This window comes from Cynocephalus volans, chromosome 6 (assembly GCF_027409185.1).
Source record: "Cynocephalus volans isolate mCynVol1 chromosome 6, mCynVol1.pri, whole genome shotgun sequence".
Taxonomy (NCBI): domain Eukaryota; kingdom Metazoa; phylum Chordata; class Mammalia; order Dermoptera; family Cynocephalidae; genus Cynocephalus; species Cynocephalus volans.
Window position 1 is genome coordinate 15214630 of NC_084465.1, and position 122684 is coordinate 15337313.

General features: G+C 39.1%; 2 protein-coding genes across 2 annotated transcripts; one reads left to right on the top strand and one right to left on the bottom strand.

Annotated features, from left to right (window-relative positions):
* The first annotated feature begins 281 nt into the window (after window positions 1-281).
* LOC134379678 (putative DBH-like monooxygenase protein 2) lies at window positions 282-8256 on the top strand. Its single transcript, XM_063098731.1, has 13 exons — window positions 282-569; window positions 1511-1657; window positions 2177-2338; window positions 2580-2663; window positions 3487-3654; window positions 3825-3927; window positions 4112-4278; window positions 4622-4713; window positions 5002-5098; window positions 5235-5294; window positions 6749-6879; window positions 7642-7756; window positions 8014-8256. Exons 1-13 carry the CDS (start codon window positions 282-284, stop codon window positions 8254-8256), a joined length of 1857 nt encoding a protein of 618 aa, XP_062954801.1.
* Window positions 8257-24451: 16195 nt separating this feature from the next.
* On the bottom strand, window positions 24452-113640 carry MGAM2 (maltase-glucoamylase 2 (putative)). The gene is made up of 53 exons (XM_063101002.1): window positions 113538-113640; window positions 103649-103728; window positions 95143-95266; window positions 94913-95022; window positions 94429-94583; window positions 93275-93446; window positions 90623-90722; window positions 89729-89841; window positions 88323-88448; window positions 86175-86306; window positions 85974-86072; window positions 83928-84041; window positions 82914-82998; window positions 81247-81364; window positions 76148-76319; window positions 75473-75589; window positions 72866-73020; window positions 72630-72714; window positions 71660-71716; window positions 70755-70879; window positions 69788-69876; window positions 68938-68987; window positions 66150-66317; window positions 64836-64991; window positions 63242-63520; window positions 60626-60780; window positions 59395-59563; window positions 58745-58841; window positions 58154-58266; window positions 57561-57686; window positions 55594-55722; window positions 54004-54111; window positions 51502-51564; window positions 50547-50681; window positions 48986-49070; window positions 47450-47588; window positions 44692-44825; window positions 44381-44415; window positions 44162-44278; window positions 43430-43578; window positions 43240-43324; window positions 42769-42825; window positions 42230-42354; window positions 40930-41018; window positions 32202-32251; window positions 30077-30250; window positions 28491-28734; window positions 28016-28295; window positions 27441-27595; window positions 27262-27347; window positions 25893-26491; window positions 25450-25805; window positions 24452-24756 (listed from the first exon to the last, which is right to left on the bottom strand). Exons 1-53 carry the CDS (start codon window positions 113638-113640, stop codon window positions 24452-24454), a joined length of 7443 nt encoding a protein of 2480 aa, XP_062957072.1.
* Between the last annotated feature and the right edge of the window lie 9044 nt (window positions 113641-122684).

Below are 122684 nucleotides of genomic sequence, written 5' to 3' on the forward strand. Positions count from 1 at the left end.
TGGCAGGATGCTGTCATGGGGTTGGGTGGAAAGTCTGAATAATTTATTCCTGAGAATTTCAGGCCCGGCCCCTGTTCCAGAGTAAGAGCACCCTCTCTGGGCATTTCTCACCTCCAGAGTTATGTAAGTGGCACCACTCTGTACCCAGAGGATAATCAGCTCAGAAAAGCCCCAGCCTGTCCCTCCCCCATGGCATGGTGCTGGGCACAGGCAAAGGCACATATAAGCCCAGAGCTCTTGAGTGTCTGTATGAAGGAGAGGTGCTCCAGGCCCCAGGAGCCATGACTTGTGCCCTTCTCTTCAGTCTTTTCCTACTTCTGGCCCTGGAAGCCCCCTCGCAAAGCAACCACCTTGGCCCCACATCTCGTTTGCGTTATTCCAGGTTCCTAGATACTTCCAATGTCATCTTCCTACGCTGGGACTTTGACCTTGAAGCTGAGATGATCACTTTTGAGCTCCAGGTCCGGACAACTGGCTGGGTGGGCTTGGGTGTCACAAATCGCTACACCAACGTGGGAGGTGATCTGGTAGTTGGAGGAGTGTTGCCTGACGGCAATGTCTATTTCTCGGTAAGTCTGAGGGTGACTCCCTTCCAAGGACGAGGGTCTTTGTTGGGTTGAGGATGGCTTTGTGTACAGAAAGGACTCAAACATATTCAAACACACTCCCAGAACTCCAGTAGAATGCTGAACTCTCTCTCCAGAAATGGTCTATTGCAGTTTGCAATCTAGGTCTTCCAGACTACAGACCTCCAAGGCTGCTGAGAGGATGGAACCATTAAACTATGAGAGACAGCTTTGCATCACTTACTTGCTCATAGCCCACTAAATGCAGGTCACTGAGGAAGATTTAAAACTATTTGAGACACAGTCCCTGTCCTCAGTTTCCTTTAAGCTCAAGCAAATAGACCACAACATGAAATAGCCCAACAACGACAGCAGCAGCAATACCTTAAAATTGTTATATACTTTGGTTAACCAGGCGTTGTTTCAAATTGTTTGCATTTTAAGCCTTATTAGCATCACTATGAGGTAGATTATTATTACTATCCCCATTTTGCAGGAAAAAAAAGTAGCTCACCCATCACGCAATCTCACCAATTCAGAATTCCTAATCATTATTCTGAATGGCACTTATGTGGAGAAGTGTCATTTAACAGTACAAGGTAATGTATGTTAAAAGCCACATAAGAGAGAACGAATGGCACAGGCAGTTCAGAGAATACGTGAGCTTTCAAGGGTTAGGGACACAAGAAAATTAGAATTATGGAGATGAGATTTGAAGTGGGAGAAGTAAAGCAAAGTCAGGTGGTGAAACTCCATCAGACATGATCCATCCTCGTTCCCGGGAAGCCACCCCTGGTGTCATGCTGTGCCCAAGGAGGAAACTACATAATTAAGAAGACCTGGGTTCTGCCACTTAAGTATACTGGGGGAGCTAAAGGGACTGCCCCAAAGCACGACCACTTGAGGCTCCAGGTTCTTACTCCTTGACCTTCTCTGGACCCCAGGATCAGCACTTGGTGGATGAAGACACTCTGCGGGAGGATGGGAGCCAGGATGCTGAGCTGCAGGGGCTAACGGAGGATGCCATGTACACCACCATGCGCTTTTCCAGGCCCTTCCGCTCCTGCGACTCTCATGACCAAGACATTACGGTAAAATAGGGAGGGGTCAAAAGCATTTAATCACAAGCAGCTTTTCCTTCTGGGAAGGTGTAGTCACCCCCAATCAGGCAGCCAGTCACAGTTCCTAGGACTTCTGTCTATCTCAGTCTTCCGGGGTACTGCCCCAATTCTGCCACCTCTTGACATCCACAGGGAGACTTCCTGCTGGCTCGGTGCCCACCATCCCCTCCCCAGTGCTCCCCTCTTGAAGAATCCTGCCCAGTTTCATTGAGTTTTAGAGTGTTCAGATTTAAGAGTTTAGTACAACCCTTTCATTTTACAGATGTTGGACTCAGGCACAGAGAGGGAAAGTGAGAGGGAGTGTCCTTGTTTAACATTGCTAGCAAGTGAACCTCAAAGCAGAACTCGAACCTGGCTAGTTCTCTCTCGGAAGCTCTTTTCATTCCACCATGTAGACGTGAGCAAGTGGCTTGTGTAGGTCCTTGCGTGCAGGTAGGTGCGAACTGCTGCTCATGGGTAGCAGCACCTCAATGTCCTCGGCACCCCCAGAGTGACACTGTGAGGGTGCTGGCTGCCTATGGCCTGGATGACACTCTGAAGCTGGATCGGGAACGCACTTTTGTCAAATCCATCTTCCTGCTACAAATCGTCCACCCTGATGATTTGGATGTCCCGGAGGACACCATCATCCATGACTTGGAGATCACTGATGTAAGACCCCCTTGGGCCCACCCAGCCACCTGGGACTCCCTTCCCATAGTCCCACGCAATCCAACCCCTCCTCTTGCACCCAATATTCAGTATGTTCCCTGGGTTAAGGTCACTCTGACTCCCCTCAGTCCCCTGAGGGCTGCCTATCTGGCCCTAGTGTGGACTGCTCTTCCTTGTCCTTTCCCCTGCCTTTTTGGTAGCCTACCCCCACCCCGCTCAGCTTCTGTGCATCCTTCCCCAGTTCCTCATTCCAGAGGATCACACCACGTACGCCTGCACATTTCTCCCTCTCCCCATCGTTAGCAAGAAGCATCACATCTACAAGGTACAGGGAACCAGATGGGGGGTGTTGTCAAGGCAGGCGAGGGCACTCGAGCAGAGCAGTGGGCAGATCAGCTCTGAGATGCTGTTTGTAGGATTGCTGCGAGGAAGCAATGGGAAAGCAGCTGGGAGAACAGGGGCCAGGCGGGGCGTGGTGGGGGTGCTAGTTACATAATTTCCTGAGCCCAGAACGGTAACTCCCAGCACTATTTTATTTTAGCCTCACCATGCAACAGACATTTTGATGTTGGTTAGTAATTAATACGTGCTTGTACAGAACGAAGTATCAGCTCCACCTTAGCCCCAGAATTGGGCTCTCTTAGCCCAGGAAGAGATAAAGGCAGGGAGGGGACATGGCCAAGGACAGTCAGGAGGTCAGTGAAGTCTGGCTACTGTGAACTCAAACTTGGTCACTCAATTTCACATCTGAGTGATTTCAGTCGCAGTCAAACAAATAAAAATATAATCTCCCGATAAGTGGGAAATGGGTGGGAGCCACTTTTTCTTTAGAAAGAGAATTTAGAAAGGTGCGGGTACATGCTCGGCTATAGTGGGCTGATTGAGGTTACTAAGGAAAGGCAGAATCTTGGAACGTCCCTGCTGGATTTAGCATGCTGTGCTCTGGGGGAAGAGGTGTAACGGGGCGAGAGGTGACAGAAGAGTCAACCAGCGTGGGCAGGACGATCATGGCTTGGGGAGCCAAATCAGAAAGAGGAATGCAGAAAGTGGGGAAGGGTTTCATCGTTTTATTTGGGGGAAAGGAATGAGGAGAATAAGACGTGGAAGGTCTGGGCCGTGGCCTGCTCTGCTCTCCTTCCCCTGGCCAGTTTGAGCCCAGGTTGATCGCCCGCACCGAGACGCTGGTGCACCACATCCTGGTGTACGCCTGCGGCAACGCCAGCGCGCTCCCCACGGGCGTCAGCGACTGCTACGGCGCCGACCCCGCCTTCTCGCTCTGCTCGCAGGTCATCGTGGGCTGGGCTGTCGGGGGCACCGTGAGTCCCGCCACGGGGAAATACGGGGCGAAGGGGTGCATGCTGTTGGCAGTGGGGATTGCTGGGCTGAGGGAGGACCAGGGGGTGCGCTAGGAAACCAGGGCAGGAGCCCCGGATCCCTGCACCTGGTTCTGCGCCCTCCTTGCTGCCAAATCTCCTTCCTCCCACAGAGTTACCAGTTTCCAGATGACGTGGGCGTCTCCATTGGGACCCCCTTGGACCCTCAGTGGATCCGACTGGAGATCCATTACAGCAATTTTCACAATCTTGCTGGTGAGCGTCCGGAAGATTTATGGAAGTGCCGCTGGTGGCGCGGGCTGGTTCCTTCAGGATTTGAAAGCGTGCAGAGGGATGCATGCTGACTTGGTCACAGCCCCGCCCCAGCTTTCCCGGGCCTCTCTCTCTCCACCTTGTGACGAGCCCTCCTCCCTGCTGAGATTGTTCCTTTCTGCACCAGGTGTGTACGACACCTCAGGGATCCGAGTGTACTACAGCGCTCAGCTGCGCAAATACGACATGGGCGTCCTCCAGCTGGGCTTCTTTACCTTTCCCATCCACTTCATCCCCCCGGGTGCTGAGTCCTTCATGTCCTACGGGCTGTGCAAGACGGAGAAGTTCGAAGAGGTGAAGCTGGGAGGCACGCCCTTCCCAAAGAGGGAACATACCCTCCTGTGCCCCATCGCAGATCTGGTCTGATCCACAAGCCCGCGCAGCCTGCACCAAGACTTGGAGAATGATCACATCCTGGTGTTCAGGAAATTCACTAACATAAATCCTGCAAGGAAGGGAAGGAATCAGGGCTTTGGGAGAAAGAGTAGGGTAGGAAGAGGGGCCAGGAAGGTTCAATAAGAATTAAGGGGCCAGTGTCAGTCATAAGAGGAAGGTGTCAAGTAGCAAGTGAGGAAAATCAAGGAGCTGTTAAGATCAGAGTTCCTAACAAATCAGGTGTGCCTCCTCCCTGTTGCAGATGAATGGGGCCCCTGTGCCTGACATACAGGTATATGGCTACCTGCTGCACACCCACTTGGCTGGGCGAGCCTTGCAGGCCGTGCAATACAGGTAAGGGAAGACCTGGATTTGAAGCTTTCCCTTCTGTATGTGGCAATACATTTTAGGAACGGTTATGCATTCTGCAGCGTAAGGTTATGCTTGGTTGAGAATAAGGAGGAACTAGAAATATCCCTAGAAGAGAGATGACTGGAATAAGGTTGTAGAAGGAGGCACTTTGTTGTTTATTTTTGTGGACAATCTGCTCACAGAATGACCCCCCACATGCATCTTTATGGGTAGACTTCTCTCTACTTTATCTTCTTCTTATTTCTGTCTTCTCCCTTTCTGTCCTTCTAGAAATGGAACGCAACTCCAAATAATCTGTAAAGATGATTCCTATGACTTCAATCTGCAGGAGACTCGAGATTTACCTCATCGACTGGCCATCAAGCCGGTGGGAGTCTGGGGGAGGGTTGGGTGAGTTGGGGGAAAGGCAATATCAGAACCTATTACTGTCAGCCAAGAAGGTTCTAAGACTGTACCAGTCCCTCTGTGTCTTACTCTCAGCTTTCATGTTTCACTCCGAACAGGGAGACGAAGTGCTGGTAGAATGTCACTACCAGACACTGGACCGAGACTCCATGACTTTTGTAAGTACCTCTCTCCCTCGTGTGGTCACCATGACCAGAGCCCCAGAAGAAAGCCCCACCACTGGCTGTGGCTATCCAGGGACATTGATTATTCTGGCTGAAGCCCCTTCCCTCCTCCAATGGCATTAGCCCTTTGCATGGGACTTTTCATGCTCTCACACCCCCATGCATCCAAGCTGGGTACAGGGATTCCCTGAATTCTGTCAATGACCCACCAAGACCACGGAAAGATAATATGTTACAGCAACTAAGAGTACGGACTCTGGAGCCTCACTGCCTGGGTTTGAATGCCAGCACAATCATTTAGTAGCTTTCCAGCCTTAGGCAAGCGATTCAACCTCTTTGTTCCTCCATTTCCTAATTCTCAAGAGATTAATACTACTGACTATTTTATAAGATTGTTGTGAGAGGTGGTTAACACATGCAGATCACCTAGATCATTGCCTGACTTGTAGTAGATGCTCTGCTAGAGTTAGCTATTGTTATTATGGTCACAAGAAACCCCACCTATTTTATGTGTCAAGAATTGTTCCCTGGTTGTGGGATTTTAAAAAGGTCCCTGCTATTGAAAAAGAAAATACAGCTATATAAATGATTATAATACAAGGTAGAAAGTGATATATACCATAAGAGAAGAATAGGGATAATACATTTTGGAAATTCACAGGAAAAAAATGATCAGATCCTCATATAGTGAACTGAACATGTGATATTTGTGAGTAGATCTTGCTTTCGACACATAGAGATGGGGAATTCCAGAGAAGGAAAGGACTGAGAAAGGCATACATAAGAAAACATGGGTGTACATGAGCATAGTGAGCTTGATTGAAAGCTAAGGAGTGGGACAAGATGTATGAAGGGATGGAATGAGAATGAGGGAGACAGGCTGAAAAGGGTCATTGAAGCAGGGGTGATACTGTCCTACTTACATCTCCAGGACAGCAGCGCCTCTGTCGCTCTATAAATATTTGCCAGGTAAACAAATAGAATGAACAAATGGTGGTAATTTGTTATGTATAATCAAAGAATTTGTTCATTTTTAATAGACTATTTTTTAATGGAACGTTGGAAGCCACTGGAAGTTTCTGAATAGGAAGATGACAGGATGCAAGATGTTTTATAAACAACTAGTCTGGCAGCTCTATGAGATCAGAGTGCAATCAGGATGGATGGGTGACTGATACTAGTTGGAGGCAGATAGTCTAGCCCAAACCAGGACAGTGGCAGTGAAAATGTAAAGGGCAAGGCAGATATATGGGATGCTGCTTTGGAATTAATATAAATAATTGTCCACCAATTGGCAACAGAGGAGGAGAAAGGAAGCTGTGGGTAAGGAGTAGTAGCAAGCGCTGAGCTGCCTGCTGAGAAAACTATTTATCGTCTACCCTGTTCCTCTCTCTCTGCATGCCTCTGTACCTTTGTTCCTCCATCTCTGTCTCTCTCTTCCTCTCCAGGGGGGTCCCAGCACCATCAATGAGATGTGTCTCATCTTCCTCTTCTACTACCCTCGAAATAACATCTCCAGCTGCATGGGGTATCCTGACATCATCTACGTGGCCAATGAGCTGGGGGAGGAGGTATCAGAGTGAGTCATCTCAGAAGAGAAGACCCTCAAGTGTGGGAGGGAGTGATCCTCGGGAGGACGGGGGACGGGGGGGGGGGGGAGGAGACCCACCCACTACCTCCCAGGCCAGGGAGCCAGGATTCCTCCGTGGGCTGCCTGGTCCGCCCCTGCCTTCTTCACCCCTGCCCTGTCAGTGTCTGATTCTCAAAGCTCTGCCACAAGACAGGAATTTTGTGGGAAGTTTTCCACATAAGCAAGGTCATTCGGAGGAGTAGGTAAGAACTGACCCCTAGGAGTCAGATCATTTATGGACAAATTCTTTGCCTTTTTCACGTGCATGACTTGACTCAGTCAAAGACTGTTTACTTTCATCATGACCCTGAATTATTCAGGTTAGGGTTCTCTCTCAGACTCTCGTGAGAGCTCTGAATTTTTTTTCCAAGACAAATGCTCATCTGTGCAGTTACACCCCATTTCACATACAATTTCAGGACACAGGTTCCCTGAAGTTACTCCATCAAACTTCTTAGACTTGACCGTCCTAAATTGAGAACTTCAAAAGTTAGAAGTTCCTCTTTTTCAGTTTTTGAAATTCTCATCTCCAAATTCTGATATTTACCCTTCTCTTAAACTCATTACAATCGTCTCATTGAGCTGTAAGACATCGCTTACCGTTTACACTGACATGGAACTGATGCTGACAAAAATGAGGCATTTGTCAAAGCTCTAAGTCGACCTACCCTGCTGTCTGTTCCCTCTGCCTGATCCTACCATCCCCGGCAGTTCCATGGAAGCTATGATGGCCATGAGTAATGTTGAGTGGACCCCAGAGAACATTAAGAAGGCCGAGAAAGCCTGCAAGGAGGCCCAGCAGACGGTGATAATAAAGACCATTGATGTGAGTGTCTCAGGAGACGCCACCCTCTAGAGTCAGGGATGGAGGGGACTGGGATGATGTTGGGCCTTGGCGGGAACACAGGGGCAGGAGGGAGGGGCTGAGGAAGCAGACAGGCGGGTGTTGCCCTCCGGGGCGCGGCTGTGGCCGAAGCCCCCAGTCAGCCTGTGCGCTCTGTGCGCTCTGGCGATGACCATGTCAGGGCTCAGGACAGGAGAGACGGGCACTCCGCCTCTTCCTTGCTTCTCCCCCTCTTGCAGGAGGTGGTGGAAAACACAACAGGCTGGATCCCGGACATCATCTCCTCTGCTCGGGGGCCCTGCTTGGAGTCCACCGGAGGCAAAGTGGAGCCGCAGGACAAGACGCCCGCCGGCTTTCGCGCTGCACCGCGCGCCCCCGTGGGCTCCAGCCCTGCCCCGCCGCGGCGCCTGCCCCTGGCGGCCCTCCTGGGGCTGCAGGGCGTCCTCTCGTGGCTGCTCGCCCCGCCGCGGGTCGGACTCTGATATGTCACCTCTGGTCACGCACGCAGGCCCCTCGGCCCTCCCCTCATTATGAAGGACAGAAACTCCTCCCTGCGTTGACCCCCCAAAAGCCCCCCTCCCGTCTGTGCCCCTTCCCATGACTCAGGCCACAACTCTGCAGGCCCGGGTATTGCACATATTCCATAAAAGCTCTTCCTTTGGCTAGCTATGCAAGTCATCTTTTAAAGCTTTAGAACCACTGGTAGGACCACATATTGCTGACAAAGTCTGGCTCCAAGGCTGGGTGTGAGGCAGCGGATCCACTCTCTGAGAAGTCTGGTGCCCCGGCTCCCCTAAGAGGATGCAGCGGGGAGGAGGGGCTTGAAAGCAGAGAGAGGGCCCAGTAAACCCCCTCAGCCCATACCTGGCCCTGGAGGGGAGCTCTGTTTCTCTTTTCTTCTGACATTCTTGCCCAGCCCGCTCCGTGGGGCAGAGGCAGCAAGCCACACAAGCGGTGGGGAGCAAAGGGTGATTTGTGGTAAAGGAAGGGGCTCGTTTGTAAGGGACAAAGCTCAAGACATCACATTAAATAGAACTTGACTTGCTTCCTGTTGCCATTCCTTTCCTCAGAGCCTTTGGTCCAGGAGAGGTGTCTGGGCAGTCTCTTGGACTGCACAGTATAAGGCATCCAGAGGGCATGTGAGTACCTGGTTGCCCAAATGCAGGGTTTAATCCACAGTCCTTGCCTCCTCACCTGTGTCTCTACTGGCAGATGATCTTTGTTTACCCCACCGAGTGTCACATTGTCAACACTTAGGCCACCAGGTGTCAAAAGCCTAACTGGGCAGCAGGCTGAATTGAGCTCTGCAAACAGATCAAGGGCAACGTAAAGAGGGGCAGTCTCAGCCCTAGAGCCCAATGCACGTCAAGGAGGTTCACAGGGATCAAGCAGTGACTAGGTGCCAATGGTGTGTCAAGTCAGGCTGCAGTTGGCAACCACAGTTTTCAGGAAAGGTCAGTGGTGGTAGCTGCTCTGGCAGCTCTTGAGGGCACTTCCGTATTAATTCTAAGCTTGAAAAGCTCAGCACCACCCTCTCCTTTGAGATTTAAAATGACGATACTGGTCTATGAATTGCCTTGCCCATAGTTCATGTCCTCTAGAAGGGACCCCTACTCTGGATGTCCCAAGGTGGTTAGAGGAATCATAATGCCCTGGAGACCTAGCTATGGTCTCAGCAAACTCCGTGTTACTGTTCGAGGTGCCGAGCTTTGTCTGACATCGTAGTCCTGCTTCCTGGCAAAGCAATATTCCTCCTCAGGGACTGGTAAGGTGCATAGGGGATGTGGGAGGTAATGAGCCTATTACCTTTACTGTCATTCCCCCTGGAGAATTCTGTATGCTCCATTCTGAGATTCAGCAAAATTCCCAGAGTTCACACTCAGCTCCTGCAGTCTCGGTGCTAGACCTTCTCAATGACTGGAGTCGCTTCTGGGATCATTATGTCTGAGCAGAGGAGCTTCCTGACCTTAAATCAAAGAGGTGTTTCAAAGTTCATAATTTTGAAAAAACGAGGCTCACCTGAATCCCAAGGTTTCTGTGTTCACTGATGGTCTTCTCTGTCCTTACATTAAAGGGAAATGGAGATTTTCCTTTTCGATAATAATCCTAATGTGTCTGCAGGTTATTTGAGGTACACAAAGTACCTTCTACAGCATGAGGAAACACACAGATAAAAATGAGATCTAGATAGAGATTAAAACAACCAGAACAGACCACTTCTCCCTTTTGATTTGTCTGATTAATGAGTAGGTCTGAAATTTCTATTCCAAACTATATTACTTCAAAGCTTCCCAGGCAAATTCTTTCAGACTCAATCTTTTAGGTAAAAAGGTTCAAGCCAGCAGGCAGCCACCTCCAGTTTCTGCAGCCAGAAACTTCCAATGGCTCTTCACCCAGCTTGTAGCCCGAAGTGCTTCCCAGTGCTACTGCTCTCATCCTCCCCTTCAATTTCATGTTCTTATTTAGCCTTCTTTCTTTTGTTTTATTTTTCTCTCCATCTCATCAAGCAAATATTTGCTGAGCACCATCTGTGTGCTCGACATTAGGTCAAGAACAAGCACTACTGCAATTAGCAGGAGATGAGACAAGCACCCCTCTGCCCTTGTGCAGCGTTTGAAAGCCCCTCAGCAGCCATTTCCTCCTGGGCTCACACTGTTCCCTTCCAAGCCTTTCCCAGTGCCACCTAATCACTTCCTCTCCTGACTACCTCTAGAAAAGAGCTTTATTTATATCAGCCTATAGAGAATGACATGTTTCAGTAGTTAAAAGGGAGGCATTTATATTATGCATATATTGGACAGAGGGCTCAGATAAATATTGCTGGAAAAATGTTCGAAAACTTTTCCACAGATGTTGGGAGCCTGAATTAGCTGATCTCAAGACCCTTTCCAATTCATATGCTCTGTGCCTGTAGTTAGTTTCCTGACTGCCCAATGACACACCACAAGAGCAAGGTGCTCAGACTTGAGGTGGAAACGGACAACCCAAACTCTTCCAAGAACATCCTGTCACTGGACCTGTCATCCTTCACCCCTCAGGTCAGCTCTGAGTGACTCTGAGACTGTAACTCCTTCTCCACGCCACCTCCTGTACTCAAAACTCCATATTAAATGTGGAGGGTAAATAACAGATGTATTCCCTCTTATTACTTTTTCTGTAGTTCTATGAAGACAAGAACCACAGGATAATGTTTACAGTGACTCTGGTCTTTCCTGTGAAATAAGAATATTCTGACACAACTTCAAATTTATTTAAGAAGTTGCAAGAATTCACATATACCCTTTCCCTAGATATTCACCTAGATCTATCCATGGTTTACATTTTGCCTCATTTCTCTCTCCCTCTCTCTTCTCTTCTTTCTCCCCCTCCTCCTTCCTCTCTCTCTTTTCTTCATGAAACTGATAACTCAGTCTCTTGTCCCTGTTTGCTAGAGTTCTCATCAGTGTCCAAATCTCTGCTACTTCTTAGTCAGTCAGCTGAGACTGAGCAGGAAAGCTCCCAATTCCACTAACCCAGGGGCTATCAATCTTGACTGTATATTGGAGTCACCGGGTGATGGGAAAGCACCCAGGCATTAGTAGGTTATTAAATTTTCCAGGTGTTTCCAATATGCATTCAAGATTGAGGACCACTGAACTAGAAGCTGAAGTGTTCTTGACTAGTCTATTTCCTGGATGGACAGTACTCACATTCTGGCTTCACACAGTTAAGCCACAGCACAGGCACTGACCAGTCCGAGAGGGTGCCAGTGTAGAAGAGTCCTGGAAGCCCCCTGAGTTCCTGTAGTTAGAATTCTAGCTGCTGGATTATGAGCAGACGTAGGGTTCTCAGAGAAAAGGCACATTTAGAGGGCTCGGGGTAGTGGCTATTACCAAACATTACTCGATAAATAAAAAGCAAAGAAAGAAAAGCCTTTCCAATGCCAAGTAATAAATGAAGAAGAAATGTGGAGTTAGAAAATCACTGTTTAACAAACTTCATAGTAATAATTGATTTATGCAGGAATCATCAATGGATGCCAGAACCAATAGGTAGGAAATCGAATAGCTATATAACCTCCAAGTATATCCTCACAATGTATTTATGAATAATGAGGAGAAAAAAATAGTAACTTTAGAAACCTGGCAGACACCATCTCAACCAAGTAACCTGACTTAACATCACCAGTAACAGGCAAACGGACACCATGTGGCTCCTGATTGGATACACTGAGGTGAGCACAGTATCACTTTTGAGTTATTTCTGCCAAAGATCTATAACCTCAATGCAATCATGAGGAAATATTAGAAAAACACCACATAGGAGGGATATTCTACACAAACAACTGGCTTGTAATCTTCAAAATGTCAAGATCACGAAAGAAAAAAAGAGACTGGACTAGTTACCAAGTAGAGGAGATTAAAATACAAAAAAAAGAAAGAAAGAAAGAAAGAAAGAAAGAAAAGAGATACAACGTGCTCCTGGGCTAATGCCTTTTTTGTTGCTGTTGTTGTTTGTTTGTGTTTCTCATAAAGAACATTATTAGGAAAATTAGGGAAATTTGATTGAGGTCAGTTCATTAGGTGATAATATTGTATGCATGTTAATTTCCTGGTTTTGTTGGTTATATTGTGGCTATGAAAGCATATGTTCTTGTTTTTTTCAGGAAATACATGCTAAGGTATATTGTGATGAGACAAACTGTCTACAAACTCTCAAATGTGTTTGTGAGAGAGAGAGGGAGAGAAGTGGGGGAGGAAAAGGATGAGAGAGTGAGAATAGAGAATGGTAAAGTAAATATAAATATTCATAATTTATGGATCATAATTGGGAAATATGGGTGAAGAATATACTGCAGTTCTTTATACCATTCTTGAAATTTTTTCCTAAGTTTGAGCTTATATAAAAATTTTAAAAAGGTTAACTCAAACAAAGAAACCAATACAGGATCTACACAAAGACAATATGAGTAAATAGAGAAGATATGAAAAACAAAAACAAGACAGACAAGGAGTAATCTGGAACAAAAATCAATTTAGAAAAGTGTTTTTCCAAGAAAGAGTTTTTGACCAACTTTTACTTTAAGCAGGGAGCTTTCAGTTTCCAAGTTGTAGTATACCCCTAAACCCTTGGATTCATTTTAGCTGTCAGGCTAACAAGTAAGTAAGAACATGTATGTCTTAGGGCTGCAAAACATTAAATAGAATTGTATAGACAATTATTCAATAGCCACAAGATAGCAACAATTTAAACAATAGCCTATTTAAATCGCTTTGTTTGTTTCCTTGGTAGCTGCAAGTCATGAGAGGAATGTTTCAGAGAAATGTGGAGCTTTAACCTGGTTGATAAATAGGAAAATAGTAGCCATCAAGTAAAATTAGGAAGACTATCAGAGAGATGGTTTAAGAGGGAAGATTAAAGCTTATGAGTAAACCTCAGAAGAGCCCAATTTTATCTCAGTACCAAGAAAAATGTTTTTAAAATTAATGTAGAAAAAATTCAAAATTAAATTCTGACTAACTTGTAAAATGCCTCTGTAACTAAATGTGCTTATCTCCCAGGGCCCCCAGAACTCAGCCTAGCTAATAATTAACTGCCTGCAGGCATTTCTGCTTCTGTAATCTTGCTAGCCTGCCCCCCTTGCTTTTCTAATTTTGCCTGTTCACCTAAGTCACGTGAGTGAGAAGAAACTAAAACCAACTGCTGTTTGTCTAAGTTATAAGCTTATGGTCTATAAAAACTCTGTCAAACTCATGTTTAGGGTCCCAGGATTTCAGAACGAGAGTTTATCTGGGTCCCATGTGTACTAAACCTTCTGACTCTCTGACCTCCCAAGTGTCAGGAGCCTTTCTTGCCGAGTCTGTTCCACAACATTAATACTGCCTAGCAATTCAAAGCACACATTTTAAGGAAGTATTCTATCAAATGCTAATGAGATGGGAAAGATACAGTATACAGAAACCTGTTTTATGAGGTTGAGGTTTTAAACTACATAGTCCCTAAAAGTCAGTTCCCACTCTGGTGTACTATTGTCTAGGCATATATTGGGAATAAATTTGTGTTACCTCCATATTATCAATTTATCTCTAATTAATTGTTTATTTAAGTAGTCCAATAAAAGACTAAATTTTTTCTCAAGCTGAAATTAGAAATATATATTTTCATAAAAGTCACAGGAATTGTTATATCATCAATTATTATTTGCCAGGAGAAAAAATATAATCTCCAATCTAGTATGAAATTAAACTATCTTCCATTGCTCTTGTAATTATCATATGGTAGGACTTCTAGCTTGAGTGAAAGCAATTTCCTGGAGATCTTTTAACATCTCTTGCTCAAATGAGTCAGCCCCAGTCTGGGCTGAGATCAACTTTTCTGAGGTGTTTCCATTGCCAGTGACATCCAGGAAACCCCTCCGGCCATGGGACTTGGGGTTTGCTCTCCCACTACAGGTCCAATCCCATCCTGCCACACAGCCCCATTCACTAACTCACCATCTGTCACAGTACAGTCTTCAGCATAACTCACTGCCCACAGACTGCTCTGCACAGCCCCAGCCTGAGCCCCTCTTACACTGTTCTCTCAAATATGAAACCCTTCCACAAAGACCTTTAGACCAACAAACTCTCAAGAATGATTCTGAAAGTTCCTACCATCTCCTTGCACTAACTGGGGGTGGGATAATTGCCTCCCTGCTCCCCTTTCAAACTGTCTTCCTTTCTCTTTCAAACCCCAGGTCCTTTGAAAAGCTGGTACTAAGAATGTTATTACCCTTCATGGCTGCTTGTTACCATCATCTGACAGCCTCTCCAAGTCACCCCCCACCCCATGCACTAATGACTACAAGCAGCTGTCTCTGACCCACCACTCCTCTGGTGTCTTTCTTGGAGATGTTAACATTCACCAAGTAGATCTGTCCAGCACGCTGGCTTCCCAGTTTCTTAACCTCACACTGTTACTGCCTTTACTTCTCTCCTTTCCCAAACCAGGGTCCATGTACCAGAGCTACAGGAACTTCCTTACACCCTTACCTTTCTTAACCCTCTCTCTGTCTGCCATATTTGCATAGCAATATCTCAATACTGGTCAAATTTTCTATCTGCTTTCTTTCCCCAGCTGCACCCACATAGCTGACCATTGCAGAACAAACTGCACTCATGTGTGCTTAGGTCAAACTGGCTTACAACACAGACATCAGTCCTAGGGTAAGCTCCTTGTTCTTTTGTGTGTCTGCTCTCCAGGGTAGCGATTTCATCTGCTTCCTCAAGCTCCCAACAACTTCTCCCTATACCCCTGATTCACAGTTGATGGCCTCATCTTATACTTCATAGAAACAATAGATCATTAAACAACGTGACGTGCCTCATCATACCCCCACCAATTTCACTAACCTACCAGCAATTGGAGTCACATGTTTTTCTCTCTCTCCTACTGCAATGGGAAGCATTCCTCTGCTTCACAGGCAAGCCCCTCCAATTTGACCTGGATCCCATCTCCTCTTTATCAATGATTTTGCTTCTATAAAATACCCAATCTTTCAGCAGATTTGACACAGTCGGCCCCTTCCTCTTTCTTGAAACACTTTGCTTCTCGCCTCCCGGTACACCACACTCACCCAGCACTCACACCAGTTTTCTTCCTACCTCACTGTGAGCTTCTCAATATCTGTCTCCTTTTCTGGTCTCTCTTCCTCTCCTACATCTCTAAATGTTGGAGTGTCCCAGGGCTCTAGCTCTAGTCTCACTCTCTGTGCATGCGTGCGTGCGTGCATGCGTGTGTGTGTGTGTGTGTGTGTGTGGTTTCATGTATATTCTCTCCCAAATTAATATAATCTAGTCCAATCGTTCAAATACTGAATCCCAAATTTAACTTCAACCAGAATTCCCCTGCCCTGAGCTATATGTCATACATCAAGTTATCTAATATCTACTCCTAGGTGTCTAAATATCATATCAAATTTAAAACAGCCATAAGTAAACTCTTTATCCCACCCCCAAGTTCACCATCACCCAAGTTGTACCCTATTAAGAACTGCAAAGGGTCTGAGATTTTACCCTACTTCCCAGTAACAAGTTAGCCTGCCACAGTTTCATAAATGCCAGCAAAAGACCTGGGGCCCCTGAGTCAGAGACAAAGGACTCATGACTCAGGGCACAGCAGGCAGCATGAGCTTCTTGTGCATATCAGTTCCCTTTGCCCTCGAGTCCCAGGGGGGGTGAGGCAGACGTGGCCCAGGTGGATGTGGGTTTGCATCACAGCAGAGGAACACTGAGTTTAGAAATCCCAACCTTTTAAAAGGGCTTCTAGCAATCTGTCCAGTCCTTGCCCTGGAGAAAGACATTATCTTTATTATTCTTGGTCAGGAAACAAAGCTCCCTCCTAAACCAGATAGTGACACTTTATCTTTCAGGCTTGGAAAGATAGTCATAAACAAAGCTGGCACAGCCTCTTGCTCAAAAGATGTACAGAAACATGAGAGATACACGGAGAATTATCTCCCAACATCTAAATAAATGGCACTACCATCCCTTCAGGTCCTCAGGCCAAAATACATTTTGTTCTCAACAGAGCTCTCTAGAAAACAAAATATACATAGCAGCAAACATAAAAAGCTAGAAAAAAAAAGACACTGAAAAGCAACATAAAATTGGGGTAAGTTTGTCCATTAATTATTTTATGATGTGAAGAAAGATGGGCATTATTTAATCTAACAGTGAAACATTTTGTTCCAGCTCAAAAAAAGCCCATTTCCCCCAGAAGCACAATTTGAGACACACTAGAGACACCCCTGGAGATCAGCTTCCCTTTACGAAACTTCAGCTTGAAAAAAGACGCTCAGGAAATAAGAATGAAATTCTCCCATTTGCTGCAACATGGATGAACTCAGAGAAAATTATGTTGCATGAAATAAGCCAGGCACAGAAAGAGAAATACCACATGTCATCACTCATAAGTGAGTGCTAAGAAAATGCATAAATAAATAAGAAAGAAAGATACAATGATCACAATAATATGTTGAACTTTCAAAAGGAGAACAGAACTGAGGTTACCAGAGATGGGAGGGGGGAGGGAGGTTGGTGAGGGCCACGGGAAGGGATTGCATTGTGTAATGTTGAATGTACTGATTGTCCTGATTTGAGCACCACATATTGCACACATACATTGATATTCAATGCTGTACCCCTCAGATATGTATAATCAATTATGTTTCAATAAAAAAAATTAAAAAGAAAAAGAGGCTCAGAATAGTCTTTATAAAGTATCAGCTCTAAGGAGAACCTGCTCTGCTTCCAGGAGATCCAAGGGGAAGCAGAAGGGGAAAAAGCTTAGGCATCAGAACACTTAGGAAATTATAGAACAATAATAATAATAATAATAATAATAATAATAATAAACCTCTGTGTAGCATTTTACAGACTGAAAATGCATTTCCATGCACATTGTTGGAGTTGAGATGTTCACTCTCTCTATAGCCCCTGCAGATGCTGTCCTCTAGGCAACAAACCAGCAGAGAAACAGTTAATCTATCAGATGGAGAGGACAAATCTATGGTTATAGAGGGGGAAGGGGGAGGCAGGAGGCGGGGAGAGGAAGGAGAAGGGGGGAGGGGCAGAAGAAGGATGGAAGGAAGGGGAGGGGGAGAAGGAGGAGGAAGGGGAGAGATTGGATAAGAGGCAAAAAGAATAAGTATGATTTGTTACAATGAATATGCTAATAAAAAATAAATTTTAAAAAATAGAGTTGATCCAGTGACGTCTACGGTATGTACTAAGGTCTGACTAAGCATAGGAGTCAGCTGAATGCAAGACTCAGAAGGAGCTGATAATGCTCTCACCTCTTCCCTCTTCAACCTCACACACATGGTCTGTCCCCTGCCCGTGCCTTCTGGTGGCAGTTTGGGTAGTCTTTTCATCCTCCTTTTTCTTTCCCTTTTTAAAAATTAATTTATATTTTATTATTGTTATTTATATGTATTTATGGGGTACAGAGTTGTCTATCAGTATTTCTGTACAGTATGTGATGATCAAATCAATATTATTAGCTTGTTCATCATTACAAACTGTAATTACTCTTTGTGTCCCTTAACCAATTATTCTCTTTCCTTCTCTATCTCCCTTTCCCACCTCTGGTAACTATAGGTCTGTTCTTTCCTTCTGAAATTTCAGCGTTTTATTATGACCTTTATTTCTTTGTTTCTTAGCTCTCACTTATGAGTGAGGACATGTGGTATTTCCCTTTCTGTGCCTGGCTTATTTCATGTAACATAATTTTCTCTGAGTTCATCCATTTTGCTGCTAATGGCAGAATGTCATTCTTCTTTTATGGGTGAATTGCATTCCATTCTGTATCTATACCACATTTTCCTTATCCAGTCATCCTTTGGTGGACATTTAGGTTGGTTCCATATCCTGGCTGTTGTACATAGAGCTGCAATGAACATGGGAGTGCAGGTATCCCTTCAACATAATGATTTCCATTCCTTTGGTTATAAAGCTAGAAGTGGGATTACTGGATCATATGGCAGCTTTGTCTATAGTTGTTTGAGAAACATGAATACTGTTTTCCATGATGGTTGCATTAATTTACAGTCCAACCCACAGTGTAGGAGGATTCCCCTTTCTCCACATCCTTGCCAGAATTTGTTATTGTCTTTTTGGTAATAGCCAGTCTAGCTGGGGTGAAATGACATCTCACTGTGGTTTTGATTTGCATTTTCCTGATGACTAGTGATGTTGAGCATTTTTTCATGTACCTGTTGGCCATTTGTGTGTCTCCCTTTGAAAAATGTCTATTCAGCTCCTCTGCCCATTTTTAATTGTATCATTTGTTTTTTTTTACTGTGAAGTTGTTTGAGTTTCTTATAGATTCTGGTTACTAATCCCTTGTTAGATGTGTGGTTTGTCAATATTTTCTCCCATTCAGTAGGTTGTCTTTTCACTCTGTTGATTGTTTCTTTTGCTGTGCAGAAGCTTTTTAGTTTGATATAATCCCATTTGTTTATTTTTTCTTTTGTTGCTAGTGCTTTTGGAGTCTTATTCATAAAGTCTTTGCCCAGTCTTACATCTTGAAGTGTTTCCCCTATGTTTTCTTCTAGGAGCTTTATAGTTTCATTCCTTATACTTACGTCTTTAGCCCATTTTGAGTTGATTTTGCTATATGGCGAGAGGTATAGGTCTAGATTCATTCTTCTCCACATGGATATCCAGTTTTTCCAGCAAGAGACGGTCTTTTCCCCAATGTATGTTCATGGCACCTTTGTCAAAGATGAGTTGGCTGTAAGTACTGGGTTGATTTCTGGGTTCTCTGTTCTGTTCCGTTGGTCCCTGTGTCTGTTTTTATGCTAGTACCATGCTGTTTTGTTTACTATAGTTTTATAGTATAATTTGAGGTCAATAAATATGAACCTCCCTCTTCAAAAACTGCCTGAGCATTACTAACAAGTAAAAGAAAATACAAAATGAATAATAAATATATTGAAGCACTGGTATTTGTAGAGGTTATTAAATTAAAGGCAGGAGAAAATAGCATATGAGGACCATAATCCCCATTAGGCCTTGCTCTCACATGGAGGCACATGACATAACCACTCTACCTACACCTTCTATTTACTGCACATGCAGCTGCTCCTGGGCTCTGCCTCTAGGGTGGGGTGGGCATCTGGAGTCCACTCACTATTGCTTCTGGCTGACTCCATAGTTCAACCCAGCTACTCCAAGCCCAGGGAAAGAAGGGTAAGGGAAAAAGGCACCAGGAAAAGGGGTGTCTTTAATCAGTTCCAGGCAAAGTCCTTAACACATTGGCAACCTCTACAAATCTTATCTATTAATTTTTAGATGATGATGATGATGATGATGATGATTATTATTATTATTATTATTATTATTATTATTATTCAAAAGGGACTAATTTGGGGTAAAGGACCCAGAGGCATCTTTTTGACATGTTAATTGTAGTGAAAAAGTAGTCAGCTTTTTTTTTTTTTCAGCTTTATAGAGGTATAATTGACAAAAATTGTATGTGTCCAAAGTGTATGATGTGATGTTTTGGTATACAGGAAACAGTATCAAATTATGGGTTCCTGCTATTCTAGGTATTTTCCAAGGAGTTCTCTTAATTCTTCCAACTTACCAATGAAGGAACGAAGGCTCAGAGAAATCAAGAAAGTTGCTCTGGTTACATAAGTAGATAGGAGTAAAATCAAGATTCCAATCCAGGCTTCCCCTTGTTCTAAAGTAGATGAAGTTTTGTTTGTTTATTTCATTTTATTTTTCCCATTCCACTATGTCAAAGATTGACTTTCCTCAAGTACTGGTACATTTAAATAGACAGGTTATAGGAATTGGAATCAGAAGGCCAGGCTCCACCACATTTTTAAATACTCTTTTGCCTTGAGGAAGTCTCTCAACCTTCCTTTGTCTTCTTTCCTGCGCTGAAATAGGAGTGTAAAAATTCCTTCTTTCTCTCCATCACAGCAGGAGTGGAACAAAATTAACATTTACGGTAATCCCTTTGCAAAGTATAATTATGATGCAAATATAAGGGGCTGTAAGGTAGCAAGATCCATAGATCATACAGACCCTTTTAGTTCTTATCTTGAGCCAAACCTTCTTTAATGACATAATAAAAAATTGCCAAAGCCACCTTCTCTAAAGCCATCAGACATTGGCTGAGGCTGAGGAAATCTCTAACTTCCTGTGGGGCCCAGATCTAACATTTTTGCCCCAATCGATTCTTAGTTTTTCTCTGAAATGAGTAACATAAAGTATTATAACGTTAAGTGCAAATGTTCACCCTCCAGCATTCTAACAGGGTCAGAGCAAGGTGAAGTGAGGTAATGCTAGATCTTTTCAGCATTCTCTGGCTTTTTATTTTTTTCTGAGTCTTCATCCCTTCTGCTCCTTTCATGCTGAATTGAAATCCTTTTTTTACCCAATATCTCAACAGACCCCATCACGTTCTAGTCATTGGACATTTTCAAGAGTTGGCATAGTCTAAATCAGTGCTGTATTCTCACATGCATGAGGAGTTTTCTCCTGCCCTCAGTGACCTCCCCCAGCAGTGTGGAAGGGGAGTGTGGTCTTTGCTTTCACTCTTCTGCCTTCTCCTTCTTCTCTTTCTTGGCCATTTCCAGGTCTTCTTCATGGCCAGATGGGAATTAGAGGAAAAGGCCAAGGTGTCTCATGTGAGCGATGCTATGGCAAGGCCTCCATTGGTACCCTCGGTGTGACAGGCCCCCAGTTCTGGTTTTTTCTCATGGGCACATTAGTGAAGTTTTCAGAAGTCCCTTGTGTAGCATCTAACATGGGATGAGACGCAATCTGCATGACCTATTTTGATCTCTTCTTCAAACTTGGTTTCTACTCTTGGTGGTCCATCCCACAACTTCTTGTCACTAGGGTCACCTTGTCTCTTGGACAGGCATCTTCACAACAGCTTCAGCCCATCCACTTTCCACCACTTGTGGGGGCCAAGAGTTTCTGCAGTTCAGCAAGTGTCCAGTTGGGAGGGAGATGCCAGTCCCAGCTTCTATACACACTCTCAATCTCCATGAACATTTCCTTTGCAGTACCCTTCATGCAGAGCACGCCTCTGCTCCCCCATGGGGAATGGGATGTGAAATACAAAGCATTCTCTAGATCTATAAGTTTTTCTGCTTGAATAAATACTCTTCCACCTGCCATTTGCATATCCAATTTCATATATGCTGAAGTTTGGTGAAGGAAATTGGTAGGTCTTAAATCTTTTCTCCCCTCACAATGTCCCTGCTGTAGAGAGTGGCCTATTTTGTATCTCCTAATCACACTATTTGAAGCCCCTCTTTGTCCAACCCATGACCCATCTGAAATGCTTTCCCTGACTCTTTTTCATGCTACAGGTCATATTCCAGATTCCTATACTCTTCAAAGCATTTCTAGGTACCTCTAGTCTCAAGCAAGTTTCTGGTTAATTCAAAACATCATCATCTGTAACCCTAATTAGAAAACTAATCATATACTATTTGTGATAACTCTTACATAGTGGCCATGAATAGTGTTTGCATAGTGATGCTTAGAATACTACAAAATGAAGTTGGAATTAACAACTAGTAATGCCAGGTGTAATACTAATGATGCCCAGTGGTAATGGTGTGAGTAGAAATGTCTATTATCAAAAGTATAGCAAAGTAAATGTATTTATATTTAGAACATGAGTTGTATTCTTTAGTACAGAATTAAATCATATGTAGGTGGCCCAGTGGGGTCCAAATAATTATGGGGCATGGGGGTTTCCCTAGACCTTATAAGTCCAGGTCCATGCATAAATTCTGCCAGTGTTGCCAGTGGTAGTATTCACCCTTGAATTTTCTGAACCTGGTTGCAGGACCACTCCTTGTGCATTGACTCTCAACTTTTAATTTTCAAGTTTCTTCAAAGATCTAACCTCAGTCCAGATTTTTGTTTGTTTGTATTGTTTTGTTTTTAAGAGTACTTTTTACCTTTACAAAATTCCATAATTTCAAGCATGGTCCATTTATATGCACAAAGGGGTTGGATTTATGTAACTTCAGAACTATGTTTGTTGGAGCAAATTTACCCTTAGTGTTTCAAACCTCAGGTGTATTAAGTGAAGCCTTTGGCCAACAAATCAGCCTTGGCATCATGGGCTGGAAGCAGGATCCCATGGTATTTTAGGACACAGAGCATTTTGTCCTATATCAGAGTTTGTTGTGCCAACACAACAAATGCACTGGGTCTCCCACATCATCCAGACTATAGTACAGCTGTGGTGGCAGGTCAGAGAGATGGGCAGATGTGTTCGTAGATGGTGGTTTATACTCACATGAAGTAAATCACAGATGCAGGAGTTTTCCTACGTGCTGCAGACATTCGTAATATACTTAACCAGGACCTGAGAGTAGAAATAGGATATTGTTGCCCTAGCAATGTGGTTCTCAAGTTCTTTAGTGTCAGGACCCTTTTACATTCAAAATCAGTGAGGACACCAGACTTTGTATATATCTGCTAATATTTATTGCATTAGAAATTACAACTGAATCATTTGTAAAATTCCTTTATTCATTAAAAATAACAACATATCCACTACATGTTATCATAAATAATGTATTTTTATGAAAATAACCATATTTTTCAAAGCAAAAAGAAAAGTGAGAAGAATGGCATTATTTTACATTCTTTAAATATGTTCAATGTCTGGCTTAATAGGAGACTGCTAGATTCTTATTTCCATTTCTATATTTATCCACAAGTACTGTGACACCACACTACATAGAGTCTCTGAAAAATGCCGCTGTGTACTAATGAGAAAACGAGAGTGAAAAAGGCAAGTAACAACTTAGAATTATTATGAAAATAGACTTGACTTGACCAGAAAGAGTCTTGGGGCCCCCCATAGGTCCCTGAACTACACTTTGAGAATACCAACCTAGGGTTAAACTTTCAATAGCACCCAACTAGCTAGATTTGATTATGACCATGAATCTATTGACAATGGTTTGGGTGATTTAAGAAAGTAATAGGTCAAGTATAAATGGTGAATTTGGATATGAAAGACCAAAAACATACTGAAAACCTTAATGCACTGAAGGAGAGTCTGGACAATAAAATAATAGTTAAAAAGCTGGTAGATAAAAACATTATGAACTCTAATGTCAGGGCAAAGACTGTCTCCCCTGGGCCATATCTTAACATTCTTATCTCTGTCTCAGTGATTCCTGGTTTATAGGAGAGTCAGAGCCAGTCATTGGGGGTAACAGCAGTGGCCTAAGACTATTTCATAATTAAGATTAATTGTTGTTTTCTAGAAATACTTTAGTGTCTATAAATAGAAGTACTTATCAAATCTTTGGTAAGAGTATTGGTAGTACCTATGGCAGCAATGGTTGCAATGTTTGGGAACTTATGTTTTTCACATCTGTAATCATATTTTTTTATTTTTATCATAATAAAAGTAATGTGTAATATTTCTAATTTAACTACCTCAGTGCCTAAAGTCAAGGTATATACAAAATCTACAATGGTAGCATTTTCCATTTCTTTAGCTACAGCTAGGATCTCATCAGAAGCAATAATACTTCTAATCTGTGTAATACCAAATTACTGCGTTGGTAGCCATGGTGTTTGGAAAAGCCCATAGAAAAATAAAGTATGATTTTAGCATTGCTAATTAAATAATCAAGTGATATTAATAACTGCTGTTATAGAGGTTATTTGAGTGCCAGGAGTATCAACAGTGCTCTCAGTTATAGTATTATATCCTATAATCCAGGAAATAAGTTGGGCTATTTCAATAACTACACCTAAAGCAATAGTATTTACAGAGCCGTAAACATGGTGTTACCTGAGATACCAAAATTACCTGTGAAGTCTGTAGCAAGAATATATAAAATATGCATAGTTTAATTGATGAGGCTAAATAAATAATAACTATAATAAAAAAGAATAGTACTACATATTGTGGCTACAAAATAGGTATCCACAGTTTCTTTGATGAAACTTACAAAGTCTGTAATGGATGCATCCATAAGCATAATCTGCAATATCTACAGGCTTGGAGTAGCCATATCTGTTAAGTCTAGAGTGCTAATATGTGTGAAAACTTAGGTAGCATAAGATTGTGTATCCTGTGAACTGATTTTCCGTATCTGCAATAGTTGTTTTAAAGAGTTATCTGTAGAAATTATCCTGCCTTGAGTAGCAATCATTGAACTAGGGTAGCATTTATGGCATTTTCAATATAAGTAGATGCAGTAGCAGAAGAATCCATTATTGTTGTATCAGGAGTGGTAGTATTTAAAGCATGTGTGGTAAAATTTGTAGTGTCTGTGGGAGCACTAGTTGCAGTAACAGGGAAATAACTGGCCATAGAATTTGTTGTTGTAAGATGGTGAGTTTCTGTATCTAGAACAGCAGTTGTTATTGCGTCTGAGGCTGTTGTGATATTTGGGATCGAAATGTCTGTAGAGTTACTTGTAATGCTGCTGGAGTTATCTGCATCAGTAATATTTACTGCATGCCCTATAATGTTTATAGTATCGGTGGTCAGAATAGCTGTGGTTCTTGGAATATAAGTGTTTGTAAGGATTGCATCAGAAGAAGTAATTGAATTTGCAGTTTCTGTGTTGAAAATATGGGTAGCTATGGTGGTAGTATATGCTGTAATGGCATTTCCAGTAGTTTTAGTAGTAAAGTTTGTAGTGTTTACTTGTGAGGAAGTAGCAAAGTCTTGAGTACTAGTAATTATTGTGTATGGAGTAGTAGAAAACATATCCACAATAGGAATAGTTGTGGTGCTAACAGTAACAGTAGTTGGGCTGTCTTTAGTAGGCGTACCTGTTATATCTGTAACACCTGGTATTATACTGGTAACATTTTCACTGGTGATGTTTGGTGTAGCAGTATTTCCAGTGCCTGTGGAAGTGGAATTTAAAGCATGAGTAGAGGTATCTGGAGGATAAGTACCGGTGATGCTTCTGGAGAGTGCAGTTGGAGATGCATCCATGGTAGTAGCACCAGGGGTGCCTATAGGAGGTGGAGCTGAAATGACTTGAGTGATAGTTTCCACAGAAGTAGCATTTGTAATCGTAGCAGTTGTGGTGACTTCTGCAGTTGTATTTGTGTTTCCTGCAGTGGTAATACTTATAATATTTGTAGTAACTGACTCCATAGCAGTGGCTGTAGTGCTTGCAGCAGTAGTGTCAATGGTGCCTGGATTAGGAAAATTTGTGGAAATTAATGTTGTGTGGCTTATGGTTAGTGTTGTAGTAGTAGCGGAATGAGGAGTAGTGAACTGTATGATGTCTGTGGTGTCAGTTTTAACATCTGCAGGGGTAGTAAAATTAGTAATTAAATCAGTAGTGAGTGTATCATTTGTTGGAAACATGCTCAAAATAGGCATAGTAGAGTTAGGAGTAGAAGCAAGAGCAGAGGTAGAAGTGGTGGGAGGTGTTTCGTAATAAGTAGTCAAGACAGGAATAGTATTATTTGTACCAATAGCATCAGTACTTGGACAAGAAGTAGTAGTCATGATAGGAACAATATTACCAGTGCTGGTAACACTCATAATTGTAGAAAAAGGATTAGTCATAACAGAAAGAGTATTAGTAGTGCTAGCAGTAAGAGTATTTGTAGGAGAAGAAGTAGTCAGTAGAGAAACAGTATTGGTAGTGCTGTCACCACTAGGCATTGTAAGGGAAAGATCTGAAGTAGAAGCATCATTACTAGTGCTGGGAATATCAGCATTTGTAGGAGAAGTAGTTACCATAACAACTGTAGTATTCATAGCATTAGTACTTTCAGAGAAAGAAGTAGTCACATTAGGAAAACTATTGCTAGTGGTACTTGTAAGAGAAGGAGTAGCTGTAATTTGAACACTAGTATTAAGACTAGCATCATCAGTACTTGTATGGGATAAAGTGGTTAAAATAGAAACCTTAGTACTAGTGCTGTCATTTGTAGTATGTGTAGGGGAAGGAGTAGTTATATTAGGAATAGTAGCACTAGTGCTAACATCTGTAGTACTTTCTAGGGAAGGAGTAGTGGTAATAATCACAGTGGTACTAGCATCAGCAGTACTTTCCAGGAAAGCGAGAGTTGTAACAGGAACCATAGCAATAGTGCTAGCACTGATAGTACTTGCAGGAGAAGGCATAGCTGTACTAGGAACTGTAGTACCAGTGTTAGCATCAGCACTACTTGTAGAAGGTGGTGTTGTGATAGGAAGAGTAGCATTAGTAGTATTTACAGGGAAAGGCATAGCTGTACTAGGAACTGTAGTACTAGTGTTAGCATCAGCACTACTTGTAGAAGGTGGTGTTGTGATAGGAAGAGTAGCATTAGTTGTTGCTTTGCTGCCCACGGATTTGTCACCCTTTTTCCCCTGGGTGATGGAGCTGCCAAAGATTACTCAAAGCTCATCTCTTCTGAGCAGTGAGAAGCCCTGAAAAGGGGTTAATCTCCTGGAATCCTCAAGATAGAGGCATTCCTTCCATTTGGGAAATTAACCACAAATTGGGGTTCTCTTCCCACATTTATTCTCCAGACCAGGAAGTTCCAGAAAGAGAACATAGCTGGGGGGGGGGGTTCTAAGTATAGTTTAACAAGTTTAACAATAGAAGCTGGTAACATTCAGTAAGGTGACATTCTATAGTGCAATTAAGTCAATACACCAACAAAAGCTTGATTTTAGCAAACATTCTCTTCTTACAGTAATTTCCTAGTATCTTTACATATCAATCAGTAACCTGTCTGTCTTTGAGCCAGCAACCTTGCTGTGTTACAATTCTTTACTTTACAAAAGAGACTGGGGAAATTTTCCCTGTCCTTTGCAAGATCAATATTTGAAACTTCAAGGCTTTGGAAAACCAGGCCCTGTGAAGTACATTTGCTTTATGCATACTTCACATTAGTAGTATTTACAGGGAAAGGCATAGTTGTACTAGAAACAGTAGTACTAGTGTTAGCATCAGCAGTACTTGTAAGAGAAGGTGGTATTGTGATAAGAAGAGTAGCATTAGTAGTATTTACAGGAAAAGGCATAGTTGTACTAGGAACAGTAGTGCTAGTGTTAGCATCAGCAGTACTCGTAAGAGAAGGTGCTGGTGTGACAGGAAGAGTAGCATTAGTAGTGTTCACATGGAAAGGCATAGTTGTACTAGGAACAGTAGTGCTAGTGTTAGCATCAGCAGTACTCGTAAGAGAAGGTGCTGGTGTGACAGGAAGAGTAGCATTAGTAGTGTTCACATGGAAAGGCATAGTTGTACTAGGAACAGTAGTACTAGTGTTAGCATCAGCAGTACTCGTAAGAGTAGGTGCTGGTGTGACAGGAAGAGTAGCATTAGTAGTATTTAGAGGGAAAGGCATAGTTGTACTAGAAACAGTAGTACTAGTGTTAGCATCAGCCATACTTGTAAGAGAAGGTGGTATTGTGATAAGAAGAGTAGCATTAGTAGTATTTACAGGGAAAGGCATAGTTGTACTAGGAACTGTAGTGCTAGTGTTAGCATCAGCAGTACTTGTAAGAGAAGGTGGTATTGTGATAAGAAGAGTAGCATTAGTAGTATTTACAGGAAAAGGCATAGTTGTACTATGAACAGTAGTGCTAGTGTTAGCATCAGCAGTACTCGTAAGAGAAGGTGCTGGTGTGACAGGAAGAGTAGCATTAGTAGTGTTCACATGGAAAAGCATAGTTGTACTAGGAACAGTAGTACTAGTGTTAGCATCAGCCATACTTGTAAGAGAAGGTGGTATTGTGATAAGAAGAGTAGCATTAGTAGTATTTACAGGGAAAGGCATAGTTGTACTAGGAACTGTAGTGCTAGTGTTAGCATCAGCAGTACTCATAAGAGAAGGTGCTGGTGTGACAGGAAGAGTAGCATTAGTAGTGTTTACAGGGAAAGGCATAGTTGTACTAGGAACTATAGTGCTAGTGTTAGCATCAGCAGTATTCATAAGAAAAGGTGCTGGTGTGACAGGAAGAGTAGCATTAGTAGTGTTTACAGGGAAAGGCATAGTTGTACTAGGAACAATAGTGCTAGTGTTAGCATCTGCAGTACTCATAAGAGAAGGTGGTGTTGTGACAGGAAGAGTAGCATTAGTAGTGTTTACAGGGAAAGGCACAGTTGTACTAGAAACAGTAGTACTAGTGTTAGCATCAGCAGTACTCATAAGAGAAGGTGGTGTTGTGATAGGAAGAGTAGCTGTACTAGGAACAGTAGTACTATTTATAATGTCAGTAGAACTTGTTGGGGCAGGAGTAGTTGTGATGGGAAGACTAGCACTAGTGATAGCAATGGTACTTGCAGTGGCAGAACTAGTGACAATCTCAGTACTGGTTGCCTGAGTAGTAGATGGAGAAGGATGGTAACTCGTTGGGAAAGTACTGGTCACAGTTGGAGTAGAAACTACAGGACCACCATGAACCCAGAAAACTTCAGTTAACTTTTCCAGACTGATAATCTTGTCAGTCAGTTGAATAGTTAGTGTCTGCCAGAAAAGAAGAGGTAAAGTTGGTGTTTTAGAATTTTTTAAACATCTTATTTGTCACACTTCAACTTACAGTTTAACAGAAAACCATGTATTCATTCTTTTCTAATAGATTCATAGGCTATATTCCTTTTTAGGTCACTTTGATTCCAGTTAGGTAAACGTGGAGAGCTGCTCTGTGAGCATACTCCCTAAGCTGGAAATCTCTTTCCTCCCACTTCATATAGTCAGAACCACATTGTTCACTAATATTTGCAGCTGCAATTAAAGCCAATATTTATTAAAATATATTTGTGTTGTCATTGTCTATTAACCTTCCTGACAGCAGAATGTTTTATGTTTTCAGTATCCCCAACACCTAGTTTAATGCCTGGCACATAGTAGGCATCTGATATGCTACAGAGTTTAAAGAAAATAACAGGGGTACTTAAGGATTATCTGTATCAGTCTTAACTAAAAGAATTATTTGCAAAGAGTAGTTTTGAACTCACTCAATAGTTTAGGAAAAGTTTTGTAAAGTAAGTAACTAGAAAAGACTAGAGAGAAAGGATCTATTTGTGTGCTCAGAAGGGTCATTTTCCAAAATGCGAATACCATCAGTACACTCTTTCCACTCCTTTCCAGCTACAGTTCTCTGTTTTCACTCTTCTAAAACATCCCCTATGGGTTCTGGATCCATATTTACGATTAGTCTCATGTTTTAAAGTAGGATGCTTTTCCCTTTGTGGTTGCCCTTTGTAACTCTATTGGAAATTCACCTTCCAAAATGCTCATTTAGTTGGTCCTGGCAACTACTAGCAAACCCTCTAGTAGGGCCTGCTATTCATGTCACTCTGTTATTTTAACCAAATAAGCTTATCTTACACCACAGGTGAGGTATAGTTATTTGATGATTACCACAATTTATTGCCAATTTTTATCAACCTGTAAGATCCATCAGTTTGACCAGTGATATGAATAACTGCAGGAGGGAGAGGGGAAACCTTCATTAATTTCAGGGAATGACTCTTTCCTTTGTTTTAGCCTCTGCAGCAGCTGTAAGTAAATTTTTTTTTATGCTAGCCTGGGAGATCAACCTATTAAAACATAGCAATTTATTTGCTAAACACATGGACAGGATCTCATCAAACCACTGATTATTGATCCCTGAACTACACTGGGAGAACCACTAATGTTGTGCATTTTACAATATGATCCAACACTGGCAAATATTCAAAAATTATCTCTTGCACATATTCATAACCCTTCTAATATATGTACATATAACAGTGATAATAATAGTGATCATTTTTCAGAATAATAAAATTAACTTATGATATAATAACATTCTTTTCAGACATACCCGATTGTAAGGGTCACTCTTGAAATTTGTCTCCATGAATTGCTGGTTGTCATAGATAAAATTGACTTCTGTCACATAAGAAGAGTTCATACCCCAGATTCTAATATATCCAACTTTCAGTGGATTTGAATCACTCAAATACTTATTATGTATGGTCTGGATTTGCAAGATGTTCTATAAAGAATATATAAAGAGAAAAATACATAATACATCATTTATCAATATAGCTTATGTATAGACTATGCTCCACATCAAAATGTTAAAAAACCTCAAATTGCTTTTGTTGTACTGGTTTGCTGTTTTTATTTTTCATTTTATAATTTTAGAGTTAGAACTTATTTAGGGGTAATCTAATGTTTTGTAATAAAGAGACACAATTAAACAGGGGAAGTATCTTCCTGAAGTTGAATAACTAGTTAGTAATAGAGATAGAATTAAAATTCATATGATTCAGCCATCCCACTATTCTCCCTAATCGGAATATATTTCAAAGGAAATGGTATCAGTATGTTGAAGAGATATCTGCACACCCATGTTTACTGCAGCACTATTCAAAATAGCTAAGATATAGAATCTATCTAAGTATCCATCAACAGAGGAACGAATAAAGAAAATGTGGTATATATACATAGCAGAATACTATTCAGCCATAAAAAAAAGAATAAAATCCTATCATTTGTAGCAACATGGATGAGCCTGGAGGACATTATGTTATGTGAAATAAGCTAAGCACAGAAAGCCAAATATCACACGATCCTACTCATACTTGTATATGGAGTCGAAAAAAGTTGATGTCAGAGAAGTAGAAAGTAGAATAGTGGTTACCAGAGGCTGGGAAGTGGTGGGGGAGGGGTGACAGAGCGGGGTTGGCCAGTGAGTCCACAGTCACAGTAAGATAGCCTAATGTTCCATTGCACAATAGGGTGACTATAGTTACCAAAAATATACTGCATATGTCAAAATAGCTAGAAGAAAGGATTTTGAAAGTTCTCACCACAAAGAAATGAAAAATGTCTGAGGTGATGGATATGCTAATTATTCTAATTTGATTATAACACATTGTGTACATGTATTGAAACATCACACTGTACCTCATTCATATGTACAGTTGTGTTAATTGAAAGGATAATCATGTTAAAAATTTAAAAAGAAAAGAGACAATATATTTGTGCTATATTATTCCTTAGTTCAAGTGAATAGGCAAAAATTTTAGAGAAGCAGATTCCAAGTCTGATTTGGAATGATCCTCCTTTTACTCTAAATAAAATTATATAGACTATCCACAGAGATACTTATCATGCAAGGTATGTTGACTGAATTATTGTCTCATTGTTATTCACCTCTCCCTAATCCGTACCCTTTTCCATGTAATGTTGCAACACCCTCCCTCTATGGACCAGGCCTTCTTTTCCTCCTCTGTCTCTGGGTTTAGCCATGTGACTGCTTTGCTAACTTGATGCAAAAGGAGATTTCAGAAAGAGCTCAGGCATTTCCACTTCTATTTTTGCCCTCTTTAATAATTATAAAAAGGTCACGCCTACACCTCTCCATAAGGCCATCTTAGACCATCCGAGAGTCATCTGACCCCCCAGATATGTGAGTCAGTAAAGCCAAAATCATCCAAGCAACCTAACAGACCCATGGATGACTGCAGATATATTTGAGCTAGTCAAGATCAGCCAAACCCAACCCAGATCATCAGAACTCTGCAAACTCATGAGCTGAACTAGTGCTTATTATTACACACCACTGAGGTTTTGAGGTTGTCTGTTATACAGAATTATTGTGCAATAGCTTGTATAGCATTTATCCTTCAAAATTATAACAGTCAAAATTTCTCATCTCTGGAAAACATGTTATACATTTAGGGACCCATATTTTTTCTCAATATTATATGAGTTCCAAGATTTTATATATATATATATAACGATGGTATACTAAATAATTGTCAAAATAAGAACTGTTTGTTTTTCTTATTTTAATGTCAACACACTGGATTATAAAAGTAAACACAGGAAGAACCTCCTGTTAAGATGTAGGATATTATATTTATACAATTAACTGTTAATGTTTAATCTGTAGCTAACTGGGAAAGAATTTATAAAATTTAATGGAGTAGTCTCACCTGAGCTGCTGTAAAGTTTGCCAGGAAATAGCTTCCATTTTCATAGGTGTCTGCAATCAAGAAAAAGAAAAGAATAAGCAGTTACTCATTGCTTCAACTGTAGCAGATAATCTTCCATACAGTCATAAAATATCTCAATGGGGTCACAATTACTGACCAGGGTAATCATCACCCCTCGGAGGAGCACTAAAGATAGTAGCCGAGGGAATATTTCACGCCAGGTTAGTGTGGGATTGTGTGAGGGGAAGAGTGTATTTTGAGGTGGGGGTTCAGAGGTTGCAAATACAAGATAATCTGTGTTGAACTGAGGATAGATATCATAGGTGAAGTACAGGCGCTACTGGTTGGTAATTCTGTGCTGACAGAGCAAGCACATAGCCAACGAGAGTTCACATGGCTTTGATGATAAAGGCTCAAAGCAGAGGAGAGTGGTTAGGAATTCAGGCTTCCAAGTCAGATAGACACAGATTCAATCCCAGCTCTTGTACGTAGTCATTGTGCAACCTCAGGCAAGTTACTCAACATTTTATTATCTGTGTAATGGTGATAAGAATAGTATCTAGTTAACAGCAATAAGGTACATTACATCCTGCTTATGCAGAATAAGTGCTCAAAATTTGTTGTTCACTGTCATCTTCAAAGTCATCTTTATCTTCATTATTCCTCTCTTTACTTTTAGCTCATCCTACCACAGTGCCCTAGATCCCAAGTCCCCTTGCCTCTGTACAATTTACACCAGCAATTCTTCCCATCTGGCCAGTTGGCTCAGTTGATTAGAGCATTGTGTTGATAACACCAAGCTCAAGGATTTGGATCCCCTTACTCACCAGATGCCAAAAATAAAAAGTTCTTCCTTATACCCTCCAGGCTACAATTATGCTCCAGAGTACACCATTCTGACAAATCCCTTACTTGATTCTCTCTATATAAAGCTACCATCACAACTCTTTTTTTATCACCATATGTCTCAAAAAGGTAGCATTTGGTTATTTCTGTGTACTCAACTCATTATTCAATTCTACATTTCCTACATTCCATCTCCTGTATTTCTTTTTTCACTCACTCTGATCCTTTTAAAGTCACTAGTGATGTAGTCCATTAAATCTAAATACATCTTCACAGTGTTTAGGATTTTTAGACTTCTTTGCCCACACATCTCCTCTTTGAAATAGTGCTTAGCTGACATCTACTTTACCCATTCTGTTAATGTGGCTTCTATAATTCCTCCTATTTCTTAAAAGTCAGTTTCACTTCATGTTCTACTCTTGGCCCTTGTCAACATTCCATCTTGTGCCAATATTCCAGTATATTCTCTCCCTGAACCAACTAGCTCTCTCCTAAGATTTATAAATTATCTCCACTCTTGTGGGAACAAACAGGTATAAAACCCATATTTTTAAATTTTGTCTTGGTTAGAAACACTAAACAAACAGTACAGCCTCTTTTGGCAGTTCATGAAGAATTTTTAAAGAATGTGATTCTGTTAGCAAGATTATTTAAGATTGTCCTTGAACTAGCCATTACATCACTTTATGTAAGGAAAATATAACAAATAGTTACAAGTCTGTTAGAAAATTGAAATCAAATCTATATTTACACTGTATATTAGTAGTTTAAATTTGAATTTCTAAGTCTGTTTGGAAAAAAAGTGTAAAGAACTTCTCCGTAAAGTTTAAAAATTTGAAAGTTTTAGGGATTATTGATTTTTAACATTGAGACTAAAATATATTTTTACAGAAACTTAAAATTTTGTAGAAAATGGCTTTGATCTCTTACCTTTTTAAAAACATTGCTTATAAGGAGTTGCTTTTACATACTAACTGCAGTGTTATATTAGCCCACTATGACATCACTCATCTAGTTCTAATTAGCTCAATCTATATAAAAGGACTCTCTGGATTCCCTTAAAACATTAGTCCTCGACCAGCACTGATTTTTCCTCTCTGGAGAATTTTGCAATGTCTAGAGACATACCTGATTGTTACATCTCTAGGATGTGTGCTTTTGGCATCAAGTAGGAAGTGGGCAAGTATGTTGCCAAACATCTTATAATTAGCATCCCAGCTATCACCAACAAAGAATTCTCTAGCCCAAAATGTCAACACTGCTGAGGTTAAGAAAACCCACTTTAAAATAGAGCTCTTTCTTGAAGAACAAAGTTGGAGAGCTCGGGCTTTCTGATTTCAAAACTTACTACAAAGCTACTGTAACTAAGACAGTGTGGTACTAGCATTAGAGATACAGATCAATGAAATGCAATTGAAAATCCAGGAATAAACCCTCATATTTATGGTTTATTGACTTTTTTGATAAAGGTGACAAAACAATTTAGTGAGGAAATAATAGTATTTTCACAAATGGTGCTGGGATAATTGTATATCTACCCTGCAAAAGAATGAAGTTAGACCCCTACCTCACACCACATATAGTAAACTCAAAATGGATCAAAGGCCCAAATGTAAGAGCTATAACTTTGGTTTCATAAATATAATACAAAAAGCACAAGCAATAATAGGAACAATAGATAAATTAGACTTCATCAAAACAAAAAAGTTTGTGCTTCAAAAAGGCAAAATAAAGTTAAAATAAACATGCTGAATGACAGAAAATATTTGAAAATTGTCTATCTGATGAGGGACTTGTATCTAAACTATATTTTGAAAAAAACACGTAATTCAATAATAAAGACAATCTATTTTTAAAATGGTCAAAGACTATAAAGAGTCATTTCTCCAAAGAAGATATACAAATGGACAGTAAGTATATGAAAAGACATTTAACCTCACCAGTTATCAGGGAAATACAAATCAATCAAAATCACAACATGCTACCACTTTACACCCACTAGAATAACTGTTATAAAAAATACAGATAATAACAAGCATTGACAAGGACATGAAGGAATTGGAACCCTCATACAATGATGAAAGGAATGAAAACTGGTGCAGCCTCTATGGAAAATGGTTTGGCACCTCCTCAAAAAGTTAAACATAGAGTTACCATATAACCCAGAAATTTCATGTCTAGGTATATACACAAGAAAATTGAAAGAAAAATGTATCTGTACTAGAACTTGTACTCAGATGTACATAGCAGCATTATTCGTAATAGCCAAAAAGTGGAAACAATCCAAATGTCCATCGACTGATGAGCAGATATACAAAAATATACCATATATCCATACAACAGAATATTATCGAGCTATAAAAAAGGAATGAAGTACTGATACAGGCGACAACACAGATGAACTTTTAAAACATGCTAAGTAAAAGAAGCAAGTCACAAATGACCACATACTGTATGATTTCATTTAAAATAAATGCCTAGCATATGTAAGTGCATAGTGACGGAAAGTAGGGTATTGGATGCCAAGGGTTGAGTTGTCCAGGGTTAGGAAGAATGGGGGGGGGGTGAGGGGTTCTACCTAAGAGGTACAGGGTTTATTTTGGGGTGAAGAAATATTTCTAAAATTGATTGTGGTGATGGATACACAATTCTGTGAATATACTAAAACCATTGAATTTTACATTTTAAATGGATGAATTGAATGGTATATGAATTGTATCTCAATAAAGCTGTTACCAAAAAAAAAAAAAAGCTTGAGTCAAGATCCAGAACTGAAAAAAAGGAGGCATTTCTTTTTTATAAAAATTTATTTCTCAAAAAAATAAAGTTTCAGACTGATTATCTTTAAATACGGTGGATGATTTCTATTTGTCATGGTACATTCAGGTTGATAGCTTCATTCAATTTCTTAGTCTTTCAATCATGGCATCCATATTTTTAAACTCCATTTGGCCATCCCTACCAGGAGATCCTACAGGTATCTCAAACTTGAAGTGTGCAAAATTAGTCTCATTATCTTACTATTTTTTTAACTGGCTTAATCACCCATGTTTCCTACCGTGATAGTGGTATTACTTCCTACCTGTTAACCAACTCGTAACTGGCATGGTCTGACAATGCAGATGGTCTGCAGTCATGTTGGTGAGAGTGTTGCTGACGTGATGCAGTGTTGAAAGCTCATCATGGGTACTAACTCCTTCTATTGTGATTTCTTGCTCACCAAGCAAAACTTTGATTAAAATTTCACGTTTCACATGGACTAAATTTGAGAAAAAGTATGTACTTTCAAGAGAGGGGAACATTATAGTGCATTTAATAAACACAGTTCTTAAATTTATAAGTGAGCCTGGTGGCATATTATTTTCTTATAAGGCTCAAATCCTGCCACTCCCTGGAAACCTGACTTAGCAGCTGTAAAACCTCCTTTTTCTGACTTTTGGACTTCTTGTCTTATTAACCACGCTGATGTTAATGTAGAATATCTCATCTTAAAAGTTTACAATGGAGTTTTATTTACCTTGCATTTTAATGAAGAATTTTATTTAGAACCCATGTGTTAGCAATGTTCTATATATATTAAATAATTTTCTATGCATAAAAATTTACAATAAGTGGAATCTAATAGTTATTAGAAATGAGGAAATGCAGACAAAGAGATATGGTGTAACTTGCTAGAAGACATACAACTAGAGATAGACTGAGATGGTATTTGAACACAGATCTATTCAATTTTAGAATGCCACATGCCTCTCTATATAAGAGTTTACTTATCAGATTGATTGTTTTAAAAAGAAAGTCTAAAGACTGAACCGAACTCTTAAAAGAGAAGTCAAAATAACTCTTAAAAGAGAAGGAATAGGAATTTGTTCATATCTTTCTTTTTAGCAAGTTTCAACCTATAAATAGGCAACTAAATCATTTGGAAAAAATCTCTCCTATACACTACATTAAATGAATATAAGGTTATATTATTCATACACTGTTGAGAGATAATTAAAATGTTATTTACAATACCATCAAAGACTTAGAAACACTTAGGGTACATTTAACAAACCATGTGCAATACCCATGCACTGAAAATTATAAAACATTGCTGAGAGTAATTTAAGAAGATCTAAGTAAATGGAAATCATGTACACATGATAGGCAATAAATAGATACACAGACAGTTGGATAGATGACAGATATCACAAAATTGGTTGATAGAATCAAAACAATTCCAGACAAAATTCCAGCAGATTTTTTTTTTTGTTACTGTTGTTAAAAATTGACAAACTGATTTAAATATCTGTGTGAAATACAAAGGAGCTGGAATAGACAAAATAATTTTGAAAAAGAGAAACAAAGTAGGAGAACCTTCCAAATCTGATTCCACAACCAACTTTAAAGCTACATTAGTCAGAGTGTATGATATTGGCATAAGGATAGACATATACATCAATGGAACAGGACAAATAATCCAAAAATAAAGTCTCAGCTACATAGGACCTATTGATATATAAAAAAGGTGTCAAGATAATAATATAGGGAAAAGACTGTGCTTTAGAAAATGTGGTGCTGAAAAAATTCGATAAAAATATGGAAAAAAAAGGAATCATACATGCATGCAAAATTTAATATAGACAATGGTCCTAAATGTAAAGTCTAAAACTTAAAGCTTCCTTAAAAAAAAAAAAAAAAAATGAGACAATGTTTTTTTTAACCTTGGGCTAGGCCAAGACACAAGAAACAAAAATTATAATAGAAAAGCATGCATAAGCTTATTTTTTATCAAAATTAAACTTTGCTTTTTGTAAGATGCCATAATGGAACTGAAAAGGCAAGCCACAGACAGGGAAATGCAAATCGTTCACCTAATAAAAGACTGGTATACATAACATTTACAGCTCAATAATAAAAAGACAAAGAACACAACCAAAATAGGCAGAGGAATTGAACCGATAACCTCACATAAGAAGACATACAAATGGATGGGATTACGTTCTGATAAATTCAACATAAGTTGAAAGTATCATAAATCTTAAATGGGTGTTCTACACACTTCATAGGATGGGGAAACACAAAACATGATATCCAAAAAATGCAGGCCACACAGTCCGCTGTAGAATATTGGTTGTTTACCCATGTGATCACGTGGCTGGCTGGGAGCCGCTGCCCAGAATTGCAAGAGAGTATCACACTGCATATCACCAGGTCAGGAAAATGTCAAAATTCAAAATTCTAAGTACAGTTTCTACTAAATGTGTATCACTTTTGCACCATTATAAAGTCAAAAAATCGTAAGTTGAACTATCCTAAGTCAGGGGCCATCATATATATCTCCCGTAATAGTCACAATTTTTAAAACTGAAAATACCGAGTGTTGGGATGAGGATGTAGAAAACTTGAACTCTCAACTACTGCTGTTAGTAATGGCAAGTAGTACCCACTTTAGAAAGTAATTTGGCAGTTTCCACAAAAGCTAAACATACACTTGTCATATGACCTGGCCCAGCAATTCCAGTGGGAATTCCATTCCAGGTTTTTACCCAGGAGAGATAAAAACATATGATCACAAAATGACTCATACACAAATACTCATAACAGATTTACGCATAATGGTCCAAAAATGAAACAACCGAAATATTCATCGATAAGTCCATGGATAAACAAATTGTGATATAACCACACAATGGAAGGTTATCCAGGAATAAAAAGTAATTAACTCCTTTCAAGTGCAACAACATGGGTGAATTTAAGAAGCATTTTGATAAGTGAAAGAAGCCAGAACACAAAAAAGAGTACACACTGTATGATTCTACTGATATAAAACCTACCGGAGACAATACTAACCTATAGTGACAGAAAGCAGAACAGTGGTGCCAGGGCCTGGAAGTAGGGATTGGGACTGGGGGAAGTTGACTGCAAAGTATAAAGGGAACTTCTGGGGTTATGAAAATATTCCGTATCTGATCGTGTTGATGGTTACACAACTGCATACATTTGTCAAAACTTAGAACTGTATTGTCAAAATGGATACATTTTATTTATTCAAATTAAACTCCTAAAGTTGATTAAAAAACAATAATTTCACTTCTAAGAACCTACCCTATGGAAATAATCTGAAATGCACACCAAATTTAATACTCAAAAATGTAATTTATAACAATGAAAACTGAAAACATACTTTATAGAGATTAATTATACAGTTAGATAAATTATGGCATATTATTTCAATAGAATATGGTAATCATACTGGTGTTTATAAGGAGAATGTAATAACATCTATATGTTTCTGTCATGATGATGTTAAGTGAAAATAAACAGGATTCACAAATTAAATACATAGTATGTTTCAGCTATGTAAAAAATTAAGCATTTTCTTAATATAAAAGTAAAAGGCAATAGAGCAAAAAATACTAAAGTGGTTGTATTATTTTCTAATTTTATATCTTTAAAAATGTTTCTTTAATGAGAATATATAATCTTTATAGTAAAGAAAAAAAAAAAAAGAATGACTTAGAAACACCAGTAGTAAAAAACAAGCTATAATTTCAGAAAATGTGGCATGTTGCAAGTTTAGAATGTTCTTGTCCACAGTAATAAGCAGTAAAGAGTGAGACTTGGTTTGTAACAGTGTGTATTTCTATAAAAATGTCTGAGGAAGAGAGTGTTTTGATTATAATGACAAATCCCAATTATCTAAGGTAGAACTAGCACATCGCCTGACTAGGGAAAGAACACATACAAAGTAATATTTTGTTGATATAAGTATCCTTTTGGAAATACTTGATTTCCAATTTACGAGTCACCAAGAAATTTTCTAAGCTCCAATTTGTCTCCTGAGTATGCCTACTTATGAGGAAAAGGATGCCTGATACAGGTGTCTGGTCTAAATAATAGAGCCATGTCTATACCCTGTTGAGAATGAATTAACTGTCAGCCTGACATCTGCATCCACACTGTTTTACCAGAGTGAGACAATTACGTGGAGATAGATCATCCATGGCAGAATCTATAACATCAGGTTCCTGAACTTACGAAGCTGGGGTCCACACCTGGTCTATAATAATTATAGTGTAATATATATGAGCAGACAAAAGTTGCAAAAAATTCTCTCAACATCATTGCCTTATTGACAGTAGCAGAAACAGAGATAAGTTTTTAGTTCCTGCTAATTATATGCTGAGTTGCTGTGGTATTGTTAACGGAAGAGTGCCTCCAAGAAAGCGCAGTCGCTCAGAGAGAAGGAGAAGTCAGATGATTTATTAAGCCAGCTGACCCAGGGGGATTAGAATTCCAAAGTCCTGAGCCCCAAGTGTAGGGTGAACTCAATTTATATACCCTCTCAAATAAGCAAGCAAACAAGTATTTCTATTGACTCCCTGCCTGTATCCAGGCAGGGCCCCCTAAATCGGGGGTCTTCTAACAAGTGGTTAACTAGGTTAACAGCTTTGGGTAAGGGGCTTATCACAGCTGGCCCAACGTTTCACAGCTGGGCACAAAAACAGGAATCTTGGTCAAGGAGCGAGACTACTTCTAAAGAGTGAGTGCAAGGTTTGAGTGGGGGTCTTCTTCAGCACAAATTAAGAAGCAACTTTATCTCTTGCCTGTACAGGAAACTGCTGGTAGTCTGTGGTTTCTGCTAAGTCCTCTCACTCACACAGGAACACAAGAGGGGGTGGGAAACCGTCAGCTTTGGAAACCGCAGAGCTACAGAGCTTAGAAGCTGCATTTTCAGCTGTTTAACCCTTACCACAACCCTAGATACTTTTTACATGCAGGCAGATATTAGCTAACACAGTGAAAACAAGGATTTAAACAAGGGAAGGACACGGGATTCAGCTACTTTCGTATGTTTTTTCTGAGTGATGTACAAGAACACTGGAAGGTTCGTACTCACCGATGCTTTCTCCGTCATCCCAGAACACCTGACCTTCAGCACTCCCATTTTCATCCAGAGCAACAGTCAATCCCATAAAGTTTTGTCGACTATCAAAAAACATGAGTTATTTTTCTCCATACTGCAAGAACGAACAGCTTCTGTTGAAAATATTACTTATCCAGAAATAAAGGTAATATATTAAATATGAACATAAAGTTCTAAAAATAGGTTTTAAAAAAGATAAAATAAAACACTTGGAAATTAATGGAAAAAATTTTTAATTTAATAAAACATTTGGTTGAACTTCCACTTTCAAAAATCAAATACACATACTTTATACATATTACAAGTAATATGATGAGATGTGAATTGCCTAGGAAGAACCCCCCCACCAAAAAAAAATACCAACAAACCAACAACCAAAAAATGAACCTTTCAGATTGCTACAAAATGTTGGTATTCACAGCCCTCCACGATCTGATCCTAACCTGCTTAAAATTTATTTATTTTATTCCCTCCCTTATCTATGCTCCAGTTAAACTGAATGGTTTACAATTTCCCAAACACAGCTAATTTTTCTCCTTTAGTTCTTTAATCATCCCAGAATATCTGTCCCCTCTGTCTTCATACATTCAAATCCTATTCATTATTCATGACTCAGCTCAAAGCCCTCTTTCATATAAAATCATGCTTTACACACAAGGTTGAAAGTTAACGTCGCTCTGTTTGAGTTATTGTTGTACTTATGTGCCTCTCACAAAATAACATGTTCTCCTTAATAAATGATTTTAGATGTATTTTTATATATCAAATGCACATGAATATACATGTATATGTATATATGTACATGTGTGTATATATGTACACATACATTATATATATATACATTGTATATGTATGGTCAACCCATAAATATATATATTGGGTATACTTTGGGTTGACCAATGTACACCTGGGAATGAGCACTAAATCTCTGGATAGACATCATGAGTTGAAGAGTTCATTAATATTCTCTTTCTCTTTTTTTTAATGGTGTGGAAAGAGAAACATGCTATGCCCTCAAAAATATTTTCTCAGGAAAATGTTTCCCTGTGACACAGGTAAAGACCTCCCCAAAACCAACTTCACGAAATCATCCTCTTCCAGATCCCACTCAGAAGGCACTCACAGAATGCGAATAAAAGCTGCCTGCAATTTGGTTTACTTATCCACATAGATCTGGTAAAGGTGGAACAGCCAGCCTTACAGGTGGCTACAAGTGGCTGTAAGGCTACCTCCTTATGGCACAGCAAGGCCATCAAATATCACCTCTTCTTACCTGGAGTGAGTGTTCATTGCAGGCTCTTGCCAAGGCAGGATGTAGCCTCCTCTGACATGAAGGTTGATGTGGTCAAGGGGAGCCTGCAGGATTTTCCACTCACCTGTCGATTCATCACCAGATTCCTAGAAAGGAGAATATAGGCAAGAAATCATGACAGATAAATAGATTAAATAAGTGCATGCTTTATTACAAGTTCTTTCTTTTCAAGGAAGCATGTTGGAAAGTCAGAAAATCACTGCAAACTGAAGGAGAAAATCACTGATTTTCAGATTTGCTTAAGACTCTGAAAATATAGTCTTTTTTCTGTAACTTCAGAAAGGTGGGTATGGGGGTGGGGTGTCAACATGATATAAGTCCTTAGATTTTATCTATTTATATTTTATGCACACTTTCACTTAAATAAACCTTGCCAAGGCTGAAAAGGTTGAAAATTATTGCTGTAGAAAACACATGCCTGGAAGTCAGGAGAGATCTCTAGATATTTCTCTAACCTGCATCAACCAATGTGGTTCTTTACAAAATATGTTAGTTCTTACCGTGCTATAGTCATACCAACGGGCTCTGGGAAAATAAGCATGGATCTCAAATGTGTTCTGAAATGTAAAAATCAACGTCATTATTTCCAATAAGGAAATAATTTCATTTTAATTTTTAGAATATTTTTGGCAGAATTAAGATAAAATAGAAATTTTATCAGTGATTTTAGAATTTGAGAGACTTTATTAAAGATTCTGGGAAATACTTATTCACACAAAAAAGTAAATTGTTGAGAAAGTAAATTGTTAAAGAGTACAAGGTGACAAAATTCTAAAAGCAAAATTAATCGGTGTTGTGAAGATTTCGTTCGTGGAGATGTAGAAAAAAGAAAAAGATCTCCTTCAGAGTCCTAGAAAGGCACTTGCCTGAAAATAGTGAGCTGGACAAGGCAAGATGATCTTTAAAATGTTTTTCTTGTGACTTTAGATTTATGTGATTGGAGGGTTTCTGATCTATGATGACAAACTCACACTTTCCAGCACAGGGCTGATTAAGAGGGCAGGACCCAACAAGAACTGACGGTCTATATCCCATGTTGTGTTGTCATCTGTAAACCTTAAAAAATAAATGAAAAGTTCTCCCATACTGTTACGGCTGTCACGGAGGGTTATTTACAAGACATGCCCAGACCTGCTACTTAGGGAAAGAGGCGATACTCACTCGTGGAGAAGGGGTCGGACGACAGTGCTGCCCTCAGCGTGAGCTTTATGCATCAGAGTGTAGAGATAAGGCAGCAGGGTATATCTGGTCTGGAGGACTTTTCTTGAGAACATCTCGAAGGTTGAATTCCAGGCCACAGGATCTTGTCTCTACAGGGATAAAGGAGCATATAAAAGATCACGTCTTCTTTACTCCATCTTGGTGGTGTCAGAAAGGGATTAGTGGACACTTATTCCATGTGTAGTCTGCACACCACTTCTCCCTTTATTTCTAGCCTAACCTATCCCCCACCATGGCCACCCTACAAAACTAGAGCTTCTTGCTTCCTCCTCTTGATCACCATTTCCTAAGTTATCCGCACAGGTCTGGCTTTGGCCCTGCACACATGTACAGAGATTAGTGTCTATGCAGCACTGACATATCTTGGATAAGTTTGAATGAAATACAAATTCATTATTCTTAAAAGCAAAGGGGGCTTCTTTTATTTTATTCCCCATGAGGGAGCTAAAAAATTCTCTCCTCATAGGTACTAATCACCCAGGAGTTTTGAAAAAGTATATTTTAGAAATTGTTGATAACTCAGGGGTTCTGAACTTTATGAGTTTTCCAGGAAATGGAGGTTCTGGAGATTTTTATGATTTTTCTCAGGAAATACATAAGATACTCTTGAGGGTTAAAAAGAAATTATGATCTGAGGGTACAAACAAACTGCAGCATGAACTGCTTCCTCACCCTTGTCCCGATGGTGTTGTGGTTCCTGGAAAATGGATAAAATGCCCCCAGTTGCATCCAGCGAATGCACATCTCATATTCAGCATCTCCAAAGAACCCACAAATGTCTGCTCCTGTCTGAGAAGATGCAAAATCAGAGCATGAGGTGGGCTTTTCTTGGGTTGCAGGTACACTGAAATCTGGCTGGGTTATATTAGTAATGGCCCCAATGTGACTTACATAAGAAATTCCAAAGAGACTGAACTCCATCATGCCTGCAATGAGAAGATATGGCTATGTTGGATGAATAAACACTCTGGGGAAAAAAGAGAAGGCTTGACCTGACTTTTCCTTGCCCCATTAGAAAGCCATGGATCATTCATCATAAAAATATTGAAAGATGGGTGTAAATTAAGACTGACACCCATAGAGAACTCAATTCTTGTTGGTTTTACTGCTAGACAATGATCTAGATACAACCAGGCAGCTGAACAGCACGCACTCCAGTCCCCTCCTGGCCAACAGAGGTCCCGGGGAATAAGCCCACACACCAATGATAGATTTCCCCAGCTGGTCCCACGCAGCCGTGTTGTCTCCCAGCCAGTGTCCTGCCCAGCGGCCAGAAGAGGGGAATGTGGAGCGGCTGATGACAACTCCTCGCTGCCCTGTCACCTCCTGCACGGCTCTGGTTGGAGGGGAACAAAGAGGTGAGTTTGAGGATGGACACTAGTTTTCTAACAGTAAAAGGAGTGCAAAAAAACCTTCCTCTTGAAGTTGTGAGACAGTACACATGAAAGAACCAGTATAATACTGGGACAGAGGAACTGTTCCCTAAATAGCTGTCCTACCCTCACCCTGCCTTCCTCTTACCTCCTCACACTGCCCTCTCCTTTTACCTCCATGTACGTAACTGGCTATTTAGATTTTTTTTAATGAAATCTATATTTTAGGCACAGATATATGTCTAGTTGTCCTGCTGTGAAGTTTGTTAGCATCACTTTTAGAGAACAGATTCTTAGCATCACTTTTAGGGAGAAGATTCTTTCTGGAAAGAGGTTCTCTGGCTCAGAATGGAACACCTTTGCTGCCTCAGGCTCCAGGCTGCAGCTGCTCTCTGTAGTAAAGTTCTACGGCTTCCATCCTCTTTGGCAAAGGGTAAAAGACATAGAGGTAAGGCATTTAAGTTGACTGAAATGGCCTTAATGTTCCCCTCAGCTTGACTAAATTTAGATAGGCTTCTTCCTACCTCCCTTTCTTGGAGCATTTACTTTAGAAAAAATGTAACAGCACATTATTTCTCTGTCCCTTTAAATCTTTTCATAAGCTGCTTGCGAGAATGTCTTTCTCAAGGATCTGGCAGCCACCCTTTTGAAATGTAATCGTCAAGGAAGATAGTATCCCTATCTCCCAGTCTCTGTAGGAGGATAGGAGCCTAACTTCAGCAGGGCACCTTGGCTCAATTTATAAAACCACTCCTGTCATGAAGACAGGAGAAAGTTTGCTTTTCCTTTGCAGGTGGTCTACATTTCTCCCACCTCACCTCTCAAAAACTCTCCAGACTTTTGTCTCAACAGAGTTGAGCTCAGACTGAGTCCCTCTTCTGTATTGCAATAGCCTTGAATAAAGTCTTCCTCACCTGTTGAACTTTGTTAAAAGTTTTCCTCTGACAAAGGAAATATTTTGAACAATCACTGGCTGACTATCAAATTGTACTCATCCAGGGGCATTCCCAAAGAAGCTAGGGTTAAAAAAAAAAATTAAAAAGAAAAGGTCGAGAGAACTCAGTGGCCATATTCTGCAGGAGAGTACAAAATCTACAGAAATAGCTAGAAAAGTTGCTAAACAAATAAGCAACAACGAGTAAAACAATAAGAACAGCAAGAGCAACAACAAACTTTGCAGAAGATGAGGGAGAGGTTTTATGCCAGAGTTGTTGCAATTTATTATCTTAAATGTCTAATTTTTAACAAAAAAAATTGAAGAAAATAAATGGAAAAATCTGTCATGTATACACAGGAAATAAAGTAGGCAGCAGAAAATGTTGCTAAGAGATCTTAGTAGATAAAAATTTTAAACTAGCCCTTATAAATATGTTCAAAGAACTAAAAGAAAACATACCTAAAAAATTAAAGTATAAGAATGATGTCTCACTACATAGAAGATATCAAAGAATAAGAAATTATTTTTTTTTAATTCTGGAGTTAAAAAATACAATGACTGAATTAAAATTCACTAGAAGGACCAGATTCAATATTATATTTGAGCTAACAGAAGAAAGAATCAGCAAACTTGAAGACAGGTCAGTAGAGATGATCCAGTCTAAGAAACACAAAGAAAAAAAGAATGAGGAGAAATGAACAGAGCCTCAAAGACCTGTGAGACACTATCAAGTGTATCCACACACACTTAATGGGAATCTCAGAAGGACAAAAGAAAGGAGAAAGGGGAAGAAAAATATTTGAAGAGATAATGGCCAGAAACTTGTACATTGAAAACTACAAATTATTGTTCAAAGAAATTAAAGCTCTAAATAAATGGAAAGACATCCTATGTTAATGGATCAGAAGACTTAATATTCTTAAGATGGCAATACTCCCCCAATTAATCTCCAGAGTCAATGTAATCCGCATCAAATCCCTGTTGCCATTTTGTAGAAATTGACAAGCTAATTCTAAAATTTATATCAAATGCATGTGATCCAGAATAGCCAAAACAATCTTGAAAAAGAAAAGCAAAATTGGAAGATTCACATGATTCACATTTTATTAATCAGGACAGTGTGGCACTGTCATAAGGGTAGACACAGAAATCAATGGAATAGGATTGGGAATCCAAAAATAAGTTCTCTCATTTATTGTCAGTCGATTTTTGACAAGGTGCCAAGACAATTAAATAGAGAAAAGAATGGTCTTTTCAACAAACTGAGATAGTTGAATATCCACATGCAAAAGAACAAAATTAGACCCCTATTTCACACCTCACACAAAAATTAACTCAAAATAGATCATAGATTTTAGCATAATACCTAAAACCATAAAACTCTTAGAAGAAAACATGGGAGCAAATCTTAATGACCTTGAGTTAGGTAATAGTTCTGGACATTCATGCATTTGACTGGCATCATGTAGATACAAGCACAATACTAATATGAAAATTCAGAAGGGGGAAGAAGGAGGGAGAAAAGGAGGAATTGGTAAAGGGACAAGGAAATCAACTACATTGTATATTGATAAATTAAAATAAATAAATAAAAAGACAAAAGTAACTATGGAAAATTATCTTTGCTGCCAGTGACAAAAATACACTCACTCGTATGTGGGTCTGGTCTGGGACCACCCGTACAGGCTGTGCACGTCATAGTGCCGCACCGGGGAGCCGTCCAGCAGGATCTGCTGGCTCTCCATGCACAAGGTCTTGTTGCTCAGGCCCCAGTCCCTGGATTCCAAATCTGAGGGAAAATGTTGAGTTATTTCCCCAACAACTTGATTCACAGATTCACTAGAAATGACCCTCATTTTGGCATTTCTCTATTTTAACTCACAATATTGTTACCAGTAACAGATCTAATTTCATGAGTTTTTTAGTCTCAGAATCAACATCCTTTGACTTTATAACTAATGAAGGGTAAGAATAAGGTACCCTTTAAGAAGGGGAAAGCATCCTTCTTTTGGCTCCAACTCTAATTTAATTTATAGAGTGCTATTAATAAACCCCCTTGTTGTTATGACTGTCTCTTCCACTAGATGGTAATGTTCTCAAGGGAATAGATCTTGTTTCGATCAAGTTTGTGTTAATGTCTCTAAATCTTTCTGATTTAGCAGCACTTGCCTGACATACAAATATTAAACTAAGGGAGGAAGGAGAAAATGAATGAATAAATGAATGAATGATTTAGTGAGCAATGGGCAGCATAGCAGTGACCGAGACATGGAGAAACTTGGATTCTAGATTCTGTCCCACAAATTACTCGTACAGTGCTTTTAGGAAATGAGTCACTTCCTTCCTTGGGCCTCTGTAAAATGGGAAGATTCAATCTTGTGAGATCCCTTTCATCCCAACACCCTATTTCTGTTTGTATCACAATACAATTGTCCCTTGGTATCTACAAGGGATTGGTTTTAGAAACCCCCATGGAAACCAAAATTCGCGGATGCTGGAGTCACTTACATAAAATGATGTAGTACTTGCATACAACCTATGCACATCTCGTATACTCTAAATCATCTCTAGATTACTTATGATACCTAATACAATGTAAGTGCTATGTAAATAGTTGTTATACTGTATTGTTTCTTATTTGTATTATTTTTATTGCTTTGTAATTTTTTATTGTTTGGTTTTTTCCTGAATATTTTCAATCCATGGTTGGTTGAATTTGCAGATGTGGAATCCATACATACAGAAGGCACTGTACAACTAGAGATCATCATTCAGGAAGAGTATGTGAACACAGGCAGAGAAAGTTCAGAAGCCAGATTTTCACTCTCTAATCAAAAGAACGTGTGTGTGTGTGCGCGCGCACGTCTGTGTGCGCGCATACATGCCTGTATGCATGTGTGTGTGTGTACAAATTTATTTATATTTTTAGTAATCAGTTCATAGTTGTCAATATAATCAATGGTACCATATAGTGTTTGGTTTCTTTCATATGACATCATGTCATTATTTCTGTGCTTGGTTAGAAATTTATTTATTTGCTCTTATTCAGGGTTATTCTATTTGGGATTTTATGTCATGTTTGAGAGTGTGTTCTTTCTCCTGTATTATGCTTCATTTTGACAGTAAGGAAAACTTTCAGAGTCTTGGAGTAGGGAAGTAATATGATGAAGTAATCATTTCACATACATGGCATATAGGGTGGGTTATTCAGAAGTTCATCTCTGCAGCCAGTGACAGATCCATCCACAAAGTTTGATGGCTCATTCATATCCTGAAATGAGTTAGAAAAAAGGTTCCATCATGTCAGGGGAAGTATGGCCTTTTCCACAGAGGACACTACCTCTGGTCGATGACTATGCCCTCACTCAGCTGCTGGCTTAATTTACTCTGCTTAATACCCAGCATCAACCAAAATGGTCTCTAAGAATTCCTGTTGCTTGAGGGCTGAACTATTTCTACCTTATTCAGCATTTTTAAACTTTTGAGGATTGTTTCATAGTGAGAAAAATATTGAGATAATGCTGGATCCAAGCCTGAAAAAAATCTCTTGATTCATCTCCTTCATACAAGAAGCCCATCTTTGCTTTTCTATGAACAAATTATTCATTTTTCATCTGTGGCCAGTGGTTACCATCCTCTTCCCTTACCCTTTCTTAGTAGAATATCTTGGACTAATTCTGATATTGGCATAGACCAAACACAAGGAGAGGTATCTCCTGTTCTGCCATAGATACACTCCTGAAAAGTTGTACATAACTCAGAAACAAGTCTGGAAATAAAATCATACTTTGGGGAATTTAAATGCAAGGAGCAGGGGTTCCTGAGAGAATGTTCATTGCCGACTTTATGAAAGGAAAAGTTAAAACTTTATATAGTGGACTATCTTAAGCAGGCAAAGGCAAGTATTTTATGAACTATTCATTATTTTGAGTTACCCAGCTACAGCTTTCCCTCTGATCTGTCTGTTTTTGTGCTCATTTGAGACCTTTCACATGTCTACTCTGTGCCTATCTATCCTGAAGGTGTAAGTAGCCAAGGAGACCCCAAGGCCACCAGTAGACTTATACGTTTGTCTTTGGGTGAATCACAAGCTTCTTCCATCCTGGCCCAGACCTGAGAAGCTCCTCAGAGCTGGCCTAGAACTTGCTTAAGATTTCAGGCCAGTAGACAGTGGGGTAGGAAATCAGGACACTGATATGGTTCCCAGCACTAGAAAAGTACAAGTAGAGACACATGTCCCAGAGACATCTCAAGAAGCCTTGCTCTTAAGGTAAACTGACAAGTATAACAAACATCTGTACAGGCCCTTTAAGCCCTTCCCTCAAGGTGGTCTGCACCAGTACCATGGTGAGTGCCTACTTGCTCTCAGCTCTATGCCTTGCCCACCCCCAACTCTGTCTTGCATCACAGGATTGGCTCTCAGTCTTCCTTACCATTGGCTTTTGGGTGGATTTGGCCATGAGAGGCACTGCCAAGAGATTGGAGTGTGGGAGGTAAAAGAAGCCAGGGTATGTCTTCCTCTCTCTCTTGTTCTCCAACATCTCCAACAGTGGCACAACTCCTTCACAGGTGCCAACTTCCACTTGACAACATGTCCCTGGGTGGACCTGCAATGATCCTTGCCTTTCCTGGTCCCAGAACCTAGATTCTGTAATAGCATCCCTCCAGCTCTAGTTCCCTCCTTTGCTAGTCTCCCATGTTTTGATTGCTAACATTTCCAAGGAAAAACAACTAAGGTTGCACTTACAATCCACAATCCATCAAACTTCAAGCTCTTCTCTGGCTCTTGAAGATTTGCATAGAGCTCCACTATCTCTTTCTTCCACCATGCAGCTGTGCTATTACGCAAAAAGTCAGGAAAAGCAACGTAGGCCTTGTACAGCTGTAAGAGTGACACATACTCTCATGGCGGGTCAGAGCGTGTCCCAGAAGGGGAGTCTGGGGACCCGGAAGGGGAGATAAGCAGGTATTATGACTGCCTAGCTCAGTCTCTTCTCTAACCTCAGGTCTGGGGCTGGTGCACAGAGTTTATAGTGGACACAGAGATTGGGAAATTCTGATTTCATTCTTTATTTTCTTAGAAGAAGGTTAGGTAGTCCCTTTTAAATATAGAATTTGGTGACTGGACATGTAATCATGGGAACTGAAAAATTGTCCGTCAGTGTCTAAACAGTCAAACTTCAGAGACAGAAATGCTTTTTCTACATTGACCAAATGAAATGAAGACAGACTCATCATCCAGGGGAAGTTAGCTGCAGAATGCAGGGGATGTAGAGGCCCAGGATGATGTGATACCAAACGCTGAGATCAAGGCCATTACTCTTTACAAATGGCTTGTCTTTTATTTTGTATGTAGGTAATTCATTAAAATCCAGTCTGTTCATAATGGATACTCCTCCAGTGAAAACATTCTAGACTTTGGTTAGTACTTTTCAATCAACATTAGATTCAAACAAATCATGACCCACGGAGGCACACATGTGAGGGGATTTCACTGACGATTTTCTTTTCTACATTTCCATTTTAGCTGTTAGTTAAGTTTTCCATTTGACAATCTCTTTCTGCCAAGAAACTACCAGCAAACAAGCTCACTCATGTTGGAGCCACTTAACCAAAAGATAAGCTACTTATCCAGCGGGATAAAATACATAAGTATTCAGATGTTTAGGGCAATGTAGTCAAAAACTCTAGTACAACTGTACCTTAACCTGAGTTTCATGGTCAAGGGATTCATTCACATTTACATTGGGCAGATCTGGCCAAACCTATAGAAAAAGAAGAAAAATTAAAACCTTTAAAAGTCATTACACGACGGCAAAGGAAACAATCAACAGAGAGGAAAGACAACCTACAGAATGGGAGAAAATATTTGCTAACTATGCATCCAACAAGGGATTAATATCCAGAATATACAAAGAACTCAAACAACTATACAATAAAAAAAACAAATAATCCAATTTAAAAATGGACAAAGGAGATGAATAGACACTTTTCAAAGGAAGACATACAAATGGCCAACAAGTACCTGAAAAATGCTCAGCATCACCAGTCATCAGAGAAATGAAAATCAAAACCACATCGAGATATCATCTCACCCCAGTTAGATTGGCCACTATTAAAAAGACCAAGGATAACAAATGCTGGCGAGGATGCGGGGAAAGGGGAACTCTTCTACACTGTTGGTGGGACTGTAAATTAGCACAGCCATTAAGGAAAACAGTATGGAGGTTTCTCAAACAACTACAGGTAGAGCTACCATATGATCCAGCAATCCCACGACTGGGTATATATCCAAAGGAATGGAGATTATCATGTCAAAGGGATACCTGCACTCCCATATTCATTGCAGCTCTATTTACAATAGCCAAAATGTGGAACCAACTTAAGTGTCCATCAATGGATGATTGGATATAGAAACTGTGGTATATACACAATGGAATACTACTTAGCCATAAAAAAGAATGAAATTCTGCCATTTGCAGCAACACTGATGACTCTAGAGAAAATTATGTTAAATGAAATAAGTCAAACTAGGGAAGAGAAATACCACATGTTCTCACTTATAACTGGTGGTGTGTGTGTGTGTGTGTGTGTGTGTGTGTGAGAGAGAGAGAGAGAGAGAGAGAGAGAAAGAAAGAAAGAAAAAGAAAAACCACAATAATTCATTGAACTTTCAGGACAGAACAAACCTAAGGTTCCTAGAGATGGGGTGAGGGAGGGAGGGGGTTTGGGGAGGGACAGGTCGGGTAAAGGGCATAAAGAAAAATCATGATTTGTAATAATGAATATGCTAATAATAATTTTAAAAATAAATTAAAGAAAAAAAGTCACTGCACATAGACCATGAGATGTTTCACATGTTAGACTCTAATGATGTGCACCCCCTTAAAATACTGGGGGATCTTTGCCATTAATTAAATTACGAAGGTTGAATATATGAAATTCTGTCAGCTGAAAGTGGGCTAGGGTCTCTTGACTCATTCCTTATGTATTCAAAATTCGTTTTTTGATCTTAATATTTAACTAAATTCATTTTAAACATATCCTCTGAACAATTATCTCTCAAAAAATTACTCAGCTCTCTGATCTGCCTGTCATAGACTTATAACAAAATTCCCTTTATAAATAATAAATGTGAAATGTGACTCTAAGGAAATAATATTGATTTCCATTCACAACCCACAAACTTAGCCTCAATACTTTTAAGCAATATTATGACTTACTGGAATTCTAAGTATATGCAGCATTAAAAAAAAAATCCATAGTATCGACCAATTTCATCTATAAGTAGCAGGACATTAACTGTATGCATTAATTAATTAATTCAAACAGCAAACACTTATTGAGAACTTACAATGTCCCAGACACTCTTCTGGGATCTGTTTAAGTAAGATTTACTGAGATTTAAGTAAGAAATAGTGCTTGTTTTCTAAGAGTTCACAGATGGTACGCAAAGTGCTAAACTGTCTGCAATTCTCTCTGAGGGCAATGATACAGAAAAGGGAAAAATAGGAAGAGCTAAAGTAGTTATTGAATGCATCATAAGAGGTAAGATTTGAGTTGGTCTTGATGCAGATATTATTTGGGTGAGCTGAGAAGGCAATATTCAAAGTGAGCATGGCATGTACCCAAAGCAACAGGACAGTAGCATAGTGTAATTAACAAACAGAGTTTGAATCTGCTAAGAGCTTCAGTCATCTGGAGTCAGGAAATCCACCTAAAATGCTGTTGCTAGAAATCAGGCATATGAAGATGAAAGATTGAGGCCATAAAAAAAGAATTAAAGGGGACAAGAGAAAGAGGAGAATCTATAGGACTTAATGACATATTTAGGTATACAGGCAGATTAAGCATCATAGTCAGAGACGAATGCATGTTACAGTGTGAATGGGTGGGAGACAAAGATTTCAGAGTCACTGTCAAAGGGATTCTTAATGTTCGTTACATGACCAGGGAAAATATATAAAGAGTGGGAACATCAGAGTATTTTAAGACAATAAAACAGCACTCAATAGTATTTTAGAGGATCAGACCTGTAACCTTGGTCTTGTTAATGTTTATTGAGCTAATCAGCCTCAGACGGATTTCAACTAATTAATAATTTATTAATTGCCCGATACATTCTTTCCAAAATTTACTGAGAACCTCTTTTAATCAAGACATTGTGATGTTTATTAATTATAGGCACCTTCCCTAAGCCTCACCTTTCCCCAGACAATGTCATTGGTGTCAGGCCATTTGATGAACACGTTGTTTTCCTCTCCTCTAGTGAACGTGAGATAATCTGTCTCATTACCAGAAATGGCTGGGTCCTGCAGTGAAAGGGTTAAAACAGCAAACGTGAGATAAATACCTCCAAGAAAGTTGCTCTCCCAGAATTTAATAATTCATCGTGCAGAAAGAAATGGTGAACCTCAATACCAAAAACTACAATAAAATAAAATAAAAACTCATGGATAATTTCCCTTGTCTACTGGTATATTACCATAGCCAATTGAAATGGGAGGGCACCTGTGGTACAAAGATATACACCCCTTTATGAGGGATATATCAAAGGGTATAAGAATCTCTGTCAATAAATGAAGGAGTCTTTCTATATTATATAGATATATGTATATATTACAGGTAGAGCTTTCTATATTATATAGCTAATGGAATGAAAAAAACTCCTGTAGAAATTAAAATATGACTTGACATGAGAAATTTTTTCAATGACATAGAAATATGTATTTAAAAAAAAGAAGGTTGAAAGGTAAAGAATATACTTGTAGAGCAAAATTCTTGAGATAAAAGTGTGAGCTAATGTTTAAAAACAACTCCTGGAGATAAACCAGGCTGATAAGACATTACCCTCAAGCAAAAAGACCCAATTTATTGTGTTTCCGGAGTATAACAGCAATATTTCGTAAGAACATGAAACTTCTTTATTCTATTCTGTGGTCCCACTTGTCTGTCTAAAGTGGCCTTCCCTGTTTACACCATCTCATTCCTGCCCACAGCTGTCATATATATCATCACTATCTAAAATTATCTTTTTTTAATGTTTATCTATTAGCCTTCTCCCTCCATTAGAAGAACAAAGCCTTATAAGAAAATGCACATTGTCTTATTCACTAATTTGGAATATATACCCACACACATTTAAAACTTCTAAACAGTGATTTTCAAATAGCCAGTATGCAATAAATACTTGAATGAATGAATGAACAAAAGTCAGCAAATAATGTTATAATTTTGGGATGCTAGAAGGAAGAATTATTTGCAGGTAAATATTTCTGTATTTATCAAGACACAGCTTCCTCTCAACTCAGATGTCTGTGAGTTCAATTAAAGAGAAACAGTCCCCTGGGCCTCATCATTGCCGAGTGATGTGATGATACGTTGTAAGAGATCCCTGGACTCCCTCAGATAAAGAAGAGACTGAGACAGGCTGTTCCATCTGAGGCATGCCCCGAAACCGCGAGGCACTTTTCTTTTTCCTATGTTCAATTTTTCATCCCACAGTTCTAACTCTACCAAGAGAACAGGAATAATAAATTACATCCCAGTGACACTTAATGATGAAAAATAAATATTACAGGGTATCATCTTTTCAAAGCCATTTTTTTAATTTGTTCTTTCCTTCCTTCTTTATTTGCTTTTTAAAACTTTTAAAAAATATTACACATTCACAAGAAGTTGCAAAAAATATACAGGATGGTTTCTTGTACGCTTTATCTGGTTTTCCTTAACAGTATTATTTTTGAACCATGAATTTGGAAACAAAATGGGATCTAATCTGTCTCAAAACCTACCAGCATGAGAATAAATCGCATGCCATCTTTCTTCATTTGCTCAATCAGGAAACTGAAGTTTTGAAAGTTGGGGCTGAGGGTGAAGTCCAGCTTCCGGTCCATGTAATCGATGTCAACATGCTGGACGTCCTATGGGAGGGCAGGCAAGATGCTCCGGTCCTACAGCAGGTATCCTGTCGGCTCACTCACTGCCCGGCCAGGCACCCAGTCCTGCTGCTTGCTGACCCCAGCTCTGCCCCTCTTAATCTCTCATCTCATTTCTCCCCTACATTGACTTTTTATTTCTGCTAATTGGAATATTGCTTTCTGATTCCTGCATGCGGCTCACCTGTGCTCACTCCTGCTCCTTTTGCCTCCCCAAACAGGAACTCTCTCCCTTTCCCTTCCCTCGACTCATGTCTTTCCCACTCTTCAAATCAAACTTGGTGAGACTACCAAATAATGTCTAGTTGAAATATTCAAGGGTCAGAAGTGGGACTTCTCTCAGAAACAAAAAAGATTGTATATCTGTGTGTGTGTGTTTCCTACAGTAAATCTAACTGGATTTATTCACATTTAGAACTACATTACAGTATTTTACAGCTTTTCAGAATGTATATCTCTCTCTACACAGTATCAACCCAGGTTTCTGCACACAAAACTCACTCAATCAATGACTGTTAAACGATAGTTAATATTAATATTAGCTATTCAATAGGTTAATGTTCAGTTGAAAAAAAGAAAGGTGCTTCTTTATAGCAAAAAAGTGATAGTCACCTGCATTGCCTTAAGACTCTAAGTAAAACTTGTTTGGAAAAACAGAGGCTTGTGCATAAGCCAATGCTTGGAAAAGAATGAACTGGCATATTATTAACCCTTGATTGCTTTGGTAAGTTATAACTGTGTTTTTTTTTTTTTTTTATTTTGTAAAGAGTGTAAAAAGTGTAAAAAAGATAGCTGTGAAACTAGTCCTGTGTGAAATGCATTGTTTTTTAAACTTATTTCATGCTACCCTCTTAAGTCAAAGGTGCACAAGTGAGAGTTGCATAAATCCTTCAGCAGTGAGTGGTGTGGTTGGAGGACATTGGCACTCACTGCCTCTTGTTGAGAATGTCCTGCAGTAGCCATGGCTGGGCTTAAGCCATGACTCTAGGGACTTATAAGTGATGATCTTAGAGAGATGACAATAAAGTGACAATATGAAAGAAATCAGTTAAAAATCAAGCCTTCACTTTCTCTAAAACACACATACACACACAGATACTAAAGTAACAACCTGCTCCCTGAGAAAAGCCCTAAGCACTGTTTAAATTTTTGTTTAATAAGTATGTAGTATAATACTTTATATTGAAAAATTAAGCCTGCATATATGTGTTAAATTATTTTTGAAGAGAACATTATTGCATTCTATTTTATTCTTATCTTCCAGTCATTAATTGTCCTCTGAAATCTCAGGAGATGAATTGAAAGCAGAGAAAGAAAATGACTGATGAAAACCTGACAATTATGAGAAGAGAAAGAGCGTGCTGTGTGTGAAATTCTGTTTATTGACAGCAATTGATTACACTGTGTGTGTATGTGTGTTTTAGAGAAAGTGAAGGCTTGATTTTTAACTGATTTCTTTCATATTGTCACTTTACATCCATCTCTCCAAGATCATCTTTGTAAGTCCCTAGTGTCACGGCTTAAGCCCAGCCATGGCTATTGCAGGACATTCTCAACAAGAGGCAGTGAGTGCCAATGTCCTCCAACCACACCACTCACTGCTGAAGGATTTATGCAACTCTCGCTTGTGCACCTTTGACTTAAAAAGGTAGCATGAAATAAGTTTAAAAAATAATGCGTTTCACACAGGACTAGCTTCACACCTATCTCTTTTTACACTGAAGAAGTGACAAACAGTAATTTCTATGAAGATGTTTTCAATACACAGTTAGCTATGAATTCCTACAGCTAATTAAATCATAGGCTGAGTGAGGGTTTCATACATAGGGAATCTGGGCTGCCACCATTGCATCGTACAGATCAGAGATTTCAGCATCATTCTGGTATCCATAGCGACTCAGCTGGAATCCCAAGGCCCAATACGGAGTCATTGCTGGCCGACCGATCAACTAGAATCAAAAAGAAAAATGGATCCAGGTAGACTTCTTAGGGAAGAAAAGATGATTGGCTTATATTTGAAGCAACTTGAGCATTTCTAAAAGGCCACACTCAAAAAAATTAGAAAGTAAAATAAGTGTGGAACAATCATGGAAAAAAAAATTATAAGAAATATTGTAATTGAAATTTCTCTTTATTTCTAGAGCTTTCACCCTAAGAAACCTGAGAATTAACTCAGTGGTTATTAGTGATTAGAGATTTTTAGATAGGCTATTCAGCAAACAATCAAGAGACACGTGGGATATTTACTATGCCTTTATAGCTTCTTAACGCTAAAATCTGACTTTCAGGAAGACAATAATAATGTAGTGGGGACACCCAGGGGTCATAAGAAAAAACTGGCCTATTTCAGTGTTAAGAACGTGGTAATACCCAATACATATCTGATGGTTTATCAACGGATAGAATGACTTCTAACCTCAGTATATTGCTGAGTTACAAGTTCAGGAGTTGGCCCCAAAACCATATAAAAGTCCAAAATCCCTCCTGTGGTGTGGTATGTTAGGGCGGGAGTGGGCTGGACTGTCACATCTGTAAGGAAAAAAACCACACACGCACACACACACACACACACACATTCAGATGAAGATCATCCCTGAAGCTGTAAATCACCCAGATAGAGAATCCACCCTCAAGTTTGCTATTTTCACTCTCTTTCTTCAATACCTTCCTCTCTCTCATCCAGTGGAATCAGACATAGATTTTCAGGTACCCCAAACATAATATTCAATCTCAACAACTTACATCACTCTGTTAAAAAAAAAGCTCAAGTGTCACAATAAAATAAGGTTACAATGAGTAGGGACCACAGTTAGTCAAAAGTTTATATCTAATACCAGAGCTAGAGCTCTTAGTAAATCTTGAATAAATGGATGAATGAATGGAAGGTCAGTTTATTTGTCCCATTTTTCATTCCCCTGAATTTGATTATTTCTATTGATATCCCAGATCCCAATAGAGTGGTCACAGCTATTTATGGTCATGCATGGGGAACGAGCCTCGGTCCTACCCATGGCATTGCTGTTCAGCAGGAGCACTCCATGGGCACTGCCATCCTCTTCCAGTGCCATATAGTAAGGGTGGGCACCATAGGAATTCTTCTTGTACTGGCAGAGTCATGGGGTAATAAAAAAGAGAAAATCTAAGAATTACTTCCACCTCATAACCCAAGAGCAAACTTCTGCCCCACATTAAAGACTCAGCTCAATGTCACATTTTTGTAAAGCTTTCTTTCAGCCCTTCTCCTACCCCAAGTAAGAAGCTGTGTCCTCGCTGCTCTGTGCCCTCCTTGTTTTTTATCACATAATTCTATCACAGCACAGATTACACCGTGCTATCAACTCTGCATATCTCTCTCATTAGCCTATAAGCCTCTGGAAAGGAAAATCAATGTCTTATTAGATTTGTGGCTAAACACTTAGCAATGTGCCTGACACATAGAATATATTAAATAAAAGTTTGTGAAATAAATAAAATCCATAGTCCACAGGAAAAAAAATATACATATAAATGTCTCTCAGGGACAAAAGAGTGTGACGTGTGGCCTGTTACTACTGGGAGCAGAATTTATCAATACAAGAGCACCACCTATGGGTATACAAATTAAAATAAATGTACATAGAGAGAAACTGATTGCTCATTGTTTTCCTCTGTCCTTACCGCTGGTGGCTCATCGCGAGCAAACATTCCCCACATGTTCCAGCTCATGTTTCTTCTGAAAGTTGTGTGCTCAGTTTCCCCAAAGCCATAGAGGTACTGAGAGGGGAGGCGGGTAGAAATGGAGAGGAACATGTCGTTGAAGGTGAAACCAGGGAGCTGAGAATCCCAACTGCAACACAAAGGCAGACCTCCACGCTGAGCTGGAGGTGACAGGCCAGAGCAGACATGAAAGATACTCAGAATATCTAGTTGATTCAGAAGCCCCCTGAATTACTATTGCACATCTGGATCCAAGTTCAAATACTGCGATGAGCCACCTCATAACAACAGCCATGACTCAGTACCAAGGTTCTACGCCTGCATTTTTATTCCATTGTTTGCAAGACTGAGAGCTGCTTTTCTTGGTCATGGGATCCTTGAGGTCAAGGGCCAGGTCTCATTCATTTCTTTACTTCCAGTTCTTAGTACCTGGCATATCAGCCTGAATAAATGTATAAATAAGGTCAAAGCAAACTTTCCAATAGAAAAGCATGAAACCCTTGGAACAACTCCTATATATTATCTAAAGAACTTCTTACCGAAGAGGACAACAGAGAGAAAATCAGACACAGTCAAAGAGAGCAGGAGCCATACAGAGAAAGGCACATGTGTCACACACAGGTGACAGCTTCTACTAGGATGGGGAACCTCACCCCAGGCAAAATCCAGATCTTCACTTCAATCTACTCAGCAGCAGGAGGGATGAGAGATGATAACTCCTTTCATGCTTAACAGTGTGAAAAGGCTTTAAGTTTACACAGTGTCTATAGAAGCAAAGGTGAAGAAGACATTTCTGTCTTCTCTTTAACCTTTGCCCCTCTTTTCCACCTCTTTAGTTATTATTTCTTAATAAGGAATAATAAAAAGCTGATTTATATCTTAGGTTATCAGTTGTACTTATTAAATAGGGCTTTCTGTTCTGCTTAAAAACAATGAGTAGAACATGTATTTTTCTCTCTCTGAAGGCAAACAACATTTGATTAGTTTTTTGAAACCTTTGATTAATTTTTCTTGTTGAGTTTATGACTAATAGAAAATTCATTCCTCATTGCAGTAGAGAGAAATAGATACACTCTGTAACAAACACATATTTACATACCGTCTCTGAGGTTAATATTTCACTTGCACTAATTAGAACCACTCTAATTAGATCTAGACCCACTCTAATTAGAACCAAATAAACAGTATTTACATCACAGCATGGGAGCTTCTGCGTCGAATCTGGATTCCGAATGGATCGATCTGAATCCTGACATCATACAGGCGGTGTTCAAGGGAGCCAACTGGTGAGGGAGGGGTGTTCAGAGGTACTGGGACCTCATACCTTTTATTGGTGGGATCGTAGATCTGACAAGGAGACAGAAGGAAACTTTCAGATGGAGTCTCAGACCTAAAACCCCTCATGCCAGCCCACATGATTCAGTTCCCTTTTTTTTTTTTTGGCCTGTTTGAATCACATCAGGAGGCATCAAATGTTCCCAAACAGATTTGAGGCCTTCCCACCCACTGTGACTGACACAGATCCTGAACTTCAAACATGCCTCAGTAATACACATTCAAAGCCTTCCTCTAAAGAACCTGTGATCTAAGGGTATAGAATCTCACGGATGGAATGTGTGCGTGTGTGTTTACGGGTGTGTGGGATGGGAACTCATACATGCACAGAACTGCACACTACTGGGTGTGAGCATGCGTGTGTGTGTTTGGATTTGGAGAACTGAGTTTTCATGTGGGCTCTGACATCTAACCTTACTTTTCAGCTTCCAGATGTCATGCAGCTTCTTCATTCCTGAGGTTTCTCTTTTGTATCCACCACTCGTTCCTACTTACCTGACAGGATGGAGGTATGGGAAAACCAGAGAAGTGAAAAGTGTTTTGCAAGGACAGGGAGAATCACCATTAGGAGCAACCATCCTCTTCTTCATGGTGTTATTAGCCCACATCTTATGCATAGGTGAAGTTTTTTCTAAAGCCCTTGTGATATTGCAAAATACAGTCTATATTTGGTGGTCTTTGTCCCTAGTCCTATCCCTTTCCTGCATATAACTAAAATCCTTGGAATCTCCAAAGAGATGTCTTTTTGTATGCTGATAAGCTGACTGATGGCTGGCAGCTCCTAGGTAGCTTCAGGAAGGGAGCAGGTCACAGAAAAGACCAAGGCAGGATTACAGGGTTGGGACTTTCAGCCCTACACTCCTCCCCATAGGGGAGAGGGGCTGAAGGTTAAGCTGACAACGAATGGCCAATGATTTAATCAAGCATGCCTACCTAATAAAGTTTCAATAAAAACCCAAAAGGATTGGATTCGAGAAGCTTCCAAATAGCTGAACACATGGAGGTTCCAGGGAGGGCATGGGAGCTCCACACCCCTTCCCCCATACCTCGCCCTATACATCTCTTTATCTGTATCCTTTGTAATAAGGGATAAGTATTTCCCTGTGTTCCGTGAGCTGCTCAGCAAATTAACCAAACCTAAGGAGGGGAGCATGGGAACCAATTCATAGGCAATCCATCAGAAGAACAGGTGGAACACGCTGTAGCTTCAGAGTGGCATCAGAAGTGAGGGGAGGGGCGGTCTTGGGGACTGAGCCCTCCACCTGTGGGATCTGACACTATCTCCAAGTAGATAGAGTCAGAATAGAATTGAGTTGGACAGTCCCCAGCTGGTGTCCACTGCAGAACTGGAGAATGGTTTGCTTTGGGAGGAGGGGGGAACCCACACCACTGGCCACAAAAATCAGGCTTCTGTGTTGATGACTGTGCTGTAACAGCAGAGGAAGAACGGTTTGTTTTTTCTAACAGCGCTGCTTCTCAAAATTGTGTTTCTCAGACCAAAAGCAGCAGCATTACCTGGGGGCTTGTTAGGAATACAGAATCTCAGGCCCTGCCCCAGAGTCTCTGAATCAGAACTCTCATTTTCACAGGATACCCAGAAGATTCACAATACTTAAAGGGTGAAAATCTCCCTAGAGCTGAGCTGTCCAAGGCAGTGTGTCCACAGGGCACATGTTGCTACTGGGATCCTGAATGTGCTCATCTGAATTGAGATTCATTTTGAATGCCCAATACATACTGGGTTTTGAAAAAAACTTAGTATGATTAAAAGATTGTAAAATATCTCCACAGTTAAACTTGAATTTCAAGGTGAAATGATAATATTTTAGCACATGGGTTAAATAAAGTGTTATAAAATTAATTTTACTTGCGTTTTTCAAATACATTTTTAGAAACATTCCCACTAGAAAACAAACATATGTGGCTCACATTGTATTTGGAGGAGATATAGCAGAGCGGGGGACCTCTGAAGTGTGGCCCCTTGACCTGCAGCCTCAGCAGATCACCTGGGAACTTGTTAGAGACATAAATTATCAGGCTTGGCCTCCACTCACCTACTGAATTGGAAACCCTGAGGGTGAGGCCCAGCCATCTGGGTTTTAACAAGATCTGCAGGTGCTAAAGTTTTAGAACCACTTTCAGAGAAATAATTCTATTGTTGGAAGTAGGTTAATGCCTCTCATATGAGTTTGCCACAAAGCAGATGCATTTTTCTCAAGGCTAAGGGATGATTCTTTGCAGATGTTTATGACCTAGAGTACTTATCATTGTAGGAAATTCCAATTCTGGTGGATCTAAGGTCACATCCTGGCTCTACTGTCTAACTTTTTGACCCTCACCTCTCTAGACCTCAGTTCCTTCATCTGTAAAATGAGGGATTTGGACTAAAAGCCATTTCAGTGACTTCCATCCATACAGAGCTGCAGGTTAAGAACTCCAGGTTGAGAAGGAGAATCTGCAACTTGGGACTTACCTTCACCTGCAGCATGTTCTCTGTGTGGTAGATCACACTCAGGCTGAGGGAGCCAATCCTTGCAGAGAGAGCATCAGAGGTGGTGTCTGCTACTAGGAGTGAGGGTGGCACGCCCCCCAATGCCGCCTTCCCTGCCGACTTTGCCGTCTGTGCCAACTCAGGGGCCGCCAGGAGATTCAGGTCCACAGTGATGCCCGTGGGCAGGTACTGAATGTTACTGGCAGCATAATTAGGGATAGTGTCATAGTAGCAGGTGGGCACGCCAGGAGTAGTTGTGTGCTGGAACACCGGGAGGAATTCTTAATCAGCCTCTAATGCCATACTCTGAGGCTCTAATTACTGATGATGTTGGTTAACACAGAGAGTCTCAAACAGCATGCCCATTGCCATGGGTTGAACTGTGTCCTCCCAAAAGATGGGAAGTCCTAATCCCTGGTACCTGTGAATGTGACTGTTTGGAAATAGGATCTTTGCAGATGATCAAGTTAAGATGAGGTTATTAGGATGGGCCCTAATCCAATAAGACTGGTATCCTTATTAAGAGGGGAAATTTGGTGACAGAAATGCACATAGGGAGAGCGCTATGTGAACATGAAGGCAGAGATCGAGGTGATGCATCTTCAAGCTAAGAAATACCAAACACTGCCAGAAACCACCAGAAGTCAAGGGAAACCATGGAACAGATTCTCCCCTCATGGGCCTCAGAGGAACCAACCTTGCTGACACCTTGATCTCAAACTTCTAGGCTCCAGAACTGTGAGGAAATGAATTTCTGTTGTTCTAAGACACTCAGTTTGTGGTACTTTGCTATGGCAGCCCTTCTGAAAACACAACACACACACTGGCCCTCCGTAGTGGGAGGAAGAGGAAGCGAGCAGGAGGAAGAGGAAGCGAGCAGGAGGAAGCCTGATCTGGAGACTGGAGCTCTCAGGCAGGGTTCTGCTCAGGTGTCTTTATTGCCCCAGAGGAAATCATTTGTTCTTTTCTGATTTTCACTCTTTCCATTGTTCAAATGGAGAGGAAACAGCCTTATCTTATTTTTCCTGCTTGGGGTCTCCAAAAGCTGATAAAAATTACTTAAAATATTCAATGGGCAATGCATACCCAAATGCATATTATTATGTTAAAAACAGGATTGTAAATGCTGTGGTTGGAGGGGCAATGAGAGTGGCAATGGGCTTCTTCTGATTTAGGACATCCAAGGGACATACTGACCACCCATCACATAGAGTGGGCAAAATGCTTGTCAGCACAGTGTTGTGATTACCATGTAAGCTGTAACACTTGAAAAGTATTTTCTTGATCAAATCAATATGACTAGCATGTTCATCATTACAAATCATAATTACTTCTTGTGTCCCTTACCCAATTACTCTCTATCCCCCCACCCCCTCTCCCAACTCTGTTGATTTGATCATCACATACTATTCACAAATACTGATAGTCAACCCTGTTCTCCATAAATATGCGTAAATAAAAATAATAAAAATAAATTTAAAACAACAACACAAGTGTTTTCTTGGTGCCTAATTACTTGTGGGACAGTTTTTACAACTTTTCCTGACCGACTGAGTAATCTGCTCCTGATCATTACCTCCCAAAGGCACCCCCGCTGCTTGCAACTCTCCTCGGAGGCAGCAGAATCCTCAGGGTAGCAGCTGAACTTCTCCAGGTCACTGACCAAAAGATCCCATTCAATGGAGAATTCTTGTCCCAGTGCCAGTCCCTGGAGGTCAGTGATGGTTACCACCTGGGAAAAGAGAAAGGAGGCCATAGTGACAAATGAGGTGACGTAGAACCACCTGGAGAAAGTCCTTGCCTGATAGTCTGGAAGTCAGGACTGGGGGACCTAGTCCTAGTTCTTTCTCCAATACCACTTTGCCAAAAGATATTTGAAACTTGACTTATTCCTGACCTTTCTCGCTTCATACAGTCATAATGGAAGTGTTGAACGAGAAGATCTTCCATCATGTTAAGGAGTACAGACCACAGGCAGGACTGTCACTGTCAGGCTTAATGTCCTCTGGCTGTGATACCTGTTTATTTTAATAATGATAGCAATAATAATCACAGCTAAACTTTATTGAGTATTCATATGAGCCAAGCCCTGTGATAACCACTTTATAAGCATTATCTTCATTAATCCTACAAAGGAATCCCGTACTGTAAATACCTTGGCTATCTTCATTTTATAGAACATAAAATGGAGGTATGGAGACATTTAATATCTTGTCCAAGATCTCACAGCTAAGAGACAGTACCGCTATGATGGGAACCCCATTCTGCCTTAAGAAGAAAAGCTCTTACCCTATGCTGTATGTACTGTCAAAATGAAGGGGGCTGATCTAAGAAATGATCAATTTCCCAGCACTTGAAATACTTCTCTTACAAATAGAATCTTCTGTCAGAGTTTATCATGTAAGGGAATCATTCAGTAAGAGGAAAGGCAGATTACCCTTTGTGTTTTATTCCACTCTCGTGTTCTGTAATGGTATAAAAATAGCTTAAAACACAAAGGAAAAATATCAACTGTGTCTCAAAGAGAGTCTTTAACTTCAATGAGAGTACAAATGTATAAACGCTCTCTAGAACTAGGCCTATGTATTGAACGTTTTCACTATATCACATCTGGGACCAGCCTGTCTAGTATTAAATTCACCCTAAGAACTGTCTTCTCTGAGGGTCCCACCTCCCATTATATTCTTCGGAGCTCTAATGTAAATGAAATGGAGGGGTCTGTAGTTAGCATGCACATGTTTCTCCTGCATCCTCCCTGTGATGTGGAGACCCCCACCAAGCCAATTGTCTCTGTGACTTCCCAAAGTCAAAAGAAAAAGGGAGGGCCAGCAGTCAGAGTGTCAGGCCAGGGCATTTGGCAAGGGCCCTGCAGGAGGGAACAATCTTCCACCTTTGTTGAAGCACTGTAGACAACACTTGGACTGGAGGTGGCAGCATTATTCAATAAGACAGTAAAATTAGTAGGCTGCTTGTCCATCCCCAAGATCCTGATATCTGTAAACCTGAGGTTGTCAGGGTCCATATAATCATTATTTGTAATCTTTGCCTGTAGACAGTTCTAGAGGAAAAAAAAAAAAAGTCAGCTTAGAGAGCAGGCTCTTTACACTCTCATTGTCCCTAAATACCGTACAACATCTCTCCTTCTGAGAGCTAAGGTGTTTCCTTTCTCTCTGCAGTTCCAAACATTGCCAGGTGATCATCCCTAGAAAATTCATTAACCCCCACTCTTAACAATCCTAAATCTTTTAGCAATATTTTGTGTTTGCTTTGGTTCGCTGGCTCTTTACTGATTCTATTACTCAGAAAATACGTTCCTGACATCATGGAATTTTCAACTGACAAGAGGAATACTCACAAAGCCAACAAAAAGACACAAGCACATGCAGAGACTCATCGGCACACAAAGGCATAAACATACACACACACACCACGTGTCCAAACAATTTTATTCTTTTTATTTTAATCACGATGGTGATGAGCTAAAATGTATGGATGCTTACCACGTGCCAGACACTTTGCTAAGCGTTTTACATGTACTACCTCATGCAGTTCTCAAGGCAGACCATGTGATTGAAGCTTTCATTATCCCTATTTTTCAGATGAGACTGAAGCACAGGGAAATTAAATAACTTATTCAGGAATCTGTAGTTCAAAAGTGACAAAGCTGAGCTATGTCAAGGAAGAAGGTGGAACTGAAGACTGAAGTAAACAGGGACACTTTGATGATTAAAAAAATTAGGAGTCCCACACAAATATGCCCAACTGATTTTTGACAAAGACAAAAGCAATGCAATGGAAAAAGGATGGTGTTTTCAGCAAAGGGAGATAGAGCAACTGGACATGTAAAAGTTGAACCTCAATCTAAATCTCACATATTATATGAAAACAAACTCAGAATAGATGACAGACTTAATGAAAAAGGTAAAACAACAACATTTTTAGGAAAAAACTTGGAGAAAATATTCAGGACTTAAGGCTAGGCAATGAGGTCTTAGACTGGACCCCAAAAAGCACAACTCATAAAAGAAAAGAGTGAAAAATTAGACCCATCAAAATTAAAAAATTGTGCAGATGGTAAATATAAAGATGGTAAATAGGCATATGAAAAGTTGTTCAACATCACTTGACATCAAAGAGATACAAATTAGAGTCACAGTGAGATACAACTACACACCAATCAGAATACCTAAAGCAAAAAATAGGGACAACATCAGATATTGGCCATGATGCAGAGAAACTAGATCATTCATACATTGCTGGTGGAAATGTACAATGGTAGCCACTCTGGAAAACAGTTTGGAAGTTTTTTACGAAACTAAACATACACTATACCCAGCAAGTGTCCTCTTGGCATTTATCCCAGAGACATGAAAAGATATGTTCACACCAAAACCTGTACAGGAATGTCCATAGCAGCTATACTTTATTTGTAATATACTTTACTTATATACTAATATAAAGTATATTTATAATATACTTTGTAATATAATTTACTTGTAATATACTTTATTTGTAATAGCCCATAACTGGAAACAGCCCAGATGATCTTTATCAAGTGGATAATTGAGAAAAAGGTGGTAATTTTTGTTCGAGCATTCCATGCCTTGGAATGCTACTAAGCAATAAAAAGGATCTCACTAAAATTACACACAATTTAAATGAATTTTGAGGGAACTCATCAACATATTGCCTATGCTGAGTGAAATAGCCAGTCCCAAAGATTACATACTGTATGACTCTACTTACATAACATTCTTAAAGAGACAAAATTATAGAAATGGAGAACCAATCATTGATTGCCAGATGAGAAAGGTGAGGGCAGAAGGTAAGCTCATGTGCCTATAAGATGGCAACAGGAGGAATCCTCGAGGTGATGAAAATCTTCTCTGTCATGTGAGTACCGATGCTAATATCTGGTTGTGAAATTGTGCTATGGTTTTATAAGATGCTCCTGTTAGAGGAAACTGAGTAAAGGGTATGCAGGATCTCTGCATTATTTCTTACAACTGCATGGGGATCTTTAATCATCTCAAAATAAATTAAAAAGTTTAATTTTAAAAAATTATGAATTTAAAAGGGAGAAAGGAGAAATAAGAGAGAAAGAGCCCCACATAATTTCTGCCCATATATGATCAGGCTTCTGAGAAAACCAACACAGAATTCTCCCACTCTCTGCTATTCTTTTTGCCTTTTTTCCTCTCAGTACCCTCAAGAAACAGAGATGAAGCAAGTGATATTCCGTATCTTCCAACCTTTCAATGCCACCACTTGATCCCTCGCCCAAAGCCAAGTTTTAGGGACTAGAAAGGAAAGCTGTTACAGCCAAATCCCAAAAAGCCATTTCACCACTCATCACCCCACCTCCAGCCCACACACACGTGCACCCCCAAACAAGGGCACATCTTAAAAGCCAGGATTCATCCCATTAAACTCGAAGGCAATGATTTTTTTTTCCCCAAAGATAGTAAGTAGTTCTGCATAGAACTCATGATGATATTTTTATAGGCTTGTATATCTGGCAGAGATTAAACACTTTCATGTTAACGTGAATCCTTTCTGGGACCATCACAGTCAAACACTGTCTCTATTCCACCTGACCAACTGTCTATAGTAAACCAAAAATTCAAAAAGAAGCCAAGGAAGAGAAACACTGTGTGCTCCTCAAAAACAGTACTTACAGAGGTAACAGAGAAGTCATACAGGATGTAATTCTTTTCAGTTACAGCGTCTAAAAGAGAAAGACAGGGGAGTGCCCTTTAATGGGAAACAGGTGCTGTGGGGCCATGTTCTCTTCATCCAGAATATCTTTGCCATCAAGTTCTGCTCACCCCAGTTCCGCCCATTTTTGTCAAACCTCCACAGAGGTTTCCTGGACCATTCCTCTGAACTCCTATGGCACTTTATGGTACCATTTTTCTGGCATTTAAAACATTTTGACTTGAATTATGGTTATCTACATGCACATTGTCTCTCTGCTGCTGGACCATGAGTTCTGGAAAGGCAACATTTATTTATGTGTTATTCATCTTTATAACCCCTGCATATACTACAATAATAAATAGCCAATATATATTAATAAATGCTAATTCTATGCAGGGAAGGGCTTTTATATAATCACAGAACAAGCTTATGGGAGATATTTATACGGAAACATTACAGTGGAGAAATACACTGCACCAGCTAGACACCTCTCCTTTGACAGCAACTAAAGCAGTACTTCACAAAGCTATTAACAAAATTCATTGTTTGGTATGAATAATGACATCCAGAGAAGAGAATAACTCAAGTAACCCCAGTCATGTCTGTTGCTTTGGTAGAAACCATAACGTGCAAGTTGCATATTCGAAGTCTATTTTAACGCACTGTGCTTGGCTGGTGGAAGTTTCAGAAAAAGTTTTAACCCAAAACCAATTGATCGTAAGCTACAGAAATGAGCATCAGTGACAATAGAGTTAGTGCCAAATTAGGCAGCCCATGATGACTAAGTTTCACTAAGAACCACAGTGATGTTACCCAAAAGAAGTTTACCCTTAGATACACCATCATCCCAGTACAGCATGCCCTTGGCTTCTCTCTTATAGTCCAAGGCGATAATGAGTCCCAGGGAATTCTTCCGGCTGTAAAAGAGCAAATCTTAGTTTCAGAGAATGAAGCAGAGATAGAACTATGTGAAACTAGCCCCTTCCACGACCCAGGAACAGATAACCCCAGAGTCTACCCCAGAAACTGAGTAGATAGTAACCCTGTGTGGAAGCACAGAAGTTGGGTGTGAGCAGGCAGCAGAGGTCAGAAGTGAGTGAGCATGAGAAGCAGGGTGGGAGGAGACCACTCCTGCTGGAAACTGGGTTTGTGACAATACTAAAAGTTGACACTCATTAGTTCCTACCATGTGCCAGGCACTCTTTGAAGTATCCTACACACATTATCATTCATATTAATTCACTTAACCCTCATAATAATTCTAAGAAGTCAAACTATCATCACCCCCCCATTTGCTAATCATAAGCAGAAGCACAAAGAAGTAAGTTGCCTGAGGTGAGCATATACTGTACGTAGTCGAGCCGGGGCTGGAACCAATTTACCTGGCTCCTGACCCCCAAACTACATTGCTTTCACATGATAACCTTTATCTCCCGTTTAACTAGCATTTGCTAATGCATTAGGGAATCTACCTAAGGATAATTTCTGGCCAAAGAGAAATCTTCATGAATGATTATTTTCACTATTCCTACAATCTAATTTAATCCAAGAATAAAAAACTATGAAAAATATAAAGGAACTGTGGCTACATTTACCCCTCTGCTAAATGAGGACCAAGATGCCAATTCTGGACCAACATTGAAAGAAAGGGAGGAAAATTACTAACTGGAGATGTTTTCCCTTGGTTTATCCACTCTGCTTACCTCTCCCATAATGCCCTGCCCAATTAGAACACCAGAGTAGTCATACTTCAGAAGAACAAGGAGCTAAAACAAAAAAAGAATGAGGAGCTTACCTGGTCTCTGTGGTGGTGTTTGGCTGTTGGGTGGGAAATATGTAGCCCTCTCGAAGGTGAATTCCTATCCTATCACCTGGGAGTAGCATGTCCACCCACTGTTTCCTCCACTGGATGGCCACTCCCTAATCAAGAAAAGGAAAACAGATCAAGAATAGGCTGTTTGGGCTAGGGAGGACCTTAGAGATCACTAGTTTAGGGGCCTTATTTTAAAGAAGAGAAAAACGAAGACCCCCAAAGTGAAATGCCTTGCTCAAGGCATTTAGGCAATGGAGAACAAAGCTGGGAATCCAACCCACCCCATTTCCTTACATTACAGCATGCTGTTGTTCCAAAGGTGGGCTTCAATTCTCTGGGTTATTACATCCAAAGGCAAATGACTAGTCCTGATAGTTGCACAGTAGCCAGGTTGCTATAATGAATTTCCATAAATCTCCTTAAGTTATTCAAATTATTTCATTGTACATTTGGAAAGGCCTTCTGCTATGGTCTGAATGTTGATATTCTACCAAAATTCATGTGTTAGAATCTAATACCCAATGAAATAATGAGAAATGGGGCCTTTTGAGAAGTGATTAAATCATGAGGGCACAGCGAGAGGCACCATTGCTGAGGCAGAGAGAAACCTCACCAGACATGGAATCTGCCAATGCCTTGATCTTGGACTTCCCAGCCTCCAGAACTCTAGGCAATAAATTTCTGTTGTTGATAAATTACCCAGTGAAAGGTATTTTGTTGTACCATCTAGAACAGATCCAAGACACCTTTCTCACATAAAAGTACCCACAATCAACTAGATATAAAACCTTGCACTATTATCCTACCCCAAGCTCCCAAGACTGTTGCCTTAGAATTGCCCTCTGCTAGAAGCAGGTCTCTGAGCCAACCAGGGCTACTTCACTTACTGTCTCATAGTCATACCAGATGGCATCTGGTACATATGCTTTCACTTGGTCCACACCCTAGGGAAACAGCAAGGAGTAACATTAGCATACCCTTCACAGTTTACAAAACACCTCCACATGTCACTGCATGTGCTCATCTGAGCAATCCTGAGAGGTAAATAGGATCATCCCACTCTACAACGAAAACACAGAAATTCAGAAAGGTCAAGCAGTTTACCCAAAGCAGAGCTGTAGCTAGAAATTAAGTTTATTTTGCATCAATGCTTTTGAGAGAAGGAGAGAACGTTCCCTCATTAAGCTAGTCAGGTAATCTGACAGTTGGGAGGAGATTGAGCCAGCCAGGGCCCCAGGAAAGCCTTCCAGCAGCGCCACTTGTTTGTGAGCAGGACCTGTCATCAGATGTTGTGGCTAAAACACCAGTTTGAAGGGCCCTTGACATTAGTACATCTGCGATCTTTTGTGTTTACAAGCTGATCGGCATAATTCTGATTTTCCCCCACACTTCTCCCCTCACACTTAGATAGGATATGCATGGTCATTCCTCAGTGGACAGAGTGACGCCCTCCCCTTGCCCAGCTCTCGTCTCTCCCTCCCTGCTCCTCTTCACACACCTGTGCTCTCTTCTCAGCCCAACCCCCAGAGCACAGACCTCTGAACAAAGAGAAACATAGATAGTTGGTCAGCACACACACACCAAGGCATCTAAAGCCCACGTCAATGCCAAGGTCATATGCCTAAGGACACAGGCTTTAATTTTAAGGCAATTTTGCAACATGGAAATTGTTTTGCTTGGTGGGGCAGTGAGATCAAAAATTACTATTTTTCTAATTTCTAAACTTCCATGATTTCTCTCTCATTCAGATTTGTATTTAGATTTAAATGCAGAGTTACTCAAGATCCAGCTTATTCAGCTAAGGAGCCATGCAGACAAGTGTCCTATCCCACCCCATCATCTAGATGGGAAACATACTTCATATAGAACAGGCGTGATGAGGAGTCCAGGCCCCCACAAGAACTGCTCTTGCACCTCCCATGTGGCCGAGTCCTGGTAGAACCTGGAAAGCAGGGAGGACAGGGAGGCCAGTGAAGTCTCTGAGATAGGACAACAGCACATTATATGGCACAACCTAACTAACCTGGTTACCACTAACAAAGTAAAATGAAATTACAATCAGAAGAGGAGTCATTGAGAACCGGGAAACTCACTCATGCACAAGGGGCCTTGCTACTGTCTCCCCCCGGGTGTGAGCGTGGTAGAAAAGGGTGTAGAGATAGGGCAGCAGGGTGTAGCGGATGTTCAGGTAGTGTATGGAGGAATTCAACAGCAGGGAGTCGGCACCAAAGGCAGCAGGGTCCTGGTCCTAGGAGGAAATGTAAGCAATCGCTGAATATCTCTTTCCATCCTAGTTTAAATGTTCCTTTTTATGAAAACAGGCAAAAAGTACCCATGTTCCCCAAGTTGGAGGATATCAAAGCATTTCCAGAACTGAAAGGATTTTGGTCCTACTCCTTCATTTTATAGATGAGAAAGCAATATCAAAGATCACGTGACTTTCCCAACATAAGATTGCAAGCAGGAGGCAGCATTTAAATTTGATACATGTCCTCAGAGGGCAGTCTGTGGCAGCCCCAGAGTGACAGACCCCAAAAAAGTCACCATGGAGAGGCAGAGCTGCTCCAATTTATTGTACACATTGAAATTTCTCATAATACTTTATTTGGAAAATAATAATAATAATAAAAAGTTGTGATACTACTAAACATTTTTTTAATTCATTGCCTTATTCCACATCCCAGCACTATAATCCATAAACCATCTTTTTTTCCATGTGCTGTTTAAATTTGTAATTTTAAACTGTTATGTCTAGTTTTATCTGCAATGTTTTCACCATTAAAATTTGTTTTACTCTCCCAATCCCAAAGATAGTGACCTCTCTTTGTTCTTCAATATGCAATGTGCAAGGAAATCCTGAAGATGGTTTTTAGCAGATTTTATCCAACAGCAATGAAATAAATTCAGAAAATCTAAAAGAGAAATCTAATTTTCCTAGCACCTGAGATAGAAATTTTTCATCAATTGTCAGCACTCATTCGTTCATTTTCCTTGTAATGTGAAAGATGTGAAAGAAACACATGTCATACTTGGTCTTGCCATTCTGTACTGTATTTCTAGGAGTGAATTTTGGAAAGAATAATCTGAATTTATTACTTTATTTTTCTCTCTAAAATGCCCATTCCTTCCCCACTCCCCCCTGATCAAATAGAAATATTTCATGAGAACACCCTATGCCCCCAGTGTAAGGCTCATGGAAACCCTAAGGCCACACACCGAAGGAAATAACACTCCACAGCCTCCATCATCTTGCTCTCCAACTGAGGTCAAGACCTGCCCTGTCCAGCATGGTGGCCACAAGCCACCAGCTACTGAACACTTGAAATGTGGTCACAAAGACTGAGGAACTGCACTGTCGATTTTATTTGATTATAATTAATTGAAATATAAATCTTAAAACTGAGTGAATGTAAAATATTTTTTCCATTAAGCACAACTTTATTGTTTTGGTAGGATTACATTTCACTTCAACTGCTAAAAATTGGGCATATAAATTGAAATGTGCTAAAAGTGTGAAATGCATACTGAATTTTGAAAACTTGGTAGAAAGAAAAGGATATAAAATAGCTCATTAATAATATTGTGTGTTAAACACAGGTTAGAATGATAATGTTATGAATATAATCAGTTACATTAAATATATTAAAAATAATGTTCCCTGTTTCTTTTTACTTTTTAAATTTAAATTTATGCTGACATATGTGGCTCTCAAGGTAATTCTATTGGATGGAGCTAGTTTATTGGAAAGAAAACAAACACTTTAACCTGGGTGAGCTGAGTGTTCTTATCTACGTAAGCCCTTTCAGGGCATCTCTTCAGGAAGAACACCTGACCTACCTGTTCCCAGCCACTTGCTCAGATGTTCAGAAATCATCCATCTCTCTCTAAATCACAAGTGGCTAGGAAAGCCCAGGGATAAAATACCTGAAGGTTTAGCTGTTTGTTCTTCCAGGTTAGAAACATGTCACTGTACGAAGTTAAGAGCTGGAGCTAAAATAATTATCAGGAAGTTACTCTAATGAGCCTAGCAAAAGCTAAACCACTCAATTTGAAATATTTCAATTGGAGATTATTTCATTAAAAGAAAGGACATCCCACCTTACTTGCTTTTGCCATCACCATAAACACCTCCTTAACAGGGGCTTTGAACCTACTTTTACATACTTGCCCATCAAAACGATTATTTCAGATGCAAGAGGATAAAGGCGGGATGAGTCATAAGAAGCAGTGCAGGGTAGTCACCCAAGCTATTTATAGAAAGATAAAATGTTGTAACAAGGTGAAAAAAATTTCAGATCACTGGCTGTCCCTTTCTAAAGCCTTCCTCCTTATTCCACGTATCTATGAGTGGTTTCCCTCGTATTGATTGAAGTAAAATGCCAATGAACTCCAATTGTCTCATTTTATATAAAGTGGTAACAAAAGTGATCACAGCACCACAGAAACTTTAACAAATCTTCTCACCTTTGTCGAGAAGTTTCCAACAACAAATAATAATAATAATAATAACATTCCATATATATACAGCCTTCCACAGACACCCTCACCTCAATACCCTGCTTTTTAGGTCTATCACCCAAGATTTACCTATCCTTCTCCTGCAGTTTGGGCCAACCTGTAAAATTTTCCTCGACCCCTCCTTGGGAACAAGTATATTAGACAGTCCCAGAAGTTTCCATCACTTCTCTTGGGGACCTTACCCTGAATCCAGGCCCATTGTGATTCCTTGATAAAGGATAAAATGCTCCAAGCTGCATCCACCTTCTACAGAGCTCCTCCGTGACATTTTTTGTGTAACCACAGATGTTGGCACCTACCTGGAGAATGAGCACACATACAAGCACGGTGGTCAGTGAGAGAGACAAAAGCATCGACTGTGTACCTATATGGTAAGGGAAAGGAGAATCTCTTATTGCCATAATTTCATGCTTAAAGCAATGTCAGGCTTCCGGGCAAACCCCCAGCCACGTGAGAGAAACAAGGAAGTATGCACCACAGGACAGACTGAGGAGGGGGAGATTGATTGGGGGTACAGACAATGTTCCTTGTATCCAGGGCTCTTCCTCAATATTCAGTTTCCACTCTCTTACTTTCCTATTTACTGATGCTCTGCTGATAGAAGTTTTCTGTGCTACTAATACGTTTTACTCAGGATGTCTCCTTCCTGTCTCCAGAGATTCCATGGCTGACAGCCCAGTGAGAAGGTTGTCATCCTATCTTCAGAAGGCAGCTCACACCACATATACAAATTTGTTTTCTTAATACATATCAGAGTGAGGCATGCGCCTTATTTTTTCAGACGCCCTCAAAGACTGGTAATAGAAGAACGTCAAAAAATGAAGGGTTAAAGTTCCTCGGTTAGAAATGAGGCTCACCATGGGGATGCCAAACAGGTTGAACTCAAGGATACTTGGGATGGACCACCGGAGGTCATCCCATGTGGCCGCATTGTCCCCCAACCAGTGAGCAGCAAATTTGCCAGATCCAGCAAAGGTGGAACGGGATAAGATGAAGCTTCTCTCGTTGGGGAAGACAGCCTCCAAGGCCCTGAAAAGGAAGACAGCCAGCTGAGTGCAAGGTGAGCTGTGCACACCTAGGACTCACCTTACACCAAGGGCAGCGAGAGCTTTCCAACCAAACTGAGAAAAAACTTCAGGGCATTATGAACCAGGTGTGCAAACAAGCAGTTTTAAGAGCTTCCTTCCCACTTCTGGGTAAGGTTTCAGATCTCATATAAGACAGCACAAACCTCTATATTCCAGCCCCCTAACAACTTTCTCTAGGCTCCAGTTGTCCTGATTACATTGTCTCCATCTTGCTGGATCTGGTTGTGGTCTGGCCCTTCCAGCTGACAATACATTTGAACCACGTCTTAGGTTCTTGGCCCCATCTTCTTCCTCGAGACAAGGTTTTGGTAACGCCCCTGTGTCCCTGCCTTGCTGCCCATGCAAAATCCTGTTTATCATATCACCTGCTCAGGTTGGAACTCTGGGCCCTCGGCTTGGCTAAAGGGAGAGTTTATACTCTAGCTGTTATACAGCTGAAACTTCAGCATGTACTCTTAGCAATTCTCAATGTTAACAACTTTTAATCTATGCAAAATAGTAGTAATTAAAATGAATGTCTCTAAACACGGCATATCATACTTTTTGTAAAGTTAAAAACTAAGATAGAAAACATTATTTTCATTGTATTACATGTAAAATATTACATATCAAGTAAAACTATATATCAATGAAAGCAAAGGAATTAAAAACACAGAATCAAGAATGACAATTACTTTGGGGTGCGGGAGGGCCATAGGATGGGATGACATGGTCTATGTAGGCTGTTACCCTAGGTTTTATTCTGAACACTCTTTCGCACAGGCACTTTACTGAAATGTCTCTCCTTCCATTCTCCTTCCATGCCAAACAGTGCACACTTTGCTTTAGAGTTCTGAAACTGAACAATAGCACATCTACAGGATGGTAATTCTGAGCCATAATTGCTGCTAGCTTTTTGTGGAAAAGTTCTTTCTTTTCCTCCTATACATGGTCTGTGACAAGTGTATCTTTTCTTAAAACCTCTCTGTACAGATCACTGGGCAACAGGCAATTCCTCAAGAGACTACCACATCCACCAATGCCTCCCCAGTCCATATTCCTAGAGATGTTATGGGAAGTCTACACGTGCAGAATGGCTTATAATGGCAAGAGGAAGAGAATTCTGAAATATGACTGGTTTAAGAAAGTGAAATGCTCCATTCTGGCAATTTATTGATGAAAAATTGGGGGTAGGTTGGAGGAGAGGACTCACTCCTCAACCCCTATCTTCACCTCTCCTTTGATGTAGACTAGCAGATACTTTGCCCTTTTCACCACTGGTTGGACGCTTATTGCACTCGGCAATCATTAATCATGAAAGAAACACTTCAGTTTATACAGAGCGAAACCGAAACAGGATGAAGATATCTGAGGTTACAGCTTATTTATAGGCAGACCATTATGGTAACACAGATTAGATAGCAGTCAGGCTATTTCCAGCTTAGAGGAAAAGGCTTATTCAGAGATTCTTAACTTTCTGTTTCCCATCCCCCAGCTCTGGCCAATTTTATAATCAGGTCACGATCTCTTAGCGGCTCTGATCTCCTTCTGCTTTCAGCCTACAGGGAGGTGAATTTCATTTCCTGGCTAGCCCAGTCACCATTGTCCCCAAACTATACTTCCAGTTAAGATTGAGCAAATATTCATTAGATCTAGGACTTCAATTCTCCTGATGTCCAGATCCCCTTGAATGAAAATCTTACCTGTCTTTTTAACCCAACTCTGCTTCATGCCCAAAGACCAGATTCTACTTACCCGCACTGTTCTCTGGGAACCTAGGCCATTCTGCCTGACCCAGAGAATTTAGAAAGGCACCTACCACTTACTGAGTCATAGTTAACTGTTAAACATAACTATTAGAAAATATTAACCAACTTTATCTGATTTTATAGCACTTTTTTTTTTTTTTTAGCAGATATGTCCAGTGTTAATATGATGCTTTTATCACATGGTGATACTGGCAGTGAAGCAATTAGAAACTTTCCTTCCCTCCTGCAGCCCCTCCTTACCTTTTCTTTCCTACCCTGACCATTTATTCATCTCCCTCCCACTCTTACACTGAAGCATCTAGGAGTCTACATTTATCAGAGCAGAAAGAGACTACAGGAAACATCAAGTCTCTCATTTCAGAAATGAGGACACTGAGTGTTATTCATCCAGTTTATTTCCCAGGAAAGGTAGAATGAGAGAGAGAGGGAGAAATCAGAAAAGAGATGATATAAAATTGGAAATACATGTCCTTATTCTTGGAGATTTTCTTTCACTGAAGTACCAATTTTTGCATTTACTGGACAAGGTAGCATTAAGTCATGAGGGCAAAATAGTGCTGCAGAACAAAACAGACACAGCCTTTCCCTCTAATTCCTCAGGCCCCCTGTGTGCCCATCCCACTCTTCTCTTCCCTCACAGGCCAGGCATTTATGCAACAAACATATCTGCAGTGAGCACACTATTCATACAGCTAGTGATACAGGGGTGACTTTGACTTCAAAGAACTTATGGTCCAGCAAGAAAAAAAAATGAGCATCTAAAAATTATGCATATTAAGCATATTGCTATATGAACAAATGCAACACACAAAAAGAGGAAATAATATTTTCCTAGAACTGTCAGGAAGTTTTCCAGAATTGACCTCTGAGATGAGGATTTATGGATAAGTATGTGTTTGCAAAATGGACAGGGCAAGGAAGGCCCTCTCGTGCAGGGCAAACAGCACATGAAAGACATGGAGAAACGAATTTGGATCTGGGAACAACACGCAGCTGTGTATCACAGAGCACAAAATATGAGGAGCAGCAATTATGAGAGAAAAATAGTAAGCAAGGGTTAGGTTATGAAGTACATTATGGGTGTGGCTAAGGTGATTGGATTTTGTTGTATAGAATATCACAAGCCACAAATAATTTTATACTGGAAAAAGAAACGAGCAATGATTTTTCAAAAAAGAGAAATGATCTTTCGTGCTTCAAAAAGATCACTTTGATGGCAGTGTGAGTAGTGCTTTTTAAACTTTAGCATACATTCAGTACAGCCAAAGATCTTGTTAAAATGCAGATTTCGATTCCCAAGGTTTGGACTGAGGCTCAAGATGCTGCACTTCTAATATGTTTCCTGGTGATTCTGAGATTGCTGGTGCTTGGACCACACTCCGAGTAGAAAATGTAGCAGATAAATTATGGAGAGGTAAGGCTAAAGCCATGGGCCTATGTGATGATTTATGGGAGAGGTGATGATGACCTTAATTAAGATGTGTCAGTGAGAGAACACAGAGAAGATGGTTCTAGAAATGTTTGAAAGGTAGAATTGGAAGGATCGAGGACTCAGTTCATGTGAAGGCATGAAAGAAAGAGGAATGATGCTAAATTTCTCATTTAGGAGTCTGGAAGACAGGGGTGGTGTTACCACCAACCAAAATAGGGAATTTAAGAGTTTCCAAAATGATTAGCCAGAGTGTGGAGATTAGATAAAAACAGATAACAGAGCAGAGTGAATGATGTTCGAGGTACTATAAAGCATCCAAGGAGAGAAGATCAGAAGGTAGTTTTGGATATTTGTGTCGGAAAATCAAGAAGAGACCTCAGCTATAATTATAGATTTTTAAATCATTGGAATGAATTACAGTTAAAACAATAAAAAGAAATAAATTACCTATGCATTGGCATAGAATAAAAGAGAAGCCTAAGGACTGACCCCTAAGACTCATTAATAGTGAAAGAGCAGGTGAACAAGATCCAGATAGAGGTTGAGAAGGAACGACTGGAAAGAAAGCAGGAGTGCCAGGTAGAGTCGTATCTTGAGGACTAAAGGAACAAGTTTCAAAGGACAGATCGGGACCTTGAGTACCATGAAGACAGAAGAGTGAAGATAAGCATTGAGACATGTCCCATAAGCAAATCAAAGTCCCCCTGTCCCTAGGCCCCACCATGGAGTTCCAGAAATACCAAAACAGAAGGAGATAAGCAGAGAAAGATTAAGACACCCTAAGCCATAGGATGAACCCTAGTAGCTGTTCAAACACTTTATTTTCCCCATCTGTGCAGGAAATCTAAAATGAAAATCTTCTTAAGCTTAGAGACAAATTTATTTTATCCTTCTATTAGGTATAATGATTATATTTTATCATCTTTCAAGAAATTAATGGGTGGGGGTTGGAGGGTGCTATTCCTCAGTTTACAAAGTCATCAGTAAAAAAGTCCATGTGACAAGGTATGAAAAGGACAAAGGGCTTTGCAGGACACATCTGACTCCTTTCACAACGGATGGTGCTGGTGCTGGTGATGGTGATGGTGGCAGTGGTGGTGACGGTGATGGCTGTGGTGGTGGCGGCAGTGGTGATGGGGGTAGTGATGGTTTGGTCTCTGTGTGTCTCTGTGTGTGTGTCTTGGGACAGAAGGGAGATTTGAGAGGGAGACTGGAGCAGGAAGGAAGGAGGGAAGCTGGAAGTATGTGGTGCAGCATTGCCAGATAAATACAGGACACCCAGGTAAATTTGAATATCAGATAACAATAAATAATTTTTAGAATATTTACATCTTTACAAATTTAACTTGGTGTCCTGTATTCTTATTTGCTATAATCAACCAACCTCAGTGTGGTGACCATAGAACATTCAGTAATGGGATCCACGTAAAGGCTGACTTCCACTCAGGGGCTGTGATGCCTTTTATATTGTTGCCTACTAGTTCCCTTGAAATAATGAAGCCCCTTAGTCATAAGCCAATCAAAAATAATTCTGTACAGCAACCAAGGATTGCATGAGAGGAACTTTTAAGAGCAGAGTTTCTATCACTGCAAAAACATTTCTGAAGAATATAGTTATAAAAGTGAAGAGAAACCCTCCACCTCCCACCTCCGCAAATCTGGAATTAGGGGAAAACCCAAGTCCTTACGAGTCCGTGGCTCTTGCCATGGAGTAGCCATACAAGCTGTGGACATCATAGTGAAGACCCCATTGAAGCTCTGTGTCCATACAGAGAGTTCCTGCAAAAAGTAAGCCATCCAGAACTCCTGTGGGAAATACACACCAGTGAGAAACTTCCCCATCAACCAGCTTTAACAAAATATCCACCCAATCCTTTTCTTCCTGGTTACTGTACCTTTCCCACCAATCTCCACCTGACAAAATCCTTTCCAGATTTTAAATTCTATCCTAAATGCCACTTCCTACCTGGGGCCTACACTAAGCCCCCTCACTCCCTGTCGATGGATCTTTAAAATTAATTTGCATTCTCTTCCCTTGAGCTCAGGAAGGATAGTGGGGAGTGGAGGTAACTGAGAAGCATGCTCAGAGCACTGGGAAGTGATCTGACATTAAAAGGAAAGCAGGCAATGTTTATCTACACATATTTAATCAAGAAGAATTGAGTGTACAACGGAAACATTTTCATTTTTATATTACAGACCCCGGTCACACCTTTTTTTTTTTTTTTTTTGGTGGCAGGCCAGTACATACAGGGATTGAACCCTGGACCTGTTGTTATCAGCACCACGCTCCAAGCCACTGAGCTAACCGTCCAGCCCCCCAGTCACATTTTATAAAATATATAAGGTATAACGTTTGGGTGGTTTCATGAATAAGAACTCAAATCCTGCTTCTGGGAATTTCTATTGTTCCTGGATTTTCCCTTTCTCAGTCCTAAAATGGTCAACCTTTGTTGCCTTGTGGTCTGCAATCTCTTCTCTCCTTTCTTTCCTTGTGGACTCATAACTGGGGCCTTTCTTCATGAAGACTTGCCCATACAGAGGACCTCAAGATGAGGCACCATTCCAGAAAATGCTGGAACCAGGAATGAATTTTTCCCACCAGCCTAACAGAATCAAAGTTTGGAGTCAATAATTAAGTTGGATTATAAAATATATTTAAAAATCATATTTCTGGGCCAACCCTGTGGCTCACTCGGGAGAGTGCGGCGCTGGGAGCGCCAAGGCCACAGGTTCAGATCCTACGTAGGGATAGCCGGTGAGCTCACTGGCTGAGCGCGGTGCGGGCGACACCGAGCCAAGGGTTGCGATCCCCTTACCGGTCACAAAAAAAAGTAAATAAATAATAAAAATCATATTTCTTGCACAGCTTAGTTTCTGGGATGAGATTCACAACCAGTTCAGTTATAGAAAAGGACACTAAATTTTTCCCAGGATGGGGGGATGGTAGAAGAAAAGAAGGAAGGAAGGAAAAAGTTAACAGAACTACAGATTTGCTTTGTTGTAAGGTGGTTTGTACCTTAAAGTATTCTGAAATTCTCATAAATTTTAACGTTGAACCACCTGAGGGATTTGGGGAAAGTGAACAGGATGAAGGAATTTGGAAATCTTGCATGGAAAGACAGCCAGAGGAGGCGCACACTGAGAACTTTCACCACAGGCTTGTCCTTGGATTAGGACACCGAAAACCTAATCAGAGACAAACTGCAGCAGAGGCCCACGTAGAGGAGTGGTCAGGATGTTGGAAATCCTTCGGGCTGGGAGGTGAAATTGCTCTTGACCGCACTAAGTATCATGAGGATTATTTCAGACATGCTTCATACCCACATCGTTAGCAAAACAGGTGAAAACTTACGAGGAGTAAAAGGAGGAAAGTTCAAGTAGTTTAATTCACACTCGTGATCAGAACCGTGTAGAAAGCTAGATACTTCATCCATTTCCTTCAAAGACACAAAATACACAAATATGTAAAACGCTATTACTATACAGTTAGCTGTTGAAAAATGCTTTCTGCACTAGAAGCCAGAATATCGGGGGTTTCCTATTAACTGGTTTTTGGATTTTGAATCATCTTCCTAATTTTTCTTGTTCTCTGTTTCATGTTTTATAAAATTAAGCCATTGGATTAGGTTATATCTAAGGAAGCTTCTAGTTCTAAATGACATTGGGTACACTTTACCTTTTAAAAAATGATTTAATCGGTTAATTAAGAATTAGCATTTCAAAGGCTGATCCTTGCCTTATAAGTTGCAAAGATTTTATTGTTGGTGTTACTGTTTCAGTATTGTTTGAAAGAACCCAAGATAGGATAACATTTCTATTTTATAATTTTCCCTGTCTTTTATTCTCCTGAGTGAGGAACCATAAGAGAATATAATTGAGACTGAATTTATTTCTTTAAAATGTATTAAAAATGAGCAATGTCTAATCCTGCTAACAAACCCCTATATTTCAAATCTCAAAGAAATTTCCCCACTCTTCTCTCATAAAAAACACAAGGGTCTCATTAAATTATGCTCTAATAATTAACTTGAAATTTGTATGAATCAATGCTACAAATAATAGTAATTATAACTTTTAATAAAGCAGTATTTTTAAGCTGAAAGACAGTTAGTGGAGGAAAAAGCTGAGGCCATGAGAAAGCAAAGGACTTTATCAAAATGAAATAACCAGTTGATGTATGATCCAGAATTAGAACCTAGGGTTTTTAAGAGCCTAATTCACTATATGTAAATTGAGCATTAAGTAAAAGAATTTTGAATACTGCCATGCCAAGCCAACTATTTTATTACAGATCAGTGTCAAAATTTATCTAAAAATTTGGCATATCTGTTTCCAAATGAATTTTGATTCTGAAATAATAACTTACAATCCACACTCCGTCAAACTCCAGATCTTTATGAAATTCAGTGAATTGATCTGTCCACCACTGAGTACACACTGGATTGCTGTAATCAGGAAAGACTGTTGGTCCCGGATATCCCTAGAGAAAAAGAGAAGTCTGTGGCAATTAATTTGCTTGATGGTTCAGTTATTTGTTTATTACTGGCTACTATTTCTTCTACTAAAAACCTCATGTTGCTTATCATTTTAGAATCAAAATTTGTGACTCCCCCATCAAAAACTAAATGGTAAAATATACGCAAGGAACCAAAGGAAGAAAAAAAAGAATGAAAAACAACTAGGTAAGTAGATGAAAAGCTATCATATGTCAGGACTATTGGGAGATGAATCATTCAAAATACCAGCAAGTTGAACTATATTACATATTAACAGAGAAGAAATTTGTTTAATATGTTGTTAATTAAAGGTCATATAAACCCTGCCTTAATTAATTATGGTTATAAATAATATGCTGATTTGGGGTCATATTAACAATATTTTATAAATGGTTAAATGAAGTTTGTGCTTCATACTCAGGTCAAATAATCTATTCCTATCAAACAATTGCTTTAAATGTTTTTCACAAAGAGTGCAAAGATATAGCAATAGCCAAATTATTGAAAATTCTGAATAAATAAGATACAAGATTTTATGCAACATTCTTGCTCATTTTTCCAACAAATTTGTAGGATTTAATTTTGGGAGACCTTTACATGCAGGTAACACTATGAACATACATATGAATGAATATATATTTATATATATGAATAATGAATTAGTGTATTTATAATGAATATATATGTACATATGTAATTAGAGGTCATTTTGAACCTCAGAAAATAGTTGGTTTGGCACAGTCACCTACAGCAACATTTGACCTAGAGCAGGCCCAGCAAACTTCACTCTAATCAATTTAATTTATAATAAACCCCTACTCACCTTCTCTATTACTACCTCTGCCAATATCTTAGATCAAATGATTCGTGTTATTTATTGGTCAATGGAAGTAATCATCTAATTGAATTCTTGTAATTATATGCAAATTCTTAATTATATACCACCCAAATATAAGTAATACTGAAGTGACTCACAGGTGTGGATAGAATTTGAGAAAAGCAAAATAACTTTTACTTAACCGTGACCTCTGATTTTGTATTTATATATGAATATGGGTCTACCTGACAATATTTTAGAAATTTACTTTACACAAAACTGTAAAAGCAGAGATTTGGTTTGGGGAAGAAAGGAAAATTTTCTACTGCTTCATGAAAAGTTAAAATTAATGAAAAAGAAAGTAAATAGAATTAAGCTCTGTAAACAAAGTTGGTGAAAGGAGTTAAGCAAGCAGAGTTAGGTAAGGGACCGTCAATAACCCTGTAAAGGTAGTTTTGCAAAGTAAACTACCCAAGAGCAACAGGAACTGCAGTCACATGAATATTTTAGGTAGTATCAACTTTACCAAATCTCACATAATCTAATAATCTAGGGCTGACTATACATATTACTGGAATAAGAGGTTGCTTATGTGATTAGATTTAAAGTACTCTCCGAAGTTGAGCTGTCATGAAAACAGGCTCCTAATCAGCCTATTTCAATGCCTGAAACTGCTACCTTAAAAATCAAGGCTGTGCTCTACCTACAAGTGTAAATTAAAAATATATTAGCTGAGATTTGTTCCACATCAACCCATGAGCATCTTGCTGCATTACTGTAGTTGAATTTATCATCCTGGGAAAGAGATTGGGGGCAGGAGTGACTTAAGTAACTCAGTTTTCTTCTAATTATATATTGCTTCTCAATTATCTGTAATATTAGAAGGTCAGGGGCTAGCTTTTTTAATCCTTCAGAATTTTAATCATTCTATTAATATATCTACTGGCTTAAAAATAGTCATAAAAGAAACCTCTGAAGTCATGAAAACAGTAGATACCGTAGCTTAATGTTTTCCCATCTTCATACCAAAAGATGAGTAAAATGATTCCTAAACTTCCTAAAATGATTGGAATTTACTCTGATTTTCTTGAGAAATTACCTCCCCAACAGCAAAGCCATTGCTCCCCAAGATCCAGACTCTCTTTGTGCTTCCATTGTTATAGGGCTGGTAGTCAGAGTCTTGAAGGATGCCAGGATTCTAATTTTAAAAAAAATATATATATATACAAATATTATTATTGTAAATTAGTTTGCACTTGGAAAGAAAAACCAAAGCAACAGGATAAGTGTTTGAACATACCACAATAATTATGTATTTCTGTCCGTTGTTATGTAATTCCTTGGCAAAATTTGAGAGACCAGAGTAAGCCCCATTATCCAGAGTGAAATCCTTCTTTCCATCCATGTAGTCTATGTCAGAGTACTGGACATCCTGAAAAATATCTCTGGCCAGTTAGGACCTGGAAAATATCACCATGCTGATGGAAAGTATTAGACCTCTGGTTCCAAACCATTAAAACTGAAGACATATCTTTTATGATCCTGGAATTTCCAGGGCTCAGCTACCTCTCAGGGATAAATAAGCCCTCTTTAAAAGATTCAGCTGTTCTAAGGTTGCAGTTTTATGTCCTCGTTCTGATAGATGCATGTCATAAGGTATTGGGAGGAACTTGAGGGTAGGAACTGCGTCTCATTCATCTCTGTAAGTTGAGAGCTTGGATGCTTGACATAAAGCAGGTGCTCTTTAAATGTTTGTTACAATGAATATGTCAGTAATGCTATAGCCATTTTCTAACTTGGACCTCAAACATCAAGCCAGAATATATTATGAGAGGAGGAAATGGTCTTTTTGCTCTATAAAACTGCTAGAGCAATGATTTACAAAGATAAACGACAGAGGGATAGAGCTTTAATTAACCAAAATCTCATGCATACATTATTTTTGTGTTTGCAAACCAACATGTGAGGAGCAGGAATTTTTCTTAGTGAGAAGTTTAAAATGAGAAAGGGTAAAGTGACATTTCCCAAGGTCACATTCATGGGCAGGTGGGGGGGCCAGTTGGAGCTTGGACAATAGGCCATTTGACTCCACATGCTCTTTTTCCCAATCTGCCATATACCTTAAAGACATACCAATGTCTTCCAAGTGCTCCTCATGTAGTCATACATTAAAAGGCTCTAGCTTATAAGCCTGAAGGAAAATGTGGCTCGTGGTCTGTTGCCCAAAATAGCATCATCTATTGTAATAGGGGGTAGTAATTTAGGAGCCAAGTGTCCTCTTCAGACACATACAGGGCAAGATCCCATCCGTGGAAGAAAAGCTCATTTGTTTCCGAAATGGCCACACCTCAAAACAGCCCTTCTCAACAAAGGCAGAAGGGTAGACTGGAACCAACATCACACAAAGAGTCTAAAGAACTGTACTTGTATTTTGGTCCTGCCACTTAGCTACTTGTGTGACCCTGGAAAAGTTATTAATCCCCCCATGTCTCCGTTTCCTCATTTACAAAATGGTAATAAATGAGGGTTAACCATGAATGTGAAAGCCCTTTGTAGAATAATAAAGGTGTGGTAATGTTGGTCTGATTCCTCCTAGAACTGGGTGTTTGCAGATAGCAGATATGGGAGAAGCAAAATGCAATGCAATCAATTTCTCCTTAATGCCAAAACAACACAGTGAGTATCTGTTTCCTCACAGGAAAAATTGATCCCCCTGCCTTCCCTCATTTCTACTCTGAGGGGGGACTGGAGAATCCCGAGATCAGGTCAAAGGGTCTATTTATCATTTTTACTAGCTAGCCCAAAATAAGTTGTATTGATAACTTCATTAGCCACAAGTTATGCATCTCATGGAGGAGCTTATCAAATATTATGCACTTAATAATTATCTTTTGATTTATTGATGGACATTGAGCATCATAAATACTTTGCAACCATAGAGCTTCAAAATTAGAGTCTACTAAATCTGCAAGGAGTATACAAGGTCACTATAAGAAACTCACTTACTATAAGTCATTATTATAATGATCAGCTCTTGTTAATTATGTCACTTCAGGCATTGATTTCTCTTATAAAATAACAGCTAACTTTGATGGAGTTCATCCTTTGTGCTAGATGCTTTACACGCATAGTATAAGACATTCCTTATTACCAGCCTACCAAAGTATGTCTCACTTTATAAAGGTGGAAACTAAGACCCAGAAGTGTGAATTAAGTAGCCCAACATTGCATAGAGCTATAGATAAAGCTAAAATTCAAAGCCTTATCCATCTGATTCCATAAACTATGCACTTTCCATGATTAGATAGGTACAGTAAATTAGTGTGCAAATTTCTGACAGAAAGTGTGTCTGTCTGTCTATTTATTAATCTATCAATCTATATTTTTTCCTAATAAATAAAAGATGAGAAATGGTGACCAGTGCACAATAAGAGAACCCCCAACTTACATATGGGATCCCAGCTAAACGAGTTCGGTTCACAACCTCCTTCAATCCATTGATACCACCATAATCCCTACGACTAAGCTGAAACCCAAGACTCCAGTAGGAAGGCAAGAATGGTCGTCCGACAAGCTGAAAGGAGAAATAAAGAAGTGTCTCAGCTTTTAGAATAAACACTGTTTGTAGCACCACATCCAGCACTGGAAACATTAGCTCCATTTCATTTTCTATAAAGTCCCCAGATCTAAAAATGTCAAAGCCAAGAGTAATCTCCTAGGGTGATTTGCAAAATTTCACATCTCACATCTTTCTTCACTAACAACTGCAACATCAGAAAATAATATGATTTGCAGAAAATACTTATATAAGGGTGTCATTGGGGGAGGGGTGAGGAAACAGTAACATTCATCCATTCAATAAGCATTTCCTGAATGAATGTTACTGCTGTCCCCCCAAATGATACTGTTATTCATTCAATAAGCATTTGCATTGTAGCAAGGGCTGATGTAGGCATTTGGGATACAGTGGCACAAAGCAAGCATAGGTTCTGCTCTGCCACAGCTTAAGAGAAATAAATGAATGTCTAATATAATTAGGATTAGTGGTATGTGCTAAGGATAAAGGAATAAGGGCTGATGGGATTAGAAGTAGGATGGGTGAAGTAATACCAAAATATGTTTAAAATTCAAGTTTTCCAAGTGGCTTGAGCCAACACTCTGAGAAGTTTCCAGACAGAACCCTGTGTCACATTGTTCTGTAAGAGTCTCCATCCTCCAACATGAGGGTGGCATCTCTGATATCTCTGAATTCTCATACACTTTATTTGTACCTCATCAATGGCATTTATTACAAGGTGCTTCCTATTATAATCAGTTCAGGCTGTGTCATATTTCTCTTATTTGATTATAAATTCTCTGGCATCTAGGACCATATTTCATATGCCTTTATGTGTCATCTTGAACAAATCACTTCATCTTCCTGTGCCTGAGTTTTTCATCTATAAAGTAGGAAGTTTAAGCTAAATGGTGTCTAAAGTTCTTTCCTGTCCTGTAGTTTGAATCAAATATAAATAGCTAGCAAAATCCCTTTCACATAATTCCTTTTCACTGAAATTTTATCTATTGAGTAAGTAATAAATTTTGCTGATTTGTAGCCTTAGGTCTTTGGAATGATCATACATAGATGGACCGTGACTTGAAAGTAGGACGGCATCTGACTTGTTTTGGCATTTCTCAAGCCTTGCACAGTACCTCTGTAGCATGCAGAAAGCACCCAATAAATGTCATCAAAATAAACATACAACGGATGAAAACAGGCAGTTTACTAATACCTTTTATTTTTCTCTTGTTAATTTTTAATAAGTGAATGAGATAACAGCAATAAGTAATGGCTATCTAAATACAAAGCCGTACCTCCAGGTATTCCTGAACCACTTGTTCTGGAGTGTTTCCCAGGAATACGTAAAAGTCCAGAATGCCCCCAATCGTACGGTAAGTGATGGCAGGAGCAGGCTGAAGGGTGACCTCTGAAAGGATTCGAATGCGAGTTATTAGAATCTCATGGTTGTAAATAAACTCTTCTCTATAGTATGAATACCTGAGCTGTCCAAAATAGTCTCAGTCTCCTTTTGAAAGGGATGAAAATCACTCATGTTCCTCTTATTAGAAGTTTTTCAAAATTTATTGATGTCATATTGAATAAGACACCCATAAAGAAATGAATTTTTTTAAGAGAAAGAAAAATAAATTCTATTTTAATTTGGTTGTATAGAAATACAAACTTCTGAGGTTTGCCAGTGGTTTAACCTAAAGAAAAAGTTCCTAAAAACCTTATTAGATGAGTTCAACTATTACAATTAAATTTTTTTCAAAAACAAAAACAAAAAAACAAGCACCACTCATTTAAAGCACCATTAATCCAGAAGCTATCGTGGACAAAGAGTGAGCTATCAGAAACAGCCTACAATCCACAGCCTCGCTGCCTAAAGACAGACAGCATGGTTTACATGCTGAAAGGTACAAGTATCTTTGGAATGTGTCTATCAATGGATCTCATTATTTACAGAATGTCATAGGAAATATTATATCTAAGGAGACCTCTGAAGCAGTTTTTAATAAAAATAGCTTTAAGCATGAATTGGATTTGTAGACAGGTTAACCTACTTTCAGTTTCCATTTTCAATAGAAGTATTGTATGTTCAATATGCCTTCTTTTAAACAGAGATCTCACCATAAAAGTAATTTTTTTATAAAAGCAGCATTCCAAAACCTGTTCCTATGCAGGGAAAATGAAAAGATGCTTCCTACCCATGGCATTACTGTTCATCAGAAAAACTCCAAAAGAGGAGCCACTGGTGTCTTCGAGGCACAAGAAGAATGTATGAGCTCCATACAGATTAATCATGCCCTATCAGCAAAAAAGAGAAAAGAAGTAATAGTATTATGTGTTTAAAATGTTTTTATTCACCCTAAAATAAAATCAAAAGCCATCCATAACATATACTTAGTCAACACGATGTAGTTTAGTATTGTAACAAAAAATATTGAAATGGTATTATCAACTGGCAAATGGATAAACAAAATATGATATCTGTACCATGGAATATTATTCAGCAATAATAATAAATGAAATAGTGATACAAGCTGCAACATAAAAAAACCTCAAATTGTTCTGCTAAGTGAAAGAAATACACACAAAAGACCATATATTGCATGATTCCATTTAAATGAAATGTCTAGAAAAGTCAAATCTATAGGGACAGAAATTAGATTAGTGATTGCCTGGGGCTGGAGTGTGCACTGGGGTAGGAAAGGGGGTTAAGCCTAAATGGGCATGAGGAATCCTACTGGGGTGATGAAAATGTTCTAAAACTGGATCATTATGATGATTGCACAACTCAGAAAATGTGCTAAAAATCATTGAATTGTATAGTTAAAACAGATGAATTTTATGGTATATAAATTAAACCTCAATCAAGTTTGCTTTTAATTCAAAAATATTTACAATGACATATACCAAAATGTTAGCAGAAGGCAATGGTATTATGAGCAATTTTGATTATTTTCTTTATGTCTAACAGTATTTTTTAATATTTCTATAATTAACATATAATACTTACATGGTAAAAATGTTTAAAACAAAAAGAGAAAAAGATACTGAACTTGTCATAAGACTGTGATGAACACTGACATAAAAAGAGATAATGTGTATATGTATAACTGTAAGCGCTGCAAGAATAAGCATAATGATATTACAACATGCAAAAAGTTTTATAAAAGTTTCCTATGTGATAATGTCACCATTTTTTAGCCCCTGGTACAGGGTAAAAGTACTAATAATGGTAAATTCCTGAAGGAGAAGAAAGAGAATCAGCATGATATGCCAAATATCATGATTTAAAATTATAGCTGGGAAAGTCTCAGGGCATCAATACCTGAATAGAATGTAGACTAAATTTTTTTTTTTAAAGCTAAGGATCTTTTTTTTTTTTTTTTTTTTTTTTGACAGCTGGCCAGCAAAGGGTTCAGGGATCCAACCCCGGACCCTGGTGTTATCAGCATGATGCTGTAACCAACTGAGCTAACCAGCCAATCTAAAAAAGTTTTTTTAAAGAAAGGGGGATGGAGAGAAAGGAAGGAAGGAAGAAAGGAAGGAGAGGAGAGAAGAGAAGGGATGGAGGAAGGAAGGAAAGAAGGAAGGACGGAAGGAAGGAAGGAAGGAAGGAAGGAAGGAAGGAAGGAAGGAAGGAAGGAAGGAAGGAAGGAAGGAAGGAAGGAGGGAGGGAGGGAGGGAGGGAGGGAGGGAGGGAGGGAGGGAGGGAGGGAGGGAGGGAGGGGAGGGAAGAGAAGGGATGGAGGAAGGAAAGAAGGAAGGAAGGAAGGAAGGAAGGAAGGAAGGAAGGAAGGAAGGAAGGAGGGAGGGAGAGGAGGGAAGAGAAGGGATGGAGGAAGGAAAGAAGGAAGGAAGGAAGGAAAGAAGGAAGGAAGGGAGGGAGGGAGGGAGGGAGGGAGGAAAGAAAGAAAGAAAGAAAGAAAGGGAAAGAAAGAGGGAGGAAGCAGGCAGGTATTTAATCTAATCTATGGCTGTACAATTTAAGAATTTCAGCTACAGAAAGTCAAATTGATATGATGCTTAGTATTCCATATTTGGCAGGGTCTTTGACCGAAAATTTTAGTGAATGTGCTGCTATCGCTTTCTCTTCTTTCTTTGGTTCAGTAAGCATGCTCCCCAAATTGCATCAGAGACATGCAGGTGGACCACAAGTTAATGTGTTCTTGCTTTGTTCATCTCCAGCAGAGGAGGAATTGCAAAAGGTCAGTCCCATCCCTCCCTTGCACCATACTTCAACCTGTGGCTCTTGAACAGATCTGAGACATCATCGGTGCAATGGAGGCTTCAAGACACACTATAAAAACCAATGCCACTCTAAGTATTATCAGGGAACAGAGGCTTCCTCAAACCCTCTGCTACCAGTCAGCAACAAGATAAATGTGGAAATCAAGAGTAAGAGTTTACAAACTCTTTCATAGAAATTTAAAAGAGTAATTTGTTATGTCTGCTCAATTTAAAATTCAGGCTTGTATTTTGTATGCCTTTGGATATTTTTATTTCATCTTCCTAGTAATATATTTTAATTGTATTTTACAAAAATATTGCCCATGCTAGATTAATGGGAAAAAAAAGAAAAAAGAAATTAATCCTTCTCCAGGTAAGTATTTTCTAATATATTCTAGGCTCTCATGTAATGATGAAATTATATTTTCCATTAAAAGTGAGACTTTTTAAAAATTGCTATATTTCTAATTGTGAGTTTATAAACCTGAAAAACAAGTATTCCTCAACACAAGCAGATCTAAACTGAGCAAAATAAGAGATAGATGTCACTCTGTAGGTTTCTTTTGGGAGAGAGGGGAACATGTCCCTTTCTGTGAGCACCAAGCAGAGGAAGGGAACCTCACCTCCGTGGGGGTAGCGTCCCGGGTGAAGATGGGCCAAGTCTTCCAGGTCATGTTGTGGCGGAACTGCTGGTGCACGTGTTCCCCCAGCCCGTACACGTTGGCGCTGGGCAGCCGGAAAGACAGCTGCAGGTACTGATAAGCAAATTGGAGTGGCCCGATGCTTGTGTCCAACCTGGGCCATGGGGTGAGAGTGAGAGTCATCAAACGACTCTTTTCTCTTCTGCCAGAAAGCTGTCTGCTTCTTTCCACGTACACTTAGAGGTCAGTTGTTTCAGGGGCTACCATCAATTTTCATGCTAACTTTGAAGACTTTACGAGGGCATCTTTGGTCCTTGAGTCTAGAGGAGTGTAACACTAGTGATGGGCACCAGGAGTTCGGGTTGGATGAATGGGGGAAGAGCACAGATGTGACCTTGTATGTGCTGTGCATCTACTGCATGCCAGGCACTGCTCTGGACGCTTTATAAATAAGATCTCACTGCCCCTGGTCAAAGTCGATATTTTGATCCCCTTTTTGTAGACAAGGTAACTGATGCTGATGAGGTGAGGTACTTTGCCTAATATCACACAGCTGACTAGTGATTTGCTGGTGCCAGGATCTGAGTAAAGATTTTAGTGACAGGTTTTACTTGTATTTTCTCCAGTACAATTTGTGGCTTAAGCTCAAACTGCTCTTAGGTGCTTGATGGCAAGATTCACAGAAAATAATAATTTGGAATGAGAGTGAAGTTTTTGAGTTCTAATGTGAATAATTCAAAATAATAAAATCCCCTATTTCATAATATATGTGAATCACAGTATATTTATAAATACAGTATATATAAAAATACATATATTTATTTATACAAGGGGTCTTCAAAAAGTACATGAAAGCATTCGTACTAACTTTTAATTCTGTTTTTCCATGAACTTGTTGAAGTACCTTCATGTATTATATAACTTAGCAAACTAATCAATTACATTTTAATATTAGTTGCTCTACAGTCATGATAGATTACCAGTGTTAATTATTTATGGTAAAAACTTTGACATTTTTCTTAGGTTCAAACATCTTCCCAAGTCACACCTATCTCAATTCCCACCCACAGTAAGTCAGAATGAGTGATGTAGGGACCCTGTAGTCAAAGAGGTAGAAAGAGTGTTAAAAAGCTCACAAAACTCTTTTGTTGCTCGTCCTCATTATTTTGATGCTGAAGGGTTTATCAGTGACCTCCATGTGATAGTTCAAATTGGAGGTATCAGCAGTCCCATTAACCACCTTAATGTTTTCATGGGGGACTTCATAGCGTATGTTATCAAAATCAGTGATCTGTCAGAAGAAAAACAGAAGGAACAACTCCAGATAAGACCACTTCCTTGTAGAGCTACAAAAGATATTCCCTCTCAAAGAGCCCCACCCATGAAAGTAGCTTATAATTCTTAACTCTGTGGTTCCTGATTTGTCAGAAGAAATCAACCAGTCACTTGTGCCCCATCAAGTAAATATTAGCCTGCTCATCCCATACAGAGATTCCTGTGAAGAACAGAGGTGCTTGCTGCCTCTGCACCTGCATGTGGTGCATAATGGAGAATAATCTGGCCCAGTGTGGGGACACTGCCTTCCTCAGAGATGTATCCAGTGGTAACTCTCAAACCAACCTTAAAACGAAATCGACTGGATGTCTGATATTCAGCTGTGAAAAGGGTGTTGGTGATGTCATTTCCAAATAGAGATGGGGATGGTATCCTTTTCAACTGGGCAGTAAATTCTAGAGGTGGGGGAAGGAGAAAAAGAATGAAAGAGAGAGAGACTTTTGCTTTTATTTTGCAGTTAACTTCTCTGGGCCACAAGGCGTTGTTCTCTGGGGCAGCATCAGGGTAGTACTCACCTGTGCTTGTGTTTTTGTAGTGATAGCTGACTTCATAGCCCCAGTTCCTAGGGAAGAAGCATGCAGGGACGTCAGAATCTGCCACAGGATTCCAGCAGCACTTATATTGCCACCTGCAGACATCCTGTAACAAGGGCACAAAGTTAGGATTATACAAAATGAAGAAAGGAAAGAATTATTTTTCTGTTTATTTATAAACCATGTTGTTCCAGGGAGAATTTAAGATATAATTTAAGATAATTATAGTCATTCATTTATTCATTCTTCATTTATACATGCTGGATATTTGTAAATATCCAGCCAGCCAGTATACATTTATCACCTACCAGACAAGGAACTGACAATACAGATAAGACATAGTTTGTGCCTTCAGCAAAATTAGTCAAGTGGTAAATACAGACAATTGAAAAAGCAATTACAGAGTGCATCCAGGAGTTGAGGCAGCACACACCAGCTGTTGTTGCCAGCCCGGTAGGATGCGAATGGGGTGAGGAGGACTTCCAGGAGGGGAAACGTAAGTTTAGTCCTAAAGCTCCAGGAGGGGTTAGACAGGTGAACAGTATAGCAGTATTTCAGGCAGAGAAAGCAGCAATGCATGATAGATTCAGAAAAACCACAAACATTGTACCAAGAACAGTCAGTAAGAGAAATGAGGCTGGAGGCACACAGTATCCACACCATGACTGGGCTGGATGCCAGACCAAGCAGTTTGGACTTTTTCATGAGGAAGAGTCATGGAAGTGGCTAACAATACAGCAAGAAGAAATGTATTTCTAAAAAGAAAGAAAAGTAAAGAAAAGGGAACTAGAGACAATTAAGATAGAACTAGCACCGTGCGTGAAATAAGAAATTCACAATTTGTACAAGGTAAAAACAAATCATATGTGGTTTCTAGGAGTGGTTTGATTATGGATTATTATTATTATTGTTTAGTGGGATTTATTTCTTTAAAGACCTACAAGTTTCAGATTAATTTATATAAAATTATTTGCTTTGTTCTAATAAGTAAATAAAGTAGATGGCAAATTGAATCAATATGTTGGAATCAACAAAGACATCCATCTCCCCTCTCAACAAAATTTACGTGAAGTGACAGAAGTGACATTAAGAAAAAAAAATCACAAATCCATTATAAAACAGTACAATATAATGCAATGAAGCAGACTAGAAATGTTATGAAGCTCCTGAAACATAGAAAATAGACTTAATCCACTCCAGAGGAAAATATATTTATAGACTAAAACCCAAGAGGAGAAAGGTAAACTGCTCCAAGTTAAGTCAGTGGGTAGAAGTGGAAGACAGCCTGTGGCAGAGTTTTGGGTGACCGACTGGGAACATTTCTTACAGCTATTGCTGATCTCATGCTAATTGGGGGGCATCCTGTAATATTTGTTAGTAGGTTAAGGGAGTGAAGAGAGATGCTGGGAGCCAGAAGGCATGGCAATGCTCCAGCTAATAAGCCCCACCATCACCACCAGATACATGCTCATATTCTCTCCAGCAGTCCTTTCCTTCTCTCTTAAATACTCAGCGTGAGCCAAAGTAAATAAGACAGGCAGCCACAGATAATTAAACATAAAGATGACAGTCAAGAATCAACAACATTTGAGATAAACCAATACTGTGAAAGCAACTAACCAAACTTAATAAACAAAAGAGTAGTTGGATGAAACAGTTTATAGAGAAAGGTTTATAAGGCTGAAAAATAAATATAATTGTTATTGCATCCATTAAAAAAAGCAACAAGGAATATGGAAAGTTAAGTTTTTGACAAGGTTAATTCTTCCGACACATGAACATGGAATGTCTTTCCATTTTTTTGTGTGTGTCCTCTTTAATTTCTTTCATCAGTGTTTTGTAGTTTTCATTGTAGCGATCTTTCACCTTTTTGGTTAAATCTATTCCTAGCCTTTTTTTTTTTTTTTGGTAGCTATTGTAAATGAGATTGCTTTCTTGATTTCTTTTTCTGTTAGTTCATTGTTGGTGTGTAAAAACACTCCTGACTTTTGAATTTTGATTTTGTATCCTGCAACTTTGCTGAATTCATTTATCAGTTCCAAGAGGTTTGTTTTGTTTTTGCTGAAGTCTTCAGGTTTTTCTATATATAAGATCATGTCACCTGCAAACAGGAATGATTTGACTTCCTATTTTCCAATTCGAATGCCCTTTATTTCTCTCTCTTGCCTAATTGCTCTGGCTTGAACTTCCAGCACTATGTTAAATAGGAGTGATCAGAATGGGCATCTTTGTCTTATTCCTGTTGTGAAAGGAAAAGCTTTCAAATTTTCCTCTTTCAGGATGATGTTAGCTTCATTGTCTTGAGATGCTTTCCTTCTATACCTAATTTGTTGAGAATTTTTATAATGAAGGGATATTGAATTTTCTCAAATGCTTTTTCTGCATCTGTTGAGATGATATGGGTTTTGTCCTTCATTTTGTTAATATGATATATCACATTTATTGAGCTGAGTATGTGGAACAATTCTTGCATCCCTAGGCTAAATACCACTTAATCATGGTGTATAAACTTTTTGATATGCTATTGAACTTTGTTTGCTAGTATTTTGTCAAAAATTTTTGCATCTATGTTCATCAGGGATATTGGCATGTAGTTTCCTTTTTTTGATGTGTCTTTGTCTGATTTTGGTATCAGGGTAAGACTGGCCTCATAAAATAAGTCTGGGAGAATACCCACTGCTTCAATTTTTTGGAATAGTTTGAGAGGAATTGGTATTAATTCTTCTTTAAAAGTTTGGAAGAATTTAGCAGTGAAACCATCAGTCCTGGACTTTTCTTCATTGGGAAAATGCTAATTACTGACTCAATCTTGTGGCTATTTATTGATCTGTTCATGTTTTCTATTTCTTCTTGGTTCAGTCTTGGTAGGTTGTGTATGTTCAGAAATTTAAACATTTCCTACAGATTTTCCAAATTATTGGCATATAGTTGCTCATAATAGTCTCTAACGATTCCTTGTATTTCTATGGTATCAGTTGTAATGTATCCTTTTTCATTTCTAATTTTCATTATTTGGGTCTACTCTCTTTTTACTTAGTTAATCTAACTAGTAGTTTGTCAATTTTGTTTATTTTCTCAAAAAACCAACTTTTTGTTTTGTTAATCTTTTGTATATTTTTTTGGCCTCTATTTCATTTAGTTCTGCTCTGATCTTTGTCATTTCATTTCATCTACTAATTTTGGGATTGGATTGTTCTGACTTCTGTAGTTCCTTAAAGTGCAATGTTAGGATTTGTGTTTAAAACCTCTGTACTTATTTGATGCAAAACTTATCACAATAAACTTCCCTCTTACAAAAGTTGGTATTGTCAAGATGACCATATTACCTACAGTGATTTACAGATTCAGTGCAATCCCTATCAAAATACCAATAACATTCTTCACAGAAATGGAAAAAGAAATCCTAACATTCATATGGAACCAAAAAGAGACCAAATAGCCAAAGCAATCCTGCACAAAAAGAATAAAGCTGGAAGCATTACACTACCTGACTTCAAAATATACTACAAAGCAATTGCAACCCAAACAGCATGGTACTGGCATAAAAACAGATGCATGGACCAATGGAACAGATAGACCAATAGAGAACCCAGAAATAAATCCACATATCTACAGCCAACTGATCTTTGACAAAAGTACCAAGAATGTACACTGGCGAAAGAACAACCTCATCAATAAAGGGTTCTGAGAACACTGGATACACATATGCAGAAGAAAGAAACTAGACCCCTATATCTCACCATATACCAAAATCAACTCAAAATGGATTAAAGACTCAAATGTAGGACCTGAAACTATAAAACTCCTACAAGAAAACATAGGGAATATACTCCAAGACATTAGTCTGAACAAAAATTTTATGGAAAAGACTTCTAAAGCACAGACAACAAAAGCAAAACTAGGCATATGGAATTACACCAAAGAAAAAAACTCTGCACAGCCAAGGAATCAATCAACAGAGCAAAGAGGCAATCAAAAGAAGGGGAGAAAATGTTTGCAAACTGCTCAGTTGACAGGAGATTAATATCCAGAATACACAAGGAAACTTAAACAACCCACAGCAGAAAAGCAAATAAACTTATTTAAAAATGGGCAAATGACCTAAATAGACATTTTCTCAAAAGAAGACATTCAGACAGCCAACAAGTATACAAAAAAATGCACATCACTATCATCAAGGAATGCAAATCAAAACCACAATGCGATATCCCACTCTGGTTAGAATGGCTATTACCAAAAAGACAAAAAATAACAAATGCTGGTAAGGATGTGGAGAAAAGGGGACTCTCATACACTGTTGGTGGGAATGTAAACTAGCACAGCCATCATGGAAAACAGTATAGAGTTTCCTCAAAATCCTATAAATAGAACTACCATGTGATCCAGCAGTTCCACTCCTGGGTGGAAAAGAAAGCAAATTAGAATACTGAAGAGATATCTGCACCCTGTGTTTATTGCAGCACTATTCAGAATAGCCAAGATATGGAATCAACCTAGGTTCTACCAACAGATGAATGGATAAAAAAATGTGGTACATATACACAATGGAGTACTATACTACTCAGCCATGGGAAATAATGAAATCCTATCATTTGTGGCAACATGGATGAGCCTGGAAGACATTATGTTAAGTGAAATAAATCAGGCACAAAAAGAAAAATACCGCATGTTCTCACGAATGTGGGAGCTAAAGTAAATACATAAATTGAACTTTTAGAAGTAGAGCATAGGACTTACTAGAGGCTGGGAAGGGGAAGGGGAGAGAGAATAGGGAGACGATGCTTAATGGACACAAAATTACAGCTAGATAGGAAAAATAAGTTGTAGTAGTATATAGTAGTGCTAGGCATCTACAAGAAACAATAATTTATTGCATATCCTCAAATGGCCAGAAGAGAGGAACTTAAACGTTCTCATCACAAAGAAATGATAAATTTTGGCAATGATGAATTTGCTAACTACACTGATGTGATCACTACACACTGTATACACGTATTGAAACATAACTCTGTACTCTATAAATATGTACAATTGATATGTTCCAAATAAAAAATAAATTGAAATAATAAAATTTTTTATGCTAAGAAAAAAAATTCTAAACAAGATTTAAAACTCCTTAATATTTGAACCAAATAACAACAACAAGAGAAGTCAAAGGGAGGTGTAAAACTTTTCTGAAAAATCAATTTTAATATTATCCCAAATCATAATATAAAAAATAAAGAAATGGGAAGTATGACATAAAGAGTAAGTGAAGTGACCGACACTCAACTAAGAAGACTCGAAAAGGAATGAACGAAGAAGACAGGTGGGGGAAGGGGGAATCAAAGAGAGAAAGCAGTTTTATGTTCAAAAAACAACTCAATATACAACCCAAGAAAAAAATAAAATAAAATAATAATTATTTAAAAATAATAAAAGTAAAGCAGTAATAAAAGAAAAAAGAAGCTAGTACCTACATTTATCACTTTAATACACCGAGTGCCTACTCTCATCTAGATTTGAGGGACAGTGTGTTGTCAGCAAGCACAGGTGAGAGGGACACCACTATTAATCAATCAATTAATTTAATTGACCTTCTTTCACCACTGATTTGAAGTGTCATTTTTATTATAAACTAAATTTAACTGTACACATACGAGCATACAAATATGCATTTTAGCACTTTGGATTATATTCTAATGGCTTATGTATCAATTCCTGCTCTAATTTCACACTTACATTACTGTAGTGTGAGAATGTGGTTTTTGTTTTTGTTTTGTTTTGTTTATTTATTGAAACATAGTTGATTGTACGTATCTCCTGGGTACAGTGTTGAATATCCATACCTGTGCGCAATATGTGATACTCAAATCAGGATAATTAGTATACTCAACATTACACAATGTAATCATTTGAGACTGTGTTTTGATATTAGTTGGGCAGATCAATAAATGTAAAGGAGACTCTTTGAAAAGATCAACAAAACAGAAATAGTTTACCAAGTCCCATTTTTGACAAAAAGAGAGGTAGACAAAAAAGATTAGAAACCAAAATGAAAAATGACAACAGATATATAGAATTTTTTTAACATGAGTAAGAATTATGAAAAAATTATTTGTACAAATATTTGCCAATGAATGTAAAACTCTATAATGAATCTTTACACAGTAAAATATTAAATAATCAAAATTGGATAAAAAGAGATAGAAAACCTGAAATAACCATGGAAATCTGTAAGAAATTGTTAAGGACTTTCTTTAAAGAAATGCTATCTTGCCTATATGGTTTGCGGAATAGAATTTCCTCATATTACATATATGTCAAGGGAATGAATTCAGTATAGTTTGTGTGATAAAAAAAATAACCCAAAGGAATATGTTGCAACACTATTCATTTGAAAAAGTTACAGCACTGACAAGTATGTAGATACTAACATCTGATGTAACTGCTCTGAAAAACCATAATATAAATATAACTTAAATCAATGTTTTATACCTATTGTAAACAAATCAATCACATTATAACATACAACCTTTTAAATTTACTTATTAATTCTCCATAGATCTAACTGATAGGTCTTCCTCATTTTCTTCAGATAATAAAAAAGGCCGAGGGGATTACTGGAGAAAGAACTTGGAGTTTTGGATGGTCTCTGGGTAATTGATTTTCCTGTCTGAGTCAGACATTAAGTACCTCTGCTGCCTCTGAAATTGTGGTCTGTAAAGTCCAAAAGGTCAGTTTCGTTGACATAAATTGTTTCAGAGTCTACAGATCTCTATAAAAAGCAATTAACAGTCAGGTATGTGGTCTGCCCTAATATCCCTATGTCAGTTTTAAGCCATTACCAGTATTCCAGACACCAAACGTCAAACCTGGAAGTCAAATACTTTAAACCATGTATCTTTTCCAGAGACAGAGAGAGACAGAGACAGAGACAGAGAGAATAGAGACAGGGAGAGTTGTGACTCAAAGCTATTGTCTAGGTATGAGTTTATGAGGATCTGTATTATTGTGGTGACAACAGAAATGAAAAAGTAATATTGCTTTTCTTTTTTTCCATTTACAGTTTTAATTTCCAATTCAAGTTAGCCAGTTATATAGTAAATATAATATAAATATATAAACATAGTATAAAATAAAAATGAATAAAATAATCATTAGTAAGGAAAAAAGCATTGTAATAAAAGAAGCACCAGTTACAAAATATAATGGATTATAATTATAATAGAAACTGAGGATATGAAATACCTAGGGAAAAGCTTCATAATTCATGTGCGATTAAACATATATTAAGAGAAACATAAAACTCAGTTAAGAAATATATATGTGTAGATATATGTATATACACACACATATAGAGTTGAAATGGAGAGACTTCCTATGTTTTTAGAACGGGAAGATTCAAAATTTTTGAGATGTCAATATTGTTTAAACTTAACCTATAATTTAATGCAGTTCTAATTAATATTATAATGTAATATTATGCAACATAAAATGTAGAATATGGAATGCTGTACATTGGTAGATTGGGTGCCCCCCTTCACTGAGGTTTAATCCCTACTGTAACTGTTGAGGGTGGGAAGTCCTATTGTGGTAATTGAAAGGTGGGGCCTTGAAGAGGTGTGATTAGACTCTAGGACCATGCTGTAGTGAATGGATTAATAATAGTGAGCAGGGGTGTGTTTCTGAGGGCTTTCAAAAGAGAGTGAATGAGGAGGCTAGCCTCTCTCTGCTCCATCATTTTAAGCCATGTGACATTCCTGGGTCACTGTTGCCACCACCACAGCCCTCACCAGATGTGTTCCTTGCACTTTGGACTTTCCAGCCTCAGAAACTGTCAGCAATAAATTCCATTTTCTTATAAATTACCCAGTTCCAGGTATTTTGTTATAAGCAACAAAAATGGACTGATACATAGGTAAAGAAATAAAATCTAAATATATACAACCTTTATGATAAAGGCTTCAGTCACAACTAAGCAGGGTTCAAATAGATGATATTCTTACGAAAGCTACTCAGGGAGAAAACCTGTGTTATGTAGTACATGTTCATTGTGACCTCTGTGGCAAATAATGCAATCCCAGAAGACTGTTGCTATAACAAGTCACCTGAGTTCTACAAGTGACTCCATCGTAAACATACGCTTGATGACCTCTGTTCTCAAGGAATACTGTCTAGCTTGCTATATACTGTGTACTTTAATCTTTCCATGCTATCCTTGAAACCACACTTAGGATGTATTTAGCAAGACTTTATCCCTCTCCCCTTTGGACTTCAGAATCCGTAAGCCAACATTCTTGTTGGCTCCCCTAGTCTTCCCTTTTCTCTACCCTGCTTCCCTCACTTCTTTAGTGTTGCTGTTTATTTCGATAAGGCAAGAAAGAAATAACTCGAAACAAATCAGAGGCTCGTAAACCACTCCACTACCATCCTCTTTCCACTTCACATACTCATGTCTTTTGAATAAAACCCAATAGGCCACCAGCAGGGATCCCATTTCTCTGACCTCTGTCACAACCTGGCCAGGTGTGCAGTCTATCCTTTCTGATGCGAGGATCTCTGGGCACTCTGGAATAAATGAAGAATCTGCATAGAAATGAAAGGACAAAGTTGAAAATTTATTGAATAATCACAGTTTCAAGAAGGAAGCTGGCAACGTTACAGACATTTAGCCAATTCTCCAATCAACAAATCACTGATGACTGGTATCTACATTTGCATACAATGCTTAGCAGTTTTCCAAGTGTTAAACACATTTGCTTTTTGTTTGGTTGGTTTTTATTGACATATAATTCATATACCTTAAAATTCACGTTTTAAAGTATACAGTTCAATTGTTTTTAGTGTTTTACAAAGTTGTGCGACCAGTCACCACCATCTAATTCCAGAACACTTTTATCACCTTCCCCACCAAAATCATATATCCATGAGGGGTCACATTCTATTCTCCTCTTCTCCCAGTCCCTGGTAAACATTTTGCTTCTGTGGATTTGCCTATCCTGAACATTTCATATACGCAGAATCATAAAATACGTGGCCTTTTGTGTCTGGCTTCTTTGACTTGGCATCGTGTTTTCAAGTTCCATGTTACAGCATCTATCAGTGCTTCATTCCTTCTTGTGGCTGAACCCTATTTCATGGTGTGGCTATAGCACATTTTGTTTACCTTTTCATTAGCTGAGGTACTTTTGAGTTGTTTCCACTTTTTCACTATTATACAGAATTCTACTATGAACATGCATGTCAACTTTTTTCTGTGAAGATATGTTTTCAGTTCTCTTGGTTATATACCTAGAAGTGGAATTACTAAGTCATATAGTTAACTGTTTCACATTTCGAGGAACTGCCAAAATTTTTTCCTAAGTGGCTGCACCATTTTATGCACCCACTAGCAAAGTATGAAGATTCCAATTTCTCCATAATGTTGAAGCAAATACTTCAGTCCGAAAGGAAATTTAAATGAGACTTTTATTTAGACTTGCAAACCAAGGGAGACCACCTTTCAGCATGAGAAGTCTGCCCAACATGCAGAAAAAGAAAATTTTATAGTGTAAGTTCAAGAAAGTCTAAGCAGTAAACAAATTCCAAATACTGTGTGAAGACAGAATGGATAACTGACTATGGAACAGAGCAATTCTTTTTCTTAAGAGAGTTATAGATGGATAACAAAAAAAACTAGAAGAATCCGGAATTCAGTCCAGTCTACAAGTAGATAATAAAACTCAAAAACAGTAAACAGGGCTACAATTTAGTAACAGGTACAAAATAGTTTTCTTTTGAGACAAAATTTTTCTCTCTTTTTCTACAATCACCTTTATTTTTACCAAAAATAATCATGGCAAGACCAATTTGCCTGGTTATTTACATAAGTCAAGCAGGAATAATATAACCAATATTTCCAATTGTATCCTGTTAAAGAGAACAGATTCTTATTGAACTTATGTAAATAACTATATTGCCATAAAAATAAGAATATTCAAGAATAGTTTCCAAATTCTGGAGAGACCAGGTAGAGCGGTAAAACAAATGTTTTAATTTCTGTTTACAAAAGTATACTTTACCAAATTGCTGCAAGCTGTAAATAGCTTAAATTTTTTTTTTTAAATCTGGGAAACAAAACATTAAAAAGAACCAGCAATGCTTCAAAACAAAGCTGCAAAACTCATTATTCTTTACCAGTTCAGTCTCATGTTATTAATTCTTGCTCTGTCTGGTCTTCATTAACAGTTTCACAAACCCATCACTTTCTTCCTTAGAATTTTGGAAATTCAGTCCAAAGATACGAACTCAAGCTTATTAGAAATCTGTACTCAGAGTTCTTTTCACTCTTTTTATTTTCAATGAGGACCCAATTCTTTAAAACTATAACTGCTTGCAGAGAGCTTTGAGAAAAGGCATCAGAATAAAGTAATTATGTGAACAACAAGACTTAAAATGGCCATGAGAAGAAAATTTGGTTATTTCTGTGGCATATGGCAATTTAAAATAACCAAATTATAACTAATAGCATTTATATCAGGACACATTAAATTTTTGGAACTTTATACAATTTTGGAATATATATTAGTAACATATCTATATAACGCAGTCAGACATCACTTCCTGTTTTGACAATGTTTTCCATATAATTCAACTCATCAGATAAGCCCATCTGGTTTTAATCTCTCTCTCTCTATAGATCCTTTGAGAAGTTCCAGGGCCTTTGGAACATCTCAAAGTTAATTCAGGTCAAATAGACATAATTTTTTAGAATTTTATTTGGGAAGGTTTGATAATAACAAAGGTCTAAAACAATTAAATAGGATCATAAGTTATTATAACACAAAATCAGAGTGACAAAATATTTAAAAGGCACAAAGCACAAGGTATTGTCTTGATAAAACACAGAATTTGTTTCCTGGGCCAGTTACCTAAAAGACAAACCTCTCACAATTTTCTACTAAGAGCAATGCAGTGCTTCAAGAAAACCCTGTTAGTTTTAGCAAGACGGACGAAAGAGAGAGAGAGAGAGAGAGAGGAAAAGACTTGAGCCAGGCGCTATTTCAGCCAAGCAGCTTTATTCCACCACCGTGGAGGGGAGACTGAATCAGATCAGTTCCCCTGAACAAAGGTAAGCGGGAGGTTTATGAGGCTTTGAGGGTCTGGCAGAGTAATGGGCAATTTCAAAATCAGTGTTATGCAAGGTGACACAGCCCTTGTGGTCTGATAACATCTGGTCAGTTAGGGCACAGGCTTCTGAAGCATTCCTTCCAGCCCAGCCCAATTGCCTTAAGCTGGCCATGAGGCCTAATAAACACTATTGTTCCAACACAGGGAGCAAACTCCAGCCTTGCATTTTGATAGCAATGCTTCATTTTTTTTTAAGAAAAACATAAGTTCTCTTTTAATTTTAGCCAATTTTTAAAATTTCTTTCGTAAATTTACCCTTTACAGACCATTACTGTCAGTTAGACATTTCCACAATGTGTTTAAGACTTTCTGTTTGTCCCAGATTTTTTAAGTAACGAGTCATTTTTTCTTTAGGACAAAAGTTTATTACACAATATCCTTTTTATATAAAGTGACTCTCTTTTCCTTTTAACCCTTCTTACCAAGAATACATCTTTATACCCATATCTTTTTTCATATCTTTCTGTTTCCTTTTGATATTATTTTTATTTCCTTCTTAAGTTTACTTTTCAAAATAATCTTTAATAACCTTTGAATTTAGACAACACTACTCCTTTTAACATTTTATTTTCTTTTACACTTTGTATACAGAATTGTTTCCTTATTTTTAGTAGTTTTAATTACGAATATTAATCAGAAATTTTTAACTCTCAGTAACAAATTTGTGAATCTAGGAAGTAATCTATTTTGAACTGTTTTTCACTTACCAACATTTTATGAATACACATTTTATAATTTCTAGAAACATGTGCTTTTTCATAGAACAATTTTTTCATGCTTACTAACAGAACCAAATGTATATAGCTTTTCTATACTATATAAAAACAAGATGCTCATGTATATAAACTAAATTTTTACCCAATTGATATATTAGTATTTTAAATGACCAGACATTTAATAAATATCTATTACTTAATTTTACCTCAAAGTTTCAAGTTACCAAAAAGACTTTTTAAAACTATGAAGAGTTTGCTTATGAACATGTATACCTAATTTATTTATTTTTAACAACCGTGCTTGAATTGCTCATGAAAATTCTATGAGCTGCTGAACAAAACTAACCCTTACCTCAAGTTATTCTCCTATTAACCATTCTTATAGCATGTTAGGCAGTTGACACCTAAGCAAGAATTTAACTTTAGTTAAATACATGGTGTTTTGCTGATCAGAAAACATAGCTGTTTTTATTAACCCAACAATACTAAGCTAGTCTTATTTACCTATGATTGACCTAAGTCATGTGAACTAAAAGCCATTTGAGTTAGGTTCTCCTTTTTCTTATTAATAAAATATTTGATTAAAGAGCTTACTTTTTTAAAGCCAATTGATCAGAGCTTTTTTATATATTTTCCTAGAGAAATATAACATAACATTTAACATAATAGACATAAAGACACACAGACAGAAGCTAGTCATAGTTTTCATTAAGGTTCTTCATTGTCCAATTTTTAAATAGTTTCTCTCCCCTCTTTAGACTATCAATCTTTCAATTACCCATTCCATTGCCTCAAACGATTGTTAGCTAGGCACCCGAAAATTTTGCATTTCTAAAGGGATGACTCCCCAGATGAAAAAAGATAGACAACTTGCCTAAACAAAGAAAGGCATATGTAAAGGCCCAGTTAAGACAACAGAAAAAGCAACTTAAATAAAGGTAATATTTGTTATGTAAACTTTAAATCAATGTCCTCCACATTGCAAAAGTTCCCATGGTTTAGGAGGGAGATGACTTTACAAATAAAATTCCTTTATAGATGTAAATTTCTTTTACAAAGAGTTTCAAAATAGCCAACTGGATTATAAGTGCTAACAGTATAAACTGTTTTAACAATTCATCTGAGTTATTCCTAGGGTTATGAAAATCCACCACTAAGCTCAACAGTTCAGATTTTGACCAAGGGGTAAAAGACAAAACTTTATCAGTGCCATTTGCAGACACTGTATTTTAAAAGGGGCCATAATCTTGGCTGGGGGCGGGGGGGGGTGGGATTTGTTCTGGAACCTCAGAGGAAAAGAAAAGGCAACTCAGACAAACTAGGATAAAGAGCAGAGAAGGAGCTGGCAAGGAAGGAGTTAAAGTGTTGGAGTGAGCAGGACTGAAGCCATGTTGGGACTGAAAGCTGCCTGGGCTAGGGAGGGTGGAGAGGATTTTAAAAAGACAGTTTTTTTCTCTGCACTCTTTCTTCCCATCCCTGACTTTCTTATCTCGCTCACTTAGGAAAACAAGGCCGAGAAGCTAATTAGTACTTTGCAAAGCTACCAGTTCTTTCTTTGAAACTTGTAGAGTTTTGAGACATGATCAAGGCCAAAGGACTGAAGCTGACCTTGGGCACCAGCCAAGTTCACCAGCACAAATCAAAACCTTGCAGGGGCCTGAGACAACAGCGAAGATGCGAACAGAAGCCAGATGAGGCCTTGGTGAGACCTTGTACCTGAGCCATAGAAACGGACCCCTCGTAACTCACGTCTCCTGCTCTCCTGCTTTTCACCTCCCACATTCCGTCCCCTCAGACCTTCCTTGAAAAACCCCTCAGTAAATGTAAGTATCTTTGACATGGGACAGCCGGCCATCTCCTTCAGCTGAATACCTCTGCTTTTCTAACGCCAACCATTTGACTCCTGAGTTTTTTTTTTTTCTTTCCTTTTCAAGGGAGCGGGCAGCCGGACCTGAGCCTGGTAATAAAAGGAGCCTGTGAAAAGGGCGGGGAACACAAGGCAACAGATTCAGGCTTATTTGCTTCCTTTTCTTCATTTGTTTCCTTTTCTTTTTCTAACAATTTGAGTCTTTTCTCAATTTTACTGTTTTATTCCCTTGAAGAGGCAACAATAAAGTCATTTCCCCATTTGGTAGTTTCCATTCACCAATTAAAATATCGTTCTTAAATACGTAAGTTTAGGCACAACAAAGGATCCCCATGTGGCCGTTGCTAGGGTGATGTCCTTTGCTAACTGTGCTCAAAAAGAAAGGTATTTATAAAACAAAACAGAAAGCCTGCAGGAGTGCCTGAAGGCAGAAAGCTTTGAAGACAGGGTACCGATGACTGTGTGGAGAAGTCCCTCCCTGTAATAACCTGCATGGAGGAGTCTCTCCCTTTATTATCCAGTATGGACAAACCCCTCCCTTTATTAACTTGTATGGAGGAATCCCCTTATTTGTTAATGAAACTTGAGTAGATCTTTATGAGAAATTTTTCCCTGAAGGCTCCAGACCTCAACCAATATGGAAGGTTGGGGTTGCAAGAGGACCTGGTCAGGCCCCCTCACCTCAGGTCTGGTTGGGTGTGGTGTAGCACATTCTTTTTAAACAAATTGCATGTGGGTGTGGAGTTAGTGCGTATGCATGCCCATGTATCTTTTTAGTTTTGTTGCTATTCTTGTGCTCTTGAGAGTTTGTGAAGCAGCACTGGCCAGCAGAGCTCGTGTCTAAAAAGAGAACAGGTTTACTTCGCTGGCAGCTGCTCAGTTTTTCTTTGGACTTTGCCAGTAGCAGTTGAGTTTTGAGTTTCTCTTTGGACTGCCTAGCTCTCAGACATGTGTGTGCAGAAATAAAGACTAGCCTTTCTTCAACCAAGGCTCCAAGGACCTTTTTTTCTGGTTACCAACTCATAGACCTGCATGTGAAGGGTCTGTGACCCAGACTGGATAATGGGCTTGAGGGGTCTGTGAGCTCCAAACCAAGCCCTAGCTCCACAATTGGCTACATTGGCAGGATTCTGATGTTAGCCTAGCTCAATAGAGTCACAGTAGTTCTTTTCTTTTATTCTCCTTCATCAATTACCTCAATGACCCCCACTATTATTTGTCTTTTTTATGATAGTCATCCTAGTGGGTGTGAAGTGGCATTTCATTGTTTTGTCTTGCATTTCCCAATTGAATGATTATATTACATATCCTTTCATAGGCTTACTGGCCATTTGTAGATCTTCTATGGAGAAATGTCCATTCAAATCCTTTGCTCATTTAAAACTTGGGTTATTTATCTTTTTATCTTTGAATTGTGATATTTCTTTATATATACTAGATGCTAGGCCCTTATCAGATATGTCATTGGCAAATCTGTTCCCCAATTCTGTGTGCTGTTTCTTGATAGTGTCCTTTGAAGCACAAGATTTTTTAATTGTGATGAAGTTCAATTAGCCTATTTTTATTTTTGGTTGCTATGCTTTGGGTATCCTCAAAGAAACTCTTGCCTAATCCAAGGTAACAAATATTTATACCTGTGTCTTAATTTTAGAGTTTTAGAGTTTTGGCTTTTACATTTTGGTCTTTGATCCATTTTTAGTTAATTTTTGGTTGGTTTTTCTGAGGGGGTGTTGGTGGCTGGCTGGCAAAGGGTGAGTTAGTTTTTATGTGTTTTTGAATAAGGGCCCAACATCATTCTTTTACATGTGGTTATCCAGTTGTCCCACACATTTGGTTTTTTTCCTTGTTTGCTTGCTTATTTTTGGTTTTGCTCCAGTCACTTCCAACAACCTCTGATGTAGACTGGAGAGATATTATTGGCCATGTTTGAAATATACACCTTCACTCAACATTGACTATTCTCATGTTAGCATTTATTAACTTTGTGAAACCTTCCCCTATATAAGAACAGTAGAAGTAGGAAGGTGCCCTTCAATGCCTTTATCCTCATTTAAAAAACAAAAAACAAAAACAAACCGCAAAAAAAAACCCTAATATTTCTACTATTCTTATGGCTCCACACTTGTGCGTGTGCTTATACATTTAAATAAAATTTGTTTTAAAGCTGTATTAAAGACTTACATATAAGACTTGAAACTGGAAAACCCCTGGAATAAAACAGTAGAATAGCTTCATGACTCTGGTCTTGGCAATGATTTTATAGATATCACATCAGAAATATAAGCAACAAAAGCAAAAATATACAATGAGACTACATCAAACTAAAAAAAAATAACTTCTGTACATCAAGGCAATCAACAAAGTGAAAAGACAATCAATGGAATGTGAAAAAATATTTGCAAACCATATGTCTGATAAGAAGTTAAATCCCAAAATATAAGGAACACAGAAAACTCTATGACAATAAAATCAATAACGTGGTTAAAAATGGGCTCGAGACTTGAAGAGACATTTCTCCAGGGAAGAACTACAAATGGCCAACAGGTATGAGAAAAGACTTTCAATATCACTAATCATCACGGAAACGCAAATCAAAACTGCAGTTAGATATCACCTTATACCTGTTAGAATGGCTATTTGATGTACATACAAAGACAACAAGTATTGGCAAGGATGTGGAGAAATTGGAACCCTTGTACACTGTTAGATGGAATGCAAAATGGGGAGGCTTCCATTGAAAACAGTATGGAGAGGGCCAACCCCGTGGCTCACTCGGGGTAGTGCGCCGCTGGTTCGGATCCTATATGGGGATGGCCGGTGCGCTCGCTGGCTGGGCGCGGTGCGGGCGACACCAGGCCAGGGGTTCCAATACCCTTACCGGTCACAAAAAAGAAAGAAAGAAAAGAAAATAGTATGGAGCTTCCTCAAAAAAATTAAAAATAGAACTACCGTATGATCCAGTAGTCCCACTTCTGGATTTTATCCAAAAGAATTGAGATCAGGATCTCAAAGAGATGTTAGCATCCCCATGTTAATTGCTGTGCTATTCACAATAGCCAAAATGTAGAAATAACCTAAATGTCCATTGAAGGATGAATAGATAAAGAAAACATGGTATTTGCATGCAATGGATATTATTCAAACTTTAAAAAAAGGGGGGGGGGAATTCTGAAATATGCAGCAACGTGGATGAACTTTACATCATGCTAAGTCAAATAAACAAGTCACAGCAGAACAAATACTGCATGATTCCACTTATATGAAGTATTTAAAATACTCAAATTCATAGAAACAAAGAATAGAATGGTGGTTTTCCAGGACTAGGGGGAGGGAGAAATGGGTAGTTGCTAACCAACATGTATAAAATTTCAGTTATGCAAGATAAATAAGTTCTAGAGATCTGATGTACAATATTGCGCTCGTAGATAATATGTATTACACACTTAAAAATCTGTTGAGGGTAAATCTCATGCTATGTGTTCTTGCCACAATAAAAAAAAATTAATTATAAAAAGAAACCTTCCTTTTTAACCCATGGAAACATATCTTCAAAAAATATCTCAGAGAAAGATCCAATATGTAAAACATTGAAAAGCGGAACTACTATGCATGAATCAGAATGTGGTTTAGAATGAATGCAGGTGTGAAGATCTGGTATTGTGTTAAATAAAATAAACCACTTATGCATATACACTGGATGGTAATCTCATGGGACGTGAAGCCCAAAAATAGTTTTATAGGGAAAAGGTAGGAATAGGCTCAAAGTGGTTTATATCAATGGTTTTCAACCATCTTGGAAAGTCATAGTGGTTCCAAGAAAGTGCCTTACCGATTATCACAGAGAGTGGAGAAAAGAGACTGAGCAGGTAGGATTCTGCTATCAGTACAATTTCTTTTCACTGTATGCTTAATCTACATCTATAAAGTGAGCTTTAACCAAGCAGAACAACCCCCAAATTCAGTTTTAATTAAAAATAGATTTTTGTATTGTACATGTTATTTGATTATTTAGAGTATAATGTGTACATGGAGGAGAAGGCATTCCACTTGATGCTTCTGTGTGTGTGTGTGTGTGTGTGTGTGTGTGTGTGTGTGTGTGTGTGTGTGTGTGTGTGTGTGTGTGTGTGTGTGTGTGTGTGTGTGAGAGAGAGAGAGAGAGAGAGAGAGAGAGAGAGAGACTGTTCCAAAGGCATTTGTGAAGAAATTACAGCTATTTCAGTTATAATATGGGCTGGAGGCTCATGGTAATTGATGTGTTTAGGCCAATTTAATCTGCCTTCAACTTCCCTGCAAGCTAATTTCCTTTTCCATAAGGTGGGGTTGGGCACTGTATCCTTAACTATTCTTTCTTGTTGAAGGCTCTGTTAATATCATGACTCTTGGTTGAAGAACAGGCATCCCATGAGCCTAATTTTACACCTTGTTAAAATTGCACCAAATTGGGCATTAGATACCCTGAATATCACTAACATTTAAGGTTTAGTTGAGGAAAATGAATACTTATCTTTTGGAGATTTAATTGTGGATGTGGATTTTAAATCCTGCCATGTAGTGATATACTGAATATGATGATTTCTGTGGCATCCAGAAGGGATTTCCTTTACCCGCCCTTCCAACCTGGCAGGCACATACATCTCTCTTACCTGATTCCTCCAATAAGAGAAGCAACAAGAAGATGTCTGCAGCTACTAAAATTATGTTGAAGATGAACAGAAGGAATTCCAATATGGTGAGCTTCCTCGCCATCTAGATAGACACAGATAATGGGATTAATGCAAACAGCAAAGCCCTACCAATCTAAGAAAATAGATAAGCATTGTGATTAAAATTTGAACTTGTTTGCAAGAGGACCTCAATTATCCACATTCCTTTTTACATAATCCAGAGAATATTTGTTTCCACTTATCACAGAGTCTCCAATTAACTCTGGTTTCTGTATCCAATACCTCTAGGGCTCTTGCCTTTTTTGTCTGCAGAGGAGTTGAGTACTGTCCAAAGAATATATCTGACATAAAGAGTTGGAGACAGAGAGAGGAGAACGACAGGCAGAAGACAGACAGATGAGGGTTGAGACAGCACACAAAGCCCATTTAGATGTCACTTTGATCTTCACATCCACTCTGTGCAGAAGAAAGAAAGGCACACTCGGGGAGCACGAAAGCAGCAAAACCTGAATCCAAGACTTCTTCCAGTTCCCATGGCATGAGACAGAGGTGTTTAACTGTTTAGACGTCATGGATCCTTTCAAGAATCTGATAATAACAATGAGCCTGATCCTCGTCCCCAGCATAATGCTTGCTTGTATGATGTTCACAGTACACAAATTCATATAAATTGGGCGGCTCACAGTAACCCTGAAGATTATGCATTGACCCAAGTTTTGAAATAGTTGCTATATTGGAGGGTACACTGAATGAGGAACAAAGGACTTGAATTCTTGTCCTGACTTTCTTACTAACAGATGGGCTATTTACTGATTAGGACCTGTGTTTTTACATCTACAAAAATGAGATCCGATCCTGGATGTATTCTCATTTCTCTGCTCTAATTACAGTAAATCTAACATTATGTGCCTCACAGTTCGACGACAGCCCTCAGTTTCAGTGACTTTCATTGCTACTCCATTTCCATCATTAGCTGTATCCTGGAATTTATCATGCTCCAGAGTTGTCCCACTTTTGAAATTTTAAGCCCTGCTTCTCATTTGCTGGTCATAAGCTTATGCTCTTTTACTCTCTCATTGCCCTTACTTCAATTTTTCTTATTCTTTGATCACATTGAGGCTTCTGTTTTCTCTCCTTTTCCTTTTAGTTTCTTAGCCCCTCCTGGCTTTTATTCCTAACTGGCCTAGGCCTCAATAGCTAGTATTTAACTTGCCATTGTTCTTGCCTTCCTTGCTTTCTCCTCTTCCCACTGAATCTATATGATGTAACCATCAATCCAAACATCTGCCATCTGTGTTCATTTATCTGACTCAATGTAGATACCAATGAGGTGCACAGTCTCCCAAATAAGCTGGGCCTGCGAGCTGATTAACAGCTCGCAGGCCCAGTTTATTGCCAGCTCCTCTCACTTTTCCCAGCAGCAGCTTAAAAAATTGATCCTTAGGGCCGGCCCCGTGGCGCACTCGGGAGAGTGCGGCGCTTGGGAGTGCAGTGGCACTCCCACCACGGGTTCATATCCTATATAGGGATGGCCGGTGCACTCACTGGCTGAGCACAGTGCAGACAACACCAAACCAAGGGTTGCGATCCCCTTACCGGTCACAAAAAAAAAAATTGATCCTCATTTTTAAGCCCAACCTCTGTCACCTACGCTCATTGTCACCCAATATCATCTCCAATGCCACAGAGAAAGTAACTATTTTTCAGAAACTGTTTCATCTCTCTACTTCTCCACTCAAGCTTTTCTTATAAAAATTATCCACATCTAGATAAATTCTTACCTTTTCCCCTGTTTTCAATGGAAGAGTTTTTCCTCTTCTTCTCTAAGCATAATCTTTGTGTCTATTCTCTAGATCTCACAGCCACTCAATATCTTTAAAATCTTGTTCCACCAATTAACCCTCCTCTTCCTCACCCTATCAGCCTCTCCCTTTGAGCTTCTTTCTCCCCCTTCATAAATATATCCCAAGTCACCTAAATGCTGTTGATGACTCTGTGTTCTTCTCTAGGTACCATTATAACTTTCTTTTTCCTTTCATAGCTAAGCTTCCAACAAGGTAATTCCACACTATCTGTATTACCTTTCTCCTAATATTACTGGCATGGCTCATGCTTCCTGTGTTCCACTGAAACTGCTCTTGCCAAGGCCATCAGTGACCTATCTGCTGCATACAAACGGCACTGTCTCAATCATCTACATCAACCACTTCCTCTTCCTGAAACTCTCCACCTATGGATTCATTGGTTTCACTTAATCTTGGCTTTCCACCTATGTTTCTGGCTTCTTTTCAATTTTTTTTGTAGGCACTTGTTTCATTAAACGCTGATATTCCCCATATTTTTATATAGATCCTCTTTTTAAACTACTCACTCTCCTTGAGTACTATCCACTCTTCAGCACTCAATTGACTTTGTAGAACATCTGATGAATATTCAACCTGTATTTCTAGCCCAGTGATTTAGATTTATATATTCAACCACCTATTACATGTCTCACTTGGATGTCCCACAAACTCAACCAAATTCAACATGGTTAGACATGAAATCGTATCTCCCCACACTCCAGTCCCACCTTCTGCCCATCTGCCGTATTAATTGCTCCTCAAATAGTTACTAGCTTAAGGAATAGAATCACAATTTCTTAAAAAAATCTAAGGATTTTTTTTTTTTTTTTATCTCTTCCTGTTAGTTTTCATGGTCAGTTACCAGTTTCGTCAGCCTACTTTCCCGATGTCTTTGGATCATCTGGATCTCCTATGTTCAAGTCTTCAATGGTTCTTTAGATAAACTAGAAACTCTTCCACTTTGCAATCAAAGGTCTTCATGACTCCTGCTGTACCCATCTTCTCAGCCTGTTTTCACCCCCATGTGCCTGACATACTAAACCAGCATTTATGCAGTGACCATCTATAGATCAATAAGGACAAAGATTTTCTCTTGCTTTGTTATTTTTATTTTACTTCTCTTCTCACTTTACATTTCCCTGAAGTCCTGCTCTTCTCATCCCCAATTCAGTGCCATGACCATTTCTATAAATATTTTCATATAAGTGTGTAGCTTCAATTTTTAATTGAGCCAGCCTTTTAGGTTAATGTGTAATAATCCAAGGAAAGAGGCACTTTATTATTAAAATGGGGGTGAGGAGAAAGGATCTACAGATAATTTTCCAAAAGAGATTCAGGAAGAACCCATAGCCCTTGGTTGAACTGGGGTTAAAGTTGGGGTTTATTAACTATTTTTTCCTATTAATCTAAATCTATCAGGTGTCACCCTTCTACTTTCAATTGTTCAAAAGGTTTACTCTAATCCCCATAAGATATATATTATATTATCATATTCTCATAAAATCCTTACAGCAAAGTTAGTCCAGCAGGCATCATAATTCCCATCTTCTGAGATGAATGTTAAGGAATTTTTTCTAACCACAATTATTGGTGAAACTGAGGCAAAAACTGGGAGTCACTACTTCTTAAATTACCACAATATCTCCCAGACTGCTGAGCTTAAAGACCTAGAGGATATATGTCCAGTGGTGGAATTTCAGGCAGTGGAAAATGTCTGAGGGGCCCACCCCGTACACTCGTAATTCTTGACTTAGTTCCTCATACATACAGCACATGACTCAATACCACAGCAAACACGTTGTCCATCATTTAGCCTCCTTCTCCAAGTGTTGTTTCTCTCTACAGAGAGGTTTTTCTTTCCAGCCTCTACAAACCAGAAACAGGCACCTCTTCCACAGCTCCTTACTCCTCCAAGGGAGCAGGTTCAGCACCGCAGCTCAGGAGGTTCAGCAACAGTCTGAACAGGGACAATCCCAGGCATTTTTCTGCCATAGGAGCTACTGTCCTGCTCAAATTGAGATGCATGTACCTTCCTCTGTATCTATGCCACCTACAGCTAGTTCCAGAAGGATCCCATCGGTTTGCTCTTCTCTTGGTTTCTTCCAGTGAGAGAAAAACATCTCACACTAGACCCTCCTCATCTGTCCTCTGAACACTGATGCGCATGCGCATGTGTATGCATGCATGCACACCCCCACACCCCTCTCCTATCAATGCACCATCTCATCTTCATTCCTCATCCTCCAAGGAAAGGGGAGAAAATACCAGGTCCGGAAGAAAAGCGTGGGCATCCAGATCAGTTAACAGAGCAGGAGACAGGAAACTCACAAAAAGAAAGAGATCTCACCTGTTCAAATCACCACCTGTATGGGGAAATGTACTCACCTCATAGCTTTAACGTTGTCTCTGCTGCATCTAGTCCTCAGTGATTCGAGAGGGGCACTGAGCAAAAGTGACTGGGCCAATGTACCCAGCTTCTGCTGTGATCGATTTATTGCCCTATAAAGCTGACAGCAATTGGAGGAGGTGAGCACATTTTACAACAGACCATAAAGGGCCCTTGCTCTCCCTGTGACATAGGAGAAAGCTCTGTTTGTTAACAAAAAGGGAAGGTAGGGTTTTGTTTTGTTTTTTCTAATAGCTGTTGCTCCTCTGTGTCCTTGTTCATATCCAATTACTTTGCTTGTCACATATCCAATTATGCTTGCTCGTCTATCCATGTAGTCTAAAGTGCTCAAGAGCCAGAATCTGGTCCATCTTCTTCACTGTTGTGTTTCCGGTGCTTAGCAGCCTGCCCAGTATTGACAGATATGTTTAAATATATGGCTATTCGTTGAATAAGTAAGTGAAAGAATGAGTAGCTCTTGGTTCATCTCATTGTTTCTCTATTTTTGTCCTTCAAAGTTCTCTTGGTATAACTTAGCTTTTCATTAATTTAAATAAGCCTTTCCACAAATTATTCTAAATAAGTGAAGTGCCATTAAAATAGAAATTGCATAATCATAAAGTGGGAAAACACCTCTAAAGGATATTTGTCATGATTTTTGATGGCTCGGTGCCTTTCAAAAACTCTAGTTATACTTAAATTAACTTAAGGAACATCTCACCTTGAGAATTCTGGCTCCCCAAAGAAGCAAGTAGAAATTCTCTTTTACAGACTCCATTGCAGCTAAGGTAGAGAGGCATGTGGCATAGGCTCAGCCAATGAGATGTGCCTATGAGTGCCTTAGATCCCGAATATAGAGAAGGAGGTACCGCGTGGAATTTAGGATGGTGGAGAGAGATCACGTTTCAGAGTGACAGGGACAAGAGACCTAGTGGTGTCCTGTGCTCAGTGTTAGGGGAGTACGCTGCCAGACACATGATAAGGACAGTGGCGAGAGAATCACAGGGCGATCTGGGTGTTGTCCTTAGGCACATTGCCTACTAACCTCTGTAACCCTCCTGGAGACTCCATGAGTCACTAATACCTTTTTTAAATGTCTGCTTAAGCTAACTAATGTGGGTTATTTTTTCAATCAAGATAAAATTCACTGTTGGGAAAATATAGGAAAATGGTCAGGGCCCCTCAAATGTTCAGAATCTTGCCAAGCATTTGCTGTGAATAGGTTGTGTGTGGGCGGAGTCAGTGCACCTGTACGGTGCCGCAATTTGGCTGGTGTTTTACTGCCTCGGGCAGCCACCATGGCAAGCAGCCATGCTTTCCAATCTGGGGCTTCCAAGGATCTGTTTGCCAGTTACCTAGCTCATAGACCTGCGTGTGAGGGTCTGGTGACCCAGCCTGGTGTGCGAGGGATCTGGTGACCCAGCCTGGCCAACGGGCTTGAGGGGTCTCGGAGCTCCAGACCCAGCCCTAGCACTACAACTGGCCCAGTCAGCAGGATCCCAACATTAGCCAGACCTTTACATTCACATACCATAAAATTCATTGGTTTTAGTATATTCACGAAGTTGTGCAACCATCAACTCTATCTAATTCCAGAACATATTCATCACCCCAAGAAGAAACTATATACTCACTCACTGGTGGCCACTTCCCGTTCTCCTCTCCCCTATTCCTGCAACCACTAATCTACTTTTTGTGTTTATGTATTTGCCTACTCTTGACATAAATGAAATCACAGTATGTGGCCATTTGTGTCTGGCTTCTTTTACTCGGCACAATGTTTTGAAAGCTCATTCATGTTGCTGCAGGTATCAGTACTTTATTCCTTTTTATGTCTGCATAATATCCATTGCGTGGATATGCCATATTTTGGTCATCCATTTATCAGTTGATTTACAATTGAATTGTTTCCACCTTTTGGCGACTATGATAATGCTGCTATGAGCATGCATATCCAAGTTTTTGTATGAATATGTATATATTCATATATGCATGTATTTTCTTGGGTATATACCCAGGAGTGGAATTGCTGGGACAAATGGTAACTCTTATGTCTAACTTTTTAAAGGACTTCAGAACTGTTTCCCAAACTGGCAGCACTATTTTACATTCTCATTCCCACCAATCATATAAGAAGGTATACAGTTTTTTGGAACCATAAGTAATAATGGCCATAGTAGTCCTCCATATTTGCTTTAAAAGCTCACTGTATAGGCAAGCAGGTACACACACACACAGAGAAAGAGAGATAAAGAGAGAGAAATAATTAGGTTTCTGCATTAATGAGCTCCTGGAATGACATATCCACCTTATCTTTTGCCCCAGTACAAGGTATCCTTTGTTAGAAGGAAAATGTACCTGGATCTCATTTGAAATGGGAAGACATTTTGGCAACATATCAAGAAGGGAGATTTATTGTTACATAAGAACTTTCCATTCTTTTCATGATACTTTACTCTTAACTCCCCACATGCTGTGCTGATTTGTGGTATCATTCACATTACTATGGTAATCTATACCCCTTTTCTAAAGTGCAGAAAATAGCCAACCTCACCATCTCTTCTTGCTAACTAGCAAGAAGATATTGGGTCACATGCTTGTGTTGACTGATGAAAAAGTAACAGAGCCATTCTGAAGGGAAGAAACAAGTAAGTGACCCCAAATCTCCCAGCTGTCTATTAGTAAGAATGTGTGGTGAAGTTAGCCATGGGCAGAATCAAATAGTTATCAAAGAAAGCAGATTGTTGGAATCATCAATTCAGAAACCAGCTATATGTATGACCCTTAATCTTCAGAGCTCCAGCCTCCACAGACAGATACAAGATTCCCAATGACTCTGATGCAATGACAAGAACAGGAGAATGTTGGTGAGACCCTGACTATCTGGCAAAACCAAAACAACCTTATCTTTATAGGTACATATACAAGTAATGTTAAAACATTGATGAGAAATGGAATAAATTTCTTTCTACTTAAGTGAAAGGGTTTGAGATTGTTGTTTTTTTGTTTTGGCATATCTATGAATGGATAAAATAAAATTATGTGATTTGGAGGAGAGAGAATATGTCAAAAAGTAAGACCCCCAATCTTTCCCTTAATGGCTGGCTGAGAGTTATACATGTAGGTCCCTGTTGTAGGGGCCACTCTGGGGTAGCCACAGATGGATATGGCTCCATTCAAAGTGGTTTTCGAAGTGTGGCCTGAGGACCAATCTCTGGGGGTCCCTGAGACTTTTTCAGGACAGTTGTGCGGTAAAACCATTTTCACAAAAATACTAAGAAAACGTTTGCTCCTTTTACTCTCTTTCTCTCATAAGCACACAGTGGAGTTTTCCAGAGGCTACATAACATGTGATGTCATGAAAGACTGAATGCAAAGCAGATGTGATAATCAAGCTTTCTTCTATTAAGCCAGATTTTAAAGAAATTTGCAAAAGATTTAATAATGCTATTCTTTTAAAATTTTTTTGGTTTTGGAAAATATAATTAATTTAATTTTTAAGAACCCTGTGAACAAAAGCTCTTGGGATCCTCAGTAAAGAAGTCCTGAGACCAAAACATTTGAGGACTACTGATAAATATATAAATTTTAAAATTCTTTCCTCAAATGGGATTCCAGTATGTAAATAAGTGAATGACTGAAGCCAGGGTGGGAGCTCACAACCCTGCCCATCCACCTTCTCCCCACCTCTGGGCTACAAAGAGCCCTGGGCCACTGCACAGCTTCACCTGATCCCAGAGAGACAAAGTGACTCAACCAAGTGTCCTGACCCTAAAGATTGCTTCTGAGTTTTTCTCCCTTCAATGAAGGCAGCGCGCAATGCCCTGGCCAGTAGACTAACCACCTGCGACGGAGAGGGGCAGGATGCTACCTTATGCTCAGAGATGGACCACTCTGCTCCAGGCAGAGAAACTAGGGGAGCCACAAACCCAGCTCCTCCACTGACCTTTCCCAGAGTTGCGCAGAATCTCCTTCTGCACTGAAGGGCTACATGTCCTTGTGAAGCTGGCTGCTTAAAAGCCATAGTACTGTATACCTCAAAATTGCCAAGAGAGTAGATTTTAGGTGGTGTCACCACAAAAACATGGTAAGTATGTGAGGTAATGCATATGATGATTAGCTCAATTTAGCCATTACACAATGTATACATTTATCAAAACATCATATTTTATACCATATATATACAATTTTTATTTGTCAATTTAAAAATTAGTTAATCGTTTAATTTTTTTTTTTTTTTTTTAAGCCAAAAGTGAATTCAGGATACAGGAAACTGACGCTTGGAAGCTCTTGTGACAGCTACAACTATACAAGATCTGAGTCTGGGCAGCTGGCATGCCCTAATTTATGGGCTCTTGAGTAAGTGTCACCAGACCTCCCAGGGGGACATGGGTATAACTTAGGGAATCTGTGAACATAGGTTTTTTTAAAATGCTTTTTTTTCACTAATTTCTAACTGAAATTTAGCATTTCCTTAGATTTTTAATGCAGCAAAAGAGCACAGTAGTTTTAGCATTGTACAGGAGTTTGTCAAAATACTCACAGGTATCTTCCTATCTTCGCATTAGGAAACTATAGTAGATATCTCACAATCTTATTTATGCTGACCATTACGTTTAAATTACGGCATTATTATTTCTACTGCTAGATTTTTTAACTTGATAATAATAAAAAAATACCCTCATGTATTACTACATCAGATTTTTTTAAAAACTTTGTATAAGTATATTTAATATAATACGTTTTCTTTAAAATAGTATGTGTCTTACTTTATGCACTTAAAAACATTGTTCTGAGGAGGGATTCCAGAGGTTTCCCCAGGTGTCATGGGACCCCCGACACTATGAATGTGCCCATCCCCCCATGCCTCACTCAGGGTGGTGGCCATGAGGATTC

Bases quoted from the DNA above. Each gene is read 5' to 3' on its own strand.
- LOC134379678 (XM_063098731.1), top strand. From the start codon at position 282: ATGACTTGTGCCCTTCTCTTCAGTCTTTTCCTACTTCTGGCCCTGGAA. The intron at 4,714-5,001 runs GTAAGGGAAGAC...CTGTCCTTCTAG, and splicing joins TTGCAGGCCGTGCAATACAG to AAATGGAACGCAACTCCAAA. The intron at 5,295-6,748 runs GTAAGTACCTCT...CTTCCTCTCCAG, and splicing joins ACCGAGACTCCATGACTTTT to GGGGGTCCCAGCACCATCAA.
- MGAM2 (XM_063101002.1), bottom strand. From the start codon at position 113,640: ATGGCGAGGAAGCTCACCATATTGGAATTCCTTCTGTTCATCTTCAAC. The intron at 95,267-103,648 runs GTCAGAGAAATG...CCCTTGTTACAG, and splicing joins CTGGCCAGGTTGTGACAGAG to GATGTCTGCAGGTGGCAATA. The intron at 49,071-50,546 runs GTAAGTGCAACC...AACTCATTTCAG, and splicing joins AGTTTGATGGATTGTGGATT to GATATGAATGAGCCATCAAA.